This window comes from Amblyomma americanum, chromosome 6, assembly GCF_052857255.1.
Source record: "Amblyomma americanum isolate KBUSLIRL-KWMA chromosome 6, ASM5285725v1, whole genome shotgun sequence".
In the NCBI taxonomy this organism is placed as follows: domain Eukaryota; kingdom Metazoa; phylum Arthropoda; class Arachnida; order Ixodida; family Ixodidae; genus Amblyomma; species Amblyomma americanum.
The window spans coordinates 29,250,616-29,381,261 of NC_135502.1; the positions used below are offsets into that span (position 1 = coordinate 29,250,616).

The 130,646-nt window shown below is 47.3% G+C and overlaps 10 protein-coding genes and 1 pseudogene across 14 annotated transcripts; 3 read left to right on the plus strand and 8 right to left on the minus strand.

The window, feature by feature from the left end:
• Window positions 1-3,694: 3,694 nt before the first annotated feature.
• Window positions 3,695-6,705, plus strand: LOC144136539 (carboxypeptidase inhibitor-like). Its single transcript, XM_077668926.1, has 2 exons — window positions 3,695-3,881; window positions 6,316-6,705. Exons 1-2 carry the CDS (start codon window positions 3,818-3,820, stop codon window positions 6,423-6,425), a joined length of 174 nt encoding a protein of 57 aa, XP_077525052.1. The 5' UTR covers window positions 3,695-3,817; the 3' UTR covers window positions 6,426-6,705.
• Window positions 4,736-5,798, minus strand: LOC144136530 (uncharacterized). The gene is made up of 2 exons (XM_077668912.1): window positions 5,534-5,798; window positions 4,736-5,319 (listed from the first exon to the last, which is right to left on the minus strand). The coding sequence occupies exons 1-2, from the start codon at window positions 5,788-5,790 to the stop codon at window positions 4,881-4,883; spliced, it is 696 nt and encodes a 231-aa protein (XP_077525038.1). The 5' UTR covers window positions 5,791-5,798; the 3' UTR covers window positions 4,736-4,880.
• Window positions 6,706-8,395: 1,690 nt separating the features above from the next.
• On the minus strand, window positions 8,396-11,807 carry LOC144136527 (uncharacterized). Its single transcript, XM_077668908.1, has 2 exons — window positions 11,350-11,807; window positions 8,396-9,103 (listed from the first exon to the last, which is right to left on the minus strand). Exons 1-2 carry the CDS (start codon window positions 11,577-11,579, stop codon window positions 8,581-8,583), a joined length of 753 nt encoding a protein of 250 aa, XP_077525034.1. The 5' UTR covers window positions 11,580-11,807; the 3' UTR covers window positions 8,396-8,580.
• Window positions 11,808-15,970: 4,163 nt separating this feature from the next.
• Window positions 15,971-20,015, minus strand: LOC144095176 (uncharacterized). Its single transcript, XM_077628963.1, has 4 exons — window positions 19,692-20,015; window positions 19,289-19,579; window positions 17,815-18,149; window positions 15,971-16,881 (listed from the first exon to the last, which is right to left on the minus strand). The coding sequence occupies exons 1-4, from the start codon at window positions 20,013-20,015 to the stop codon at window positions 16,308-16,310; spliced, it is 1,524 nt and encodes a 507-aa protein (XP_077485089.1). The 3' UTR covers window positions 15,971-16,307.
• A 5,798-nt stretch (window positions 20,016-25,813) lies between these two features.
• On the minus strand, window positions 25,814-26,954 carry LOC144095177 (isatin hydrolase-like; annotated as a pseudogene). Its single transcript, XR_013306710.1, has 2 exons — window positions 26,706-26,954; window positions 25,814-26,240 (listed from the first exon to the last, which is right to left on the minus strand). The product of XR_013306710.1 is annotated as an isatin hydrolase-like (transcript).
• A 9,813-nt stretch (window positions 26,955-36,767) lies between these two features.
• LOC144136526 (isatin hydrolase-like) lies at window positions 36,768-49,372 on the minus strand. 3 transcript variants are annotated; one of them, XM_077668907.1, is made up of 4 exons: window positions 49,329-49,372; window positions 46,645-46,848; window positions 43,874-44,138; window positions 36,768-42,598 (listed from the first exon to the last, which is right to left on the minus strand). In XM_077668907.1, the coding sequence occupies exons 2-4, from the start codon at window positions 46,845-46,847 to the stop codon at window positions 42,257-42,259; spliced, it is 810 nt and encodes a 269-aa protein (XP_077525033.1). In that variant the 5' UTR covers window position 46,848; window positions 49,329-49,372; the 3' UTR covers window positions 36,768-42,256. The 3 variants fall into 3 exon arrangements, with proteins under 3 accessions (XP_077525033.1, XP_077525030.1, XP_077525032.1); XM_077668904.1 differs by lacking the exon at window positions 49,329-49,372 and adding an exon at window positions 48,219-48,338; XM_077668906.1 differs by lacking the exon at window positions 49,329-49,372 and adding an exon at window positions 48,163-48,210.
• A 5,046-nt stretch (window positions 49,373-54,418) lies between these two features.
• On the plus strand, window positions 54,419-60,461 carry LOC144095178 (uncharacterized). Its single transcript, XM_077628965.1, has 3 exons — window positions 54,419-54,653; window positions 55,685-55,775; window positions 60,283-60,461. Exons 1-3 carry the CDS (start codon window positions 54,480-54,482, stop codon window positions 60,459-60,461), a joined length of 444 nt encoding a protein of 147 aa, XP_077485091.1. The 5' UTR covers window positions 54,419-54,479.
• Window positions 60,462-61,107: 646 nt separating this feature from the next.
• On the plus strand, window positions 61,108-63,639 carry LOC144095179 (uncharacterized). Its single transcript, XM_077628966.1, has 2 exons — window positions 61,108-62,472; window positions 63,062-63,639. The coding sequence occupies exons 1-2, from the start codon at window positions 61,260-61,262 to the stop codon at window positions 63,637-63,639; spliced, it is 1,791 nt and encodes a 596-aa protein (XP_077485092.1). The 5' UTR covers window positions 61,108-61,259.
• Window positions 63,640-70,134: 6,495 nt separating this feature from the next.
• On the minus strand, window positions 70,135-95,902 carry LOC144136520 (UBX domain-containing protein 4-like). The gene is made up of 12 exons (XM_077668898.1): window positions 95,636-95,902; window positions 92,679-92,784; window positions 88,124-88,152; window positions 86,342-86,460; window positions 86,098-86,249; window positions 83,894-83,948; window positions 82,853-83,022; window positions 81,249-81,371; window positions 79,027-79,129; window positions 78,325-78,462; window positions 73,435-73,682; window positions 70,135-72,652 (listed from the first exon to the last, which is right to left on the minus strand). Exons 1-12 carry the CDS (start codon window positions 95,715-95,717, stop codon window positions 72,502-72,504), a joined length of 1,476 nt encoding a protein of 491 aa, XP_077525024.1. The 5' UTR covers window positions 95,718-95,902; the 3' UTR covers window positions 70,135-72,501.
• A 6,725-nt stretch (window positions 95,903-102,627) lies between these two features.
• Window positions 102,628-115,325, minus strand: LOC144136528 (uncharacterized). Of its 2 annotated transcripts, XM_077668909.1 has the most exons (5): window positions 115,010-115,318; window positions 112,849-112,908; window positions 108,820-108,977; window positions 105,985-106,105; window positions 102,640-105,139 (listed from the first exon to the last, which is right to left on the minus strand). In XM_077668909.1, the coding sequence occupies exons 1-5, from the start codon at window positions 115,046-115,048 to the stop codon at window positions 104,792-104,794; spliced, it is 726 nt and encodes a 241-aa protein (XP_077525035.1). In that variant the 5' UTR covers window positions 115,049-115,318; the 3' UTR covers window positions 102,640-104,791. The 2 variants fall into 2 exon arrangements, with proteins under 2 accessions (XP_077525036.1, XP_077525035.1); XM_077668910.1 differs by lacking the exon at window positions 112,849-112,908 and having other exon boundaries at window positions 102,628-105,139; window positions 115,010-115,325.
• A 2,365-nt stretch (window positions 115,326-117,690) lies between these two features.
• On the minus strand, window positions 117,691-126,251 carry LOC144136531 (polyubiquitin-like). The gene is made up of 4 exons (XM_077668913.1): window positions 126,039-126,251; window positions 121,635-121,694; window positions 119,515-119,784; window positions 117,691-118,108 (listed from the first exon to the last, which is right to left on the minus strand). Exons 1-4 carry the CDS (start codon window positions 126,075-126,077, stop codon window positions 117,797-117,799), a joined length of 681 nt encoding a protein of 226 aa, XP_077525039.1. The 5' UTR covers window positions 126,078-126,251; the 3' UTR covers window positions 117,691-117,796.
• Between the last annotated feature and the right edge of the window lie 4,395 nt (window positions 126,252-130,646).

Genomic DNA, 130,646 nt, shown 5'->3' on the forward strand with positions numbered 1-130,646 from the left:
TGGACACCTGACCCGCGCTGTAAGGGAAGGGATATAGGAGGGAGTGAAAGAGTAAAGGATGAGAGGGGTGCCATAGTGGAGGGCTCCGGAATAATTTCGACCACCTGGGGATCTTTAACGTGCACTGACATTGCACAGCACACGGGCTAAGAGCGCAACGACACACAAGTTATGTCACTGTAGGGAAGCGACACTGCTTCAGTCGTCTTTTTATTGCTACCTCCCTGTGTTCGCTGTGCTACTGATTGTTCTTGCATATGATGACACCTTATAGAAACTTCTGTTGCGTACACAACACAAATACGAACATTTGCCCGTGTCTTGTCGTGTACACACAACTACACACACTGGGTGATGTCTGCTCCCCAGCCCACCAGAATAGCGCCTTGCGTTTTCATGGGCCAGTGGGCAGAGGGAACAGATTTGCAAAGGTAGCTGTGCAAGGGACTTTCTTAGCGTAAAAAGCATTGCCCTCGCAGTACGTCGTAAACGAAAATTTCCGCGTTTGCACGCATGCGCAAAGACAATTCGCCTTTTACTCACGACCGCTCTGCACATGCTAGTATCTTCTTCGCTGCGCTCTCCCTCGCTCCACCAGCCGAAAACAAACCACCGGCTTGTACCGTGCATGCGCAGTTCGTGTTAGAGACAAGTTCAAGCGGAAACTGCGAGCTTCAAGAGGAAGCTGCGAAACTTCCACTACGCAAGCGCAATTTCTGTGCAGCAGACGAACTTTTCCGCACCCCCAAAGGGGCGCCACATCTCGAGAAAAAGGCAATTTGTCGAGAGAGTAAGACAGCCGGACCCGAGGGGAAGAAGAATGTGCAGCCAGGAGTCAGTGCTTACGAGAATGTCCCTTTTGTAGTCACGTGGAGCCTGTGTGCCTTGAGGTGCACGCACACATGTCATGCGGGCGAGGAGTGGGTCTCATTCAGCTATTGCCAACACTTCTTTTCAGGAGGGAAAAGCGAGAGTTTGCATACCAAGAGAGCTTCCACGAAGAATTATCTTATTAAAGGATGAGCAATCAGCTGCGACGATAATGTTCGATTTGAGAGGAAAAACTCCTTCAGGAAGAAAGGAACATCAGTCTCATGGAGTTTTCAAGGCGGTAACTTCAGTAGCCGCTACCTGCGCAATCACAACACAACGCACTCTAAAGCAAAGTAAAAAAGTATGACTTAGTGAAGCATGGATTGCGATAGCTCGTAGCGCTGCCTCTGCGAGCGATTAAATAAATTTCCTCTGCCTGAGAGCACCAGTCTCCTGACTGCCCTAATGACTCTCCTGGCTCTATTTGCAAGTGACGGAAATGTTGCTGCGAGGATCTGATTACAGAACGCGGTGGCTTAGCTCAGCAGACCAACCGCGCGAGCTCCGGCTGGAATCGCACCTTCGTATATCCTCGGTTATCGTTTAACTACTTGCAGACATTTATCCTCAATAGAAAAGTTCCTATCCGGTTCCGTTTCCACTGGTCGGCTACCTTCTGGACCTTGCACTGAGGCAATTCCCCGAGCACGCGTACACACGTATACGGACCTCGCTTTTCGCTCGCCTCCAGTGACGAGGATTGAAGGTCTGCGGGTGCGCCTCGTGGGGACTAGCTCGACGCTGGGGATCGGAACGGGCGGCTGCTGCGGCTGGAGTCCGGGGACTGCATCGGCCGGCAACGGCGGCAGCAGGCCCGCGTAGAAGCTGCGCTTGTACCGGGGGTCGTAGTACACGGCCTGGGGCGAGAGCTCACCGCGCTTCTTCCTCCGGGGGCCCATGGCTCTTCTTGTTCTTCGTTCTCTTCCTCAGCCACACCTCGCGACCTGTGCTTCAGTGCCGCTATTGTTGTCCTCTGTTGGAGTGGCACATACCTACAGAAGGGGATTGGCTGGGTATCCAGTGAAAACGCACTTCTTTTAACATGTGGTGGAATGAAAAATCTTAGGGAACGGCCCTGAGGAGCGTCCCTCGAGTCTTCGAGCGCAGTCAGGACAGAAATGCTGTCAGCAAGTATAATGACCTCTTTTATAAGTATAAGGGACCTTTTGTAAGGCCAACTGAAGCACTATAATTCGGCAACGAATATAGGCGTATAATCAGGGGCCCGAAGTAAATAATTTCAATCCAATCAAGAGCTCTGGAATAAATTCCAATTGTTGCCCTTTCCTTTTGCTGAGAGGCACCTGTAAGAACTGCAGCATGTGTTGGAAATTTGTGGAGATTCTCCTCTATAGGCCCATTTAAAACATTTGCAGGCAAATTCTTTGCATTTCCTGAGAGTGTAGCCAAAGTGAATAGCAGAACCTGTCCGCAGGTAGTGAACCTTTACTACAGAAGTGATTGTGACTGAGATTTTTGATAGCAGAGAATTTGTGAACACAGTCTGAGGGAGCTTATACCTAGGCCAAATAATAGCAGAGAACAGAGCCGAGTTTGTCGATCGTAAATATGGGCCTAGCCAATCCTATGACAGGCCGTTGTTCTACGGCGGTGGCTGTCTATAGTGCTACGCTTTCTCTTTTATCTTCTGTCAACTATTGCGTACGCAAGCGTGACCTATGCTGGAATGGCTTGAAATGCTTTTCCCTCAGGTGAAGCGCACAAGACAAACCACAGTTCAGCGCATGTTACTGGACATTTCGTTTTCCGAGTTCAGAGCACCTACTCGTTCGTGGTAACCATAATACATATTTTGACGGTAGCACCGCCCTCATTCGTTGTAAGAGAACGTTCGTTATAAAACTTCGGCCGTTATAATTGGGCTCGACTTCTCTCGCGGCGCGGAGGATGAACGTGGCATGGTTCCGCAAGCCCAGAAATTACCAACGCGTTGTTCTTATTGGGCAACGTGCAGGAGGAGGAGACAAGGAGCTGCAGTGGTGGATTATGGTGATTTAATTCGGGAAATGGTTCGTTGTCTGCCTCCCTCTCGTCGGGCGGGTCTGCTTGGAGCCGTTGGGTAAGCAGCAGGGTTGGAGGTGAAGCCTTGGCGGGCACCAAGCCCGCTAAGCGCGTTTGACCAGGAAGGGGACTACAGGGCGTCATCAAAGAGGGAGGGAGCCAGGTCCGCAGGGATCGGTCCTCTAGGCCACGGTCAGGCAGTGACTCACAGCCTGGATTCCAGTCCCGCTTCCCACAGGATCTTCGGCAGGTGCTGGAGGGCAGCCAGCAGGTGTCGGGCCGGGAAGAGGAGGCCAGAGGCCGAGCCCAAAAGCGGGCATCTGTGGCTGCGCTCTCGGCGTCGACCCTCTTTCTCTCTTTAGCTATCCGCTTAGCACACTCACAGGCTTTTATTTTTTCATTTCAGATTTTACGGGCGTTCAGCGGGTCGCCGGGGCTCCCTGCCAGGGCTCACCGCTTTCTCCCGCTTTTAAGTTCGTGTGAGCACAAGCGAATACAATGCGCGCGCTCATCGCGACGCTGCGATTGGCTGCATCGAGGCTGTCCTGGCCGTGCGTCAAAATTCTAACGACTTCATGGTCTAACGACTTCATGGCTGCATTGCAAAATAATTTTTGTGCAAGTTAGCGATGTTGACGTTATCATTTGTGCTTCTTTTAGTGCATTATGTTCATTTCATGTTGCATTGTATACGCTTTTCTGTGTTTTCTTGTTTGTGATATGCCCCTCCTGCTTGGGCCAAAGTATTGGCCTGCAGTATTACTAAATAAATAAATAAATAAAATTTGTCAAGCACGCAAACATCATTGCGCCGTTTCATGGCTAGGGCTGCTTCCTCGCTGTGTTCCTCTCTTGACATCAGAAGGACTGTGCGGCACTTGGGATTTCTAGGAAATGTGAGGTCTGGCGGCGCAGTTGGACCATGGTCGTGGGGACAGAAAAAGGTGCTGGTGTTGTGAGAAACCCTCTGCAGCACAGTCACGCTGGTGAGTTTTTTTTTGTGCGTTCGATTTTACTCTCAAGCACGTGGTTGTGCTTGCCGGAGCCGAAGCGCGTACGTAGAAAACTGCCTCTGAGTGTAGCAGACGCCAGCGAAATTTGAATGCTATATAGCTCTTATATTTCACAAAGTGTCGAACTGGTTTTGATAATCTGCCGGGATGGCCAGCTGCCCGTGTGCCAGTGGGAGAATGCGCTGAATTTAGGCAAGAAGCACACAGGGAAACTGTGCTATTGCGTTTCAATTGTCGCGCTAAGGAAGACACTCGTTATTAATGCGAAATCATTATATGGCTCATGCGAACGAAAAGCCGTCACTGGATATTGCCCGCAGACCGTGTCCGCAAAATGTGTCCACATGAAGTGGTACTTCTCACGTGAGGCGAATGAATAAAGGAATAAATAATAAGAAATAAATGAAAGAAAGTGCAAGGGCTTGCCCACTGTTCGAGCTGATCAGCCACAATAACTGCCACGTGCAGATCAGTAGAGAGTTAATATAAATAAGAAGCTACGGTGCACCGCCATTAACTTCGAAACGGTGGCTGCCAGTCCTTCACAGGAAGGACGTCACTAGTTTGAATCGACTAGGGACAAGATTTCAAGACCGAATTTTCTTCGCGATAAATGCGACGTTTGCGACCGTACAAACGTCAGCGTACCCAGAAAGAGCCAAATCATCAATTTTTGCTGAGTATAATAATTGCATGGAGTTGCGCTCAGGGTGAATTTAATGGCATGACACAGCAGGACATTTGGGAACCAGCGCTAGTTTAAATTTTCGCTCAGACGAAGTTTGTGGTTACGTTACAAAGATGAAAGCGGAAGTTACTGTAACGTATAGCGTTGCGACTTCCGAGATTTATTGCTAAGAAGCCACCGACAGAAATTGCCCGGTAAATAAGTCAACCTTTTCGAGTTCTGAGAATAAACAGCGAAAACTTCGCCGCGTACGAAGGTATAAGTTCGCGGCGCTCGTTATCTGCTCATGGTGGCCTAGGTCCTGGCGTACTCCTCCGCATCGTCCGTCGAGTCGCCGTCGTCGTGCGCGACATTTTCCTTGGCCTTCGGGCGAGTTTCCCGCCGTCCACAGGCACCGGGGCCAGCGACACGTCGTGGTCGAGCTGCGCTTGGGCCGAGCCTGCATCTTCCCTCGCGGTCACGGTCTCTGCGAGGGCAGCAGTCGTGCTGGACGCGTCGTCCACGGTAGGGGTGGTGCTCTCGCGGAACGCGCCCTCGATGGAGCCCGCGACCAACACCGTAGCGACAAAGGCCAGAAGCGAGACCAGCAGCGCCACCACGGACGCGGCGCATACGACGAAACTGCACCGGAAGCGGTCCGAGCCCCCGCGTTGCTGGTCTTCCTCGGGGGCGTCCCCATCTTCATCCTCCCACGAGATGCGCCGCTCTTCTCTGTCCTCGCGCCTGCGCAGTGTTTAGCAGGAAAGACGATTGTCACGAAGGCGGTGTATTGGGTGTTAGCTGCTCAGAGCGATTCTCTGGTGAGCAACGCCGATAGTTTGTACAGATCCGTCGTGCGAATAATTGTTTTGAACCAGTTTTCTCTGAAGCCACGGCCGGACTCGAGAGGAGCGCGAGAGGAGAGCAACTCTTCAAGCATGCGCATGCGAATACGGACCTCGCGTTTCGGTCGCCTCCGATGACGAGGATTGAAGGCCTGCGGGTGCGCCTCGTGGGGACTAGCTCGACGATGGGGATCGGAAATGGTGGCTGCTGAGGCTGGAGTCCAGGGACTGCACCATACGGCAGCGGCGGCAGCAGGCCCGCGTAGAAGTGGCGCTTGTACCGGGGGTCGTAGTACACGGCCTGCGGCGAGAGCTCACCCTCAGTCGTTGTTGTTGTACGTGCACCCTCAGACTTCTTCCGGGGGCCCATGGCTCTTCTTCTTCGTCCTCTTCCTCGGCCACACCTCGTGACCTGTGCTTCAGCGCCGCTATTCAACGGCAGTGGCTTGCTGTAGTGTTTCCGATGTAGTGTAGTGTACTGTAGTGTAGTGCGGTGTAGTTTAGTGTAGTGCAGTGATGTTTCCCGATCACTGAGTGTGAAAGCGTGGCCTGTGCAGGAGGCGTTTGAAGTACTTTTCCCACAGGCGAAGCCCAAAGCACAAACCGCAGTTCAGCGCGTGTTGCCGGACATCTCGAGATCAGGCGAACATTTTGGATAGCTTAACTCTCACTTGCTGTGAACTGTGCGCGATAGATGTGGTTTTTGTTTTTCAACCATCATCATAGGTGTTCATTTTTATCGTGTTCCGCTGTTCTTAACTTTTTTTCCGACGCAAAAAATTCGCTGCCGCTCGGAGCCGTTTAGAGCCGTTTCAGTTACCTTGCTCTGAGACTGAGCAAAATACTCCGGCGCTCATCCATGCTAAATCACCATCCGTCCTTCCTTTCTTTCCAGGCGCAGCGAAGCTTCCTGGATGCAAAGGCCAGAGAGGCGAATGCCTTCCAAAGGATCGGACGTGCAGCGAGCTGCAAAATGAGGGTGATTCCTGCCCCCAGAAGCCATAGGTACTGCGTGTGGACCTAGCACTGGATCCCTTCTTGCGGTGCTTGTCTTGCCGGGATCTTTGCCAGCTCCGGATGCAAACAATGGAATCATATATGCAATGCCATCACTTCACCATTACGCTTTATGAATGAAGATGCATAATTTCCCGCACAGCAACTGAATACGAATATCAGAAACTGATGTGTACGCTGTTTTCCAAACAGTTACGGGACGAGAAGATTTTAGAAACTGAGCAATGGCGTTGATCAGTAAATGTGCGTCCATATGACGGACGAGACTTTTGTCTGTAGTACGCGTATCGCTCATTGCATCATTGGGATTGTAGCATAGCGCAATGATCGGTGTGTTTCCGTTATACTACATCACACACACCATTACGTATTTGTTTCAATAATGGAACATCTTCTTTGACGCATAATTATTTTTTCCGTGAAGTCCTCGCCTCACACTACGTGGATGTCAGGAACTTGAAGCTGCGGGCCACCGTTCGCAAGTTAGAGCGCTGAACGCGCCCGGGCCGCCCAGAAAGCCCTGGCCGGAAAATGCGTTGTTCCGCCGGGCCTCGGCCAAGTCCGGGCAGGGCTAGGGCCTTTCATGAAGGGCCTGTGTCGGGCTTTAGATTCGCAATTGTTGGGTGAAGCATATTTTTGGTGTTCTGGCAGCGACACGGAAAAGATAGGGCCATGGTGTGGGCTTAGAAAAGAAAAATTTCTCAGCGCTTATTTTTTTTTATCGTCTTCTATAGTTGCATTTTTCGCATGCTACAGAAATTACAAACAATAACGTTTTCTTTCTGGCCTGCTGCCGGGAACGTTCCTGCACTGAAAGAAGTTTTTCGTTGAAGCAGAATGAGAGAACGTTTAACGACCCCAAACAAAACTCTGTCCTGGGTGACCGCAGACCCTGAGCGTAGCGGCAACGACTAGCAGCGGCACTAGCACGAGCAGACACACGGTGCTGGTGGAGGAACTGGACCTGCGTAGTCTTCCGCAAAGCTGTAACTGTCTCCGCCGGCTTTGCAATCTTCGTCTTCGAGGGAGCTACACGAGATGTGGCGCTCTTGTAGCTCCTCGCGTGCGCAAAAAGATGTCACGCCCAATGATTGGCAAGGTGGTGCATAATGCATGCTGAATGACTGTTTAGATGTCATCTTGCACCGTGCCACTATTCACCCGCCCTTTCCCTCATGATTAATCGTTTTAATTGTGTAAAAATGTCTTCTCTTCCATTGCTTAAAATCAAATGCCGCTATTCAATAATTTTTTTGAACGAGAGCCCAGGAGAGTGCTTTTACGTGTCAGCCATTGAACGATATAAGCTATTAAATGATCGAGAATGGTTAAGAAACACTGCACTGGAAGCCCGGAGAGTCTTCCTGACCTTCTTACACGTCACAAATGGTGAAGGCAGAGGGAAAGCTTCGGCGACAAAGGAACGCCAGCTTCAACGCCCCATTAAGAGACGGCACTTGAGTGGCCGCCGGCAGACTTGACGAAGTTGAAAACGACATGACCAAAGGTAGGTTGTGTAAGCTGGAGGCTATTCGCTGCAACCACATCCCAAAACTTCCCCCCCGTAGTTTCCCTTTTCCGTCGCGTATTTTCCACAAGGCACTAAAGTTTCCACGAATATGAACAGTGACCCATAATCATAGATTCTCCATCTGCGTGTAGCTGGCGAAAACCCTCCATACAGGTGACGCAGGAAGCGGTTGCTTCCTTTGAGACAGATTTTCGGGTGTGGATCCCATGGAGGCTACGCTACATCGGCATTCATTCCAAAACGGAAGCAACCCGTCCTCTATGGCGAGGGTGCCGTCACCTTGAATCAGCTGGCGGGATGATTTTTAAATTAGTTTTCTCGGTGATAAACACGTCTATTTGCTCGCGGACAAACGCCAACTAATTTACGCACAAAGAGCCAAAGAACCAACTGTTACCGAGAACAATAATTGCATGGAGCCGTCAGTGTATATTTAATGATGTTGAACCGTAGGATACGAGTGGGCCATCGCAGCTTTAAATTTTCGCTCGGACACGCCCCTCATTACGTTACAAAGAGAAAGCGGAATTTATTGTACTTTATGTAGTTGCGACATTTCTGGATTTATTCGTTAGAAGCCACCGAGAAGGACCACTCGGTAAATAAGTCAACCTATTCGAGTTGTCCTGTTACATACGTACGGCGAACAACTCGCCGCGTACGGAGTGAAGTTCGCGGCGCATGTTTTCGCGTCGTGATGGTCTTCGTCCTGACGTGCTCCTTCGTGTCGCCGGTCGAGTTGTCGTCCTTCGTGGTCGTGCGCGAAGTGTTCCTTGGCGTTCGAACAAGTTCCGCGTCGTGCGCAAGCGCCGGAGGCGGCTGCGCTCCGTTGTCTAGTTGAGCATGGGCCCGGCGTGCATAGTCCGTCGCGGTCATCGCCTCTGTGAGAGCAGTCGTGCTGGACGCGTCGTCCACGGTAGTGGTAGCGCTCTCGCGGAACGCGCCCTCGATGGAGCCCGAGACCCAGAGCGTAGCGACAAAGGCCAGAAGCGACACCAGCAGCGCCACCACGGACGCGGCGCAAGCGACGAAACTGCACCCGAAGCGGTTCGAGCTGCCGCGCGGCTGGTCTTCGTCGCTGACGTCACCGTCATCGTCCTCCCACGAGATGCTGCGCTCTTCTCCGTCCTCGCGCCTGCGCAGTGTTTAACAGGAAAGACGACTGTCACGAAGGCGGTGCATTGGGGCTTGGAGCTCGACTCAGACGCTCTAATGAGCAACGCCGACAATTCCGACAAATCCATCATGCGAATAACAGCGCAACGAAACGCAAGGTCACTGGAAGAAGGTGACACACGGTTTCAGTGATCTCTTTCTTGCTACTTTCTTTTGGTTTTGCTTTCAGGGTCTCTGCGTCTAATGGTACCCTATAAAAACTTTTGTCGCGTACATAAATACTCCGGGGCTTCTTGCCTGCCTTGGAGCTCCCACGAGAGCGCCCCGTAGACGGTCTACTAGACTAGATCTAGCTGGATCACATGACCACACAAACATACAGAATGGATAGCGCCTTGTGCCCAGCCCACCAGAAAAAAAGTCTTCATGGGCCACCAGGCCGATAAAATAGCTTCCAATGCGAATGCTCTACCGGAGCGTAATAGTGTCGGCAACTTATTATGTCGTAACCGAGTATTTATGCGTTCGCCTGTACGCCAAAAGAAGATTTTGCACTTTTTCACACGACCGCTCTGCGCGTGCATGCCTCGCCTACTCCGACTTCTCCAGCGCTCCGCTAAGGTCAAAAGCAGCTTTACCGCGCACACCTGCCATTACGCAACCCCGTTTGGCGCCTCGTCGAACCGGATCGCTCCATCGGCGTTCACGCGCGCGTGTTTTCAATTAGTTTTCTGCTAAGCCATGGCCGGGCTCGGGGGGAGTGGGCGCTGCCGCTGCCTAGGACCGGCTGCGGTGTAGCAGACGAATATTCACGCACGCTGAAGGGGGCGCGACATCTCATGAAAATATTATGAGGTGCACTTAGTCCACTTAGGTGCGGAAATGCGAAAGCTATGCGCAGCCCACCACCTGAGCCATCTGCTGTGCCAGCGCCGTATATTGCGAGGAGGGCTTTCAGTGGGTGCCGCATGATGGCGCTACGACTGCATGCCGCCAAGCACGGAAGAAATTTAGTGTAAACGGATGAAATTCGGTACTCGCTTGATTGCGACATCTGTAATTAACATGCTCATAATTACTGATGTAGGCCCCAGTACATATTTTGAAAATACCTTTTTTAGAACCGTGCATGTACTAGACGCGCCTTTATTCAGCTTTAATCCGTCGCGGCGGAGTGGCAGTGTCCCGTCTAGCTCGCCAGCGGCTCGGGTTCTATTCCTACCAAAACCCAAATTTTCTTTTCTAATTATTTTCATTACCAAACAGCTTATGATCGGCAATTCGTGCGGAAACTTTTGCGGACGGCCTCTGTCTACAACTTCCGTCCAAGCCACTCATGAGCCAAGAAATGATCTCGCCCTGAAAGGAGATTTGTTGCGCCGCATGGACGGAGTCATGAGAAATACTGGCAACCAGGAGCGGGCACTGTTGTATTGTACAGGATACAAGAGCAAACGCAGTAAACGTCCTTACGGCTTACACTAAGGACGTTTCCTGCGTTTACTCTTTCCTTCTACCCTCTACGATACAACAGGCAATTTCGAGTATGAATGTCCCTCCCGTAGTCACGTGGCGCGTGGGTCCCGGGGATACATGCACGTAGAGGGACAAGGGCTGGGGTGTCGCTCAGGTACAGCCCAGTGGAGAAGTGAAAAGCCAGAGAGGCTGCATACAAAGAGATCTTATACGAAAAACTATCATACAAAAGGGCGAGCACTGAGCTGCGAAGATAAAGTTCGATTCAACAACAAAAACACTCTTCAGAACAAAAGAATAAAAAAGAAGATCGGTATCATGAGAGGTTCAACGAGGTAACTTCAGTAGCCGCTACCGTCGCGACCACAGCGCAACACACTCTAAAGCAATGTAAAAAAAAATGACCTGGTCAAGCCCAAATTGCGTTAGCTCGCAGTTCAAGCACTGTGAAACACTAGACTACTTTCCTCCGCCTGAGAACACCAGTAAAGATGTAACTCTCCTTGGGCGGCAAGCGACGACCGAACAATATAACGGCTGTATCTGCGTGTGGCGGAGACAACTCTGCGCGGATCTGAAAGCAGGACGCGGTTGCTTTTCTGAGCAGCCGTTTAACCGCACGAGCCCTGGCTGGAATCGCACCTTCATGTAGCCTCGGTTATCGTTTAACTACCTACAGACCTTTGTCCTCGATAGAACGGTTCCTATCCCCATGAGTTTCCACTGGCCTGCTACTTTCCGGACCTCGTATTAGAGCAACTCTTCAAGCATGCGCATGCGAATACGGACCTCGCTTTTCGGTCGCTTCCAGTGACGAGGATTGAAGGCCTGCGGGTGCGCCTCGTGGGGACTAGCTCGACGCTGGGGATCGGAACGGGCGGCTGCTGCGGCTGGAGTCCGGGGACTGCACCGGCCGGCAGCGGCGGCAGCAGGCCCGCGTAGAAGTGGCGCTTGTAGCGGGGGTCGTAGTACACGGCCTGGGGCGAGAGCTCGCCGCGCCTCTTCCTCCGGGGACCCATGGCTCTTCTTGTTCTTCGTCCTCTTCCTCGGCCACACCTCGCGACCTGTGCTTCAGTGCCGCTATTGGCTGTTGTTATTGTTGTTGCCTCTGAAGGACGGTGCTGTTGTTGCTGCTATTGTTGTTACCCTCACACAATGGCACATGCTCACACGGGGGATTGGCAAGGACGGTGGCTTGCTGTATATAGTGCTTCACGTTTTCTTTCGTGTTTTCCGATGACTGAGTCCGAAAGCGTGGCCTGTGCAGGAGAGGTTTGAAATGCGTTTTCCGCAAGCGAAGCCACACAAGACAAACTGCAGTTCAGTGCATGTGGCTCGACACGTAATGCTTTCAGTCATTATCACACTTGAGTGTAATAGGAAGTGTCTAAATTTCATTATTGAAGTCAAAGCAACTGGTCCAGATGGAATCTCTCCTAAGATATTGCTATTGGGAATGCATGTAGCGCGGCATAAAAGACGATGAAAGCAGATGAAAAGGACAAGCGCAACTCTCATCTGATTTTATTGAAGGATGCACACACTTTTATACTGTTCTTCCATGAAAGAACACCGCAGGCACTTGTGCAAATGACCAAGCAAACCCCAAAGACGCGCCTTAGGAAAATCTACATAAAAAATTGTACTCATTAGAGTAAAGCTGCACCGGAGGAGTGCTGACGCAATCAGGCCCTTTCTTTCGCATCCCATTCCCATTAGTATTTTGTAGAAATAGTGAGCATTTTCGAGGCCATTTGGAATACTTGCAGTTTGTTCCTGTCCCTTTTCTAAGCATATTTCATGCTGGCGAAGGCGCTGGTTCAGGCACCGTCCGGACTGACCAATGTACACTTTTCCACATGAAAGTGGTATTTGATAAACAATCCCTTTCCCTAGTGTTTTAGCGCCTACTCTATAGCAATATAATTAGGCTCCAAGAAAGAAGCAGTTTTTTTATTCCAAACTATCATAGCTTCCAAAAAAGCGTGACTTGCACCACTCATATGGTTGAACTTATTCATGAGCTTGCGGACACTTTTGAAACAAGGATGCGTGCCTGAAGTTTTTCCGAACCATCGCAAAACCTTTGATTCCGTCTCACAAGAACAATTAAAACAATATATGAGAACTCTCAACTTGAATAACAAGTCATGATAGTAACTGAAAACTACCTGAGCGACAAATACAATGCTTAGTAATTTGCGGTAAAATTCTAGTTTTGTTCAAGTTCATTCGGGAGTGCCGCAAGACTCGGTGTTGGGACCGCTAGTCTTTTTATTCTGTATAAATTTTATCGCTTCAATCATTTCATCACAAAATTTACTATTCGCAGAAGACTGCGCTATTTACCGATCAGTCCGTTATCAACATGGTGTAGATGCCCTCCGGGATGAACTAGGGTTACTGTTTAAGTGCAGCTACTTTAGGAAGAACTGAACAGCACAGCACCCTGATGCCGAACGTGGCAATGTGGCTGAATACCAATAAATTTTATCAGCCAACGAACCGTAAATGTAATATAACTAATGAATCTACCTACAAACTGGGCAATACCACTATCGGTAGTGGAAATTAAGTTAAATATTTAGGTATTGTACTAACTTCTGTTCGACTAAAATTTGAGTTTGGGTTAGTGCAGTGGTAGCGCCGGTCCTGTGTTTCTATGTTTCTGCTGTGCTCTGTGTCGTTCTTTTGCGCTGCTCTTTAATGCTTCAAGTACTAACCGCTGATCTGTCCATTTGAAACCATGCCTATATGACTGACAAAAAAGCTGGGAAAATGCTTAACCTACTCATACGAATTATTCGAGCTGCCACACAGATTTTTAAAAATACAGAATGCTGGTAAGGCCACAAATGTAATACACAGAATTAGATTCCACAAGGTGTGGAATCCGCACCAGCGGTACCTGATTGAGAAATTATAAGCAATACAAATCCTCGCAGCCAAATTTCTATCACGAAAATACTCCGGAAATGTCAGCGTGACCCAGATAAAGAAACACATCAAACTAGAACCGCTACAGATAAGACGCCAGAAAAGAAAGGCTTTAACTGCTGTACTCAATATAGACCCACTCAACAGGCTTTGATAAGCAAAACTATCTGAAAGCACCCCACTTCTAAAAGAGGAGAGACCAGAGTTTTCAAATAATGAAATTGCCTGCAAAACTAAGTAAACATGAAGTGCTAATTTTTTTTTCTTAGTATTTCTGAGCGAAATAAGTTGCCGGTGGAAGTTGTGAGCGTTCTTCGAGATGTAATTTGAAGGCTAATCAATGTTTTGTGATAGTACAGTTCTTTTAAACCAATAATTGTAGACTGCATTTCCTGCTGTTGTTCTTAATCTTGTTCACTTTCCTGCTTCATTGGTATCGATATATTGCTCCTTTGTCATCCTCCTTTTTTTCACATGATTTTATTTAAGTGCTCGTCACTTTCATGTTGCACCCGCTACCCTGCCAAAATGTTTCGGCGCTGCACGGTGTACTGAAAACGACATCTCGAGATCAGTCGGAAACTTCGGATGGCGTTAATTATTACCTGCTGTGAGCTTTAAGCGATAGAGGAGGCGTTTTTTAACCACTATTCTAGCTGTTCGTTTCTGTCATTACCCGCTACGCAGAAAATTTGTTACTGCTCTGAGCTGTTTAGCACCGTTTCAGTGACTTTGCTAAGAAGCTGAAAAAAAAAAATACTTCGTCGCTCACCTGCGTTAAATCCCCGCCTCTTCCCTTGCCTCTCTTCGTGGCGAAGCGAGGCTTCTGGCTGCAAGGCCCAAAGGATCAGACCTGCAGTGAGCTGCATAGTGAGGATGTTTCCTGCCCTAACAGCCGAAAGTGTAGCGTGTGGACCCAGAACTGCATCCCTTCCTGTGGCGCTTACATTGCCGGGCTCTTTGCCAGCTTCGGACGCAGACTGAAACGCCGAGCCACGTCATCACTTACGTCATCACGCTACACAGCTTCACGCGCAGCAAGCAGCGTCGGCTCTTTTACCGGCAGTTACGGAACCGGAAAGGTATAGAAACTTGTTCTTGTTGTTCAGTAAAAAGCGCCCATACTACGCGTCAAGCTTTCGTCTCTTGTATGCCGATTGCTCATTGTCATTTGGGTTTTAGCACAGCGCTTCGTAGGATGCATCCGCTATGCGACATCACACACTATACTCCCAATTTCTTTGGACACAGTAAAGCCTATTTTTACGCATTTTTTTAATAGCGAAACCTGTAATGGCATTGGTTTCGCCATACAGCCTTGCATCCCACCGTCCAATCTACAGAGCCAGCCGTAAGCCCTTAATTACACAGTTATTTAATTTAATTTAACTATTAGAATTAGAAGAAACTGCCACCTGCCATCCGAAACTGGACAGGAAAATCTCCCTCTTCACATATAGGGTAGAGGAGGGAGAGGGCGAGTGCGAGGGAGAAGAGAAAGACAGGCGACGGATGGCAGACCACGGGTGGCCAGATCAGATTTCGCTGATTCCCATGAGCACGTCTAGGGTTTCTCTTACGGCAGACGATGTAAACTAAGCCGGTGAAATTAGTTCATTTTTTCTTTTTTAATTTCGTAAAGCCTTCGCCTCACGCCGAGGGCCCCCACTGGGCCCCAACTGCGAAGAGCGGGCGCGGAAGCCACATTTTATACCATCGGACAAAATTAACGAGACCAAGCCGAGGCACAATAACATTGAAGTCCGGTCGGCTAATCGCGCGTTTGACGAAACGAAGAACTGGTTTTTTTTTTCAAGAAAGGAAATGGCGCAGTAACTGTCTCGCATATCTCGGTGAACACTCGAACCGCGCCGTAAGGGAATGGATGTAGCAGGCAGAGAAATAATAAAGGAAGAAAGAGGTGCCGTAGTGGAGGGCTGCGGAGTAATTTACTGCAGCGGCGGCCAAGTGGTTGAGCATCCGCCACGCATGCGGGAGGTGCGGGGTTCGATACCCAGTGCCGCCGGGTACCCATCGGTGATACAATGTGTACAAGCTTCCCCTGGCCTGGTGCTCGGCTTAATCAGGGTGAAATGCTTGGGAAATGAGTCTTTGACCTCACCTTAAACAAACTAAAAAAACCTTGTGCCATGGAGCTCTTTGGTCATAGATGCCCTTGCGCCATAAAAATTCACCATCGTCATCATAATCAATTTAGACCATCCGGGGACCTTTAACGGCATTAATCGAGACGATGCAGACGACGAATGTGCTGCCACACGGCGTTGTACGCGACGAAGCGGAACAACCTTAATCTTGCAAAACTGCAAATTTGCAAAGCTCGTTGTATCTGAGCTGGTTGGTACATAGCTCGAGTGACGTCAGCACGGGAATAGACACACACGTGAAGAACGAAGCACAACGCTTCCGATTATAATCGAGTTCACTGCCTGATATCCGTTCTTACGTCGGGAGTGATTACGAAAGTCCCATATACTGCTACGTTACTATATATAGGCTCCTTTTGCCCCGCCATGAAGTCCTGTGTAGTTTTGCACTCGTGGAGTAATACGACGAATGCTTCTCGCAGGTGTCTCTTAGTAAAAAGCGCCTCATATAGGTGTTTGCTTAATAATCTTTGTGAAGCTTACGGCAGGCGACAAGGGAACTACTGAAGGTTCGAGCTTTCGCTTGGGCACACCCTGTGATAACTTTGCAGAGGGAAGGGCGGCCTTGCTACACCATGAACGATCGTGGCTTACTTCGCTTTATGAAGTGCGAGCCATCGGCAACAATGACACGGTCAAAACTTAAGCTATTCGAGTTGTCCTGGTGGAGGCGCGGCGGGAAACTCGCCGCGTACGGGAAGCTCGACTCGTGCGCAGAACTCGCCGCGTGCGGCGGAAATTTTGCGGCGCGCGCCGTAGTGTCGTGGTCTTAGTCGTGACGTCCTCGTCCTCTGTGTCGTCGGTCGTGTCGTCGGTCGTGTCGTCGTTCTCTATCGTCGTGCGCGAACTGGTCCTCAGCGTTCGAGCGGGATTCTTGTCCGCTGAAGCCGAAGGCGCGTTGGTGTCGAGCCCGGCGGGGCGTTGGTCAGCGTCGGCCAGCGCGTTCGTTGCCTCCATGAGCGCAGTTGCGCTGGACGTGGCGACCATACCAGCAGTTTGCGCAGCCCGCCACACTCTCTTGAGTGACCCCGAGACTCCGAGCGTGGTGGCAACGACCAGCAGCGACACTAGCACCAGCAGACACGCGGTGATGGTGGAAGAACGCCAGGAGGGGGCTACGGAGTCGGCGCCGGCTGCCTGGTCTTCCGCGGGGTTGTCGCCGTCTTCGTCGCCCAAGGAGCTCCACGAGATGTGGCGCTCTTCTCGCTCGTCGCGCCTGCGGAATGTTACCGCGCACGTTTGTTGGCCAGAAGGTGCATGATTTATGCTGGCTGACTTTATGTACTTGACTGCTTGATGCTGACTGACTTTGTTATGTGTATGCCTACTACTGTTCACATTGCTTAGATATGTACCTTGCCGCTGTATACTTTGTTTCCTATTGACATTTTTGTGATAGCATGTACCGCATCACTACTTCCCACCCTTCTTCATTAGTGCCTTTGTGTAGGAATAGCTTCTATTCCACCAAGAAAATAAAATGCCGCCATTGGATTATTCCACCAACCAAAGCCGAAGAGAGACCTGTAACATGTCAACCACCGAAGGAATAGCTATAAAATGGCTGAGAACAGTTACACTGCACTCGACGATGAAGGAGCATTGGACAGACAGCACCGAGGCTTTCCATGCACTTTCTATACGAGCACGAATGCTGAGAGCAGAGGGAAAGCTTCGGCTTCAATGAAATGCCAGCTTCAGGACACTTTAGAGACGGCACTCGACCGATTACTGCCGAGGAAATAGCAGCGCTCCGCAGACGGATTATTGCAACAAAGGAGAAATGATTTCTTTCTTCCTTTCTTTTTCTTTTTTTATTTTTTCTTTCTTTCTTTTTTCCGTCGCGTATGTTCCACAGGACACAAAACTCCCCTGAGCTTATGGACGGTGACCCAGATTCATAATCTGTAGATGGCGAAAACTATGCATACAGCTGACAGGAAAAAGCGGCTGCTTTCTAGAACTATGTCGTTTAACCGCGCGAACGCCGGTTTTGATATCGCCGTCTCGCGCCTTGGTTTCTGCTCTCACCACCATGGCCTGGAGGCATATCCACGAAAATATTTCCGGTCTTCACTGCAGTCGCTTATCACCTGTCATCTATAGAATTCAATAAAGGTACTTCGCCGAGTAACGCATACGTACGGACCGCGAGCCTTGCTCGCCGCCGGAGACGAGGATCGAAGGTCTGCGGGTGCGCTTCGTAGGGACTAGCTCGACGCTGGGGACCGGAACTGCCGGCTGCTGCTGAAGGCCAGGGGCCGTCTCTGGCGGAAGGGGAGGCAGCAGACCCGCGAAGAAGTAGCGCTGGTACCGGGGGTCCCAGTACATGGGCTGGGGTGAGAGGTCGGCCGGTCTCCTCCTAAAGCGACCCATGGCTCTCCTCGGTCTTCTTCCTCTTCCTCGGACCCGGCTCATGACTTGCTTCACTGCCGCTCTTTTTCTTTCGGCACTCACGACTGTCGTCTCCATATTCTGCGTCTTCTACGGTGACAAGATGCAACTTTGTTATGACGCGTTGCTGCTTTCACGAACTGCTGCACATTAAGGACAGTTGCCGGGCCAGTTGGTACATGATCTCACCGAAAAACAGCGCGCTTACAGGGGACACGAGAAAGGAGACACGCACACACAGCGCTGACTTACAACTGCAGGTTTTATTGCATTGCTCACAATAAATACTAGAAAGGAAAAAACAAAAACAGTGGAAGGCGAGGAAGAATTTCTTCTGTCGCATCATGTCGTCATAGTTATTCAAGATATTTAATCTCTTTTCTTGTCAATGCCATCGATGGTGTGCTAACGCATGATGCGGCTTTCCTATCTATGATGAAAGCTTCATACAGCTCACGCTTGGGCGGGTGATTATATCGCCTCAAAATCTGGCTTCGTCCAAAGTTAGGTGTGCAATGACAGCCAGAAACGTGTTTTGCCAGCGTGCTGCCGTATCCCGTGCGGATGTTAGCGGCGTGCTCTCGTAAACGGTCGTTTATGCAACGTCCACTTTGACCCACATACGATGCACCGCATGACAGCGGGATCTTGTAAATTACCTCCGTGTCACAGGTGGTGAACATTTGTTCATGCTTCTTACTGCACCGCGCTGGTTTTGGGGCATCTTCGTTCACCAATCTGCAAAGCAAATTGAGCTTTCTGGGTGCAGTTAGAATCAAATCAACTCCAGCACGCCCTACTATCTTCTTCAACGAGTGGCTGATCCCGTGTAGATACGGCATAACTGCCCTCTTCTCTCTTACTTTCCGTGGCTTCTTCGGGTGGCCAGATTGGCGTAGATCTTTCAGGAGCTTGAATCCGATCCCTGAAATGAGGGCATCCGGGAAGCCCGCTTCGCGTAGACGTTTCAGCTGGGACTCTGTGCTAGCTTGCTGACGGTGATGGCACGATCTTTTGAGGGCATTCTTCAAGGCGCCCAAGGCTATTGCTCGTTTGACAAGCTTAGTATGCGAGGAAGAGTATGGCAAAAGGCTTTTATTTGACCTCGGAGCATAGCACCAGCACAGATAATCCTCACTTGGAAAAAACCGCAGGTCAAGGTACTGAAGTTGGCCTTCATCAGGTAATTCTTTTGTCAATTCAAGTTCTCCTAAGTTTTCAGAGAATACCTTGAAAAGTGCCTCCACGTCCTTGCCTGGGTCCTGATCAGACGTTTTGTAGACGACGAGGAAGTCGTCAACAAAACGAAAAACCCTTACTACGTTGGTGCTGAGCAACGCTTCTTTTAGCCGACGATCCGCCTTTGCAAGCAGAAGATCGCTGAGTAGAGGTGCGACACAGGAGCCGATGCACACGCCCTGCCTCTGTACGAACAGTTCATTATTGAAGCTGATAAACGTCGACCTTAGGTAAAAGGCCATAGCTTCGAGGTACTTCTCTGTGCTGATTCCGCAGGCGTTCTGAAACCGTACGGTACCCATTGCTTCAATGCCTTCTCTAACCGCAACAAACAGAGAGGGGTGCGGTAGTGAGCAGTAAAGATCCTTTACATCGATGGAGAAAAACACTCACACCTTTGGGGCATGAGCCATGAAAGAAGGCAGAGACTTCTTCAGTCTTCATAACCTGGAACGGATCTTCCACGGCTAACAAAGACAGTGAGTCTTGTAGAAACTTGCCCATGGAGTGCTGCCAGGTGCCTTTTTCCGACACGATCACCCTGAAAGGCCAGTTGTCCTTATGTGTCTTCACCGTGAAGAACGCACTTAGGCACAGTCCTTTGCTTTTTCTCACTGCTGTACCCAGCTTTGTCAGGTTGAAGGTATCACAAAGACGCTGGGCTTCTTTCTTCACAGTTTGCGGCTTGACCTTATTGAGCTTGCGGAAGTTCTTCATAACGGCTTCACTTGCCTTCTCGCCAGAGGTCGACGAAGGCAAAACTGAAAATCCTCCTTCTTTGTCCGCTGTCAGAAGTCGAAGGTTCGCCTCTCGCAAGGACAATGCCACCTCATCAAACCGTACCGATGTTCTCTTCTTTGGTGCCTTTTTTAACACATCGACGCCCTCACTGATGCATCTGCCCGCCTCTTCCTGCAGTTGTAAGTCAGCGCTGTGTGTGTGCGTGTCTCCTTTCTCGTGTCCCGTGTAAGCGCGCTGTTTTTCGGTGCTGCACATTCTTTATTGGTACGGGCATACAGCCGCGGGGACAGCTGCTTTTGTGACGTGGAGATAACATATTTCATTTGTGAATGCCCGGTGTTCAGAGGTGAAAGACGAATGTTGTGCTGTGCATTAGACCACCGCGATCCTCGATCGCTGTCGAAGAGTAGTATCCTCGGACTGTGGTCACATCGATCATGAGTTCTGAAGGCCTACCAGGCACCGTTCCTCTTCCTGAGGGCGTCGCGCTTGAGGGGTATGCTGTCACTTAGCTGCACAGACATTCTTCATTGCTGTCAATGATGATTACTTTATCTTGTCCATTCCTCGTACTAATCCCACCTCCTCTCACCAATTTGCAGGGAGGTGGGATAGGCAGTACTATCTTCTGGTTCATCTTCCGTGGATTCCTTTCGCCCCCCCCCCCCTCTTCCTGTGCGATTAACACGTATCTCATACAGTCGAAGGCTGACAATAAAATAAAATCTAAAACCTTTCCAGCCGTTGAGCTGAACTGTTTTATGAAAATTCCAAGATATTCGAGTATTCTAATCTATACACGCTGTAGGAAGCGCGCCAACTTTTTTGTTTTGTTGTAATTCTAACATTTAGAACGGGGACGTCCTCGACGGTAAAAAATTGTTTCTCCTCACACATCGAAGAAGTACGAAGAAGCTCGATGATGACGTTACGCGCGGTGAGATTTAAAATTTAGGCTGCCTTCGTCCTCACTCTTAGGTGCGTCGTCGGATGCCGCCAAATAACGCTCTGCAGGCTTTGCTCGCGGTGGCGTTGGTTTTCTTTCCTCAAAACAAGCGTTTCTGCGTTGAAAATGTATCGGTACCGTAGATGACGCCATCGTACGCCCCTACAGCAAGCGCTGCGCGCTGCCTGAAAGCCGTCGAGGTTTTAATCTCGATCCCGCGCTTCAAACCCGCGGAATTCTAAAACCTCTTCAGTTATTCTTTAACTACAACTGCATCAAATGCCACGAGATCCGCTTTTCTACTTGCTATCACATGAATACCACTGGCACAATATCCGGGACGTCCACGCCCTGGCTCACATGGTCCCAATGTTCGTCTACAGGTAAACGTCAGATTTTTCGTTTCCGACATACTACTACGGCGGCGCCGCCTGGGACAGAGAATACCTAAATAATCTGCGATTCGCTGATGACATTGCCTTGCTGAGTCACTCAGGATATGAATTGGAAAGCATGATCAATGATTTAGACAGGCAGAGCAGAACGGTGGGACTAAAAATTAACATGCAGAAAACCAAAGTAATGTTCAACAGTCTAGCAAGGAAATAGCAGTTCACAGCTGGCAGCGAGGTGCTGGAAGCGGTAAAGGAATACGCCTACTTAGGGCAGGTAGTGACAGCTGATCCGGATCATGAGAGGGAGATAATTCAATACAGTTCATATTTACACCGACTCCCGCGCCGCCCTTAAACAGCTTAAGAATGTTCGACGAACGTTCCAGATTTCACAATCTATTCATGTGCTCTGCGCAAAATATCCATGTCCTGTGCGCATACACTGGATTCGCGGCCATGCCCAGGATCCACATAACATTCAAGCGGATGCTATGACTCATCTTCATACATTAGACGATCCGCCACCTTCCCCTCTTCCCCCAGATCCGTTCCTGTCCCATGTTTCCGATTCCGAAATTCTGCGCCAGCGAACACGCGCTCTCATTCCTCCGTGTTCGCACCCTCTCTCCCGTAGTCTTACTCGGCAGGAGGAGGTATCCGTGCGCCGGATTCGGGCAGGGGCGGCTCTGACACCATCTGTCCGTCATCGGTGGCGTGCCAAAGATCTGCCAGTACCTGACAGGTGCCCTCACTGTGGCGCTGCACCGGACATTTGTGATGTGCGGCACTTGTTGTGGACGTGCCCAGCGACGGCTGCTATCAGAAAACGGCTCCCCAGGGAGGTGGGCCTGCGGTGGAACCATGAAAGTGACTACGTGAAGTGGACTATGGACAACCGTTTCATTAACAACCTCTGCGACTACCTCAGCGCAACGGTTCTTCACTCCTTTTAACTTTCAATCCAGTGCATTCCTTCCCCCCCTTTCCTTTTCCAATTTATGCCTTATGGCACACTTCTCGAATAAAAAAAAAAAACTAGAAGTATAAGAATGGGGTGGAGCACATATGGCAGGTTCTCTCAGATGATGAATGGCAGTTTACCAATATCGCTCAAGAGAAAAGTGTACAACAGCTGTATTTTACCGGTACTCACCTACAGGGAAGAAACGTGGAGGCTAACGAAAAGGGTTCCGCTCAAGTTAAGGACAATGCAGCGAGCCATGGAAAGAAAAATGATTGGTGTAACGTTAAGAGACCGGAAGCGGGCAGAGTGGGCGAGGGAACAAACGCGGGTTAATGAATTCCTAGTCGAGACCAAGAGGAAGATGTGGGCTTTGGCAGGGCATGTACTGCGAAGGCAAGATAACCGCTGGTCCTTGAGGGTAACGGAGTGGATTCCAAGATAAGGCAAGCGTAGCAGAGGGCGGCAGAAGGTTTGTTGGGCGGATGAGATTAAGAAGTTTGCAGGCATAGGGTAGGCGTAGCTGTCAAAGGACAGGGTGAATTGGAGAGACATGGAAGAGGCCTTTGCCCTGCAGTGGGTGTAGTCAGGCTGATAATGACGATGATGATACATTTAAGGCGAAAGCCTTTAATGGCTCATACTCGCGGTGACCGTCCGTCCGTTACATCCAAAGCCTTGAACAGTGCCAGCTGTGACCCTCCCCCGCACCGGCGCACACCCTCCTCGACCCTCGGCGACAGGTGGCGGCGCCGAAGCGCATGCGCAGCTGCGCATAGCAACAGTTACGTCACCTGCACCGGCAGGCGGAGCGAGTAGGCCATGCGACGGCGCTCCTTCGCCAGACGTGTCGTTGCAGGAGAGTGAGTGAGTAGGATGGCTCCCAAGTGATTCCGCACCAAGCGGTTCCGCATCAAGGCTTTCGCCGAACACACTTTAGAATTTACAGTGTCCTCCTATTTTTTTATATGGCCGTTCGTATTCTAGGGCCCATCGCATCGTCAATCCCATAAATGTGATAGTAGAGTTTTATACTCTATTTGAACGCATGTCGAAGCACCCTCATGGTTGCTCTGATGAACTCTGCTATGGTGCCTAAAGGGGTAAAAACAAGCAAGTTAAATACATAGAAACTAGTGTACAAAGAAAACTGCTCACCTAGTCTTGCTTTCTTTAGCTTGTTATTATGTGGCCAGCGTGCGCTGCACTTTTCACTTTCACTTTATTATCTGTAATTACAAAGCAAAAATGTCAGAGCACTAGGCACACTAAGGTCTGAGAATAACAGTGAGAAGGAACCCTCGATTATTAGTTACAAAGCGAAAACAGCATATGCACTTGCGTTCATTAGCACTGCGTAACCGTCTCTTGTCCTGTCGTCTCTGCCTCCTGACGCAGCGGTACACCGAACTGGACGCCACTGACCCTAGCAACGCCTCTGATTATGAGCCACTATAACGTTGGTTAGAGTGCCGTTAGTGGTAGGATTTGCAGCCCTACCAGGACTACGAACATGGTGCGCGGAAAGGCCGCGGATGAGATACACAATGACAGAGTGACGCAGTGGCAGGGCCAAAATCCATAAGTATTGTCGAAGTAGGCAATAGCGGCACTCGCACGTTATGAAGATTCCGCACCACTCCGTCCGTCTGGCACTTTTATTGGTCGATAAGTCAATGCCGAAGTTCTCTCTCTTTTTAAAATTTTGTTGAGGAACTGAAGTTCGCTAGTTATACGAATCAACCGCGAGGTTTCACTCGGAGCCTATTATATCGACTGCGCCAACAACCGACGCCGCGGGCAAAGTAGAAAATCGCTTACAGCGCCATCGGTGCAAAATGCGAGCTTTTGTCACATCTCCAGAAAGCAAAAGCAACATTAAAAAATTGACTGCGGTTTAGCTCTGGTTAAACGTGGAGCGACGCGATAGCTACAGCTGGCCGAGTGGAACTCGCTCAGTCGAATTGCAAAGTCGGCATTTCGCCGTTCCGTTTGGCTGGGCGCTCCTTCTTCATCTTCGTCCCTGGACGTGGATTCACTCTCTCCTCTCCCACTCTCCACTCCCGCCACCCCACTCGGTTTCGCCGGCAAGCCGAGCCGCCGGCAGCTGCTCCGCACCACGTGGCCAACCACGTGACCACGCGGCGCCGCCACGCTTAAGGCTTGAAATGCTCGCGTAATGTAGCTATCGCTACAAAAAAAAAAAAACAGCTCACGAAAGATTCACGAAGGAAGCAGATCAAATGACGAGGATACAAGAAGAACGACACGACACGAGCGCTTTGACGAAACTAAACAAGCGCTCATTCACTGATCCATTCATTCATTGAGGGACACAGACTGCAGAAAGCCACCTCTTTAAAAAACGTGCGAGAAAAAAGGAAAACCGCACGAAAAAACACCAGGCGGCAAACGGTATACAACCAGTAAGGAATGCAGAGTAACGGGGGATGATATACGATATCAAGACATCACGCACAATATCAAGAAAGAGAAGCCCAGAGAAAAAATTATTCCACATGCGGCCTAGATATGTAAGTGACTTCGCAGTCAGCGCAATAAATGGTTGCCTAAATTAAGGTCTTCCCTTCCATGTTATGTGAAAGGCCTCGATTGTTTATCTCTGTGTTGCTAAAATGACAGTTTATTCCATAGCAGTTTGCTCAGAAAGCGGCCTACAATCCTTACGATCGCGCAAATGGTCTACAAGATTGATGACTTTGGCCGTCAGAGCGCTGTGACTTTCACACAGAAAGGACAAAAAGAAAAATATGACGTTGCCGTAAAAACAGCGGCTTTCGCATAACCTGCGAAACGTGGCTAAGGACTATGATCCACAGGTCATATTTTCTTCATCAAATAAGCTCTCCAAAGTTTGTAGTCCACTGAGCAGACAGGTGACCAACTGACAAATAAGAAGGGAAAAAAAATCAAAGCTTCTATACGTGCCACACATGCAGGGTCATTTTATGCACAAGGGGTGTCTTGTACGAACTTCCAGTTTCATGTGGGGATGCCTACGTAGGTTAAATCGGCCGCTGCATGAACGTGCGACTCACGGAATACGAAAAATCAGTCAGAATCCAAGTCACCGCATCCGAATGACCGTTCACGCGACTGAAAAACTGCTGGCCTCTTTTTGAACAAATAGCTACTTCAGCTACGCACAGGGATCAACTTCTACCTGAAATTATTGAGGTCTTTGACGTAACAAGCACGCGAAAATCTTTTGTAAACCGTCAGTTGTGCTCTCTGGGAAGGCACTGACGTATCTAGACAGCACGTGGAATGACTTTCCTTCTGGGTTTCCCTTCTTTGAGCATGCGCACTATGCTTCATTTATATCGTATGTTATGTCCCGTTACTCTGAATTCCATACCGGCTGTTTCTTCTGCCTGGTGTGTTCTTTTTTGTTTGCCTTTTTTGCGAGGTGGGATTACACTTTCAGGATTCTTCTAATAAAGGTCTTGCCCATATCCTTTGCGCTACTTCCATCATGAATACTATCCGACTAGCCCAGCTTTCTTCCTTACCTAGGAAGGCCAGGGAGGATAGCGTTAGTGTCCTCTGCCGTAAAAGTGGTCTTCCGGCAGGTACACAAATACACGCACAGGTGCCCCACTGGCCCCGATAATCTTCATTGGGGCTACTGTACCGTACGCTTCGCTGGCCGCCACTCTGCCCAGTGTGCGCAGGTTTTCCAAGTTGTAGACCCCGTGGCGGGCGTTGATGCGGGGTACCGGGAAAGGGTCGGCCACGTCCAAGGAAGCGGTGTCGATGCCCATGCCGCTCAGGCGTCGGCCACGTGCCAGAAACTGAGCGGCCTCCACGCTTACGGACGGGAAGTGACGAGCTCCTTCGGCGTCCAGGCCGAAGTAGGCGGTGACGTTGTCGATGAACTGCGCGTGAAAAAGGTTTGGTTTTCGAGCACGAAGTGGCGAGTAAAAGGGTTAACTCGAGTGACCGATGGCCAGAGCGACGGAAAAAGAGGACAGAAGAGAATTCTTTGCAAGCGATGACTTTTTGCTGAACCGTCTGCAATGCGGAGGGTAGGGAAAGGCCTGCCACTTTCATTGTGCGCGTTCTCGTCAACCGCAGCGCCGCAAGTTGCTGCTACTTCAGTCCGGTGATCGGTCACAGCGGCTAATTCTTTTTGCTCCTAACAGCACATGCATAAATTTCAAAGGCTGGTACATCCAAAAGCACGAAGCTCATTTGGGCAGAACACCCCATGAGGCGGCATACGCCCTTAGTAATGTGTGTGCTCACCCCTTTCACCCCTTTTCATTTTATATGGGCGTTTCCTAAATTATTTTCTACTGTAGCACTCAATTACAATGGCTGCTCATACACACGGGTATTACCTTATCCCATCCGGTGTGCGCCATCAGAACGCTCCGATCCGGCAGAACGCCGTGCTTGGCCTCCCACAGGAGGACGTCACGGACGGTCAGCTGACAGCTTGAGTTAAGGGCGCACTGCTGCGTGATGTCCACCCGGGCTACGGGCACCAAGGCCAGCCACTAGACGGGTATCTCGGCCACGTCCCAGCCGTCTTTGTAAAAGTGCAGTGGAGCGTCCAGATGTGTCCCTCCGTGGGTGAGAGTCGCCATCGTGTCCACCTGATACCTGCACGAACGTTGCGCCAGAAACTAGTTCAACAGCATGGACGGCTGGTCGAGTGCTTGAATTTTCCTTTCTAAAGACTGCAGAGCAAACGTGGACGCAGGCGCAAATGACAGCACAACACATTTCGTCTAATGGACTCTGTCCTGCTCGTTCCTTATTCCTTATTCCCGTGTCGAGGCTTGAGCTTAAATTTCAAGAATTAAAAGCCATCGGGACTGTTACTGTACAGCCACGCCATTTTCAGCACCAGACGATCTTCGTCAGAGGCACACAGAAGACTGCGCTTGCGGCTAGAGAATTCGTCGCGGTGTGCGCTGGGGCCAGCGTAATACTTCCGGTAGCGTAAAAAGCAGCACAAAGCGATAACAGCCGTCAGCACTTTTCGGAATTCTGGAGCAGCGAAAGCACCGCTGCAGCTGCACCCTGTGACGCAGCAACACTACCTGCTTTTCGCAGGGCGCGATCTGCGTGCTCCGGGAAAGAAATGTTAGCGTGAGTAGCGCACCAGAAGTTATAGCTCTGTTTCTAGATAGTCGGAAGCATATTAAAGTAAAAACAACAAATATCCGGCCTCGACGCACTCGCTCTCCTTGCCAAATCTGAGTGAGTATACATGGCAACGCTAAGACAGTGAACACGTGTTTACGCAAGGCATGTCTACTGGACAGCTTTCTAGAAAGTAAGATTTTGATCGTAGCGCTGATGCATATTTTATCAGTCTTTTTGGCTAGCTGCCTCCACAAGATAAAAGAAGGCTGTTCTTCACAAGAGTCATGAAAAATACAGCATGCAGTTAGGCTAGTTGGTTTCGAGCAATTGAAGACATTTCGTATCACTGCGTTAGATCCGAGGAGAAAAGGAGAAGCTGCAGTAGTAATACGGCTAGAGTAGATCGTTGGTTTCGTCTTGCGTTTGTCCTGCGTTATAAAATAACAGCAGAGACCCTTGATATAGGAATGCGTGTGTGCACCCTTTCCGCGTGCAAGGGCAAAGCGGCGCCGAGGTCGAGCACTACCGAGGCAAGGCAAGTTCGGCGCCACCCACTGTGCGCAGCAACGAGGGTGCACCAGCACGCGGGTGAGAAGCACGGCGTAGGCCAGAGGGGGAGGGAAAGTGCCCTGCCACATGCTTTGCGCAGCACTCCTAACCCAATACCAGCTAGACTTTCAAGGCCGCAGTGCTCACCGCGACGACTCGAGGTGACTGCAGGTGCGCGCAAGGCCCTTGAAGGTCGAAGCGCTCCCGCTGATATCGTGATGCCCGTTATTGCCTGGAGGAGGCCACGGCAGGCGGAGGCACGGTTGACAGGTTTTACAGTGGGAAGCGAGTTAATAAAAAAAGCGGGCTACCGCGAACGCAGCGTTCCGCAAATTCATCCGCGCCCGAGCCATACGGTGACCTTGAATTCGAAAATTTGTGTCCTCTTTCCCTTCTGGCGCACTTGCCGGCGAAACACACACGTCAACAAGGTAACGTCACGGAGCGAGCACTACGTCCTTGAAAGGCTAGTCGGTGATCATGTGAATGAAGCGCCTGGCACTGCCATAAGGGATGCGCATAGGGGCCGCCGACACTGGTGTTCCCTTCGAGAAGATGCACAGTGTCTACAGCGCCCAGCTGGTGAACGACGGTCCGGTCGTGTGGGACATCTACTTCGATAAACCAGTGCTCGTGATCACGATACATCCGACGGCACAGAGTGATTTCGCTTCTCTAGCCACAGCCCGTCCTCGGCGATTTCGAACGGAACGAATTCCAACACAACAGCAATGCGCATGCGCGCATTAATTTGTATTTATTCGCAGCAGCGATGAAAGCTATCGCGGAGTTTCACGCATTTACGCTGGATGCAAAATTTGTCAGTTCTCTCTAAGCTCGCCCTAAGCTAGCGCTGAAAAATGCCTTCAAATGCAAGTTACGTAAGCTACAATCGCGTGATTCGTGTTTGAATGTAGTTTTTAGCGCGCTAGTTATGTTACGCAAAACAACGGCGGGACTGACCAGGTTTCTGGGTCACCTGACACGGCAGTTGTGTTGCGGAAAAAAGTGCTCGCCGTGATCCCAATAGACCGTCTTGTTGTCGTACGGGTAGCTGATGTCCACAATTCCGTTGACGCGTGGCTCGCAATCAGCGTGGTGACTCGGAGTGGTTAACGCGGTGGCGTCGAGGACAACCGCGAAGAGTAGATATGATACCGACATGCAATAAGCAAAAACTGAAAAATTTTTAGTTCCAAAAGCTTCGCTATGCAAAAACAGATTGAGCGACATCGTAGCGAAAGGCTCCCAACTTTTAACATTCCAGGTTCAAAGTCTCGCGCCAAACGGGTGAGCCAGTGATTTCGCGCGCAGCTGCAGTACGTCGTGAGCAAAGCTTACTGCTTACGTGGTCCTGTGCGCATCGGACATTTGAAAACACGAACCGTGTCAGTTTTCAGGTGCAATAAGGCCAATTAAGCGGTAATAACAGCATGTTTTTTCTTGATAAACTTGTAATTGAGACGCGAGCCTTCCAAGCGTCATTTTTCTGTAATCATTACTAGCCTTAGATCTCTGTCGGCTCACAAAGTAAAAATTTTTATGCCGAGCCTAGACCCATGAAAACTTTTGTCACTAAGTATGCCTATGCTGCTCAATGTCGATGCACGAGTTTTTGTTATTGTTATTGTTGCTGTAATTGTAGTAGTAGTAGTAGTGGTAGTAGTAGTAGCAGCAGCAGCAGCAGCAGCAGCAACAGTAGTAGTAGTAGTAGTAGTAGTAGTAGTAGTAGTAGTAGTAGTAGTAGTAGTAGTAGTAGTAGTAGTATCAGTAGCAGTAGCAGCAGTAGCAGCAGTAGCAGCAGTAGCAGCAGTAGCAGCAGTAGTAGTAGTAGCAGTAGTAGTAGTAGTAGCAGTAGTAGTAGTAGTAGTAGTAGTATGCCGGGTCTAACGTTGCAAAGCTCGCAAAACAGAGACACCGCAGTAGACGGTTCCGTATTAATTCTAACGAAGGGTTCTTTATTGTGCACTGACATCGCACAGAAGAATGGCGCATTCTACATTTCTCCTCCATCGAAATGCGGCCGCCGCGGACCGGACGATACCGCACGCAGCGGCGCCATTTTTCAATGTGCGATGCGAGCAACCCAACTGAACGAGCTTTCAATAGCCTATTTTTGACAATCGATATTACAAGCCACATTGCCTATTAAGGAAATTTTAAAACTTGGCTTACCTTCGACGTTGACGGTTTTCAATTTCTCAATATAATCTTGCCCTTTAACATCAGAAATAACAAGTCGATTAGCTAGTTTTAGTTAATCAATAGTTTACTATTGAGATCTGTTACGGACATAATGTCCGCCTTGCTGTACAATCTAGCCGCCCAGACCAAACCTACGTATCTGTCACAGCTTTTAAAATAAAAATCTGTAAACGCTAAAAAAATCACCCGGAATACATCTCATCTGTGTCGAATAAACAGCTGGTAGTGTGCGCATGTGCTGTTCTCTTTCTTGCGCTGTCGTCGTTAAACCGACCTTATCCACTTCCTAATCCTTTTGCGCCATTGTTAGTAAACGCTCTTTCAACACCAGTATTTAATTACCTAAGGTGCCCACCTGTTACCGACCAATTTCTTCAGGCGTTCTTCATATAATATTCTAATTTGTCCTTCCTGGGCTTCAAACGATGCCCAGCATATGTCCCCCTGACCTGCATCATTTGTTACTTTGCCATGTAAGCAGTGCTAAGCTGCTAACAGCTATCTGATTTATTTCTAGGCCCGACTGAACATCTGCCCATAGGCATATAAGTGAATGCCCAAAAGTAAGCACTGCCACCATAATTCTTTTCCAAATGTCTGCCGGTACTTCATACCTGTTGCGCCCCTATAATCCTCTATGCTTCGTTATCGCGGCATCTCTTCGCCCTTCACTCGTGTAGTCTTTTCGTGATTTTCTCTGTACATCTGATCTTCGTTAATCCATGCTTCACGTTACTTGAATTTTGCCATCCTGGATATATCATGCCCTTGTAAACACCTGACCAGTAGAATCGTTGAATAACGTCATGCCTCACTTAAATGAGCTGAAAGTTAAGCCTAGACCGCCTTCTTCACCTCCACGAGTCTCAAATTTTCCTGGCTATTGGCTAACAGTACAACACCGTGAACCGCTGCTCTAAGACCGATCAGCCTGCTTTGTACGAGACACTATAACCTAGATTCCTTTATTGTAACCTCCTTTCTATATTACATATTTCTATACCGTAATTTTTATGATAAACAGCGGCGATAACGTATAGCCCTGCCTTAACCCTTTGTGTACCTCAACTGTTGTCGCACTGCTTATCCCTTCCCATGCAATTTCAACTTCATTATCTCGGTATATTTTATTCATCAATTCTGTTATCTCATGACCGATACTTTCACCTCTGAGTGTGCTCCACAGGAACTCCCTGCTTACGTCGTCGTACGCACCGCTTATGTCCTGGAAGGCTGAATACGGATGCCTGTCTACGGCCCTAGCTATTTCTTATATTAGGTAAGCACAAACATGCCATCATCTAAGAAAATCTACTGCTTCTGAACCCGTTCTGAAGTCTTTCAAGTACCCTATTACTTTCTATCTGTGTCTGAATTTTTAATTTAACTGCTTGCATTGCCTACCTTTATGTAATTGAAGTTATCCCAATCGGTCTGAAGGATTTCATTTTGGCACTATCTACGCGTTCCCTTTGCAGATCGAATTCATTCCGTGCAAATTGGCCTCTCGCGGATTCCATAAGACAAGCATGCAGCAGGCGGGATCAACAGCGTACAAGGTTTTCACAAGTGCAGGTACCACGGGGGACCGAAAACTAAGGGCACGTTTACATTGCTCTCTTTACACACAGTGCCATTGAGCGGCGGGGCACGAAGGCGGTGGTATAGCGCAGCCATAGCGGAGGACAGCCTCCCCGGATGCATTCATGGCGGCCTGAACACTTTCGAACAGAGCTGTACTTGTACACGTCTCCGACAATATGCGAGCATCAATTACTGGCTTTGCACTAGCTGCACTACGGTGAACTAGAAGCGGGGGTAGTGGAAAAGGTGGGAGGTGCGGCATGAAGCAACAAGTGCCTACGGCCGGCAGGGGCACTGGCTTAGAGTTAATGGCGCTGGTGTGCTATTTTTGAGAGCGCAATATATAATTCTCAACTTACTGCACATTCTTCAGTAGCGTCTTCCTGAGAAATCAAACGCTGATCGACCTTCGTGCACTGAGGAGATGTCCCAGATCATGACTTACATTGCCGTTTCTAAGCCGCAAATGAGAGAACGGGCTCGAAGATTAGCGATATCCGAAGCAGACGTAGCGATGGTGGCGGTATAGCGGAGCAACTGTATTGCGCAGCGTTGGCTGTTCGTCTGCTCGGGAGTATCCCACCAGCTCCTTAACTCTGGTGGTGAATTCCAACCGCAGGCCCTGAGCAGTCTGCACGCTCTGTGACAGAGAGCCTGAATCCGGCGGAGAGCGCGTGACCTGAAATTGCGATTGGAGTACACTATCTCTGGCCAGAGAATGTAGATGGCGCTCGCGAACTGGTGGAGGAAGTACCCGTCATTCCTTGCGCTTGCCCGCGCTTTTCGCGCGATTCACTTTTGAGTCCATAGCGGCGGGCGAAGCTGATCGTCTGCTACGGAGCGCGGAGAGGAGCCGGCGTGGCAGACGCGACAACCCGCCGGAAATGGAGGGCGCCGCTAGCGCCGCTGAAAAAGAGCGTCACGCAAACTTCCGATCGACTCCGCCGATTTCGGCGGAGCAGTCCCGACTGCTCCACGGAGCAATCTCGGCTCGGCAACCGCTCCCTGTCTACGATTGGAAGACGCGATCCGTGGCTTAGATCTGCGTTTGTAATACAGTTGCTCCGAAAAGAGCAGAAAACGTTGCTCCCGAAGTGCTTTAACTCTGCGTTGGGAAGTCACCATAGGTCAACGCCATTATCGGCAGTTGACATTTCCGGCTGCACGCCGCCTATATAGCTCCCGCTTTTTCTAGCACCCCTACTTCTACTTCACCGTAATTTCCCCAAGGAGAGGCCTTGCCCGAACAACATTCTGGGAAAAAAGTGCAGAAGTCGCGTGTTTTTTTTTTTCCTCATTGGAGAGGCCATCTTCTTCGGGCAGCTTATAAACGGCGTCGTAGCTGCTATTTATAGACCGGGCGGCAGCAGCGCGTAGCGGCGTAGAATAACAGGCGCCGCCCAGTCGTGTGTTCACTAACTTTTTCGTTTTCTGTTTATGGTCTGCTGAAAAGGCATTGTTCATACTTATATAGCAGGGTAAAACTTAAAAAAAAAAAGAATTGGTAACAATGTGCCATGACCCAGCGGGTCCTGTATTATTCCGCTGACCAACCGCAACAGTAAATGAAATCAGAAATCGGCTTTTAATGTTCGTGCAGACTTTTGTTGTATCCGACTATAGCTGCCGCTTTTATGCATGGTGTACATTTGCAGCGTGTTGGAAAATCGAGGAGCGCGAGTGCAACGTGCTTATTAAGTCACGGATGTAGAAAAATAATTTCTCCGAATGGTTGCACGCTATCGTGGCATCACGGACCAAGTCATTGGGGTTTGTGCATCAATTTGCTGAAGACAGCTCAGGTACACTGTAAGGATACTACCGAGTGTTGCCGTGTTTTGGTACGGTATGTCAGATTTAGCTCCCCGATGTGACACAGCCTATGAGGGACTCCATAGTGGAGGCCTGATACCGTGCGCTGATACCGCACAGAACATACGCGCTTTCGCATTTCACCTACATCGCAATGTGACCACCGCAGTCGGAGTTCAATCCCACACGAATGAGATCAGCAGTCGAACGCCACAGCCATGGACTGAGCCATCGTGATTGGTGCTGTCAAGTTTTCTGGCGGTCGGTACTTTTAAATTTTTGCTTTTAGTACATCGCAGAAAACTATTCACCAATCTTGATAAAAGGTGTTTGTAGAGATAACTTGCAAAACCTGAGACGCGCAAGCCCGCGACTATCGCACGAACTATGCAGTAAAGGACACAGGCGAACAGGAGCACGCTCAATCGAGTATAATAGTACGTAACTGATGTCTACCTTTATGCACTCGCTGTAGTTTTTGCTTGCTTCCTGTTTACCTGTGATACGTTTTCGGTTTGGTTTATAGTTTATGGGGGCTTAACGTCCCAAAGCGAATCAGGCTATGAGAGACGCCGTAGTGAAGGGCTCCGGAAATTTCGACCGCCTGGGGTTCTTTAACGTGCACTGACATCGCACAGTACACGGGCCTCTAGAATTTAACCTCCACCGAAATTCGACCGCCGCGGCCGGGATCGAACCCGCGTCTTTCGGGTCAGCAGCCGAGGGCCAAAACGTTTCACTGAGCCACCGCGGCGGCTTGATACGTTCTCGACTCAAGACGTGTTGTCTATCGGACGCGTGCTACGATCAATTTAAACCCAAGGTATATACAGTCGTACTGCAATGCAGGTGAATGAATTTTTATACCATGCTTTTACAATTCTACCACACAGCAAAGTTGTGGCTTGTCGGTAATGCTAATGCTACATTAGAAACTGGAGCATGCTAAAAATAATTGAGCGCTCATGGCAAAACCCATTTGCCTTTGGTAGAGGCTAATCAGCTCGTGCGTCAATATCTAGAAAGCCCTCAAAAGGACACTTGCCGCACTGCACTTGTCTCGCACAGAGATTTCATTCGCAACAAGGTTCCACACAGGCTGAGCCCCAGCTCCAGGTCTCAGAGCCCTTCAATCTGACTGCTCTGAATTCCTCTTTTCCGCCTATGATCTCATAGAATTGCCTAAACATCATTGGATGTGGCAAGCATGCGTCAAATACTTTTATGGCGAAAGTTTAAACACGTAGGCAATGAAAACTGGGTGTGGAGGAAAAGCTTTCAGCACAGGCGTATTATGTTAGGTGCCCGCTGTACTGTGTGTTTGGTGCAGTCGCTGGAGGCGCTGCTCATCTGCAGCACTAAGGCTGTCTAACAATGCTGCCTGTTTTTTTAGCAAAATATTGCGTGTTCTTAGTGTTCTGGTAAGCATTTTTTTTAATTCAAGATCTTAGTTTTTAGGTTGTCTATCTGACTTTTGTTACCAAACTGTCTTGCCACACGACCTCATAAAAATGCTCTCTTATGGGTGCCAGCCTCATGGGTAGAACCAATAATGCAATAGCCTTTGTTCTCATTCAAAGCAGTTCGCAGAAATTACTTTGAACCTGCCAATTTCTATATTAAGTAATTTCAAACCCCAAATTGTGGACACATTCCTAGCTCAGGTTGCCAGTTCATTTCTTAGAAAAAAGAAAACGAACTGGTTTGCGTGACACGAAAATGCATCCAATGCGCAGATATTAAAATGTATTATTAACATTAATTTCTGCGAAATTAAATAATCAAATCATCATTGACTATTTAGTATTTTGCCAGCATGCTGAGCCCACACTCACACCCACATGCAGTGCATCTGTAGTATCTGCTGACCGTTGCTTTAGCGAGGTTTTAGAAGCTTTTACTGAAGTTGAAGGTCGCAGCTTCTGTGGAAACAGTTCAGAATTCTGTCACTGGTTAAGCAAGGTTCAATCAATCTTGTTCGTCATAGAATTTGGTTTCAGTTTTAGGGCTACGTTCCTTCATTTGCTATACTGGCATCTAGCACCATTTAATGTCAGCATGGTTGGGACGAATGTTTCTCCAAAATAACGCAGACCTGCAAGGATTCTAGCAGTACGTAAACAGATGAGATGTTTATTATGCATGCCAGTCTATTAAAAATGATCTGTACGACGAAATAGAGCACATTCTTTTTAACGCCAGGCTGCAAAGATCATGTCAAAAATATGGCAAACAATGTGGTAAATTACTCTGCAGAAAGCCACATCTAAATTTTGGTATAAAAGTGGAAACATCAAAACAAGCGCATAAGATGATCAATATGTAGGGGTAAATTCAACATAGCTCGCTGCACATGCATGTAGGCTTGCACATGCCTGTGCCAGGAGCAACAGCTAAGAAATACACGTTGAATGTGACCCTCAATCAAGTTAGTTTGAATCTCAACTTTATTGGATTGCAACTTATGTGGCCAAGGTAGTAAGGATGTATTGAGAACCCCCTTTGCAAAATCTAACAAACATGGGTAATTCTAGAAGCTTACATGCAATGCCATCTGTTTAGTTCCAGAGCAATTGCGGTTGCGCTTTCAAAGCTTGGCTGGTTGCTACTTCCATTTAAAATATTGCACTTTTACTTTGATTCTACAACTCTGCCTAATACAACAAACAATAGTTATAATGCGTAGGCAATAAATGCTAGTTTATAAATTCTAAACACATCGACGGAATGAGTAATTTTATTCACAAATGAAAGGACACGCTAGCCTCATACGATGGTTCGCGAGACTTGCACCCTAACACACGACAGCTCCGCAGTGCAACAGTCGCAAGCTCCCGCGCTTGCATTGCGTGCATTCACCTCATTTGCTTCCAACAAGAAGTGTCAAGACACGACCGGCTCATCTCCCCCGAACGGGTTTCGCACGGCGAGGGGTCAGTGCTGGCATTTCTCGCGTGTGCTTAATTGCCCGTTCCCTCATCTGGCGAAAGTAATCTTCTAGCCCTGCGATAAACGCGAGGCTGCGATATACAGGATATATATATATATATATATATATATATATATATATATATATATATATATATATATATATATATATATATATATATATATATATATATATATATATATATATATATATATATATATATATATATATATATATATACACCGACATGTTCAGCCAAATACGGCCTCAAAGGAGCCCCAAAGTGGCAATGGGGTCAGCATTCCCTGATGAGCCGCAGCATGAAATGAAGGCGAAGGTTCATCTCCGCACTTATCACAGCTGCAATAAGCGCCTTTGCCGGATGTTACTGAATTGCCACCAAGGCCGGCCTTATTTCGTTCGAAAGGGGACGACGCGGAGCGGCACAATAGGGAAAAGCTTTCCCCTGGCCTGGTGCCCGGCTTAACTGGGGTGAAATGCTCGGGAAAAGGGTCTTTGACACCACCTTGTGTAGAAGAAAAACCCCTTCCGTCATCGCGCTCTTTGGCCGCAGATTCCCTTGCGGCATAAAAACGCATCATCATAATCAGAAACCTAGCGTTAGGCCCGTTTCACACGCTGCGACTGGACCGAAAATATCCGGTGTAGTCGGTTAGGCCGCAATGCGATTTTCGGTCAGTGCTTTCATATGCAACACCGAGACAACGAATTCGGTCTGAGGGACAGGCAAGGTTTCTTGATATTTGCATAGGCAACCCATTACTAAACGCGACAGAAATGTCACACGGAATGAGTTGATTTTATGACCAGCGTATTTTTAGATGCAAGGCAATATTTCGCATGTTTTGATAAGAATAAACAGTTTTGCTTCCACCGCGGCAACAGCTCCCACGTGACCCCACGTCGCACGCCGTCTCGGCGCTCCCCAATGGTCAGTCGCAGAGCGAACACACCGACGCTGCGACTGAATTCCAAACGGACGGAACTCGATCGCAAGCCGTCTGCGACTAGACCGACGGCCCTCCCCAGTCGCAGACCGACAGAATTCGCAGTGTCGCAGGCGAAAATCGCATGCATGTGAAACGGGCCTCAGTCGTCCTGGCGCCTCTTAGGCCGGCTTCTTCGTTCGCTTTGAAATGCGCGCGCAATAGTGCAGGCCAGTGGTACGAGCCAAGCTAGAAAGAAAAGTAAACAATAAACGGTGTGTAAAATTTTGAGGAGCAAGCCCAGACGAGAGGGCGCCGACCTCTTTTTTGGCTTCACAATATGTGAACATTCATAGCGCAACAAACACGCGGGGACGGAGAAGTGAAACAACAGTACACGAGCTCTAACTTAATAAAACTCGATTTGGCGTGGACAGGGTGTTTTTCAGCGAAAACATCTTGAAAAAAAGGAAACCGTCAGATGCGTTAACGCCACAATCGAAAAGCTGAATGTAAGAAACTGAAAAAAAAAAACAGAAGGAAAAACACAAAAGAGAACAATAATAATGTTTCAAGTGTTCGCAATCCTCTCCACATCGAAGTATGTCATTTTTTTTTCAGCTATATGAAAAGAACGCTGGCGAATTTTTCCATTCCAGCCTTTGTTATTCAAGAAGCCTCTATAACATCTCTTGTCTTTTGATCCGTGCTGTTGTTTGGCACAATGCACAGTCTGGGAAACACGGTTTGCAATGGTGGAGCGACAATGATGCCATAAATTACTGGAAACCCTGTCTCCAAATCTGTCGTGCTCGCTTAGGCGCTCGTTTCATCTATATATGAACTGTTTGCCCCATTTTCTCACTGCCACAAGAAAATAGCATCTGATGCTATATATCACTATGGCACAGGACATGAACGGGACACGATGCTGTGTCGATCAAAGCTTCTGCTCATGGACATCAGGGTACGAGGCTTTGCATTTGAGGGGCAATTTCTTTAGCACAGACAGGACCAATTTTACCTCCACCTCATGGTCGACCTTCTTGAGTGAATGAGAGAGTTTGTGGAAATACGCCGCAACACTACTTTTATGAACCCCCCCCCCCCCCCCTTATATAGTTCATATATCCTTGTCTTTCTGATTTTTTTGGTCACTGCTGTGCACGACTTTCATGAAAGCCAATACAATGTCGGTAAGCTGCTGACCAGGAGGCTGTTAACCTGCTTCTCAATTGACAAGCCGGTCAGCCGCAAATAAAGTCCTTTGTAGAAGTTAGCGGTCATGTACTGTTGTTTTCAGTGCGCTAACACTATAGGGCTTCCACTCCACCGATAAGCCTCTGTCAGCCTGCCTTGTCCCTTCGCGACCTGTAAGAGCTGGGTGCCAACCGCCTGGGCGGCAGGTGGGCCACCTGGGTCACGTGACATTGTAGCGTCATCACAACCTGCCCACCAGATTGTGGGCAAACTGCCCACCGTGGGAGTTAAATGACAGCTGGCAGCTAAAATAACAAATGGACGGATTGTATGGCGAATGAGCATGTGTAGAGGCAATGATCTAGGTTTGCGTAAGGTTAAAGGCAGTTAGCACAGGGAAGTGAAACAACCGACTGTACTGGGCCGTAGTGACACGAATCGGCGAGGAGAAGCCGTCTAAGCACTTTTGGAAACAAATGCCGAGGCAGAAAACCAAACTACAAGAGGTTGCCGCTCAGGAGGCGTAAAACCAAAGGGCGTGATTGGCGCTAGTTTCATATCGAGCGCAATAGGAAATGGGTGCACAACGTGGAAGCCCTCACTTGCCACCAGTAACAAGGAAGAAGAAACGGCAAACGCACCAAATACGGTATTGGCGTGCCCACGCACCGAAAAAGCGCGAAAGGCTCGTGAAGTGCAAAGAAAGGGACAAATCGTCAATCACTGAGAGAAAAATCAATCCCGTCTTGACCTTCCCGCAAAACGGTACCGTTTAATACTCTTTGAACGCATGTGAAAATATTATCAGTCTTTCCCGTAAACTGTGATATCGTGTCTAAATAAGGGATATCAGACAAAGTAAAGAAAAAAACGCACAAAGAAAAGTGCTCGCCTATCTTGCTCCATTTAGCCTATTGTTATGTTCCAGGCGTGCATTGCGCTGTTTAATTTCACTTTATCATAATCAGTATCCGTGCAACACAAACGTGCAAAAACTATACGTACTAAGGTCTGATAATAAAGTGACATGGAACACTAGATTAATTGTTACAAAGCGAAAATAGCATACACAGTTGCGTTCATTAGCATTGCGCAACCGTCTCTAGGGCTGTTCCTGCCTCCCGACGCGCCCGACACAGCACCGGATGCCACTTACCCTAACTAGAGTCACTAAACAAAACTTTTATTTATTTATTTTATTTAGTGACTCTAACTCTAACGACGCATCTGATAACGAGCCACCATAACGTTGGTGCAAGTGCAGTCAGTGGAAGTGCTCTGCAGGTGCCCCAGGACCAGGGAACACGGCGCGAGAAGAGGCTGTGGTTGAGGTACTACGATGGCTGAGCGGCGCGGTGGCGAGACAAAGATCCATATGTATTTGTATTATCAGGGCATGCACCTCATACCCAAATGCTGCACTCTCAACAAAAAGCAGTGAAAAAGAGTAAGCTGTCCCTCTTATGAAAGAGAGTATGCTAGAGAACAGCTTACTCCCTTCTTACTCCCATATAAGCGTATTCATGTTTAGAGTTTGGGGCGGAACATTCTGAAGAGTGCGCATCTTTGGCACTAGCGCTTTCATTGGTCAGCGAGTCAATGAGGGAGCTCATTTTTCTTTTTTTCCATTTTGTTGAGGAATGGAAGTTCGCAAGCCATATAAGTCAACCGGGAGGTTTCACTCACAGCATATTACACTGACGACGCCGAAAATCTACGCCTGCAAATTGAGAACTTTGTAATGTCTCCCAAAAGCAAGTGCAACGCAGAAAAAAAAAAAACTTAACGACAGAACTACGAGGACAGAAAGGGAGGATTTATGATGGAAGTAGCTCAAAGGACGTGGACACAAGAAGGATGGCACAACAGGAGCACATTCTCACAACTAAATCCTTATTAGAAGTGCACGCAGTATTTAAGCCCATCTCGTAATAAAAAAATCCACAGGAAGAAAAGCAAACAACAGGAAAAACACCGGGAAAAAGATACAAACAATAAGGAACACACAGGAACGGGACACAGGATACGATATCAAGGAACCATGGTACACACTGTCGAAGACGGGAGACCCTGAAAGGAGAGAACTAATTCCGCGTGCTGCCTAGATATGACAAAATGTATGGTGGGGCAGCCAGAAAAAGAATGTAAACCAAAATGCCCCTGCCTGTGCCACTAAGTATAACAGGCTGCCTAGATATGACAGTTCCTTCGCAGTCAGCGCAATTGGTGGTTCAGTAAAACAAGATTTTCTCTTCTTTGTTATGTCAAAGCACTCAATAATTTTCAATGCGAGTTGACCCGTGGGTAGCTAAATGGCTGTTTGTTCAAAAAGAGGCCTGCCAACGTTAAAGGCACGGCAAAAGCCAGCCAGGCGTGATGACTTCGACCTTTACAGGACAAAAAAGAAAAAAAAAGATGGTATTGTTGCCATACGAACACCGGCGTTCGTATAACGAGGGACACGGCTAAGCGCTAGTATGTACAAATCATATTTGCTGCACCGAAAAAGCTCCCCAAAGTTTGTCTAGTGAGCAGAAGGGTAACAATTCGGGAGCGAAAAACTGAAAACGATCTGATAGCTGTCACACATCCCGGCACGTTTCATGCAAAAACGACGTCTTGTGCGAAGTGCCGGTTCTGCGTGCGGAGAACTACGTAGGTCAGACAGGGCGTTGCGTGAGCGTGCGCTGCTCAAGAAACACGAAAAATCGCTGTTAGGATCAAAGTCTTCGCACAAATGGTTGAACAACTGTCGCAACTGTCTAGATTGTAAGCCCCCTTCAGAACAAACAGCCATTTTAGCAACACACAGAAATCAACACCCACTCAAAAATGTCGAGGCCATTGACATAAGAATTAAAAAACCTTGTTTTAGTAATCTGTCGATTGCGCTCGGCGGCTGCGTTTTTATGGAGGAAAAACGCTAAGGCGCCCGTGTGCTGTGCGATATCAGTGCACGTTAAAGATCCCCAGGTGGTTGAAATTATTCCGGAGCCCTCCACTACGGCACCTCTTCTTCCTTTCTTCTTTCCCTCCCTCCTTTACCCCTTCCTTGACGGCGCGGTTCAGGTGCCCAACGATATATGAGACAGATACTGCGCCATTTTCTTTCCCCAAAAACCAATTATTATTATTATTATTATTATTATTATTATTATTATTATTATTATTATTATTATTATTATTATTATTATTATTATTATTATTATTATTATTATTATTATTATTGCGCTCTCTGCGAAGGGACTGACATATCTAGGCAGCACGTGGAATTATTTTCCTTCTGGGTTTACCTCATTTGATAGTGTGCAGGATGCTTCCTTGATATCTCATGTCCAGTAACTGTATTCCTTACTCGGGTTTTTTCCGGTGTTTTTTCGTGTTGTTTTGTTTTGTTTTATTTTTGCGAGGTGTGTTTGTGCGGTGTTGTTTTAATAAAGATCTACTTGCCAGAAAGCGCTCGTGTTGCGTCATCCTTCTTGTGTCATCGTCTTTTGAGCTACTTACATCCTGTATCCAATCCAACAAGCCCAGCTTTCCAGCTTACGAAGGAAGGGCTGGGAGGATATTATTAGCGTGCTCTGCCGTTACAGTGGTCTTCCGGCAGGTACACAAATACACGCACAGGTGCCCCACTGGCACCGGCGATCTTCATTGGGGCCACTGTAGCGTACGCTCCGCTGGCCGGCACTCTGCCCAGTGTGCGCAGGTTTTCCAAGTTGTAGACATTGTGCAGGGCGTTGATGCGGTGTACCGGGAACGGGTCGACCACGTCCAAGGACGCGGTGTCGATGCCCATGCCGCTCAGGCGTCGGTCACGTGCTAGAAACTGAGCGGCCTCCACGCTTACGGACGGGAAGTGACGAGCTCCTTGGGCGTCCAGGCCGAAGTAGGCAGTTATGTTGTCGATGAACTGCGCGTGAGAAAGGTTTGGTTGTCACGCGCGTAACAATCTTCGGGTACAGCGCATCTTAAGAATGAGCGAACACACATTTCATTCACCACTTCGTCAATTTTCTGCGAAGAGGTGACACAACAATAAAATGCAGCATGACTCTAGTATGAATAAATCGATAAGAACTTACTCCGTAATCTCAACTCGTCACCTCGCAAATATATGTGGTAAACTACACAACACGCTGGAGGTATGTTGTCACACAAACTTGAGTCACAGTTCTCTTTGGGACAGTTGTTTAGGCACACTTGTAAACTGAAGCGCTGAAGCGCTGCTTTTCAAGCATTAGAATCCTTGATGGTGTGAATAAGAAACGGAGACATGTGCTATTCTGCATTGACCCGGAGAAGCAGATTTGGCTGGTCTTTAGAGCCAGATGGGCGGCTGAAGGCAGTGGGGTCCTGGGCTAGGGGCCACCCCGGTTGACCTCTTTGATTTTTGTCATAATGTTTGCAATAAATCATGGCACATGAAGGTCCTAAGATTGTGATTATGAAGCATGATAAATATTCAGTGACGTCGAGGCAGTACACCTGAGATTCTTGCCCGGAACTAAAGCCCCGTAAGTTGCTTCTGTGGCGGTAACAGTGTTGACGAAAGCAAAGGAAAAACACTTCAATCATCTAGACTAATGCAGATAAAAAAAACGCAATAAAAGAACCGCCTGTCGTGCCGTACATGCGTCAAATCTAACACAGCTTGAAGAAAACACGTATCAAAAAGGAGTCCCTGAAATGGTGTTCTCAGTCGCAGTTAGAACTACTGAGAATACCATTCTGCCAACTCAGCTGAGCCATGGAGCAGAGAGAAGTACACAGTGAAGTGAAGAGAGTGTAATCCGTATAGACAAGTTTACAGAGCACAGAAGACATCCAAGTTCTCCTGTGTTCAGTGCGTGCAGTAAGAAATTTAGAAATTCTTTGAGCTATTAATTACGCGTACAGCTTGCAGCTAAACGTATGCTCTACCTTTTCACGCCATACAGACGGGTTGCATCGCTGTGAGAAAACGCTTATACATCATTTATTTTGTACAGCTGTTGTGTCTCGTAATACATTTGCTGCTATTTGTGCGAAGCTCAGTCGGGAGGATCCCATACGTGGCAGAGGCCACGACCGCAACATTGGTAGTGATTCGCCCTCCCCTCCCCTCTTCTTTATTTACACCGGCGTTTGCGAATATTTTCTACTGTAGCACTCAATGATAATGGCTGCTAATACAAGCGGATCCTACCTTGTCCCATCCGGTGTGCACCATCAGAACGCACCGATCCGGCAGAACGCCGTGCTTGGCCTCCCATTGGAGGAGGTCACGGACGGTCAGCTGACAGCTTGCGTTCAGGGCGCACCGCTGCGTGATGTCCACCCGGGCTACGGGCACCAAAGCCAGCCTCTCGGCGGGGATCTCGGCCACGTCCCAGCCGTTCTCGTCAAAGTGCAGCGGGGCGTCCAGGTGCGTCCCTCCGTGGGTGGCAGTCTCGATCGTGTCTACCTGGTACCTGCGCGAGCGGTGCGCGAGAAGCTGCTGTTAAACAGCACGGACAACTGGTCGAGTGCGCGGATTTTCTTTCCTAAATGCTAGCGCAGGCGTGGACGCAGGCCCAAAATGAAAGCGTAGCACTTTTCTTCTGTGGACACTGTCCTGCACGTTTCTTCGTTTTTCTTATTCCCGTGCCGAGGCTTGCGCAGCATTCTTCAAGAATGGCGGAGCATCAGGTCTGTTACAGTGCAGCAGCGCCATCCTCAGCGCCAGAAAACTTCCAAGTGCGGTCCTTGTCAGAGGCACTCATAAGACAGCGCCTGCGACTGAAACAATCGTCGCGGCATGCGCTGGGACTGTGAAACTTCCGGCAGTGGAAAGCGGCAGAAAGTGCGATGACAGCCGTGAGCACTTTCCAGACCTTCCGAGGAGCGAAACTTCCGCAGCAGCTGCACCCGTGACACAGCGACGCCGCCTGTTCTACACAGTAACGTATACAGCTCGTTCGGTTGAAAAGCCGTTGCCGTGACCTAGGATTGACGCCTTCGAAACATGGCCGAAATATTCCGAGAAGTTTGAAGAAAAAAATTCGTTGGCATTGAGCATTAAACCCGCGCCCTCTGCGTGCCAGGCGGGCACGCAACGCATGTGCCACAAAGGGTTTTTTTTTTTATTGCATGGAAGTACAGACACCCTGACAGGTTTCAAGCCCGACTTAGCCAGGTCGCATCCCGCAACCCGTCGTAAACAAACTCATAAGCATCCTGGTCTCAAAGTTTTCCGCAGATCAAAATGCCGGGAGTCTCACACATGTGTCGAGTAAAGGCACACAGACAGGAGGTCGATCCTGCGCAGCATATACACTCCGCACCATAGCACTCTGCTCTCTGAACAGACTTCGATGAACGTGGTGGCTCTGCATGGCGATCTGTCATGCGGCTCTTCCACAGGCTATACAGTTCCATGAGCACTAAAAAATCACACGGAACCAGAGCCTTTCATTGTAGGCAAAAATCTTATACTACAGGGCGTAATCTCAATGTCCTTTTTGACAGACCGTTGAAGAATGTCCCAAAGAAACACGGCATCACGACAAAACAAAAAGCAATGATCAATAGGGTCCGGCTGCGGACACAGGCGACAGTTCACTGACCATGGCACAAAAGCCACTTCTGCACGAAGGCACGTTCTGGCAGGTAAGGTTGACGTGTGAAGTTTAAAAAAGAAAGCCTTTGCGGCGAATTGAACACACGTCCGTTGCACCCGCTTTAATAGACTGTTGCCTAGAAAGGAGAGGTAAGGCTACCAATACATCGGTACAGGAAACGACGTCTCAACCAGAACTTTTGTCATCTGTCCCCTGGAGAGTCTGTATAATTATTCTAAGAAAAACCGTACAGTGAGAAAATGGAATGTGTCGGCTACTTCTTCAAGAAAACCCCATAAAAGGCCCCGCACTCCTATGACCAGTTGGGGCAAATCAAAGAGGAAAATGAGCACTAAATAATCCGTTAAACACAGATAGGAGGAAGGGATGGCTTACTGTTTTAAAAAAGAAAACTCTTGAAACCAGCTGATCTCCAGTGCGCCTTCCTCGCTTATTCATTCTTACACAGAACGCTGCACAGAGAAGAAGGAGGGCTTAAATTTTTTTTAAAGCTATTTGTTCATTTTGAGAGCTGCTTTGTCTATGGATTCTATTAATAGCATGACAGGCCTCGTGATATATGCAAGCCAAGACGAGAACTGCGGTTGATGTTAGAAAAGATTTTGTAAAATAACAGCTTCACAATTTCAGCTCCAAATTCCGTTACCCAGTAGTACTTTGAGGGCTTGTCTTAAACTCAGCAGTGTCGGCAGATATCAGCTGTATAGAGAAATAACTATAATGTTAAAACTGCTGAAAGTGAGAGTGGCCGTGAAGGGTGGTCCATGGGGTGAGGAAGAGAAGGGAGGGCCAGCAGATTTTACAAATTGAGTATGAGGGTTATGAAGAGCCAAAAGGATTTAATGGCGCGGGTGAGGGAGGAGAAGCAAAATTGAGGAAATTAGCCCACCCCTGCCTAAAATTGCACCGGCGGTTGTAAACAGGACTTGCCGACAGTGGCGTTTCCTTCAAGGAGACGCACTGCTTCTATCTCGCGCAGCTGGTGAACGTCGATTCGGTCCTGTGCGCCATATACTTCGACACACTGGTGCGAGGAATAACGAACACTTTGCGACAGAAAGTGATCCCGCTGTTTCACGTCATCGATCATTTCAAAAGGGTTGAACTCTAACGCCAAGGCAGTGCGCATGCGCACATTATTTGGCTGCACCAGCATGGACAGCTGTCACTAAGTTTCGCACATTACGCAGCACGACGCAAACATTGCCTGTTCTCCCTAGTGCGGTCCTACTTTGCGTATAGTACTAAAAAATGTCTTTAAATGCGAGTTACGGAAGTAAAGATAGCGCGGCTTGTACTTGAATGCAGTTTTTAAATGCACTCTAGTTGTGATACACGAAATAACGGTGGGACTGACCGGGTTTCTGGGTCACTTGACACGATAGTGACGTTGAGAACGAAGTGGTCGCTTTGGTCCCAGTACACAGTCTTGTTGTCGTACGGGTAGCTCAGGTCCACAATTCCGTTGGCGCGTGGCTCGCATTTACCGGGGCGATTCGGAGTGTCACACGCAGTAGCGTCGAGGACAGCCGCGAAGAGCACCCAGCGAAAAGCAGACATGCTGTCGGCGTGCAGTAAACAAAATAAAAAATCTGTTCCTCCCAAAACAGTTATATGCAAACGCAGTATGAGAGAGATCACGGTGGAAGACTCCCAATTCCTTTGGGATTCATCGTTGGGCATTGAGGCAAACTGGCCAGTCAGCAATTTCGAAAGTAAGAGCAGTACACCTCGAGAGTTTTTGCGCACAGGTGAAAAAAAAATCTAACTCCTTTAAATATCCATCTCGTTCCAATGCACATCAAACATTTGAAAACACGAAAAGTGTCAGTTGTACTGAAGCAGTGTGGTCCATAAGTCATATATTTATGTTTTACCTTCATAAAATTGGTAACTGAAACGCAAAGCTTCCAAGCGCGTCATTTCCATAACAAAAGCATTTCTGAACGGGAAAGAGTTTATGAACGCAATTTTTTTCATGTATTGTAAGGCTTCACTATAACAATCGATAGATCCGCAGATCTCCCGTGGGCAGGCTTGCATTTTTTTTCTATTAACGTTTATTGCTATCCTAAAAAGCGTTCGCCACTGGTTTTCTGTGACAGACTTAAAGAAAGCAACTTTAAAAGAAAGATTTTGCTGCACATCGGAAGAATGAAGCATTACCTTCAATACTTCTGCAACAGTACCTTACAAAATTCCAATATCCAAAATTTTTGTCCTAGAATGTTGGGCAAGAATCGTTATTATACCTTCACATCTCTGTCGGTTCACAAGGACAAATTTTTATGACGAGTCTACAACCATGGGAACTGGCGCCACCGTTAACTCATCTGCCCACCCCAGCACAGAAACGTTACGGTAATGTTACATTTTTGTTATGGTCAAATGTTATTTCAATGTGCTTAATGTCCTTTTTTTTTTTGCTTATATACCCATTACTAAAGGATATGTATGAGTGATAGTGGCGAACGGGTAATAACCAAAGTTTTCTGATAAAATAGTTGGGCTGTGCACGCAATCTATGATGAGTACTATCTAAGAGATGTGGTTGCAAAGTACTGCTAGTTTAAAAACATCTTTACTGTAAAAACAGTGGAAGAGGTTCTGGAAATCAGTGTTCGAAATATATTTGTATTGTTTTTTATAGTTATGACTCTAACATTAAAATAACTTTTCGAAGACTATATTAATACAATGTTTGTTTAGAGCGTAAAAATAGCGTTTTCTATATAACACATAATTCATTTGTTAATTTTTATCGTTATGTAACATTACAATGGAACATGTAACATTACTGCAACTTACACAACATTTTTATAACACTATCCTAATGTTCGGTGCTACCTGGGCACCCTATAAAACCGCCACTCACCACCCAACTTTACAACTTCACAGTCTGGAAGCGCCGAACAACAACAAGCCACCTACCTGAGCCCTGCACCCGCTAAAAGCCCAAGCAGCAGCGGAACGAAAACAAGGTAGCGGAATCGAATTCAAAGCTGCAGTGGGAAAGCAAGCTTGTGTCTGCACGCGTAGCTATGCTTGTCGCCTCGCAGTCAACAAAAAAAAATATTCCGAGATAGCAATAAAATAGCAACGCACTGAACACGAACATCGCGTTCAACGACGAGCGCATATACACACGTGCGTCATCGCAATAAAAATATATATATACAACCCGCTGCTCGTGTTGGAGGACATCAAACGAGAAGGCTCCATAGAAACATGTTCGTTTCAATTTAAGTTAGCCTCAGCGGCTTTGGTGTTATGCTGCACGAGGCTTAGGTCGAGAGACCGCTACCTCATTTCGATGGAAAGGAAATGTGACAAACGCGCCCATGTGCTGTGCGATGACTGCAGGTTAAATAATCCCGGTTGGTTGAAATTATTCCGGAACTTTCCGCGACGACATCTCTCATAACACCAATGTGCAGTTTAGGCACGTTAAGTCAAACACACCACCGAAAAAAAAAAAACCATTAGCCTGCCTGTCACCACACATTTATTTGCAGGTATAAGGCGAGGAGACTTTTTTGTCACTTTGTGGAGCGTAATTTAACTTTCTGCTGGTCTAGACGGCTCTGAGGGCAGACAATGATTAAGAACAACGGCCGTGATTTACTTTCTGATAAATATACACGTTTTCCCTGATGCAGAAATGTTGAGGGCGTCCTCAAACGTGCGAGTAATACAAAAAGTAAATAAAAGGGGGTTATCGATTACCTCTACAGGTATTTAACTATGCTTGCATTGAGACTTAAATCTAAAAGGGAAGAATTTGATCGTGTGTCTAGATTTGTATTACAAGAAGACAGCAGTTGCATTGAGAGTCTTCAATGGCACAGGTATACAGGTATATACATGTTTATGTCGCCACTGCTTCGCCCCTGGGGAAGATAAAAACTGCAAGAGTATTTTTATACCCTTTGCCACTCTTCGCTCCCAACTAAACATGCGTGAATGATTGAAAGCGCCTTATTTGTGTTGTCAGTGCACCGCTGACATTATGAATAAAAAATAACATAAAGCGGCGCTTACCTTCGTCGATGGACGCCGATTTTAAAAGAGCAGCTCACCTTCAATCCGCGCCAGCTGTGCCCGTCTGCCACGCACGTTAAAAACATCTGCCGCATGGCATCTTCCGGGAGTATATTCGGCACGTGTTCAACCGAGCGGAAGGCAATGGGCTAACAGGAAAATGCTGCATATACGACTCATTTTGCGAGCAACTCTGTTCCGTTTGTGCGGATACCGGAGAGAGAAAACAGTCGCAGTATTGGTTTGGTTTTTGTCGGGTTTAACGTACCAAAGCGGCTCAGGCTATGAGGGACGCCGTAGTCAAGGTCTCCGGCAATTTCGACCACCTGGGGTTCTTTAACGTGCAGTGACATTGCACAGCACACGGGCCTCTAAATTTCGCCTGCATCAAAATGTGAGCACCGCGGTCGGGATCGAACCCGCGTCTTTGGGCTCAACAGTTGAGCACCGTAACCACCGAGCCACCGCGGCGGTTCACAGCAGCAGTATTAAGGCGAAGGCCTTTAATGGCTCATCGTTGTCCCTCCGTCCGCGAAATCTGTCACACTTTGACGTCATCAATGACATAGTGGCTATAACCCGTACACTCTTAGCAATTACTAAGTAATGGGTGATTAGTTATTAGTCATTAATTAGTGATTGCCTGAAAATGAAAATAAATGAAAAAGCTGGACAATTAAATAAACTAGATAAAAACAAAAACAAAAAGAAACTGAATTAAAAAACTAAAAATATATATAAGAACAAGATTAAAAATAACGAAGAACAAAAGTCAAAGGAAAATAATAAAAGAAACTAAACAAAAAACGCAATGGCTGCAAGCGCCGCGGAAAAATAACCCGTGTTATAGAAACTTCCATGCTTTCGCATTCCTGCACGTAAGCAGACTTTAGTGTCCTCAGCAGTTATGAACTTCAGCCTTTGACGCAATCAGGCAAGCGTCTTACTGCCGTGAAAACACATTGTGCAGCAGGCCTGGGCACGCTACTTGAGAAAAGTATTTCCGATACAATATACTGAGCCAAAGCTGATCTCATATACAGATACTCGATACTGCATCGTAGATACTTCGATACTCCGCTGAAATCGCCAATATTAATAAAGCTGGTATTATGGTTTGATGAGTTAAGAAATTTTTCCTTGGTTTCTGGAACCGGTTTATGAGGCTTTCTGGAGCCTTCAATGTATTTGATATATAGGACAGTGTAGTTGAAAGGGTTTAAACGAATCGGGGCGCACAGATTTTTTTCAATTTTTTAAATCCCCACTTTCGGCGCAGATGGATTTGCTAAAACCTTAGCATTGGAATAAAGCCGTGGTGACGTTGTAACGATCACATCCATAAGCAGCATAGCAAAAAAAAAAAATTTAAAGCTACAGCTCTTCATGCGTACCAGTCTCCGAGCACGTGACCACATACAAATAAGACGTTTCTGGTGCTCGTCGTTAGTTACTGAAATATTTACCGGCTGCCTCTGTCTTTGCACTGTGCTAAAGGTGCAGGCTCCATGGGCATGGGAAAGCCGAACAGTTTTTTCCCCAGCACTACGTTTAATATACGTTTGAAACTGATAATTCTTTGTTAAAGGCAAGATGGAGAACAACAAAGAATAAAATGGCTTTGAGTTTTTATTAGGCAAAACATATCATACTGATTTCTGTCGTTTAAGCGGCTTTTATGGTGCCCGGTTGCTGACCCGAAAGACGCGGGTTCGATCCCGGCCGCGGCGGTTGCATTTCGATGGAGGAGAATTCTAGAGCCTCGTGTACTGTGTGATGTCAATGCACGTGTGGTCTAAATTATCCGGAGCCTTAAACTACGGCGTTCTTATAGACCGAGTCGGTTTGGGATGTTAAAACCCACAAAAGAAAAATCATGTATATCGCGAAACTCTTACGGGAACTTACGTGCGATTAATTCGAAAGCATTGCAATTCTATTCTATTTGTAGCCTAATTCTATTCTATTCGTTTGTAGATGGTGCAGTTGTACTACTACTCGTTAACGTTTCGCATTTTCCCGCTTTTCATGACATCGCACAGTTTCGACCAATCGCAAGTTTTATAACATCGCCACTTTTTAAACGGCGTCGTGTGTTCGTGGCGATGCTCTATCGAAACCTTTCGCGTTAATAAAGATCTTTTAGCAAGAAGTATTGCCTGTTTCCGCATCAGTTATTAAAGTGGCGAATAGCATATGGAATGGCATTACCTCGGTCTCGGCCTATTTCGGAAAAGCATTCACTACTACAAGAAAACCGACTCCTTCTCAGCGCGACCTCCTCAAGGCGAGTTAGACAGCCGGGAAGGTTACGTCCACGCGGTTAAAAAACTGGCGGTGGTTTAGCTCCGGTTAAACCTGGAGTGACGCGATAGCTACAGCTGGCCGAGTGCAACTTGGTCACGTGACCAACCACGTGACGAACCACGTGATCAGCCACGGCGCTGCGCCGCCGGTAGCTGCTCCGCACCACGTGGCCAACCACGTGACAGCGTGACGGTGCAGCCACGGGGTGGCACGCCGCCACGCTGAAAGCTCGAAATGCTACCGTAATGTAGCTATCGCCACAATAATGCATGCGTGGAGCACCCTAGGGGTTCTTTTTGTAGGAGAGCTGTGTCTCCATCTGAAAGGTTGCTCGCTTACATGAAAATAAGGCTTCTGCTTAACAAACAGCGCCACCGCGGGCGTGCCGAATAAGATTGAGCGCGGCCTATATCCAAGCAACTGCGCAAAAGAATGCAGTCCAGACTCAACGCCATGTGCTGCTCTGACAGCCTGCAAGTTCAGGAGCAAACTTGAGTGTTGTATAGCACGACAAATATACTAGCGGTCGCCGAGCTAATGCGAGCTTCTATCAAAGTCCTCATCGGGCAGCTTTCTCTAATCCTTCCCGCCTCCTCCAGGAACCAGACACGAAATATACCACCTTATTGCCCTCTGACCAAGGGATTTTTTTCTATCCTGCCCGCATTTCAAAATCGGTCCAAAGAAGGACGCCCCTCTTAAGCCCACCGGACAAACCGATTCGGATGTCCGTTTCCGGATTTGCTTCGTTCTTCCTTCGATGTCCGGATTGGGCTTCAGATGTGCGGACCTTAATCTGACGTCCGTCGGATAATGTTGGCCGTCTGCCAATTCAACACCTTCGCTAATCATTATTTATGCAATGTTATTCACAACATACAGCTGGCCTCACGCAGGAGGCCTGTTACAGGAAACGGGCAGGATATGCATAAATATATACTGCTGTATCTTAATACAAAACGAAACAAAATATTCCTTGGTTGCAAAATACCTAAAGCCAGACAAAAAGCAACGTCGCGAGATCATAATACAGCCAGTGAAAATAGCAAAAATCAAACTGTTCCGAATCACGCGCTTATTCTTACTCTAGTCTCGTCAGACCATCTAAAAGAGCCCCTGAGGATGTGCAGGCGACATTATCATTCGGTAGCAGATTCCAGTCTCGGGTAGCGTACGGAAAGAATGAAAATTTAAACGTGTAACTGTGAAATATGTATTCGCATAAGTGTTTCGTATGCTTTGTCCCTGACTATACAGTGTTTGCAGAGGTTAGGTACTTTGTTTATCTCGCTAAGGGAGGACGAATAAAAGTTGGCCTCCAACGATAGAGTACCGCGTTCCAATCACAAATAGACCACTATTATCGAAAAGGGAGCGGACATAAGCTAGAAAGGGTCAAACGAAACAGAGGTGTCGCCGTCGCTTTCCGTTTTCGCGAGCAATTAATTGAAAACGCCAACACGAATTAGCCGCAGATTCCAGAGGCTACGCTACATCACCATTCATATCAAAACGGTAGCAACCCGCCCTTTTCAGTAAGGACTCCACGAGTTTGCACTGACTGGAGGGAACATTTTTAAATCATTTTTTTAACGAGATAGCGTTAAATGCCCCGTTACGCAGAAAATCCGGCGTCGGCGTTGTGACCGAAAAACCATGGGTATGGCTCTGGCAGGTGTTCCCCAGAGAGTAACCTAGCCGGCAGGTGGGCCACCTATAGCTCAGATGAGCTTGGGGCGTCATCAGAACCTGCCCACCAGACAGTGAGCAAACTTCCTACTGTGGCACGGTTTAGCTTAAGGACAACGCAGCGAGCTATGGAAAGAAAAATGATAGGTGTAACGTCAAGAGACCGGAAGCGGGCAGAGTGGGTGAGGGAACAAACGCGGGTTAATGACATCCTAGTCCTCGAAGTCAACAGAAAGAAATGGGCTTGGGCGCCTAGTCCTCGAAGTCAACAGAAAGAAATGGGCTTGGGCAGGACATGCAATGCGAAGGAAAGATAACCGCTGGTCCTTAAGGGGACCGTTTTGAATCCCAAGAGAAGGCAAGCGTAGCAGGAGCGGCCGAAAGTTAGGTGGGCAGTTTAGCTGGTAAAAAAATAGGGTTAATAGGAGAGGCATGGCAGGGGCCTTTGCCCTGCAGTTGGCGTAGTAAGGCTGATAATGATGATGATGACGTGAGTGAAAGGCAGACAGTGCGTTCCAATATCTGCAGAAAGCTTTTCGATTTACTGAGCAAGACAAATAGTTCACTAAGTTTGCAATGTGTTCTTCTTTGGCTTTAGGTATAATTATTTTAAACGAAGCTGTAAAGATTTTTTAATTTATTCAATTGTTTGGGAGCTTGTTATGCGCTAGGCTCTTCCGATAAGCCGTTTCGCAGGCTTCATTCCAACAACACGAAATGAATCTTGTTTTTCCCATCTGAATGAACCGCAAACACAGAACGCTGGGTGGCTTGTAAGAAAAAAAGTTAAAACTCGTGGGGCCCCGTCCGAGCTAACCGAGGGGACAGTAGATAATGCCTGGCCTAGCAACGTCTTCCAAGTTAACGAATTTTGTTTCGTACCAGTCGCCAGTTTCACGCTACAGTGAAAACTATCGGGTAGTGATCCCTCAATGTGCCGCAGTACGTTGGCGGGTGAATATTAACTGTCGTCGTGGTAGTCCTCCTCCTCCCGATTGTGCAATTTTTTCTTCACGTTTGCTCGTATTTCACCAGAAGAAGTAGAAGTAGAAGAAGGTGATCCACAGCTCGACCTGCGCTGATAATAACAAAATGTGCCATTAAGCCTGAGCACATCACCGTCATCGATCAGAATCAGCCGATCGAGAACAAAGGATGCCCGTGGACAGCAAAGCGGCGCCCACCCAGGAGGGTGGAGCCTCGCCGACCAGCCACACGAAGAGCGGCAGATTCCATTCATTGAAGAGAAGACACCCCAGCAAGCACGCCATAAAGCACAAGGCCAGACAGTCTTCCAAGACAGGCGTCAAGCAGGAGAACCACGACAAGGTGGGGCTACGAAAATCGGGACCATTAGCCCTCTTCAACAACGACGCGAGGCTCGAATATCAGCGCAATGTAATTTGTGATTCCATTCTGTAATTTGAAAGTATGCACATAAGGACGTCCCGGAACAGAGGTAGAAGCTGAGGCCTCTTTTTTGCAAGATTTCCTTTGGTCTGGTACACCAAGAATGTGAAAACAACAATTGAGGCATTAGCTAAATGCTATTACTATCCTAATACTACCTGCTAAAATTCGTCCATGTTCATCATTGAGTCGAGGGCGAAACAAGTTAGGAGTTTTGGTCGCCTTTTTTTCGCCTTACCAGACGCACGACGACATTCTAAATACTCACCCGCCGCTTTGGCGCAGTTGCTTTGGCGTTCGGCAGCTGATCTCAAAGTCGTCGGTTCCATCACGGCCGCGGAGGCATTTTGATGGAGGCGAAATACAAAAAAAAAAGCGTGTGCTGTGCTGTGCGAGGTCAGGAGAACCCCAGGTGGTCCAAATTAAGCCGGAGTCCTCCACTATGGCGTCCCTCAAAGCCGATGCATCGGTTCAGGATGTTAAACCCCACAGTATATACTTTGGAGTTAATATTCGCTCGCGCTGATATTTTCACAACTCATTTTTCCCACTCACCTTCGCCCAGTGGAAAGCGCTTCCAATAGATGTCTTTTCCCGAGGTGGCTTGGCTGGTTTTGAAAAACGAGTACTGAATGCAATATTTTGAACTTCTTCCTTGCTCTTTTTTCTGCTTCACTGTTTTTAGCTTTTTTTATTTATTTCAGTGAGTTTCTTGTTGTTTTAAAATGACGTAGCTTGCTCGTGCTTGTGCTGTGTTGTATTTATTTTGTCTTGTATTAACCTTTTGCTCGGTCTTTAATGAGTGCAGTATATTTAAAAAATAAATAAGTGAATTACGTGACTGATCGACATAAATGAGGAATGAGGACGGAAGAGAGTGCAGAAGTGTGTCTCACATTGTTGAAGTAGCAGTTCAACAGATACTCGTTTTGGCAATGCAGATCCCGCAGCCCAGCAGCGGTGGACGGCTGTCTGGTACGACAGTGACCCTACAGACACCCGAGCGAGGCCTTGCCGATCCTCAACCAGTTGGATTCAAAGGTACACGGTGTCCCGACAATAAGCTTTTACCGTTGCGAACATGAGGACCCAGGGTCTGAATTTTCCCTTTTTAATTTTGAACATTCGGCGCACTTTTTTCAATGTTGATTTCAGGGCGCCTGTTTTTTTTTTTGTTTTTTACGGCGAATATTATTTCCTACGGATGAATTACCGGCTTTTTTTTTTTGCGGTGATATATGTGTCACCTCTGTCCGCTCCAAATTCACATATAATTTATCTTTATTTATTTATTAGCAAAATCAGTTCATGTACAAATAACGCACAAATCGCCGTATTTAGTGTAGTGGTCAATATATTAAATACCATCACCTTAAGAAAGAAATAATAGCGTGCAATTTAATAATCCCGTCGGAAAACAAAAATGCAAACAGATGGTTATCTCTAAAGCCCCCCTGGGATGCGCGAAAACCTCCATAAATAAGAAAACATACATACGAAGACACCGGGAGAGCAACACCCATATGAAGAACCAGGCCTTCCTGTCTAGTCGGCTTCACGTCGGAAATCGGAACAGCTTTTATCTGGTTGTGATCGATTCACGTCTACTTGTTTTTCGCGACACATTGCGCACTCCTTCAATCATGGAACGAACTGTGAATGCATTAAGAGCAGCATAAGAACGAAGTTTCAATTTGTAAATAAAGAAAAAAGTGACCATGGCAGAAATCCAGAACGAGACAGAAGGCCTCCTATCACGCAGTCTGATGATGACCGCATCGATGGAACAGCCACTTAATCGCGAGAAAGCCAGAGCGTGACACTTTTTCGTCACGCTTGTGCATGGTTTCGTATTTACGGTGGCTCGTTACGGTTACAAAAATTGTCGGTGTCCTTACGTGGCGTGCGAAAAGACTGTGAGCAGAATGCGCTACGGTATAGACGAAGACTGTCGAGGTAGCAGAGCTTCTCTGACTGCGCCCGGTGTTTGCTATGGCAGCGGAGGAATTCCTCAAAACGCAGTACTACGCTAATTTTCAGCGATCCCGTTGCCTCACCATTTTGGATTCCGCATTTCGTTGATTCTATCCCGTGATCGATTGTAATTCATATTCCATAGCCAGCAAGCTGGGGCGTTCATTTCAGGGATACTGACCTTTTTTGTGGTTAAAACCGAATTTCAAAAAAATAAATAAATTTAGAGTGCGTTTATCGTTTTTTTTTGCTTTTAAGTCAAAAACTTCAGCCCCTAGTTATAACCACTATTTCGTTGCACAAATTGCCGTTCTTGAACCCCAAGGGCTCGAAGAGAGAGGCACTGGTTTGACATGGCCTTTCGCATGCTCTCGTGGTGCCAGCTACACGTGAGACCGACGTTTAGCTGCTTATTTTTTGCATACCAGATGTGCCGTTTTTGAATTATGAGAAAGCACACGTGGCTCCCGCTTTGTGACCATAATAGGGCGAAATTAAACAGAAGGCTTGCTGTAGGCATTGTGTAAAAACGGCATCCAGGCAGGCGACCGATTCTGATAGCTGTGCGAACGTGTACGAAACTCGGCGACAGGCAGGCAGCTTTACAGGGACCCGGAACAGAACTGCTGTCTTGGCTGATAATACTAAGATGAATATTTTGTCGCTATTTACTTTCCACCAGCAAGCGCGAACAGTGACGGACACTGCGGAAGGACCACCTCCATCTTTAACATGTGCAGCTGCATCAAAATTAACGAGACTTCCAAACCCAGTATGATCTTGGCAGTTGAATTACCTCAGCAAAGGGCTGTTTACAAAAAGCACGAGTAAACATACCTTCTGCTCCTATACTCGAACAACTGAAATGCCCATTGGGGTTTCCAAGGCCAGCACCAGGTACTGGTCATTCAGAACTTCAGACCCGCCGGTGGTTCAGTGGGTTTGGAGTATGACAGCTGATCTTGGTCGCGCATTTCATGATGATTATTTGGTTTTGTAGCGGTAGCTACGTTACGGTAGCATTTCGAGCCTTCAGCTAGGCGATGGCACGTGACCAGCCACTCGGCCAGATGTAGCTATCGCGTCCCTCCAGGTTCAAAAAGAGCTAATCCACCTCCAATTTTTAATGGCGCATTTGAAGCTTTGCCCAAACAGCCCCATAGCACAAGGTATTTTAGTCCACTCAAGGTGGTGTCAGAGACCTATTTTCCAAGCATTTCACCCAAGAGAAGCCTAGCACCAGGCCAGGAGAAAGCTTGTACCTATTGTAGACCGTTGGGTACACGGCGGCACTGGGGAACGAACCCCACACCTCCCGCATACAAGGCGAGCAGCCGCATCTAGATGGAGGCGAAACGCAAAAGCGCCCGCATGCGTGCAGAATCAGTACATTTTAAAGAAGCCCAGGTCGTCGAAATCAATCCTGAGCCCTCCCCTAAGGCGCCCCTCACAGTCCGCGTGCAGCTTCGGGACGTTGACCTCGAAGCACCAATCCAATGGTCGTTCAATATTTCGTGCAAATTTTTCGCCGGTGCTTAATTCGAGCGTACTGTGACACTGCCACTGGTGCCCCGCCATGGCTGCTCGCCATGACCCGAAAGTCAATCCTTTGTGCGAGCCTGTCAACACATTCTCCGCTTCCCTCCCACCCCAACCCACTAAAGAGGCTTAATTGGTGCGACGGCACAAGCTGCCCTCGCACGCCGGGCTCGCGGGGCGGCGGGATCTCGCGGCATCCCGGACTAGGGACGCGGACCAAGAAGATGACAGCATTCACCAACTGCGCCAGCTCGTCATTTTTATTTGCGTAATAAAGGTTGGTCTCTCTCTTTGACAGCAGATCAATATGTCAACGGCATCCTCAAAAGGCCGGTTGGCGCAATTTTTTCGGATCCGTACACAACAGCGACAAGGTTCGGACCTGGCTGGACGCCACGTCACCACAGAAGTGGAGAGGACGGCTAAGGCCCGCGAACGGCCAGCTATAGATCGTCCGGCATAGCTCCTCTGAGCTACTTTTCGTGGGATTGCGTAAGGGACAGAATACGCTGCACGCCAAACTTACACGCCGCAAGAACTGAAAGCTAAGATGCGAGCAAACTGTATAACCCTATACCTGAGGTGGCAGTCACAAATGTAAAACATATGCAAACGAGATACCACGGCTGAATCGCTGCTGAAGGTGACCTCTTGGAGCACGCGTTACAGTCGGTAGCCACCCGGAATTCGAAGCAGTTAGCACAGCTGCAGCTTCTCTCGCTGCGTACCCAGGAAACAACATGGGGCCTTTTCTTGTCGTGATTCTGCGTGACGAATACAACTCGTCTCATTTTGTTGCATCTTTCAGGCTTCGCTCTCTTTACCTCGCAATGAAAGCGAGGCATACTGGCTAGCTGCTTCTTGCACAGTCACGGGCGTAGACTGGCTGGCGCCGCAACCACTGTCTACACATTGGCCTACCGCAGCCACGGGGCCGTCGAGCCATTTTGTTCGCTCAGACCACGGTTGAGAGCAGCACGATCGCGGGGCGCGAATGCGTGGGTTTATGTGTATTTCGTGGGCTTTCCCTGCAGCTGGAAAAAAGATACACGTGAAGCTTACGTGGTCGCATAAATATAGAATCAGTCATTTCAAAGCGTCTTCTATGACTTTAAGAATCACGTTTACTGACTAAGGTCGGTTTTTAAATTTAGATAGTGTTTCAATTAGTCTGGAAACTGAAAAGTGCCTGAGGTGCGCAAGGCGACTGCCAACAGTATGCGACTGGTTAAGCTCGCCTACCCTTTATATTTAATTTTTTAGATCCTGGCTCAGATTAGCAGGGACGTCCGTTAGTATAATATACAAGCTGCTTCAGAGAAGGTAAACCAGAATCCTTTAATATAACCTTTTTTAGGCATATAGATGGTTTCTAGGGCATTGTAACAGCAGTGCTACGGTCGCCAAAGAACAGTGGAGTCGTTATAATTATTAAGCTGGTTAACTAATTTGTAATAGATAACTTTTTAACTATTACAGTTAGGCTCACGCCCACCACCCATCAGTTTCCGTCACTCAGTGGCACACGTGCCCATGTGCTCGCCGCTGCTCACTGCTTCAAAGCAGGCAAAAGCGTAAATATCACATGATGCGTGCGCCATGGAGTGACATGAACCGGTGGGCATTGCAACGAGCGCGTAAAAGGCGTGCGATTTTCAAAAAGTGCCCGTGACTGCCAAAATTTGATGAGCCGCAGCGTGGAGGGTAATCCCGTTTTGAAAATTCCAGAAAGTTACATGGCTATTCCTAACGGCAAGTTACAAATCTAGTATTGCAACCAGGCGCCTAACTGTGATAGTTAAAAAGTTGACTATTGGAATTTAGGTAGCGTTTACTAGTAAACATGGTTCACCTTTTTCCTGATGTGTGCCATCAGTTATTATAAAGCAATCAACACACCTCAAGAAGACTTTCTAATTCAGGTTCGGCTTTGCTGAAACAGCCTGTAGATACCACTTTCGATGGGTGCATAATTGTAGCTGTTAACCAATTGTTTCAATTTCTCGCGCTTTGCGCCCTGCGTCCGCCCGTGCAGATGCAGTCGCACACCCCAGCGAAGGGCCGGCTTCTCCAGTGAGCGGCCGAGTGATTACCGCCAGGCACACTATCAAGACCACAGGAGGAAATTTGGAAGAGGTCGTCCCCGACTCCAAGAATGCCAGCAAAGGTGCACCACTTTGTGGTATATGTTCACGTGCCACGTTTTTCACATAAAGCGTTATTTCAAGATTCTGAACTGCACAAAGGGGGCTAATACAGTGGTTTCATTCATGTGGACGGAAAAGAATAACAACGCTATAAAATGGAGCATGATTGAACGAGACAGACCTCCCGCTGTCTAGCAACCAAATGATTTATTGCGACAGGTGAGGCAGCAATGCAAACGAAACATGGTGAGCAAAAATAACAAGGAAAACCAAACAACACCGCATAATAAATACCTCACTTGTCGCGATAAATCATTTGGTTGCTAATCAGGATAAGCGTCTGTCTCATCCCTCATGCTCCGCCTTCATAGCACAGTTACACACATTTCCTTCTGAACTTCAAGCCATATGTTACACCTCTTGAGCTTCTGACCAGTTTAGCATGCTGTTAACATTGGTTTAAGGCAATAGTAAGAGGTTGGTAGTGCAGGGAGACAATGTAGCACTGACATATTATATCCAGATTGCACATAACGTCTAGCCTGATTTAAAGTTAGACTGAACGTAGATGTAGAGCTTTATCTCGTCATAATCGTTCGCTGTTCAAAGGAAAGGCTACACAGTTTTTGCTGCCGTTAAGACGAAATCCATGAAATCGTAGCACAGTTGAAGGGGTCTTAACGTCCCATGTCACGCTCTTTTTACAGATGAGCTGGCTGTCCATTCACAGTACCCCTGGCTGGAGACAATCCTGGGAAAAGTGACAAAAGCTTCACCGACTACCGTCAACCAACCAGCGGGCAGACTCACTCGGTCCTCTTACGTTGCCAGTATAGCCATATGCGGTACCGTCGTATTCACCGTCATGTCCGTCATCGTGGCCGGTTTCTTCGCCGTAAAGGCAGTCGCGGAATCGTATACTGCATTAGCGATGAAGCTGAACCTTGTTCACGACCTGGCCGAGGCATGCCAATCTCGAAGTTGCCGAGAAGCCCTCTGGCTAATTAACGCGTCTTGCCTCCCCTCCGCGGACATCTGTCACGACTTCTACGGTTTTGTGTGTGGCAGCTGGAGCGTTAAGGGAGCTCTCGGCGACGGGCTGTCCTACGCACTGGCGCTTGGCTTCAACTACACCTCCAAAGTAGACGGCGCCCTTCCGCGCATTTTAGCTTGGTCGCAGTCCAAGGACACAGATTCGTACAAAGTGGCACTCGTCTACAGGTCATGCGTAAACTTCTTTGCCAACGCAACCACTAACCTCGACAATATGTTCAGGGCAGCCAGAGTCGATCCTCGAGCTTTCCTCAAGGCAGAAAACTTTTCCGAGCTTTTCTCCCTGTCGATTCGGACTGTCATTGAGAACAAGCTGACGTCGGTTTGGAAAGTGGTCTACCCTCATGACGGAGGAGTAGGTATCTTGACTGGAACCTCCATGCTAGCCAGATCGTTCATACCAGAAATTCGCCAAGCCCTGCTTGAACAACTCGCTTCGTCCACGGGCGATAAAGGCTTCTTCAAGATGGCTGAACCAATCACGACGCTAGACGGATTTATTCAGAATGTCACAGAGCTGCACTCCGAGGAAACCGCGCTCGATGAGGCCTTGACAAGCAGCGACGACTTTCCTATCTATGGAGTGTACTGGGAAAAGGCTCTGCACGAGTTCTCTCCGCCACGGTCCATCGAGAACGAGCGTGCTAATACTGTACGCACCAACAATGCAGGCGCGATCCGAAGCATCGTCCAAAAGCTGGCCTCAGTTCCGTTAGATATTGCCAAGGCCTACATGCTCCTTGTCCCTTTTGCCACGTATTTAGGCTTTGAGCTCAAGACAGCGTCTCGGCGAGGCTTCCTGCCCCATTCCATCAGGACTAAACAGTGTGTTGGCTACCTGACCTCCATGTTTGGAGATAGGGCACAAGCCGTCCTAATGGAAGTAATGAAGACAGAGAAGGCTGTGGCCTTGGCGAATCAGATGTGGCAGAACATAAAACATAAAGCTGGAGTTATGACCAAGCTGGGCACCGGCCTTACATTGGAAATAGACAGCCTGCTGAATGCCACGCTCAAAGTCCATGGTACGTAAGAACATGTACCCAATCATGCTCTTTTTTTACAGGCGTCATGTGTGGCCACAGACATGCTGCTTTTGTGTCATATGTTAGACTACTTTCATTTCAGCACATAACAGTGCCGCGAAGTTCGGGCTCCTTGTTCTTACCAAAAGTACTGCAGAAAGGGAACAACTCCTTGTCATGGCTAAGGATGATAAATCGGGGCGAGAGCTGTTCGCTCATCAAACAACAGCAAAAATTTGTTGCAATTGAGGAGTGGGGGGGGGGGGGAATGAAAATGCAATAAAGTGCCTCGGCGGTAGGAAAGGGATAGCGACAGGTAAATGGAATTTGAAGGCATAACAAAGCTCAGCCAGCAGTGTATCTGTACATTAGCGTACATTGCATTTCGTGAACCAGCATCTAGTTGCGCACAGGAGCATGGAAAGGCGGTGCAAACGTGCAGATATTCTCGCACGAAACTACAAAAATCAGTGCCAGGTCAATCTTTCTTGCGTTCCCATGCTTTGAATATTAATCAACAGTAACCTCTTTAGCGATACTTCCGACAACCGAGTCCAGTGCTTTTCAATTGCTTCTACTCACTCTGCAGGGGTCGGCGCTGAAGCGGGGGATGGCAGCGTGCCGCCAGCATCTTTCAATGGTGATTTCATGGCCAACGTCATCATGCTTGCCAGATACACGGGAAAGCAGACAGAGCTTAATCCCCGACTCCTTGGCACTCACAGTGAAGCCGAAGTGGGGATGGAATTCCTTACGCCCGATTTTTTCTACCCAGACGCCACAGAAGCCAGCGTCAATTATGGCACCCTGGGCGCCTACATGGCCCGAATGCTTTTCACGACTAGCCTGCCCAAAAGTTCCCCTCACAAATACGTTGACTGTCTGGACAATTACGCAAAACATAACAGCATACCTTTTGACAAGACCGCCTGGCAACGCTACGTCAAGATGAACTGGTCCATGAACGTGGCCTTCAAGTCCCTGCCGATGGGTACCAACGTCCGAAGACGCATCTTGCAGGGCCGTTACTTTTTCCTACGCTACGCTATATTCTTCTGCGGCGAAGACGTTAAGATGAAAAGGGGGCTCCAGTTTGCACTGAAAAGTTCTGGCAGTTTTGCCACCGCTTTTAACTGCTATCAGCCACAGAAAAACCCGTGTGAATAGAATCCGGCACCGAGTGTGACGCTAGTGTTGCTGTATTAAATTTAGTGTGATGTCCTTGTTTCCGTAGGTAAGCAGCAAGGTAAGCAGAGGCCATGGTAGCCACAGTTTCTTCGTGCTCTTGAAATAAATAGTTCGAAAATGAGACACTCTCTGAACGACACAATCAAATATCGTTGGAAAGTAGGCATTAACACACAGGCAGGGGTGGGGACTGTTGTTGCCCTCTTTAATAAGGCGCATACCCACAAGGTGCATTGGCCATGACCAGGCGGTGAGTACACAAATTTTGTGGATTGGACGCGGCAGAAATGAGATCAGAAAAATGGGCAACTGTGAGAGATAACGTACATAAGAAAAATAGAAAGAGGAATAATAAAAAGGGAGACCAAGCTGCTCTGACATATCCTTCGCACTCCAGTTGTATAATATGTTTATGAAACCATGTCAGCAATTTCTGGACGAGACTCTCAGAAATACAGGAATGCGTGTAGTGCACTTTCCCTCTCAACACATTTTCGCAACACTAAGTGCCTCCGATCTCGAGTGCCTGACCCGAGGCAAAATATCCCCTCAATGGAAACATGAAAAAGTGAAACTCATCCCCAAACCCAACAAGCCACCCTCCCTTCCTGCTCACAGGTCCATATTGATAACCTCCTGCTTAGGCAAGCTATACTAGCGAATCATGCAAACACGCCTGCAAAAATACGTTGAAGATCATGATATCTTACCCTTTTTTATGCTCGGTTTTCATGCAGGCCTTTATACGTAAGCTCTTTTTCTCAAACAGGACGTCCGTACGGGGATGCCTCCCGGCAGAGAGCACCTTCTTCTAACACTTGACATTATGGGCGCCTTTGACATTTCCCACTCTGCAATCCTAGATCTAAATCAGACACAATGTGGATCACGTATGTTCCAATATATATCTCCATCTTCCGCACTGGCCGCACAGCCACGATAAACATCGCATCTAGTAGATCGTCTCTCTTCCAAACACTTGACAAGGGCACTCCACAAGGTGCTGTCTTATCACCACTGCTATTCAATACAGCCATGGCCCTACCTGCCCAGAAGTTCTCTACACTCTCCGACATCGAATATACCATCTATGCGGACGACATCCGGTCAACTCGAGGATCCCTCGCTGCCAAAGAGCAAGCCCTACAAATAGCCATCATTGTGGTCGAGCATTTTGTTCAGACAAGCGGTATGCAATGTACATGCACTAGACAAATCGGAAATCATCCGTGTTAATGGTCCCCGCTATCATTCCCCCGGCCCAATCATGCTCGAAATTCATAACTACCCTATAGAAGAAAAATCACTCATCTGAGTGCTTGACCTCAGGTTCAGCAAGACGGTAAGCCTACCCACACCACTGCCACTCTAGCACGTTCGTGCTCAATATCACCCGTATGGTACGACGTATCGCTGGACATCGCAAGGGCATGCGCGAGGACGACACTATCCGCCTTGTCACGGCCATGATGAAAAGTGGCAGCACGAAGCAACAAGGACGAAAGAGAGACACGAGAACACAGGTCCAATGTTGAACAAGCAACTGAATTTAATTCTTTTTATTATTTATTTTTCATTTTAGTCTCTCTTTCATCCCTGTTGCTTCGCGCTGCCGCTTTCCATGATGATTCACCAACCAGCCCACACCAAGATATCAATCCTGGCCATGAGTCGAATCCAATATGGCCGCCCATACCACAATATTAATCGCACTGCTGAAAGTAGGATCAATATTCTTATCCTCTTTAACACAGCGCTGGGCCTCCCCATGTCTACATCCGCCTCTAGACAGCTTGCACTCGGGGTTCACAACACTTTTGCAGAAATCCAGGAGGCTGTTCTGAACTCGCAACAGACTCGTCTCCTCACCACCTCAGTGGGTAGGGCCATCCTTCCAAGAATAGGCGACCCACAAGCCACCAGGATCATGGCCCTGACCGGAATTCTTACCTACGCTATCCCCTCCCGCCTTTATTTATTTATTTATTATTGATACCCTCAGGGCCAAAGGCATTTCAGAGGGGAGTGGTTACAAATCACAGGAAATGGACAAAAACAAAAATTCAACATACAAGCGTCATGTTCCTGGTTATACAATTCAGAAGTAAGCATAATATGTAAGTGCAAGGTAAGAGAACAAAACAAGGGAAACTAAAGTAAACAAAGGAAATGGAGAATGATAAGTACATTTGTTGTGAACCTTAGTATACAATGTTAGCTAAATTGCTACGGAAGCGCAGGATGTCTTGAATGCAGGCTGTCGATCCGGGAAGGTGGTTCCAATCTGCTGATGTACGGGGAATGAACGACTGAGAACAAGCTTTTGTTTCGTGCGACGTTATACCGACCTTGTGAACGTGGTCTAGCCGTGGAGAGATGAAAGACGGAGGAGATATCAATTCATCGCGTAGATTGGGACAGTTGTCCCAATCTACGCGATCTTTACATGAACCCTATCCCTCGCCACATGAACCACGAGTCACGGGCCCCCTGCCATCAGGCCTGTCTTTGTAGCCTCTGTAGGCAATACAGCCAAGACACCTAGGCTATGCATGTGGATGTGGTTTCCAATGCACAGCCCCACAGATATGACCGCGCTACTGTCAATCACGCCAATGACACATGTTGGAGCATTCTTCACGGCACCAGATCCGGCGGCCGCAGAAGCCATTGCAATAGCCATCACCATCAAAATGAGCAACACCCAACACCACGGCATCCACATTTTTTCAGACTCCCAAGCCGCCTGCAGAGCCTATACGAGTAGACGTGTCCCGCGCACGGCTCTCTGCATTCTGGGCGGCCATCTCCAAAACGATCATGCCATCACCTGGGTCCCAGGACATGCAGGTCTCCATGGCAATATTAGGGCAGATGCCCTAGCTCGAGATTATACCAACCGAGCGGGGCTCACTGACTCTACTCTTTAACCCCTCTCAACCCGCATAGAGACCCTCCGCCTAAATAGGTGTCTCTGCTCCCTGCCACATAAGAAACTTCCGGCGGACTCTTACCACCTAAGACTCATTCAAACACACCTTCCCCAATCTCCACCACCTACACCGCATTCACCCATCATTATATGCAGATACATGTCCTTGGTGTGGTGACATTCCCACATTCACGCACATTACATGGACATGCTCAGCTAAACCGAACCACTTAAAGCCGCACAATGCGGTGCTGAAGCAGTGGTAGGTGAAACTGGCCAGTGGCACCCTGCAAGACCAGGAGGCGCTACTCGGCATCGCAAAAGTGCTGGCGGGAGCCAATGGAGACTTGACCGAGGATCCCACCCACGATCCGCTCCGGTTTCCTTTTTACAAATAAATGTTTATTCTCTTTCTCTCCCGAGTGTCCGACTACGCAGTATGCAAATTTTGATCTTTTTCGACCGGACAAACTCCACTACGCCGCCGAACGGCAGGTCAAAATTTATCCGGAGTCCCCCACCATGGTCTCTCTCCCCTTTTATTGCCTCCTTTCGTGCTTCCCTGATGGCGCGGTTGACGATGTTGGCAAACAACAACATCCACCAAATGCTCGATGTTGACAGCTGCAATTACGGCGCTGTGGCCGAACAATTTTTGCCTACATCGCGATAGAATACATGCACTTTCGAGAAGTTTGCGGGCAGAGCAACTTCTATCATGCACGTAACACATCGAAATAGGCAAAATTTGTTGGGCCACAGCGCCAAGGGTAACCACGTTTTCGATATTGCAAGAACTGATACAGTGGGCTACACGCCTCTCAATAATTAAGGAGCCTGACCGTAAAGTTAAAAATTAACTATTCAATATTGGTTAACTAGCCTGCTAGTAAGCATGTCTTATCTGTATTCAGATGTACTACACCGTTGACAATGCTATGCCAGAAAATGCACTTTTCAAACTCAAGAAGCCAATATTTAAAAATTGCAGAAAGTCTTAAAAATTAGTTCTTGAGGAAAGGGAATGGCACAACATCTGTCTCACATTTCGGTAGACACCTGAACTGTGCTCTAAGGGAAGGGATGGAGGAGGGAGTGAGAAAAGAAAGGTAGGAAGAGGTGCTGTAGTGGAAGTCTTGAGAATAATTTAGACCACCTGGGGATCTTTAACATGCACTGACTGACGCCGCACAGCACATGGCCGCAAAAGCGCCGCCGCAGCCGGTCTCACACCCGAGAGCTCCGCCAAAGTTGCAGAGTGCCCTAACCACTGAGCCATTGCGACGGGTGAAATACCCTGTATATGGGGTTTAACGTCCCAAGGCGACATAGGCTGTGATGGCCGTCATAGTGGAGGGTTCTGAATTTCGACGACCTGAGGTTCTTAACGTGCACTGACATCACAAAGTACATGAGCACCTTACCCTAGTCTTCGGAATCAGCAGCCAAGCGCCCTAATCATTGAGCCACTGCGGCAGGGCCCAAGGGTACTGTTACGATATAGTTGGTTTGACATGACACAAAGGTACAGTACGGCCATTGGAAGATTTCAGAGCCCGCGTCATTCACGTCTATCATCCCGTGACCGCGCTGTTCCTTTCTGACCTATGAGAAAAGCTGCCATTCCTTGTCAGTATCAATAAAACGTCTTGCATTCAGTGACAAATAAGTCGCTAATATGTTATATGCATATACAATAAATCCTATGCATTGTTTACATAAAATCCATGTTTATCATAACCATTTTCAATATTGGGCCGCCGTGGAGGCTCAGTGGTTTTCTCATGCGGCTGATTATCCCAAGGCCGTGGTTTCAATCTCGGCATGGGTGCTGCGTTTTAATGAAGGTTAAATATAGAAAGAACTCTGTGTTGTTCCTTGTCAGCACAGGTTAAAGAAACCAAGATGGCCTAAATTAATCTGGCGCCCTCCCTTACGGTGTCCCTCATAAGCCAAAATTGATTACTTAGGCTTTCAAGTCAACCATATTGCTGTAAGAATCTTGCCACATGTTTTAGAGATGAGGAATATTTCCCACTGCACCAAAGCACACCCGCTGAGAAACGGTTTTCCAGAGCCTGCATTTTCTGCCAGTGAGTGCATGAAGGTGTAAGCTGGAAAGAAACTCTTTTGCAACGAGTCTTCACAAAATCCTGAAAGGTGTAAAAGGCAGAATGTATGGTGCTGCTGTAATGACTGAATAAAAGTCTTCAACTTGCAAGGTGAGGAAGAGCAGCACAAGATTTAGCCCGCTGAGTGCAAGGGATTTTTAATATGTAATGCACACATTACCTCAGCACTTAATATAAAAACATAAGAAGCAAGCAAGAACTAGAGAAAATGTTGAATCAGTGGATATATTAAACTCTAAGAATAATTAATACGTGTTACCTTGCAAACAATGGTGTTGTTTGTTGGAACATTATATCTTCCCGCTGCTTCTTGCGCCAGCTGACACCCTTTGTGGTGTCATAAAAAAAAAAAGACTCAATGGCACTTGCTTGGGCGATGCGACGGAAATGCGTGAGCAGTCGGAGTTACGAACTACGCTCACTGACCACATGCCGATTTTTCAGTATTTCATGTTTCGTTCCTGGCGTATTCATACTCTTCTGTTAACGCCACGACATTGGTCATTCTATACTTCACATTCATGGATCCCTGGGAGTCCTCATCTCTCTTCTGGCGCAGTGGTGCAGCGGTTAAGTGATGCACCACTGCTGTGCGATGGCAGGTGCTGCCATCGGTGGAGCTTGCGAGACCCAGCCTGCTCTTGCGAGGCTCTTGCAACCAATCATTAACTGCCACCTGCCACGGTGAGCAGGACTTCACCTTCTCCGTGAGATGTCCCCTCTTATGCTCACGTGTAGCCACATAGCCGTGTAGCCATTTTCAGGCCATTTGCTGCAGTTAAAAAGAGCAAAAGCACTGCTCAGCGGTAGCGCACAGCACAGAGCGCATGGAACGTCTGCTATGCTGAGCTTAGGAGGAAAATGACGCAATTGAAAAAGAAATAAACGAGGAAAACGCAAGCTCCGCACATTTCCCAGGGCAACGGATGAGGAGAACGAGAGAGAACCAATCGTCGTCCAGAACAGCATGTGAGAAAACTGTCCGTGCCAAAATGGCGTGCAAGGGGAGAGGTGGAGGCCACAAGGCAGCGTGGCGGCGGAAGAGTTCAAAGCGTGGCAGAACTTTGTCAGGAGGTTTAGGTAAGGCGCTGCTAGGCCTAGCCTGCCTCGCATCAAAGCCGCTGTAGATGCTCCTTTGAATCTATCCACTGCCCATCATAAGATGCCTAATCCTGTTACCAGTACATCATAAACAGAATATTCACAACCCCTCTCGCAGCAGCAGTGTAACACGGCATTAATTCACACTGTCTGTTCCTACGACTACTACTTGACCGAACTTTATGTTATGCTATTCTTGGTTCAATGTATAATAAGCAAGGGGGCTAGGACCCTCGTCAGGCACTTTGCTGCCTTTAGCCTCAGCCCCCTCTTAGAGTGTGTCTAAGGAAACAATAAAGACAAAGTTGCTGTGTAAAGCATTCACACAAAGTGAACATTCCAAATGTATTTATTGTCCTCCCAACACAGCAAAGGCTGAGGAAAAATGCCGCAAGTAGCGAACAATTCGCCTGTTACTTCTACAAGGCAGCGATACATGTACAGTACAGGAATGTGCTCATTTATCTTGTTTTGGAAAAAAAAAAAAAACTACACAATCACCATGACAAGCTACTCACATCTCAGCAAGCTACTATTGCAAGAATTGAGAAGATGGCTCATGGAAGAAGCCCCATTTAGTGTGAATTTAATCTGAGACAAGCCCCATTTAGTGTGAATTTAATCCGAGACATGATCGCATCAACATTTCACGAATACATGGCACCAGATATGTGGTACAACAACTTTCATCCTCTATGCTGCTTAGTATGTGCACGTTTGTACCACTAAAAAAAAGACAAAATTATAAAGATCCCAGAATGAAGGCATAAGACTTGAGCATACTAGCAAATGTTTACTCCAGCCTCGCTGCTATTTCTTTGCTGCAGAATGCTCCTTTCTCGACATATTCAGTGACATCTCTTACAAGATAAGCTGGAATTGTGAACAATACCACGGCAATATGAGCTGAGGGTCATGATTAAAATAATGGCCTCATGATCCCACATCAAATACTTTTCGTCAAGAGTGCGGTCTTTAGAAAGAAAAAGTGAGGAGAATGCTTTGTTCTGAGCCAATACACATAAAAATACCGTCCGAAGTTAACTTGCTTGTCCATAACGTGGTTCAATGTCCTTAGGTCGTCTCATGTATGCATCATTAAGTTTGTTAAGGAAGTGTGAAACTTTCTTGGAATCAGGAAGATCGGCTGACCATTGTTGAGAGTCCAAGAATGATGACACGGCTATTTTCATCTCATAACATGAAGCCTCAGTTTTGGGAAATACTAACATGCGTGCCCGAAGGCGTGCCTCTACCTTTGTAATTATAGTATAAGCCTAGTGCCTCTTGCTTATTTGTCAAGAAGAGTAGAAGAACCGCGAGAAATGATTGCAGCGTCCAGTGAAGCCGAATTTCAGCACGTGTGATACAAGATTTCCCACTGTGCGGAAACAAGCAGCGTTACTATTAAAAATAAAAATATTTTTCTGTTGGACAGTTACAAACAAATCTGCCCAGAAATATATGTTTGATAATGGGGCCCTGCAGTAGTGACCGAGTTTCAATATTAGCTAAAGAAAATTTAATATTCCTATCACAGAACCAAAATTCCCAGCAGGTACAATTGCAACTTCTCAGCGATGTCAACAGTGCATACAAATCATGCATTACAAATAACGCCTTCTTTCTCCCGCAGCACAAGGCTGAGAATATGACTGGAAAAGTAAACTTCACAAACCAAGCAAAAATTTTCAGTGTGGTGCGTAGTATACGGGTGCAGCCACGAACCACATGTAAACTTAGTGGCTAGTCATTATGTAAGTGATGCTCTAACAACAAACATAAAAGGCTCCACATTCTGCTTATACATTTCCCTACCCAAGTCTTACCCATTAGTGAAGCCAATGGGTAATGTGCCTCAGGTCCAAGAAAGAAAAAGTTGGTAAGGCAAAAAACAAACAAGGAACTGATTTGTTATGCACATCCTGTGGTTCCTGTGGTCCAACTAAGCCCCTAAAACTGAAAGGAAAACTCCAACACTATACAAGTCATACTCCGAATGGCTCTCTGCATACAACAGCGCATTTCTGTTTCTTCCTTGTCCATAAGACGCAGATGGCAGAGCAAATGATAGCCATTTTCCGGATGCCACAATTTTTTTGTTGCACCGTGTCTCACTGCACTGTGCCCGCAGCGCAACTGAGAATGCTCCAAGTGGATGAGTTGAAAGTGAATGAGATGCAAATCGTTAAGAGCAGCATATCTCAGTTTACTTTCTTTGGCCTATTAGGAGCATACTATATACACCTGTGAGCAAAGTAAGGGACCATCTCACTGCTTTTACATTTTGAATATCAACACTGTTGTTGACGCTATTAGGTAATGTTCGCAGTATACAAGACTTTCACAAAGAACAGGCTTTTAAAATGGTGAACACAGAGTTTAATATGGGGAGGTGGGGACAGGGAGTTTCTTCAATTGCGCTAACAGGTGTACTCATGTTGCCTTGTGTTGCCGTGAAGGCACAGGTGCACAGGACTACGAGTCATGCCTCGAAAGCTTGTAATGACTCAGTTCATCACAAGTACCAACTAATATTGCAGCGTCCCCTCCACTACTGCTTTTACCTTCGGCATGACACCAAGGAAAATGGATCATTCCTTGCCTCAAACTCCACACTTCCTCCCTTTTTACAGTCCCCAGCTGTGCCAGCGGACAAAAGCTGGAGGGAGGAGGCTACATTTGCTGTGTGGAGTTCCCATTCCAAGTATTGGTGTCATCGTCCTCGTCACTGAAGCGCTGATTCGAGAAACGGTACACATTCCCGTCGCGCTGGTACATGCCCTCACCAGCTGGCTGTTGTGCTGAGCGCCGTCGCCGTGCTCCCCTGCAGACACAGAAAATGCGCAACAAAGAGGCCGAAGAATCAGCCAATGCCACTGAAAATAACTTGTCACACAAACAATAATCAAGCTTTTAAGGACAACAGACTACCTATGAGATGTACAGCAGCAGTCAAAATTTTATCGAATGCAATATTAGTGCAAAAAAAAGCTAATTCTATCATCTGTTTTCACAAAGCCTTGAACCCATATGCACAGCCTAATTGTGAGCGTGTGATTTCACAGTGCATCATTAAAATTTCAAGCAATGCGTTCCTAGATTTTTGTTCTCCTGTTTTCTATGTTTAATATTTTTGAGAATTTTTGTACAGGCCTATCAAATTATGACAAAGATTTTTTCTTTTGTAAGCAGCATATATTGTGCTTTTATTAATAGCTTTGAAAAGAGAATTTGATTAGCTACACTATGCTGTGCTGTAATGAAGAAAATTTTCGAAATTAATGGTTGACAAAATTTTTATGCGCACCACACTAATACAGTAGAAACCCGCTGTTACACTTTTGGGGGGTTTCTATGAGAGCTTAGGCGGGATTGGCTCACGAGAATGTAGCAACCGGGAAAACACAGCATCTTGGCATGTAGCAGTGGGGTTCTACTCATTGCCCGTCTTTCCGATGGTAAGCAAAGAGCTAATGAAATGAAATCAACAATGTAGAGGCAGTTCCAGCTGAACACACAATGTTATACCGGGGCTCAATTGTACTTGGGCTTGAACAGCCTCAGGCGAGCTCGAAAACACACCAGCCTAGACAAGTGCATACTCACCCTTGGGCTGCTTGTGACTCTTGTGGTCCAAATGAAGCCGAAGCTTCACTACGCTGGCCGGCACCACTAGCGGCACCACTCACACTATCTGAAACTGAAGCCGAAGCTGGTGGGTCAGGTGAGCCAAAGATAAGCCCCACAAAGAGACTCCAGATAACACCAAATGGTGCCAGCAGAGACCACAGGAGCTTCAGAAGGGATGCTCCCGAGTTGTTCAGGGCTGCTGGGACGGCTATACTGCATGGTGTCTGCGCAGATGTGGGCGAAAATAAAATGTTGCAGCAATGCAACAAACGTGGTGCACATTTTGAGGCATGTGACAGCATGTGGCTCTGCCATAGTTTTCTTTATGGAAGCAGGAAATCAGTCGGCAAATGTAGTAATTCTGGAGACAAAGAATTTTGTCACCGTATCTGGACTGCCCGTGCTGCAGAAATGCAGCCCCTTTCTTTACAAATAGAAATCACACACACAAAAAAAAATGGTAGGCAGGATGGGGGCACAATATATGGGTATGCATGTGTTGCTTTGTACTTGTCCTGCTCTCAGGCTGTCACTGCATTTTGCCTCACATGTGGCACAGCTAGGGAAGGAGCGAAGGGCAAGAGCGGGGCTGATTCTACTTTCACAGTGCATTCCTTGAACTTCTTCTGTAGACTTACCTGGCGTTCCAATGATGACGGTACCTTCAGACATGTAAATGCATAATCACAAGGCCAACAGATATTCAAGATTATAAAATAGTGCTCTTTGAGATCGCTCAACCGCCAGGATTGTGAGTTGTGATAAGCCAACTTTTGCAGATCTTGGCACCATGGAGGCAAGGTGAACGAGGTGCAGGGAAAAAAGGCTAGCCATGAATGCAGTAAGAAAGTGGCACAGACCACTGAGAAAAGGAAGGTAATAAAAAGAGCAATGGGGAGCAGGGAATAGAAAAAAAAAAAGAAAACTAACCGTTACATCACTGAGCAGTGCAAAGCACAAAGCAGGGAAGGGAAGAAAAAAGGAACAGTTACATCACTGAGCAGTGCAAAGCACGAAGCAGCGGCGGAAAGCAGAGGCATGGGCGCCACTGCGTGGGAGGTTTTACACCACTCGACTGTGTCATATGTGTTTCTGAACTACAGTTAAACCTGGGTATATAATGACATTGACAAAAGTCCGCAATTTTTTGTTAAATGCAGGCCTTCATTACATGCAGTTTTCAGGCTTAGACTCGAAGGAGCAGTGCAGAAAGGCAACCAAAATAAAAAATAAATGTAGCTGAAATCACTAGCAAATGTGCCCAGTAAACCAGTTCCCCGCCCTTCTCTCCCCCATTACAATAAGTCATAAACACAAAGGAACACTTCACAATCGCATTCATAATGGGACACAACAGTCGTAACGGTCGTCCGCTTCTTCACCGAGGACCGCAGGACACCAGCGCCCATGGAGCGGGGGGACTAGGGGAGTTGGAAGCACCTGCCTCTTCCCACGTGTCCCCGATCTCAGTCAGCTCGGCCACCCCTGCCCTAGAAAATACTCGTTTTTGCCTTGCATTGCCAGTATTCTCCGCCGTACACACTCTCGCCGCACGCCTGCAGTCAGGTCCAGAATCACGCAAGCAACCGAGCGGCAGTGATGGGCATGCAGTGCTCGTTCCGTGCCTTCTTTGCTATGTCCAGTTGTTTTGTGCTGCTTCTGAACATGAACTGCTCTAGTGACAATTGGCGAGGAACTACAAAAAAAGGAAAGCTGAGGAGATTGTTCGGTTTGCCACAGAGAGGCGTCGACTGCGGAAAGCAAGAACTGCGAGCCAACCGCGTTCACTCGTTGCAATCGCAGACATTCTTCTCATGATGATTTGTGCTTTATAGCTATGAAACTTGGGCTAAATTTCAAGTAACGCAGAGTGAGCTAATAGACGGTAGGCGTACAGAGTTCATTATAGGTCAACTACCGCAACGCTTTGAATACATGGAGTTCACAAATGCAGACACTCTTCAATAGGGGAAGCACTGGGGAATTCACAAACTTGTAAATTGAGGAATACACTACATGGAAGTTCATTACACTAAGGTTTAAATATATTGCCTCTTAAATGAAACTAAGACTGTGGAAGATGACGCAGTGTACATGCAATGCTTTCGTTTTCATGTGGGCTCTAACTCCCCCCTAGCGTTGTACCCATGGCTGTGTTATATTCGAGCAAATATGGTACTTCTACAAGACTCAGATGAAATCAAAAAAGTGATATCGTGAAATCAGACAACTGAAAATAAGTCTTTAGCACATTATGGGATGGTTAGAAAAGATGGAACATACTTCTATATCTTTCTTTCCTAAACAAACACTGCATGTTTAGTAAGTAGACAAATTATCGGACAGCATTTTTAGGACATGCGATCACCAACAACTGGTATATACAGTAGACTCGCGATAATTCAAACTCTGATAATTCGTACTTTCAGTTAATTCAAACAAAAATCAAATTTTTGGTTGGTTCGCCATGTTTTCAATGTATTTTAAGGCCGCTTAATTCAAACACCGCAATTCGGTTAATTCGTACTTTTTGCTTGTCCATACCGGAAAATTATCGGCTATCGTTGCCACCACTGGCGAAAAATCTGACTTCTTATATCACCACAACAGCGGAAAATGTTAAAATAAGCGCACTATGGCCTAAAAAAATAAAAGAAAGCGAACAAGAGCCTAACAAACAAACGTTCGAAACAAAAGCCTCCCGAAGGGCACATTGTTGCTCAACTTTCCGTGGCTTGCTGGCATGCTTGCTAGCCAGTTCAAAGCAGGAAGTTCGAAATTAAAGCACATAACCCTCAAAACTTGTGGAAATGATGACTGTCCACCTGCGTTTGTCAAAACGCTCAAAACTGACGTAAAACCTGACATAAAAACAAAGAGCACGAGAAAAGGGGAAAAAAAAAGGTGCGAAAGTGACGCGAGTAGCGTCGGCCAATTCCGAATCACGTGACCGCTTGCGCTTTTCTTTCCCTGGTCGGTCGCCCGCGTTGGTAGCATCATGTCTCCGCGGGGGAAGTACCGAACCCTTTCTGTGAAAGAAAAATTGGCAGTCATAGAAGAAGTTGAGGCTGGAGCGAAGAAGACTTCTGTGGCATTGAAGTATGGAATCACAAAAAGTACGCTGACAACGATTGTGAAAGCGAAAGACAAGCTGCGAAACAACGCAGGCCATTTCGCTCCCGACAGAAAAAGGCTTAGGGAGGCGGCGCATCCGGAGCTTGAGAAGGCAGTTTTTCTTTGGCTGAAGCGCGCTCGGAGCTGCAGTCTACCAGTAAGTGGACCAATCCTGCGAGAGAAGGCCGAACAACTGTCTTTGCGCTTTGGAATTGAAGACTTCAAGTGCAGTGATGGATGGGTGTCGCGATTCAAGGAGCGACATGGCCTCACTTTCAAAACTGTAAGTGGAGAAGCGGCAGCGGTCGATGAGGCGGTTACTACCGACTGGCAGCAGACGCGTCATCAGAGCCTACTGCTTGAATACTCCCCAGCTGACATTTATAATGCTGACGAAATGGGACTGTTCTTCAAGTGCCTTCCTCAGCAAACATTGTGTCGCAAGGGGGAACGTTGCACCGGCGGAAAGCTGAGCAAAGAGCGGCTCACAGTCATGGTTTGTGCCAATATGGATGGTAGTCACAAGCCCGAACTTTTCGTTGTTGGCAAATCGAAGCGTCCGAGATGCTTTAAAGGCGTCCGAACTCTTCCCGTTTCTTATGCAGCAAATACACGTGCATGGATGACGCAATCTTTGTTTGAGGATTGGCTGCGGAAGCTTGACGTGCGGTTTAAGCGCGATTAAAGAAAAGTGCTGATGATAGTGGATAATTGTCCCGCTCACGGTGACGTGGAGGGGCTGGAGGCAATTCGTCTTGAATTCCTCCCTCCAAACACAACAGCTGTCCTCCAGCCTCTGGATCAGGGGGTAATCAAATGTCTGAAGATAAACTACAGAAAGCTACTCCTTAAGAGGATGCTAATATGCATGGATAATTCCATGTCGTACAGCGTAACACTGCTGTCGTCTGTGGGAATGCTAGCTGACGCATGGAGTGCAGTAACATCAGCAACGATACGGAACTGCTTCCAGCATGCCTTCCGCATACCAGGCCACACCAGTGATACCTTGCCTGACTGCGCTCGAAATGAAGGTGAAGACTGCCCCCAAATGGAGAGCGATGAAGCAAGGCTAGTGCTTTTTGCACTCCAAGCACACAACATAGCTGCTGACCTCAGTGAATTTGCGGCTGCCGATGATAACCTCTGCGTGTGCAGGGAAGACACCCTGGACGACTTGGTGGCTGAGGTGCTGCCAGCACAGTACAGCAGCGAAAGTGAAGAGGAATCAGAAGAGCAATCCTCTGTGACAGCAGCACAGGCCTTCCACTACCTTGCCGAGGTCCGCAAATTTCTGACTGTAGAAGAAAATTCCCAAGAACAGCTGGCTGCTCTTAATGGAATAGAGAACTTTGTTCTTAATGCACATGTAAAGAAAAAACAATCAACAATTCATGATTTCTTCAAACGGTCTAGTCAGCCATAAATTTCCATTAAACTTGTTCTGGATCCTTCACCTCTGCTGTTTTTACTGTGTAATTAAAGAGTGAAATGTTTAAAATATGATTTAAGTGGATAATTAATTGTAATGTGCACTGTAATCTTGCTCAGAGTCATATATGCGAGAACTCCCGATAATTCAAACTTCCTGATAATTCAATCAAAATCCTGGGGTCCCTTCGAGTTTGAATTAACGAGAGTCTACTGTAGTAAAGACGCTGATACAGTGTAGGTTATTGCTGGTCAGATCAATTTTAGTATAGAGGGCTTCTTATTTCCTCAGTGCAAAGCGTCAAGGGGAAAGTGACTCACGCTGACAGGCACAACAAGGATGACAGCTGACGGGGCCAGCTCAAGTTCGCGCAGAGTGCTGCGGTACTGTTCCTGAGTGAACTCCCGGCGCGGAAAGGTCGTCGACAGAGTGAAACTTGAGAAGCTCGGCTGCACGGTCTGGAAGGCAAAAGGGGGACACAAACCATACTGGGCTCACCAAAACCAAAACATCATGAATGCCAAATGAAATGAAGAATGCCAAAGTTAGAATCATGGTGCTTATTTTTATCTTATTAACAAAGAAATATGTCAGCAGCTGACTGAATTGACACTTCCTCCTAACTGGCTCCTAACTGGTGGGATGATGTGGTGCATAAGACCTGCAATTATGCTGACTGAAAGTAATATTCACTTATTGAGTGACTGCAAAGGTGAGGAAGTTATCCGAATCAGACAGCAGAAAGAGCGTTTAATGAACTGGGAAACTGTTAAACAATCAAAAAGTGACCAAAAGATCAATCAGTCAGAAATGATTACAACAGGGCCTAACTTTTTGACTTGATTCAAGTGCTGCCAATCACCACATCTATGTAGAATCTAAACGTCCCCCCAATTTCTTGAACAATTTTTGGTGCTTTCATGGGCACTTCAAGGGCTAACAAGGAAAAAAGCACCTCCCTCCAATTTCATTACCAGTAAGGTTCACTGCATATTCATAAGAGAAGACAGCTTTCTCTGTACCTCAACGACGTAGTTGTGAAGGTCCTGAAGGGTGGCATCAGCATCGAATGTGTGAGCAGTGGACGATCCGTCTGGCAGACGAAACTGTATCCTTGCCACCTGGCTGCAAGTGGAGACAGAAAAAAAATGAACGAGCACCATGGCTTCTGGGAACAGAAAGGAGAACTCCGTGTTGACTTTGCATTACGCACGGCACCACGGTGGCTGTGAAATTTCGAATATGAATCGAATACGTTTGATATATTTGGTTCATATCCATATTAAAGAAATTGATATTCAACAATTTCCGAATATTTGAACATTCCCAAGTATTTGCCGGCGATCGTATACCATGCTGACCTTCATAAGTTTGACCAAGGCAAAGCCTCAATGTCTGGGCAAATTATCCGATAATCTGAGTTTACAGTGCCAGGAAAAAAGCACAAATGTCCTGTTCGCTTTCTTCTATGTCATTTATCACGTGGACTGATCACGTTCAGATGCTGCTAGGCTTGACCTCATGCGAAATTCCGCAAGCAGGCTTTCCCACATATGACACACGACGAGAACAAGACGGACAACCACCCAATTCGAACAATCACGAGAAATCACAACCCTCTTAGCCTGAGCTCCACCATCTCACATTGGTCAATTATGATATGCAGGGAAGCCCACTTGTGGAATTTTGCACGAGGCTCCCGAAGGGCGAGTCAACGTGTCCAACAGGGCAGGTGATCATGTAAAAATCCCTCCTATTGCATGGCACATTGTAACCCATGCATCTCTGAAGTGGGAATAACAGCAGGTGTGACAGCAATTGGAGGGTCCCTGTAGCTAGGCCCAAAAACAGCCTAGCTGCATACTGTCGGCCCACACATTCACCTGACATCCGAATCCAGTTCCACACAGCTTTCGGACGGTGACGAGCATGTTGCTGATAATTAAATTTTTTTTCTTTTGTGAAATGTGCATTACCCTCGCTTACATAAAGTAAAACCTCATTATTTCGAAGTCATTGGTACCACGAAAAATATTCGAATTAACTAACCATAGGAAAAAAAATGCACCCGGAACCAATTTTCGCAGGAATTGACTTTTTCTGACACACAGAGAGCCCCATGCATCCTACCGGGAACGGGCACTGGCACAGGGCATATACTACCAGGCGTGCGTTCAAAACTACCTGTGATACAAGGTGTGATATAAGGAAATGGCCTTGTGTCTTGTCTAATGGAAGTTTGGTGTGCCCTGTCAAACTATAAATTTCACGCCCTGCCATTTTAAGTTATTATAACGCTTCGCAGCTAGTTCCAAGGCAAACATCTGTTCAAATGAGGCATTCGTGGGTCATTAACATTGTCATCGTCAAAGCGCATATTTCCTTGGAAGCTGAATGCTAGAACACACTCTAACCTAAGCTAATAAGACAGTAGTAAAAAAATCCAGAATGCTCAGATGTACAAATGCTGTCTGAAATATAACGGCGGTCAGACTCCAGCAGCGGCTCGATGCACTTCTGCAAACTGTAGCACTGATAGCGGCTGGCACTGATCCTATATGAAACTCTGGCGGGAGTTTCGTGACCAGAAAAGCATTGAAAGACTTTGGTCAAGGGCTCCGATAGCTTCTGCTATCCTGCACGCCTGTGTGATCAGCTGCTGCTGATTGACCAGGCTAGTGCTGGATAGAGCAGGTTCCCATGAAGAGGTAATTGGGGCAGGGTGGGGTATGGCACTTCCACAAGGAGCGGTATAGAGTGCGTTGGACGCAGTTGCATGACGGGCAGTGGGAGGGGCAATGCGATGGATAGAAGGAAGCCTTATACCTATTGTATGACCGGTGAGTACCCCACGGCACTAGGGATTGAACCCTGCACCTCCCTGCACCACATGCGAACCCTGCACTGCATGCGAGGCGGATGCTCAAACCACTGCCACTGCTGCGTTGGTCTAAGCATTCATGACAAAATTTTGCCAGCGCGTTGTTTCCCTTCATGCCACCCACAGTTGCCGCCAGTCAGGGTGTTTCGCTGATGTGTGTTTGAATGGACTGTCTGGCTTCACCCACAAAACCTCATGAATATTCCTCAAACCATCATCTGCAGCCTCAGGGTGTACTGAACAAATACACTCGTCTTCTCGAGTTCTTTTTGTCTGCAAGCACCTCCCCCAATCAAAAGCCTAATGAAACAGTGAGGACAAAAGCAAACAAAAAAGGAGACTTGGTGCCGCATTCATCATTACCTCCGTGCTGCTGCCTCTTGTGCAGCCCTCTGTTGCTGTTCGAGAAGCCGCTGGGCCTCGCGCTCCCGCTTGCGCTGCTCCTCTTGAGTCTTTTCTTGCTGGTACCGCTCAGCCCGATCTGCCCTGTGTGGAACAAAGCAAGTCATCGCAGCCACTGTCTCTTCTCAGCCATGCCTATTCAGATCCTCACTGAAAACCAACAACAGTGAAGAACTAACGCTCGAAAAGATCCATACAGGAAGGAGGCTCTTGAGCACACTCATACACATAACAGCGAACGCCTCAAAGCAGGACAGCATCGCTCTGAATGCTCAACAGGGAGACGACTGCTTCCTGTTGGCATCTCCAGTGCAGCGAACATGGTAATGGTCATGCACATTGCTTGAGGGCGCATTTGCAATGGCGAGTCGCAGACATTGTGCGGCTGATTTTGGTCAATTAGTTATGGTTCCGTACAACTAGGAAAGCGGGGAGGGAGCACAATGAGTTGGCTCAAACCTGTAGCACGACCTCCACGACTCGCCAGTGTGAATCCGCTTCAGCAGCGTGCTGTAAATTGGTGAAAAATGCTGACCCCTTCTGTCACATATTATCCCATGCAGAAAAAATTTTCAAATTCTCAGATGTTTGCAAAGAATAAGCCATGATTGCAGAGGAAGATTTTTTTTTTTTTTTAAGTGCACGGATTTTTCGCACTGTTCAATTATTCGGACCATTTTCCGATCGCCGCCAAGTCGGTCGGCGACTGTATTGTGTCATACACTGAAAGAGGAGCGAAAGCCAATACCCTTTTAGAGCAGTTCTGTTTAGACATTCTCAACTTTGTCCACACAACAGACCATCTAGCAGAACTGTGAAAAACTGTCATTGCTGCACAGTTCTTGCCTTAAAAAAAAAAGAACATTCCCAAGTTTTCCCCCACATAAATTCATAATGATGCGAAAAGTTTTTAACAGCTTTTGTGGGGCCATTCGATGATCCGATCTTTGGATAATTAAAACATTTTTTTCCGGTCCCTGGATTTGAAAATGACGCGGCTTTGAACACCAAGAAAATGGACAAAAAAAATGATTTTTTGAAAACTGTTGTATCCTCTTTACCTCATTTTTAATGCTGTCCCGAAGTTTCACTGCTGAAATCTACCAGAAAATACTAATCTAAAAAAATTGTTTCGTGAACCGTGGAAGCCATTCTTTGCAGGGAAAAGCTTGAAGAATGGGCATTTTTCTTTGCTATCATTTACTGCCAAGATAGTCACCTTGCGGAGCAGATTTCTTCGTGACACTATTACCTGTTTTGACCCAGTTTGTTATGTGGCACTCCTTGAACGATAGTGCAAGTCAAGATATTCTTTGTTTCTCAAGTCTGCAAATTTTAAATTTCTTTTATGAAATTTTCTTCTCACTCTAGACATGTCAATGGACACTGCATCACAAAAAAATTCGAAGCCACGTTTGTGCGTTGTGAAAAAAAATTCTAAGAATGTCTTGCCTTGTAGCCTACCAGTAAGATGCTCAAACCACTAAGCCACCACTGCAAATTACTGCCCAGGCTAAAATCCCATGATTCTGTTCCCAAGCAAGGCCACACATAAGTTTTCTCACCTGTCTTGAGCAATCTGTGCCTGGATGCGCTCTCTATGCCTGCGCTCTTCTTCCTTTTCTTGGGCCCGCTTGCGCGCCCATTCCCGACGTTCCTGGTCCTCACGAGCTTGCTGCGCCAGCTGCATTTCACGAGCTACCCGTCTTCGCTCCAGTTCGCTCTGTTTCACGGCCTGCATGCACAGCAAGGCAGTTAGAAAAAGCACATATTAAAGTAACCTCCAATAACAGTAGCAATCATCTCTGTCCACATTACCTTTATGGTCCTTCTCTTTCCATTCCCAAACATCTTACACAGGCTAAAGCAAGTAGCCTCAGGTCCCCCTCTCCACCTTTCAATAAAATTCTCCACTCTCTTGACAATCTGGACAAGTTAGACTCAAATCCAAGTAGATATGTGTGGACCTGAGTCTGTTTAGCCAAAATAGTTCTGAGTGACTGAAAATCTCAGTTAACGCAATACCAAGTAAAAACTGGAGGGGACACATAAGCTCTGCCTGGAGGGTATGCCGCGACAGAGTTAATGGGGTTAATGCCCATATAGGTATGCGAAATTGGTCATTTTCGACTTTCCTAGGTGTGTGTCCTTTGACTTGTTCTTGCTTTTGTGTGTTTTATGTTTTGCGCACCTACGCCATTAGCTTTGGAGGCTTTGTAACCATGAGTCTTTCCTAAAAAATTCAGTCGATAGTCAGCGCATCACATATGTGCGTGTTTCCTGCTTAGTCCTTGTTTCCTCGCGCTGTTCAAACATGCTAAATTTTGTATTTTGTAAATTTTCTGACTCCATGCAGGAGCTTATTTTTGCTTTGCTTGTATTTTTTGGTGTTACCAGCATATTTAACGAATATTTTTTTGAACAGTTTTGCATCCATAACTCGAGATTTTTCCTTCGTAAGTATAACCAATAAGGTAAAGTTTTGATGTCTTAGAATGCACAGAGCATTCGGCACTTCTTGAAGAAATGATTTTTAATTTAAAACACTCAAAATCGGTTATTCTTTCATAATATGTAAAGAGTTAAACATTTAGAGATGTCTTTACCTCTTCCTCTTCTTTCATCTTCTGCAGCCGCCGCTCCTCAACGAGTCGTTTTGCTCTGCATTTGGAAAAAATGGCAAAAAGAAGTCTCCCAAATTTCATGTACCCATTTGCAATCAAAAAAAGTCTATGTGCCTCTGATTTATCCGTATGAATTGCAAATGGCATGCAAAATTAGTAAGCATCACTCATCATCAGCCCACCTAAGCCCACTACAGGACAAAGGCCTCTCCCAATAATCTCCAAATAATCCTGTCATGCACCAGATACAGCAAGCAATTTCTGCAACTTCCTAAATTTCATCTGCTGACCGGAATTTGTCACTCCCAGCCGCATTTGCCTTCCCTCGGAATCCACTGTGTAGCCCTAATGAACCATCGGTCGTCGCTCCTTCGCATTATATTTCCTGCCCATGTTCTCTTCATTTCAGCTATGATATCACCGACTCACACTTGCCGCCTAACCCACTCTGCTCTCTGCATTTTGTAATGGTACCCTTATCTTCCTTTCCACCACTCACTACATTTCCTGCAATTTGCAATTTAACTTCAAGCTTCTTCCTTATCCCTAAGCTTCTGCCCCATACAGTACTGAAGCAATACAACTATTACGTACTTATACTACTATTATAGGCTCCATCAAATTGATCTTGTAATAAACTACGTGCTTGGTCAGCTTTTCCAAGGCACATTCAGGTTATAAAAGTTAATTTCACTACTATTGTTCAGCAGGTAATCGTTCACTCGCTTTTGAATTAACTGCATCACGCATTGTGTAGTGTTGCCTGTGATCATATATTCTGTGCCACTGCGTACCTGTTAACTGATACCTCAGATCTGTAATCCCCCATGCAATGTTCTAACCAAAAAATATGTGACATACAAATGAATAATCAAACAACAAACACACAAATGAATATTTATAAGATATCAAGCATTAATGCATAAAATTAGCTGCACCGCCCACCCAAAAAACATGAATGGAAACTTGCACAAAGGGGAATTATGAGCAGAGTGTTGCAATACAATTTTGAAGCCCGGTCATAAAAGGTTGCAAAAGCTACATGCTGCATTCTAGAAATGAGGCACACAATAAGTATGATGCTAATATGTGTTGTTTCTTGGAAACTGCCAAGAAAAGTTGCATGCCCGGGGTATAATAATAAGCGTTAAAAAAAAATTGTTTTCCATTACCCCACATTACACTACCCACTTCCCCTAACCAGTCCTTGAAGATAAGTCATTATTATAAAACAAAAATTTGGAGGATGCTTAAGCTTCCCCTTTCAGAGCTGGACTGGACAGCCTGTTGCAGCATTGCCAAGGAATCCACCCAAGGCCATTCTCATGTGCCACCCCTTGCAAGGACAATTTAAGGAAAGGAACCATATCTTGGTGGACACCAGAACTGCATTGTAAGGCAAGGAAAATGAAAATAAATTTTTTAAAGGAAAGGACACCTGTCCAAGGAAATTGAAAAGGAAATTGGTTTTAGGGAAAGGAATTGAAGTGAAAATTGGTTTTAAGGAAAGGAATAATGCTGGTCTGGCAATTCTCCTGGACACCTGTACTATGCCTAAGGGAAGGAAAATTATTTCCCTTCCCTTAAGGGAAGGAAAATCATTTCCCTTCCCTTACAGCATAGTTCAGGCGTCCACCAAGATGTGCCATTTTTCCCTCACAGCCAGACACCAAGGACACGGCTTTTCCTCCACAAGACACCAGTTAACACCAGCTCCTTAACGCTGTTGTGTTAATAAAACAAGACCACGGCTTTTCCTCCACAAGACACCAGTTAACACCAGCTCCTTAACGCTGTTGTGTTAATAAAACAAGACCACGTGAGGCAGCCCCCCACATGCACGTCTTAAGTGAACACTTGAGTTGGGTTTCTATTCTGTCCGAAGGATCAATATTTGGCATCTAGAACCTCACCTGCAGATAACACTACTATGAATCTTTCTTTCATGCTTGAGTTAGTTCTGTTAGCAAATGTACAGCTTCTAGAGTACTTGACTGGTTTGAATGGATGCTCAGCAACCAAGGCCACATGCACACCTAAGCAACCCTACAAATACCGATCTTTTCAAATATTGGTTGCAACTCACTGAAATGCCTCTCTTCACAGACCACAATCAAGACTTCTACATCCACAATCACAGACCGCAATCATGACTTCCAGGCATAGCAGTCACCTTTCGACCTCACCTTTCAACCCTGTCCTCCAGGGAAGCTGCTGACATGGCCTCTGTGGATGATGCGTCTGCTGCTGCCGCTGCTGCAGTGATTGGTGTGCTAGGCGCTGGCTCAAGGTGCACTTCAGCTGGCAAGTTGCCATTGTCATTGACAGGAGCAGGCTCCTGGATGCAAACATGGAGGACTGTTACTTCAAATTCTGTGCTCAGTCACTTCTCACTTTGACTTGGCAAATTCCTTTGCTCAGCAAACCCACCTGAAAGAGCTTCTCAATGCGGTTCAGGAGCTCAGGTGGCTCCACACTGCCAGCAATCACCTCGAGTGGGATGCCATTGCAGCCAATGAAGAAGCTTGAAGGCACAACCACAACAGGGTCTGAATTCTTTTCAGTTAGGGATGAAATGCCGGGACAGCACACATAAATGAACTGGCAGCAACAACACAGGAACTTCAAGGAAGCCTTGAAGGAAACACATTGAGCAGAGAGTTCCAAAAAAAATTTTAAAAAATTGCTGGTGGTATAGCTCTGGTTAACCTTGGTCCAAAGCGAAAAGCTGCATCTCCCTGGCGACGTTATTGGTTGCGCGACTGGCGATTTCCATAGATAGCCATACTGATACACACACAGTAGTAGGCATTTTTTTTTATTTGTTAACTATCTTGTTTTCTTGGAAACGACATTAAAGGCGCTCACACAAGGCAGTGTATATTTAACATAGCTTCAGTGATATTTACAACTGCAGCTCAATGTATGCCGGATACAGAACCAAATCTAGTTCTAAACGACACACAAGCACTGCAGATAATTTCAGAAAGCAAAATTGAAAACAAAAAATTGGTTTTTTGGGGAAAGAAAATGGTGCAATGTGAGACAGGCATCCATCCTTTCCTTCCCCCCCCCCCCCCCCCCCCTCCCGATATGTGAAGCAGGCATAATTTCCTTGCCTTAAAACTAATTTATTTCATTTTCCTTGTGTAGGTGTGCAGTAGATATGCCAGACAGGCATAATTTCCTTTCCTAAAACAACAATTTTCATTTCATTTTCCTTCCCTTGGGCCGATTCCGTGAGACAGGTGTCATTTCCTTGTTTGACCTCTAGCTACATTCAAGGTCAAACTTAAGCTGGCGAAGTGAAGCTTGTCCCTTAAAAAAAACGAATTTTACAAGTGCCAAATACAGGCCAGATGTTGAGTCACAAATAAAAGAGCTTGAAGAAACAGCACTCAACTGCACTGCTACACCACCCAGCCTTCATGCCTGCTGGCATACCTCCCATAAAGTGTAGTTAAAGAGAGATTTGGCTTAACAGGTTTCAAATATAAAATGGTGCAAAAGTAAGGTTGATGAAAGTATGCTGTCCAAATTAGCTTCGATATGACACCACTATTCTTAGCACCAGGTGCGGAATTGTGCAGTTGCACACATACCTGAGCTGATGATAAAGATCTCCCTCCCTCTACCCTTATTAAAAATTTGTTGCCTAAGTGAAATGTTCCACTTCACAAGCCTATAAATAATGGTACATGAAGATCCTTGCTCCTGAAACTGGAGCCAGAACCCTCAACCCGAAATCCTGTTAGCGTTAACTATTTAACGGCACACACACACGACATCCACACTCTCGGCTACCAGCTATCAGCACCTTTAGTACACACAGGTGAAAATAGAAATTACCTCCACTTTCACACTGTCGCGGCTTTCACGTTTTTACATAAAAAAACAAAATGGTAGCCAAAAGACGTGTGCTTATTTATGTCCCGCCTTTCTTGTGCCTATTATGGATACATTCTGCGTGCAACTTTTTAATGCAAAGCAAAAGCATCTTCGTCTTCGCATTGACTGTGAAGAAATCTGCCCTGCTCTTGATATCAACAGAACTGTTGCTTCTCTGCAAAAACCTGTAGTCTCATATGTCAAACTACTTTTGCAATTCTGTACCTTGTCACTGTTCAGCACTTCTCATTCTTGTTTTGTCTACGCTCATGCGTCGTGTCACCAACAAAAACACCTGCCCTCACAGCTTTAAACAAAGGATACAGATCTGTGAAAACTGCTGGCATGGCTCACTGGAATTGAAAAAGCAGGTAAATGGCAGGTTAGACAGGAAACAATTTTTAAAATTCTGAGAACGAACAAGGCCCCTGATTCCAACTTTAATCACAATCAAACTTCATACTGTTCAATGAACATTATTTGGTTTGGGTAAAGGATGTAGAAAGGCACTGCTATCTCAAAAGAAAGTGGCACAGAATGAATTCAACACTCCCAGACACAATAATACTATGACGTGTTCAATTAAGTTTAATGGAATACCTATATTAATTGCTGCAGTAATCGAGAACTAAACTATTAAGAAAAACAATTTCACTGGCAAACTTTATAAATGTAGTTGCTGCGGAAACACTAAGAGGTGCACGAGCTAGAGTGCGTACTGCAAGAAATATAGAGAGAGACCGTCACTCTCCCCACTAAACAAAAGACCGCCTTTCTGGGCAGAACATGTTTGGTGGTATAGCCTCAAAACAGGATAGCATGGCCAGCGGAGATGCAGAGGGAGCTACGATATTCAGTCCCAGTCTAGGCAGCTCTCGTGGCTCTGCTTGGTGCACTGCATAGTTTTTTGTGCAGCTGGTTGTATGCAAAGTTTTGCATACATCCATTATACTCGCATGTGCTTCATGGTTCTTGTGCTACAGCATCATACTGCAGGTGAGCACTATGGTGAAGAATGGGCCTGTTCCATTTTATTATATGTTGAGGGTATGGCATCTTATGTACGGCAATCATTACACAAAACTGTACTGCAAGTGAGCTCGTTATGTTGGGAAAGGTGCAACTGTTTCACTCTACTATTTGTCGAGGGTATGGAAGACTCTTAAGCACCCTCTCCATGGTTCTTGTGTTTGACATTCCTTCCTAAAGTGCCGTACTGTAAGTGAGCCCATTACACTCAAGAAGGTGCTTGTTTCACTCATTCGTATGTTCAGGACATATTTTCATGCGTGCTCCGTGGTTCTTGTGTTTAGCATTCCTGCAATGGTGCCTCATACTGCAGGCAAGCATTATGCTGGGTAAAGCACCTGCTTCTTTCTGTTATATGTTGGGGGTGTAGTAGACATTTGCGTGCGCGCTTCATGGTTCATGTGTCAGGCAGTCATTGCAACAGCGCTGCGGTGACTGCAAGTGAGCGTTACTCTGAGGAAGGTGCCTATGTCATCTTGTGTCTTGAGGGCATAGCAGATGCTGGCCCTGGCACTTCGTGCAAACATCCATGCTGCTCAGACAGCAGTTCATGCATTAATGCATTAGATCATTGTGCTGTCTTTTTCTTGCAACTTCACAAAATCAAGGTTCCATAGACACTTTTTTTTCTGCTCTGGAATAACAATTTTATTGCACAGTGCACCTTGCACATTGGTAATCCTCATTCTTTTGCACTTAAAAGTAATTTGGAGCGCAGTGGACCAAACAACCTCTGAAGGCCATAAACAAATACGCTCTATCAAAATGACGCTGAAAGAGAGAAGCCATTTGGCCACGCTATCACCCTGACGTGCCCAGTGAATTCTGTGAGTAACGTTATGATCCAAGGTTGGATGCTCCACTTCATCCTATCCATTAGATTTACATGTGTGAGAAACAGCATTGTGATCAAAATACCTGCATTCTGCACCAGAGCTCCAGCCACAAACATTCCAGCTCTTCTAGCACAGCAAGCCTCGAAAGCTCATGCTGTTCCCAGTCCTTGCTTTTATCATGGCTGCTCTGGACTGCAGTAATGATGCTTGAATAGTTTACAAGACGCAGCGATAAGCATAAAATGCAACATTTTTAAGGGTGAAGCCGCTGCAGTTAGCCTAGCTGTTATAGTGTTCAGATGCTAACCTGAAATATGCGGGTACGATCACAGCTTCGGTGGTCGCATTTCGATGGAGGCGAAATGCTACAGGCCCATGTACTGTGCGTCGTCAGAGCTTGTTAAAGAACCCCAGGTGTCGAAATCATCCGGAGCCCTCCACTATGGTGTCCCTCATAAGCTGAGTCACTTTGGGACATTAAAGCCCATAAAACTAAATTTTCAATGGCAATTACAGTTTTCCTCTGAGGAGGGCGCAGGTAATTGGGTACATCCCGTTCAGCCCGCCAATCGAATCTCCGTATAAGAGTGAACGGAGTACAAAAATATGGTGGTCGGGCGTTTTTTGGCGCTCCTTCATTGCTATTTATCACGACTATATTCGGGTCACTGACCTGATCAAATAAACAGTCTTAACCGTGTGCTAGCGAATAGGACCTCTGTGTATGGGCTTTGAGGGCTGCTTGATCCCCACAGCTTTCATGATACAAAAGCATGATTTCTAGCATGCTTACGATTTTATTCACAGAGCAAACAACTTTATTTGCACTTTTTGACATGGCAGGCCAGTAAAAATGACGATCGAGTTGACGCAGCGGCATCTTGAGCAACCAGCACCATCAAGTTGGGACATAAGTATCAGCATTATCTATCAGCTTGCAACAGAAGTCCCAGGGATGCTGAACATATTCTGGGCTCTCCGGCGAATGTAGTGATAGTCCCTCAGTACATTCTTATGCCATGCTAGAGACCAATCTGACATGTTATGGCGACAATATGCCCATTTACATACATCAGCACATGCACGCCCACACAATGAGAAAGAAACCTAAGCCAATAAAACCTTGAAAGCCTCTTGGCAACCAAAAAAAATTTGTTAATCACAAAGCTGAAGAAGCCATGAGCAGGCCAGTTTTCAAGGCATAACAAGAGAATTCCATACTGAACTCAAATTGAAGATTACACAGTGGTCCAAAAGAAACAAATCTGAAAAACAAGGGATGATTTGTGGGAATGCTTGAGCGCATCCTTATGTCCCCATGCAGCCATCCTTGCATGCGGTAACGTGGTGGGAGACCCTGCCTATATATTTGGCTGCAACGGACGCCGCGGACAAAGTGTATGTATGCCACCCAGACAGCTATACACATTTTTGTGGAAGCAGAACAACAGTCCTTAGTCTCACATAGCAGTGTGCGTCGGTGAGGGGGCCTGCTGCATCCTCCCTTGAAGCCATCCTTTGGCTTCGCTGCAGTTAGAGATTATTTCTTATGTAAAGTTTTTCCTTTAAGGTGTCCCTCGTACACATTTTGTTTCTATTCAGTTCACTATGTGTATCGACTGCAAATTATTAACGATCAATTCAGCACAAACATCCGCTCAAGTGATGTGCTAGACTTAGTTTCTTTTGTTTCCATAAAGTAATAGAGGACAAAAAAATTGCCGCCGAGATTTCTGGCCAAAATGATAGCTGTGGTATTGAAAGTGACGAAACCAACTCTCTTGAAACAGAAATGAGTGAAAATTAATTATTTTAATGAATTTTTCTCAAACCACCGCGCCTAGTGGCCGCCTGTCAAAGCTCCGACAACATGGGATAGACATCAGCCCTATCCGTCGCAAGCTACCATCAACACAGACTGCAGGTGAGTGTACATATTAGGCGTGCTTTTGCTTCGTTGTAGAGTCCACTACATTTGCCTTCCTTGAGTCAGCGCTTCAAGATTCTCTGCCTGCATCTTGTGATTGTATACTCTGGATGACTACTTGCCTGATTCGGTCAGAAGCAATAAAAAATCTCCACCGTCAGCAGTGACGGCGAACCCAAAGAGCACCATCTCACGCCAACCAGAGGAACGAGCGCCGTCTCGTTCAGGAGCGAGCTTGCAATGCTTTGCCTAACCGGCAGATACCACATTTATATCTGGCTTCCACGTACGATACTGCACCTAGAGCTCTGTTTGATCTTTCGGAGTCACCGCACATTCATGAAAGGTTTAGCACAAACGCTCACAAGCATGGCATGAGATAGGGTATCCCCAACTGCACACTGCCAACTTGCATATGATGCTAATGAGGGTAGGCTTGACGTCATATCTGCCACCTCGTTCCCAGGAGCACGCAGAGTGCAGCCTGGTGGCTGCTGATTAAACACTAGAAAGACAGCCATCCACTCAAAAATAACTGGAATGATGACTGCATGCTAGAGTAATCATTTCTTATGAATGAAAATGTGGTGCTTTTTCAATATTTTTAGACTTTTATTCAGTATTCCTTTAAGAAATATGGTTTATGGTTTATGAGGTTTAACGTCCCAAAGTGACTCGGGCTATGAAGGACGCCGTAGTGCAGGGCTCCGGAAATTTCGACCACCTGGAGTTCTTTAACGTGCACTGACATCACACAGTACACGGGTCTCTAGAATTTCACCTCCATCAAAATTTGACCGCCACGGCCGAGATCGAACCTGCGTCTTTCAGGTCAGCAGCCGAGCGCCATAACCACTGAGCCACAAAGGCGGCCCTTTAAGAAGAGATCCGAAGAAGGTCTGACAGCAAAGGCACTGCAACTGTATAGCGGAGAGAGCATGCAAGCATGCTGCTGCAGGTGCATTGTCTTTATTTATACTGAAGCCCCAACCAGATCCCCAACTATGTGGAAATATGAATACACCGTGCTGCTCAGTAGGCATGTCGCCTCGTTCACAAGAAGGCAATGTAACAGTGGAATACTTGCCTGCCAGCCTGAAGCTTGATAGCGACACACTTGGAACCCTGCAGCTTGGAAGAGACGGTGGCATCTTCATACGTCGTTCCCATGGATTTTGACAGTTCATCGTTTCCTGAAAAAGAAGCGTCACATTTGCTCACAATGCGTGCTTCATAAAAGCTGCTGTTTGACAATGCTATTACTCCTCCTTGCTGCCTTAGCTTTTAAAATTACTACAGTTGCGGCTCAAGAAAGGCAAAACTGACCCCGGCAATATTACTGTAACAGCTTCAATGAAGGCCCATGGCTCTTCCAATGTTTTTCTAGTACACCTCCATTCGTTCATATACTGCTTCTATTAGAATATTGAGCAAGAAATGCTTATAAATGGTGTCAACTAGGTTTCATCTAACCTCCAGCAGTGTCTCCCCCAAACACCACCTCCACTAGTTGTGGAGTGGAGGCAAGTGAGAAAAGCAGGTTCTGTTAATAAAGCCAAGCATCAGATCGCAGACCCTTTTGATTGTAAGAATGGGCTTTTGCTAATTACGCGATGCGCCTATCAGTCCAGAATGTGCTTAGAAGATAAACAATTCACTACACTGCAAAGAATGAGCACTACAACACTTCCAACAGTTTCCACCGGCCTGCATAGCAACAAACGACAACAAGAAAATCAGTCTTTGTAGAACAAGCCAGAACAGATGCATATCTAAAGGATAATGCTGATACACAAAGACAACGAATGCTAAATTCTCGAAGTAATAGTAGAAATTTTATTGGCAAAGCAACAGTCCTGTATCTAGATCACAGAAGGTCTCCTCGATTTGGCTGCACTTTCTGCACCGGTTCAGGAAGTGCGGCACTCTCGCACTCGATTTGACAGTGCAGCTAGTGCCACCTGCACTTCGGCACTCGATTTGGCCTCGTGCTGCACGAGTTCTTCTGCACTGCTGCACTAGCCTCCCGGCGAGTTCTCTTCTCGTGCAAGTAGGGCAAGGTGCTTGGCGCGCTCCGTAGCAGACGGCTCCGCGGCCACTTGTTTTGTGAGCGGCGTTGAGACCATTTTTGAGACGGCCGCGTACCCGTGAAAGACGCGGCATCTGCGCCGGGCCCTCACCAAACAGCTGAAATGACAGTGCGCGTATGCGTGTGTGTATGCGCGCGCGTGTGCGCGTGTCTGTGTACGCGCGTAAGCGACTGGCTGGCATGGAGCATGTACGGAAGTACGTACTGTGTATGGGTTCGCATCTTTCTGTCCAGCCTCGCACGTTGCTTACACCATTTCTCTTTTGTGTGCAATTATTATTATAGACGCAGCATGATGGAGCGCTTCCATAAGAGGCAGATTGTGAGATGTTTTATAATATGTGGGCGATCGCAACATTTGTGGCTTGCTGCGACATCAGTACCTCCGCTTACGACAGCGACTGGGCTTGAGGTCGCCGTCAGCCCACACCTTCGCCTGCCACTTAGCCTCTGACAGTCACGTCGCCATCACCGTCCGCCGAAAGTGAACGCGATTGAGTTCAAATATAGATCAGGCAACTCTTGGCGGACAACCGTAGTCACTTTTCGATAGGACGGAAGCAGCCTGAATCACGCGTATGGACTGTAAAAGATCGTCTCGAGCGGTAGTCTGAATAACCTGTCTAATTGTTGGCTCTTCGAAGTACCCGTTGAATCAGTGACGGTCGACCGGCCTGCGCCCCTTTAAACAACGCAACGGAATGAACGGTGTCAAATTCTTCACCACTTTTGGAATTAACAAAGTTCATAGCCGCTCCACGAGATGTGCCACTTGGAGCAAATACACAGCGTGCAATGCAGCTAACACAATCTCGCGCATATGTGAAAACACGCGACAAACACCAACACGTACATGGCCGCAGCACACGAAAGTTTCTGCACTTTTGCACTCGATTTGGCCGCTGCACCGACAGCACTAGTGTCGGGCTACACTCGCGCCGCAAGAACTGGCACTACACTGACACGGCACTTTTGTGAACTAGTGCGGAAAGTGCAGCCGTATCGAGGAGACCTAGAATCTCCTCAAGTTAACAAACTGCCCTTTTCACAGTCCCAAGACCACACTGTTAAGCGATCAATGGGCACAATTGGAGCCTAAAACTGAATACATTTAAAGATTGCCACAAGCTAACCTACATGCATTTTTCTCATGTGCAAAGCGACGTTTCCTTCAACAGCGACAGCTCATAGAAGTCATGGATTTGAGGGCAAACTGCACGCATTTTTGGCTTTAACGAAATAATGATGCTTTGGGTGTGCCCAGGTGCTTTGGAGCGCCTTTCAAAACCCGGGCTTTGAAGCCATTGTTGCAGCGCTGGTAACGAATTAGCTCAAGCCTACCTCAAGGCGTTCAGGTAGCAGATTAAGAGAAAAAACCCCTGTAACCGAGGCATACTGTGAAACGCCGACCGTATTTTTTTCCTCGAGCGTGAGCAAACTACCACCAAAACACAATAAGCCTGCATATTGTGCAGCAAAAAGTTCAGCGAGGGACGCAATTGACTACAGACTTACATCGCATCGACACTCCCAGGGACATAATTAAACTTCAAAGATGATTTTTTCGTCAACCGCCGGCTGAAAACCATCCATTTTGCGCCGTGTCATGACCAAATCAAATCGGAACGCGTCCCACAATCAGCTGCGGGCGCCGCCATGTTTGACGAGTCCATGGTTAAGAGCGCACAAATACCCAAGGCATGCCTGTCTTCTCACCACAAGCGGTGACCGAATGGACATGCCTGAGTTTGCACCTGAGACGGCAGTGGTAGAGGCGGAAGAACAAAAGAAAATTACGCAAGCGGTTTAATGGGCGCGAGTCCCGATGTGGCAAAGCGCACGTCTATCAGAACTATTGCGGTACGCGTTCGCGATGACACGACCAATGTGAGCGTGTTGCACGTCAGCAGCAAAGAGCTGCAAATACACATAACGAGCGTTGTGACGTTGGTTACCTTCGATGAACACTAGGAAGAGTTGCTGCTTGGATTTGGCCAAAGCGATCGCCTCTGGGATAGAACCTTCGAACCACTTCATGGCCTCTCAGTGGCGACCCGACGAGGCTACGGTATCCTTGGTGAATGTCGCTCTTTGTCACAGCGGCGTGGCAAGTGGCAGACGCGACCCGATGGCACAGAATTTAAGAATGTAAGCCGCGTTGTTTACACCTGAAAACGATGAGGCACGTCATCTGTAATCGACAACTGAAATGCGCCCACAGTTGCCGGAGCAGAGAATCACATTCTGCTAATCACAGTGAAATAAATATCACCTGAGGCCACGGTGCCCGAGGCTGAAAAAGCATGGAAATCGATTCTTTCTTTTAAATCTGGTTGAAAAAAAAAACGCTTTCAAAGTAAAAACAAAAATAAGAAGGACCGCAAATTTTAATTTTTGAGTATTAAAAAAGATTTTGGTTTTGTTTGTAAAACATTTAAAAAAGAACGCTTTCGGCGTTTGTCAATGGTGCGTATCTGAGTAGATATGAAATTCAACTTCTCTCTTGAAAACGAAACAAATTTCTCTTGATCAACTGGCTAAATTTTAACTTTGATCCTTTTAACGATTTTGCTGCTGTTGGCCGAACGTTACTTCTACTTGAAACCCATTTGAGGATTTCACTGCGTAGGATTTGCATAGATTGTTTATAAAGATATCGAACAAAGTAAAACACGCAATTCTTAAGAGGTCCGACAAAGAAACTGGCTGTAGCTGTCTACTGTTTTAATACCTCATACTACATCACTATTGCTTCATGAGCCAATGATTTATACAGAGGAAAGAGATGCTGCAGTGGAGGGCACCGAAATAATTTCGACCTCCTGGGGATCTGCGCTCACATCGCACAGCGCGCAGGCACCTCTTGCGTTTCGCCTCTTTCAAAACGCTACCCGGGCTCGAACCTGACCGTGGCGGCCGCGTTTCGGTAGAGGCGAAGCGCCAAAATGAGAAGTTTTTCGAGGAAAGGGAATGGCGCAGTAACATGTATGTCTAGCTCACATCTTGGTGGTCACCTCAAATGCGCCGCAAGGGAAGGGATAAATGAGGGAGTGGAAGAAGAAAGGGATAAAGAGATGCCGGTGGTGGTGACAACTTTATTTTAGCAAAAGAACAAAGGGACTTCAAGGCTGGGCTTCTACTTGTCCTACTTATCTTTAAATCTTTAAACGTGAAAAAAAAGAAGCATATACTATCCTTTCATCGACGTCATTCCCAACAAACTCCAAACTATTTTACCTCCAACTCCAAAATCATTGCTGTGACAGAACTTAAATACTTCGGTGTTCATTTACCCCAGATCTTCATTGGTCACATCACATAACGCAGATTACTAACGATGCTATTCGCGTTCACGGTTATTTTCGGCGAACCCTTCACCTAGCCTCCCCATCAGTGAAGTTATAGCTCATTTAACATTCATTGGTCCCAGACTGGAATACGCATGCGCTATTTGGGACCCCTATCGAAGTAACCATTCTAACTTACTATAAGCAACCGAAAACCGCGTAGCAAAAGATTAATTCACTCGGCCTATTCCTATCACGCAAGTGTCACAGAACGAAAACGTAATGCTCATCTTACAAACTTAGCAGACTGCCGTACTATTGCAAGACTGTGCCTCTTTCATAAGTTTTACTATCATCTCACGATCAAGTCTGTTGTCAGCCCTGGCTAACGCATCTCCAGGCGCCCGAACCACCAGAAGGCCGTTTACCCTCCCTTTGCCCTGCAAAGGACTGGAATCGCTTGCCCAACGCCGTCGTACTTCATTCAGACCCATCGTCATTCAGATCATCCATCGAATCAAACATATGTGCCTTGAACACCACTCCCTCATGTAATACCCATTCAATGGGGCCTTTGAGGTAGTAATAAATAAAATAAAATAATAAATAATAAAGAGTCCACAGGACCGGGCTTCACGAAGAGCTCTGTAGCCACGATTTGCCAGTTGGCTGAGCAACTTGCAGAGCGGCCTCCCATGAGGAGGGGATCGGTTGGGTAGGGAGGGAACTGCCATTGGTTCGGGGCATTCTCACAGGTATAACGTATGAAGGTGGCCATGGTTGTCCCACATGTTGTGCAGTTTGGGAGGGTCAATGCAGGGTGGTTGCGATGAAGAAGGTAGGGTGCGATGTAGCAGTCTGCATGCAGTTGCCACCAGACCCCTCTATGTTTTGAATGTAGTGTACGGTGAGGTGATGGGAGGGTGGAGCGGCTGTTTTTGTAATGACTTGTGATTTAGCGGTGTGTGAGTAGAACCCACGAGATTTCCTGTGTGGGATAGGGATAGGAGTATGTCTTGTGCCGAGAGAATGGGATGAAAGCCGATTTGGTTGTTGAATGGGAATCTCGAGATTTCTAGAAAGGGTTGCAGTCTGTTAAGGAAATGTACAAACAATTTTCCGAAGCAACTGGTGAGGGAGATAAGGCAAATGTTTAGGAGGAGGAGTGCCTTGTCGGGTTTGGAAATAATAGTGATGCGTGAGTGTTTCCAGGTGGAGGGCAGCCTCCCTTTGCGCCAGTTGATTGAAGAGGTTCGTCAGTTCCTGAAGTGTGAGGTGTCATCAAAGCTGCGGAGGACCTTGTATATGATGTGGTCTGGTCCGCGTGCTGTAGAGCGGTGTATGATGACCAGTGATCGTTTGGCCTCACTATGGGGGAAGTTCTTGTCGAGGTCCGGGTTAGTTGGAGGGGGCAGCTAGGGTAAGTGGTTCTATAACAATCGATGGAATGGTTGTCACGATGAATATGTTTCGTAAAGTTTGAGTGATGTCGGTGTCCTTTTACAGCTCAAGTTGAATGAGACGTTGAGCGGTGTTGTGAGTTTGGGTTTAGCTGGTGGTGGGTTGTAGGAGGCCTCAGTGAATGGCCCAGGTGCGTTTTGCGTCTAAAGTGCCCTTGAGGCTGCTACAGAAGGAGGCCGAGTTGTTTCGAGCGAGGGTGGTTATATATGCTTCCGCACCCTGTATGAGGGCGGAGTTGCGGAGGCGTAGTATGCGGCGTTGGCGTTGGCGAGCTTCCAAGAGATGTAGGAGGTGTGTGTCTACCTGTGGTGCCGTTGGTGTGTTCTTGACTCGTCTGCTGGTGGTGTGCATAGCTTGCTTGATACTGTTGGTCCACTCAGCTATTGTGGGGGCGGGGGGGTGTTGGGGCTGCTTGGTCTTCGCAAGATAAATACGAAGTTTGTCCCAGTCTGTGAGGAGTTTAGTGCGGGGAACCAACAGTTTGGTTTCGTATGTAAGGGTAGCGTTAATGATAAAGTGGTCGCTGCCGACGTTATATGCTTGAACCCCGTGCGGCGGATTAAGAGGTGTGGCCCGGCTGGAGTGGAAGGCTCCAGAATAATTCGGACCAGTAGGGCATCTTTAACGTGCACTGAGATCGCACAGTACACGGGCGCCTTTTGCGTTTGCCTCCATTGAAACGCGGCCGCCGCGGTCGAGTTCGAACCCGGGAACACCGACTCAGTAGCCGAGCGCCCTAATCACTGAGCCGCCGCAACGGGCATGAGAAAGTTTTTGCGTTTCGCTGCTGCTGTAACCGAAAGCCAAAGCCACTAAGTCACCAAGGTAGGTGTGAAGAAGGGGTGTAGTGCAAATGCGGCGCGTGTGATTTGAATCTCAAGCGGTAGTTAATCCGGAGCCCTCCACAATGGCACTTATTTCCCTCTTCCTTCCCACCCTAATTCATTCATTCCCCGATGGCAACGATGAGGTGCGCGCTGGGTGTCAGTGTAACGGCGCCTTGGATGATGGAGGGAGTAAAAGATAGGAGAAAGAGGCGATGAAGCGATTAACGGCTGCTGACGGTCGGGTCGGGATGGCCCAGCCTGATTCAACCGCGTTTATATGAACCCGTTTCTGTCGGACATAGGTTGCCTCGATGCTAGCGCCGCGGTGCAGGGAGGCACATATCGAGGCACCCTAGTCGGGCATAGTGTTCCTACAGTGTTCCTACAGGAACACTAGTCGGGCAGGGATTGCCGCTACTCCTAGCGTCGAGCAAGCAAACCACGCGCGGAGGCTAGAAGAGGAGGAACGCCCAGGTAGCCACCCTAGCCCAGGCATGACCGGAAACAGGTTTTTCCTGTGTAGGTTTTCCAGAGAGGGGGCAGAAGACGCGCTAAGCCGACGCGGAACTCCTTCCAATCGGTTCGGGCCGAGACAACCCACCCCTGCAGTCGGGCTGGCGCAGCTCGACCCCCTAGCGTTTACATGAGCTCGACAACCGGTTTTGAACCCGACAGGCTACTCGACCCGACTTTTGTCGGGATCATGTAAACGCCCAGAATATCCGGGCGTCTTTGGCATTTCGCATCGTTCCAAATGGGGCTGCCGCGGCTGAGATATGATCAGGCGTCACCGGACTCAGCCTCCGAACGGTCTAATCACTGAGCCACCGCGCGGCTTGAGCCCCTGCGAAGCCTGCAAGCTTCACCCAAAGTACGCACTCCTTCTTGGGAAGCATCCAGAAGTCAAGGTTTTTGCTCATACCGACGGGAAGCTCTGCATGACCACAGGGAACCCGGCCGCGTCTCAGACCGCTTTAATTTTCTTTCAGCAAAATAAATTTAACTTTATTACATACGCGTGCATCTATGCCGGGGCGAGACTGTACGGTGACGATGCGTACGACTTGAGCAAAGAATAATTGCATGCATGGAAGGTAACGCGAGCAGCGCAGAGAAACAGCGCTTGACATGAATGAAAACAGTCAGCGCGATCTTGTTCTCAGAAAGCCTTTTTTTTTAAAGAGCCCCTTTTGGTCGCTACATTCTGTCTGTTCTCATCCTAGTGTGGGCCAGGCACTGTATTTTTTATGCCCAATCTAATCTCTGTCCTCATCTTCAGTAACGGCCTCATCCACATCGAAGAGCCGCGTTCCGCTTTTGCCATTGATCGAAGCGGCAGACGTGGTGCCGATGACGAGAGGTGCGGCCGGCTCCTGCACGTCAACGCGTGGCGGTGCGATGGTCATGCGTTCCCCGACCTTTTCCAGTTGAACACCGTGCGTTTTGAACAGGAACTCACTGGCGGAGAAGGCCACCACGAAGGCGACCAATGAAGCGCTCAGCACCCCCAGCACGAACAGCAGGGTGCTCGACGTGTCGCGCCTCCGCGACTCAAACTGCAGCGTAGGTTTCCTCGTGGCTCCTCTGAACAATGAAGAGTGTGTCAGAGTGCCGCTGGTCGAAGTCAGCCCGCAGGGCGCGGTAGAGGGCGACCTACGGGACCTGGCGAGCTTCGTACTTCGGCGGCGCTTAAACAGCGGCTCGCCTTCAGTCGTAGAACCGACCTGTCCCCGCCGTCGTCGGTGATCGAAGGAAGACCTGCCGAGCTCTGTTAGCTCGGAGGTCGATGCGGGCATAGAGTTGCGATACACTGAACTTCGGCACCTCCCCAAAGTGGAATACAGTCGGGAACGTTGCAACGTGGCATCGCCGATCAGCTGGTCGTCGCGTGAAGGGCCGCCTTTTGCCCTGCTGCGACGCGCACCCACAGATGATCTTTGAAACGCTCTGGCAGCCGACAAGCTTCGCCTCTGCACTTTCGAAGTGCTGCGCTTGGAACGAGTTTCTGGCGTTGCACGCTTCGTGGACTTCTCGCGCGAAGGCTGGCTTTCAGACGCTCTCTTCGATACCCTGGAGCGGCTCTCTAGGTGTCTTTTGGAGCCACGCCGCACATCACGTCCTTCGTTGCTTCCGCCCGCATCGTTTCTGTAAGGACGCGAGCGGTCGGCCCGAAGCAGCCTTCCCATTTCGGCCAGACTGATGGAACCGCTCGAATCTCGTACCTCTGCCTTGGTCAGGGTAGATTTGAATTCCTTGATGCCTGCCTTCAGAGCAGACGCGAAGCGGCCACGATTCATGTCGCCGTACGGGTAGGTCAGTTGCGCCCAGCGGCCGTATCTACCCAAACGTAGCTTCTTCGTTTTCTTCGCGAACCTCACTGCAGAGGAAAGCCGGCATAGCGCTGGGGAAGGCACTAAAGAAGAAAAAATAACTATAGCTGGGGGAACGGGATCCGAACCCACGGCGGCGCTAAATAATCAGTTCCGCTGGCCGCTGGTTAAGACCAAAACGCGATCGCCACAGCTTTTTTTTAAAGCGTGGTATATATTGGACTGAAAATGTATTCAATTTACATTAACTAAATTATTTACAAAGTTACATAACCTCAAATTATGACAGATACTACAGCATCACCAGGATTAAATCAACACTCAATCTGCTACCACTTGAGAACCGTCGAAAAATCTCCCGACTTTGCCTTTTTCATAAATTGTATTACAACTTTCCTTACCTCCGTGACTCATTACTCCTACCTCCCATCCGAACATCGCGTCGCCTCTTCAATTCCCTGGGTGTTCAGCGTTTACATGGTTCTACAATAGCCTTCAATAAATCCTTGCTACGTACAGCAATAGAAAATTGGAACCAGTTACCAGATCACATCGTAAACAAGCGTGACGCTAGTAAATTTAGAGACGCACTAATCGAACATTACATCAAATGAAAAAAAAAAACAAAAAACCTGATGCTTTGATTTTTACCATTTATTTTTTCTTGTTATTCCCTATTTAGCCTATCCGCCACCATGTATTGTTTAGAACTGCATTTTAACATTTCACAGTGTATTCCAGATCCTTTTTGCATTGTGTTGTATTTTACTGTATCATTTTAACATTGTTATTCTCTTTACTTTGTATTTCAACTGTTCCCCCCCCCCTTATGTAATGCCCGAAAAGGGCCTTTAAGGGTACAATAAATGAATGAATGAATTTAGGAAACGCCACGAAACACATCGCAAAAAGACAGAGCAACTGCATGAGCACTAGACGCGAAGTGCTCTGCTTTCACTGGTCATGCTTTCACTGTTTCTGTTATGGATTGCGTGCACCTTGCATTTTCGGTGTACGTATATAGTTTATGTAACTTTGCTTACCGTGTGTTGCTTGATTGTTTTGTGGATTCGGAGAGGGGACTGACCCTTAGTCAGGCATTCGTTGCCTTTTTGTCAGCCTCCTCGACAGAGTTTCTTCGTATTTCTGTCAAATAAATTCATTCATTCACTCACTCAAGTAAGAGAGTACATCACGAAGAGAGAGTGCCACTCCGGTTTAAATTCGGTCGGTTAATACACTTCCGTCAGATAAACAATCAGTTGGGAGAAATCTTAACATCCTGCCTGTGTGAACTGCCAAGCTCTCGATCTGTGCTTGCAAAGCCGTCGTCTTCATTACGTAGCTGCGTTCACGCGTGCTAAACTGCCAGTCTCTCACGCTGTAGTTTGAAAGCGTGGTCTTCATCATCTTCTGTCCGTGCGCGTGGAAGCGTCATAAGACGAGTATGCAGCAAACCGCACGAAATGGCGGGAGATGGGAAGCAGTGAAATTCAGAGGACCCGGTGCTATCCCAGTGTCGTTGGGTAATGGTAATTAAGCAGCCTACAAACTTTCCTGGTTCTGAGTCTATCCTACACTTAGCACTTATTGCAACTGTTGTGGTAAACACAACTGAATTGTTTTCTAAATATTCTTGGCTTACATTAGTTTTCGTACACAGACACAACAACGCGCTGACTCATTCTAGCACACGATATAAATAACAATGAAATGTTATGAATGCAGGGCACATGTATACATGCAATGCGTGCCAGAAGTAAAGGCAGATTGATATGTTAGGACTGAACTCGTAACCGTCTTGGGGTTGTCTCACGTGCTAGCTCAAACAACTCGCGCACACATACACCACACACACACAACAGTATAAGCCTCTAGCCTCTCGTCCACTAGTGTCTTGAGGACTTGTCTTGTTTGTTTATTACTAGGTAATATCACAAAAGTTTTCGACTACAAAAAGTAGCCCGAGTTTTAAAACGACTGTTAATCAGGGTGAAGATAACGGAGGGCCGACGATGTGAGGGCGAAAAGGGGGGGGGGGGGGCGCGCAAATTTTTTGAAGTGATGGTGAGAGTGAGAGAGGGCCGGATAACTTTTCAAAATGAGGGCGAGGCCTAGAGAGGGCCATGGTTTCAAAAGTGAAGGTGAGGGAGGAAAATTAAAAATGAGGGCATTTGCCCACCTCTGCTCCTGACACCCACTTCTATTATGAATGCCATCTTTTTTTCTTTTAGTGCTGTCTCTTAACGTACTGCATAAAGTCTTTACGCCAAGAGATGTTTTGTTGCGGTTGGCTTTTAAACGACAGGAATGGGAGTTCTTCAATCCGGGAACATCACTGGCTGCGGGTATCAGCCCGAAAAACTATGACGGTACCCCCCGTTTACAACGCTTCACTAATAACGGAGTAATCTTGCGTATACTCGTATACTGGCTGGAGGGCACATAATGCCAGTCAAGGTCAGTGGACACGGAACCCGACTTTAGAAATCAGACTAATGCCGCATGCGGAGCGTTGATTAAACGATTGCGGCATGTGCCATGAGCACATTTCGGGAGCTGAGCTACCGCACATGTTTTCGTAAGAGACGCCTGCTGATTAGAAAAAGACCCCTGGGGCTGTATATTCTAATGATTCATTTAATTCTCCATTCATTCGGTCCTTTGCCATACGTCGCAGCTCCCAGTGACGCACGCCATCAGAGAAGGCGTCACGCTGTTCGCTCCCAAGGTGCCACTTATTTGCTTGCATAAACACGTCTCGCGCACTCTCGCACTGATGGACTGGTTTTTCATAAAAAAAAATCCGTCGCCTTCATTCGTCGCCACGCTTGACGACCGTTATCGACGCTAATAGCATTTCGGCAGAGGAACTGGGCGGCGGCCGTGCAGCGAATTGACGCAGTGTGGTCCGCGTGGCTCAGGCGGTCTGGGCGTGGCTGCAGGAGGATGGCCAATAGCGGTGTCGCGACCAGACCAACCGTGTCTGTGATTGGCCGTTTGCCTCCCCACCTGCTGTTGTCTTCGTCACGACTGATGTCACTGACAGAGTGCAGTGTAAAGTACTGACGCATTTTTAAAGAACCAGCTGTGTATGCATTTCAAGAAGGTCATGGTACTCGATTGGTACATTTAGCAACTATGGGCTGGTTTCGGCTGTCAAGAACGTGGATTCCTTTACTCGATGCGGTGATGATCGCTTTTACTTATTTATAAAAAATACGCGTTATTAAAAAGAAGACCTGCCGCAGTTGCCTAAGAATACCATTTGGGGCACTCAGCCCTCCGTCTTCCACTGTCGGTTGCAAAGACCCGTCTTCAGAGTTGTTCATGGAAAGTTGCACAACGCATCGATCGCGGATGCCATAGTGTGCCAGCGTCATCTTGTCGCTCATGGCTTTGCCGCAGTACGTGAGTATCTGCTTGGCCGCCGGCAGCTCGGTCTGTTTCTCGATGCTGTGCTTCACGCTTCCCACGGTTGCACTGCGGCGGGTTTTCACGACCACACATTTGCCGCGACGAATCCTGATGGAGAGCTTGACGGGCTCCGGCTCCTGCGTGTAGCGGTAGGAAAAATCGGCTATTTCAGTTGATTTCGGACCTTCCGCGGAAGCACGCGCGCATGCCATCAAAGTATAAAGTGATAATGATGATGATGAATTTTTATGGCCCGAAGGCATCTATGGCCGAAGAGCGCTTGAAACGAGTTTTTTTTTCTTCTGCTCAAGGCGGGGTCAAAGACCCATATCCCAAGCATTTGACCTTAAAGAAGTCGAGCACCAGGCAAGGGAAAACTTCTACCCATTGTATCACCAGTGGGTACTCGGTGCCATTGGGGATCGAACCCTGCACCTCCCGCGTGCGAGGCGGATGCACAAGTGACTGCGCTATCGCTCTGGTAGAAGTAAAAAGTATGAGCTTATTTGGACCTGGAATGCCTTTAGGGGGGCATTAATAGGTTCCAGATTTACATTGGGAGATATACGAATACTCTTCAAGATTTCCGGAGATCTTCGGAAACCTTGATCGACACTTCCGGTAAAGTCATCACCAGCTTTGGACGCTAACGCATTGCCAACATACCGTGTAATTACGTGTCCCTCTGTCTTTAGTCAGCAAACCTCTTCCTATTTCTTCCGCGAAATTTCTCAAAATACGAGAGAAGAGGGCTGGAAATCACGCCCCCCCCCCCCCTCTTTTTTTTTCGCGCACCTTGCTGAAAGCGACGCCAAACATATTTACTGGAAAGCGCTGCTACTGACATGTTGACCTCAAAGGTTATATGCAAGCTCCATTTAGTGACAAGTGCACGGTGTGTAAACATTATGTTGCGAATTCGCGACACTGGGCATTATTGGAATAAGTGAATATGATTGCAACCTTGGCAAAAGGGACTTACCTTTGGCATCAGGTGTGGGTAGTAACCACTGCGAACGCTAATAATGAGGTATAGTTCGGAGCCGTCCGTGATGCCGCACTCCACAAGGGTGTCGCTGTCTTCCAGCACAGGCTCGGAACCCCTGTATAGTTGAAAGTATAGACAGCCTTTGATCTAGCCGCAGAGATCAGCGATAGGCTGGTCTGGGGCACGTGACCTCGATCGGACCCTTGGCGTCATGAAATATACCAGCAGCATATGTGTCTAGAGGTGTCTCGCAGGCCATGCGGACAGTTGCTGTAATTGGGCTGGCATTGGGCCGGACGAGAGAGAGAGAGAGATAAAACATTTATTATTTCATTGAAGTGTTCTACGAGTCAGGTAGGCGGACTCCTCAGTTCAGGACTCCGGTGGCTTGGGCGGATGCCTGGACCAGTCTGATGATGCGACACTGGTCCTCCAGACCATTGCTGGTCAGGGCTGCCTCCCACTGCTCGTATGATGTCTGTAATGTTTTTAGATGAGGTGGTTTTTGGGGACAATTCCAGGAAATGTGAAACAGCGTAGGCTTTTCGCCGCACCATGTACAGAAGGGGCGGTATTTGGAAGGGTGAATGAAGCTGTACAAGTACAGGTTAGGGAAGGTATTCGTTTGTATTCGCCTCCAAAATGTGGCTTCTTCTGAGGTGAGTTTAATATGGGGAGGGGCATATATTCTACGATCTAATCTAAGCATCTCCAGCCGTTCCCCATAGTTTGATGGTAGAGGGGTGAGGTACGGGCAAGGATCCACTCGGTTTGTTAGCTCACGAGCTAGATCGTTTGCCGCCTCGTTGCCTTCAAGACCTGAATGAACTTTGCGTATACCTGTCGGGCTCGCCTGCTCCATGACTCATCAAGTCGAAGCTGACGCCACTACAATCTCACTAATATTTCACTGCCGTTGTAAAAGGGCCGAAGCGCGTATTTCCTGTGTGGTTTCCAGACACAAAAAGACGGAGGATGGAAAAAGGATATTTCGCATTACGCGCGGTATAAACAACCAAAGAAAAGAAAAGTGCAGCTGCACAAAATTTTGTAGAAGTACTTCGGCCCTTCAGAACGTGCACTACTCTGCGCGGTGAGTACCATGTGGTTATATGAAGGTGTACGGAAATATGAAAACACGGGCTCAGGCTCAGTGGCGATGGTATTTCACTCCTATGCAAGGGTGTTTAGGAGCGAATGTGCTTGCGTAACCGGGATGTTGTAACTTCCTGCTGGCGAGCCTCGTCCTGGTCTCGTCCTGCGGGCGTCATTTTTTTAAACGGCCTTAATTGTTTTCCAGAATCGTGTACGAAAATTAATCCACCTGTGATAAATATGTGCATGTAAAAATTATAAACCAGTAGAACGTTCTAAATGGTCTCGATATTCTAGTTATTGCTGTCCGCAACTGCAGTAAATTATCTGCTTCCCAACTGATTCTAAGATATCGTTCAAACTGTCTACAAAGTTGAACTGTGCATGGGCACCGAGAGAACTGCTTTTGTCACTGGCGTCGTAATGAGCATGGCACGCAACAAAAATGCGCAGGACAGGAAAGGCACAACTTACAAGTAGTTTTACTGATCTCCAGTGCAGATCCGCATGTCCCACATGACAATATCCGTAAATTTCAGCTGCAAGCTCCTCTTGTTGCGTGATTTTAGTACGTCCGTATATTTTTTAATGGAATGGTTATGAAAAATCCCAGTTGACGTCACAGTGGTGTCAAAGAAAAATATTTTTTTTTTCGGGAGGCGTGGGGAATTGTACCAAACACTTTCGGATTGTGATGCGAGCACCCAACTCATATGCCAAAAGAAGGTTATTTCTTTATTGCATGGAAATACAACAACGCTGACAGGCTTCTAGCCTTACTAACCAGGCCGCATCCCTCAAAACCGCGTTGCTTCTTGGCGAAACCCAGGTAAACCTAGTATATGCGTTGGCTTAATGAATAGGTGTGCATTAGAAAGGAAGGTCAAAATTCAGAAATAAACTGAAATGAAAATAAAAATAAAAAATCAACTGCTTTCGCATTCAGAGGACGTAGCAGTCGTAAGCGCCCTCTGGAATGTTTTTTTTTCAATGATACATCGTGGACAGGGACCTCATAAGCTTCCTGGCTCAGCTGTAGAACCACTTCGCTGTAGGCAACATGGGAGAACAATATTCCCAAGTATACTGTCAAAAAAAAAATGAGGCCGTATGTGAAGCATTGACATACTGTCTCATGCCAGTAAGCAGACGTTCGTCGCACTCATTAATCGACGCTTGCACTGTGCACAGCACGCAACGACAAGCGCCGTGTCTTGGTCTGCGGCTTCCTGTCGTACAATGACTAGCGGCTGTGTTGTCTCCTCCTATCCTGCCGTCCTTGTTTTTTAGCACTACTACTATGTCCTCTCGTCCGATGACGACAGTCAAAGGTAGTCTACATTACATTGAAGTGCGAGCGATACGCTTTCTGTTGAAATTTGGTAGTTCAAGTTGTGAGAATTAAGTTATTACCTATTGGTGCTAACAAGAAGACTGAAAGCACGAGGACTCGGGAGTGCACTCATCCCGTCTCCCGTGGTCTTGCATTCATTTCAGTGACACCACACAGGGAAGAGTTTCCTCTGAAATATTTCAGAGTGTATTTCTGACTTTTTCTGCCATATTTCAGCACACACGAATACACGTTAGTAACATGTCCTCGCATGAGTTTAAATGCTTACGCTCGCTGCGTGATGGGGTTCAACGTGGGCGTCACCTACTACTGGCTCGCCAGGATATATCTGGGCAGCACACGACAATTATCGATGCCTTAGAATCATAGAGGAACCTTACTGGCGTGTGAAGATGAGCTTCAGCTGGTCCGCAGGATACCCCACTGTGTCCTGGAGTTGCATCTTGAGGTCGAGCACTGTGTCGCTGGAAAAGGTCTCAACGCTGATCACCTGCTTCGTCAGCATCCGTACAGTCAGCCGCAGTGGTATATCCCCGGGCTGCAGGAGTAGGTAGGTGTGCCACTTATGTATACAGCTAAGGAAGCTGTTACCCGCTCCTGCCTATGAGCGTGGCAACACTGGGCCTTTAATATTTTAATTTGCTATGCTTTTCATAATTTTTCACACGACCACTGAAGGCAGCAGCCCTTGCCAAGCACAGGCAACTCAATACATTTGGCGATAACATACCCTTTCACAAAAACTTGACTGTATTTAACAGACAGCTTTTATTGTTGACGAAAACGAGCGCTTGAGAATAAAAGCATACCTCTTTATCGACAAGTGAGGGAAAGTTCTTTGAAAGGCGCAAAAGGAATCAGGATTATAACCTCGAAGACGATCCTGGAAACATCGTGTAAGCAGCCGTATTTCGTTGTGAAGTTTCCTGTATTTATGTAATGTTGCATTAGACCTTATTAAAAATATCAATTGTCAGTAAAGCTTTGTCCCTGCCACTCTCTTGTGTTCGCATTGGCGCTTCTTCTTTCGGTAGCCGAACTGTCCAATGAGTTTTGTTTCTGTCTGTATCTCTCCCTTTCACGCAATGGGCAATAAGATAATCGGTCGATAATTTTTAGTCTTTAACATCTCCCGTGTTACGGAATAATGTATAATGTAAGCATTTTTCGCCGGTTTCAGTACGCTCGAGGTAATGAAGCATTGTTTATTCAGGGCGGTGCCTAGGTTTCTTAGCACAATATACACACCGTCCATCAACAGATCTGCGGCCGCCTGAACTACAGAAATAGCTTTTCCGTTTGTACATTGCTCTAAAGCTTACTTTAGATCCCAATGACGGCGCCAAGAGCGGCGGAGTGGTGGCAGTCGCCACTCACACAATTTGCCGGGCCACTGCAAAATCTGCCGAGGGCTTCTTCTAGACCTCGAGGAGGAGGGCGTTTCACAATACTGCAGCTCGCATTGGGCCCCCTTTTTGATAAGCCCTCAATCGCAGCTGCATTTTGCTCATTTAATTTAGTTTTTGCGAAGACCAATGCCACTCCGCCACGAAAGCCCTGGCGCCGCCCCTGTCTCTTCCGTTAGTGTTAATTAGCAGTGGAGCTTGCATTTCTTAGTACCGCTATTTCTGTCTCAAGGTCCATGAACATTCCTCATTAATTTCAATTGCTAATGACCGTTCCCTCCTTGTCTTTCAGTGCGTGCATCTCATACATTTGCCCACATTCCTTTTGGCTGCTTTAAGTAACCTGCACACTCTAAAACGGGCTAAACAGCCTTCATATCGCTTTGCTTGCGCTTGCGGTTTAGCTTGGACAGTTGTGCTGGTTTAATCTTGGGGTTCGAGTGTTTTTGTTCAGGCGCTTCTTAATGAGATCTTTTGTTTTCTATAGACCTCCTTCACCCCGCGACGTCACGAAGATGCGGTGGTGTGATGTCAGCAGCGACTTTCGCATGGTCGGCAAAACAGGTTCCGCCTGCCGTGCCTACCGCAGCTACCGGCGGCTGCACCATGCCTGCGCACTGCAGAAGCAGCATGTATTGACCAGCTGCGTCACTGTTGGATCCGATTAGTAGCATAAAAGGAAATTTAAATTAGCCTCGATAGGTTTCTCGCAGATAAATACCGCATTACGAAACTGGCTAACTGGGATTGGGCTGCGGTAGTAAAGCGCGAAGTCTGGGAGTCGATCGGCACTGCCACTCAATGTACTCAATAGCATGCAAGTTACTGCGTCCATTCACCTGAAGATCAGCACAGTGCGCTTATAACTGCGCAAGAAAAAAAAAAGCACATATGTAGCTGCACACGTATTTATCACTTTCAGCCGCGGTGTGCACGGGGCGCCAGCAGGTTCACTCGCCACCAACGAGTGCGTTCTTTTGGTAATAGCACAGCATGTTTTAATGGTGCGTTTTATGACATCTATTATTTACTTGAGTTTCTTAATATGACAGACATAATTATTTCATTCGAGTAGAAAGAAGTATCGTAAGTTCTTGCGCGGTCACGTTGGCGTGCTTAGAATTGCGTACCTTCTTAAGTGTACTAAAAGCCACATGCTTTTTCATTGCATCATGCATGTGTCATGCTTCATGATGCAGTCCATGATCGCGAAGCTTGTTTGGAAAGAAGCAGACGCAGGCGTGCTACCAACAGGCACGTGGCGAGATTGAGAGGGGGCGCGGCAATGAAAAGTGTTTTCCTTATTTATGCATGCGATAAGTAACTAAATTTGGTGCAAATATAAAATTGCTACGCTAGTTTCAGCAATGCGTTTCATTTTTGCTATACCTGGTGCAGTTCTTGGGTAATTATAATTAACACCCTCGTCAAGTTACCTCAAGGTCTTAAATAATTGAGTAGAAAGTGAGCAAATTTTTTTATGCCAGCATGTTCACAAAGCCCTGTTCTGTATATGACGCTATTAGCTCTTTTTTAGATGATCAATACTTATGCATGCATAGCTACATGAAAACGTTTCTTACAAAATAACTAACATATAGTACTGCACGTGTAGGAAAAAGAAAATCGAGAGATTTTTTACACTCCTCAATTTCTATTTTCATGCGTTAAGAAATTACGAAGTTGTGAGTGATGCCAATCGCAGAAAATGTGAAAAGCCAGAAAACGAACCTTAACGTTTATTCCCTCGTTTTTAGCCTCTTCGCTTGCGCTTTGGTCAAAGAAATGCGGCACTGAACTCAAAGAAAGCCTCAAAGAAATAAAAGAAATTTCCTCACAATTTTTGACGACCACACATTTAAAAAAAGTAATTTATAAATTTCTACTGAATATTTTGCTATAATTTTTCGTCACGAAGAAACAGAAGACCCCAGGGCTAAGAAAGAAAATAATTCCAGAAACCAAAAATTTTCACCAAATCGACCAGTTTAACAAGCGGTGAGAGAAGTCGGCCTGGCTGATGCTTGATCCCGCGGCTAAAAACAGAGCTTAAGCGAGACAGAGGAGAATGGGGACACGACGCTGCCCCCACTTTTCGCACAGCGCGGCAGGTACGTATGTTAGCAGACGGTGAGCGCACGTCTGCTCCGCCAAAACAACGCCAGCACTTCCTCTCACTACTTTCCCGAAGTAAAATCATTCTGGCTAGAGCAGAGTGCCAAAAACTTCTTATTTTATTCAATGCCTAGCGTGGAAATCAATGCCAGAAACGCTTTCCGTTTACTACAATACAAAGTGGCGAACTATTTCTCTGAATACGCCGCACGTCGCCAACGCGAGCTCGTGTACTTCGATAAGTTACTAAGTTCAAAGCATCAACCACTGCTGTGATTCGCAAAAACTGAAAACGCGCTTACAAGCCTTGAAAACCCGCACTCAACGCAACTCCGCGACGCCACTCCCTGGCCTTTTGCCTACCGCGAGCCCGCTAGCGACTGCAGCGCCGCCGGAAAGCTTGCCATTAGACTGCCAAGCTATCACGTGTGTTTCTGTAAATTCGATCTTTGCACACAGCTGTAGATAGTAATTATCTCCTCTCTCATTTGTCACTATCCCTCGTCTTTATTTCGTGACATGACGATGGCTATCCCTTCGGTTTCCACCGGACGCAGGTCAGGCAGCACACAAGCAATCTCATTGTTATATTCGTACATATCTCCAGGATTGTATGAACACTTTCTTGCTAGTATACACCTGCCTGCATGTTTTTGTGCATGTGCACACATAAAACAGTAATAATGGAGGCTTAGATAGTGTTGTTCTACTCATTGACGCGATGCTTAAAATAGCGATACATCCTTTAAGACATGCATGAAAAGTGGGTTCAGAAAATGGTAAATAATGAATTACAATTTATTGCATTATACTTACTCCATCCCACACTCTGCCACCGAAAAGAGAGAAAATACCGTTTGCTTCTCAACGCCACGCCGTCTAACTTACGGTTTGAGAATCTGATTCCTGGTCACCGTTAAGATCAGGGTCTGTAGGCAAGTCAACCGCCTGCAAAACAAGAATGCATTGGCTTGATATGAATAAGGATTACGAAATAGACGAGGGAAATTTCTGTAGTCTATGATGTAGAGTAGAAGCAGGCACACGCGGAGTTGAGAAATACGAAGAGGGAAAGAGAGAGAGAGAAAGGGAGATAGAGAGGAAGAAAACTGTATTTAGTCATTTCTGAACAAATAAATGGCAGCCGTCCTTCATTTCATCTTTGCTCTACTTTAGGAAATATAAATGTTGGTACGAGAAATGAAAATTTATATATAATTTCGGCGGATCCCTTGCACGGGTTTCTCTCGATGTAGACTGATTGCCTTTTCACTTTTCACTTGGCTATTCAGGCGCTTCAGTGCGTGACCCGGCGAGACACAGCAGCACGGTGGCACAGCATCATCATCAGCAGCATCCTCACTATGAAGAAACATGAAGATACGTATACATCCAAATTATGGCGGCGATAATTTCCGACAGTGCCTGTAGTCACGCAGCGACGGTGCCTCGCGCAAAGGTCTTCACGCGAGCCGACCGGTACAGCGCCTCCGAGTTCGCTGGTGGAGAACGCCTTCACAATCCGCGCACTATGTACGGATGTTAGCAGAGGACAGAGCCGAACGTAGCGGGTATTGTTCTTCTCTTAAGCTAAGAAATGCTTTTAGCTCCCATTATCGGTCAATTAAGGCGAACATCTTTCTAACCTGAAACCGAAAATGAAGTAGATCCAGACGGCGAACAAGAGGGCGAATATGTGGGACAGTATGAGAGCGAACTTATCCGAATATTCTGAGCCGTTCCGACCGAATGTTCTCTAGCAGAATCTTCAGCCCCGAGCTGGATTTGAACTAGAGACGGTGCAAACAGATTCCTCCGCTTGGTGTGCTGCCTTATACCAATCAGCCACCGCCGCCTTTTCTCCAACTGCTTTCATTTAACAAACAAAACACACATTGGTCGAATAGAAGCTATGTGCGGTTTACAGATGATTGGTATCACTATAATAGTTCGTTTGTCACTTTCTCCGGAATACTTACGCAATGAGGCACACATGACTCAGACTTCTATGTTATTCGACGAACAGAATCATTAAAGAACTCGCTAGTATCACTAACCTGAACGTGATATGGAGAACAGCCATTCGGTGTTTCCGCGTGCTACGTAAAACCCATCGGAGCCTTTCTCCCCGCAAGCTGAAGTGGTATATAGGTAGGTAGGTAGGCCTCGCGCGCACGGTATATAGTCTCGCGCGCTTTGATTTGGATATCACCCTTCTTCACCATCTTTCATCCATTTGTTCTGCTCCGAGAATATCTGCAACGGTTGCTGAGGGAAGAAATGGTTTTGAAGAAACGAAAGGCCGAGTTGACCATATCTCGAACGCATGTTGATTCCACCTCTTCGGAGGCCGGCGCTAGACTCAGGCGTCTCCACACACAAAAAACGGCTAAGGTAGCCGAGCGCGCTGCCTCTGGCTATCAACAGCGGTGAAAAGAGAAGTGGCTGATGACGTAGGCTCCAAGACTCGAGTAAGGAAACCGCCATGTATGAACCTTCTTAGAATAATTCTTCGCCTTTTCGGGAACGCATTTCACCTTATACATCTGCTGTAGAAAACGAGGCAGACGAGGGATTTGTTGGGATCACGATGAACCGCGAGCAGGTGACGCACTTTTCTCGCTTCCAATAGTGGCGGGCCTGGCAGCAGGTTTCCAAATGCGGAAACGGCTGCCCGCGGGCGTGTACAGAAAGGAAATCTGACACCTTCTGTCCTTATTTTACTCTCGGAGTATGCGCCAACAGGCCCAGCTTGCGTATGGATTGCTTATTCCAATTTATTTTCCGCACCTCGGAGGTGAATGAGTATTTGACACAGTGATGTGTCATTGAGGCACAAGCGGCTACTGATTTTTTCATACCAGAAGCGTATTTCTCCCTGTTACTGTTTACAGCTGAAACGTGCAGTTCACTTTACAATTTTCAAGCACGTGTAAAGCCGACTTAACGTGTAACGCTCTCAGCAGAGTTGGAGAAGAAAAAAGCCAGCGCGCTATGCTTACTGTAGAGCCAAAACGAGCGAAGTGAGTGTTGGGCGAAGCGTACATACCTTCGTGCCGGTGGAAACCGGTGTCGCAGCAGAATCCATACTTCTCCGCGTCGACAGTGGCTGGAGCGACCTCGCGCTCGCTCACGCGGTCCAAGAGGCGCGAGTTTTTGAATCCGAGTCACTACCCTGCTGAGCAGAATGTATTGAGTGGGTGTTGGGCTGAGCTAGGCGCGCTCAAATGAAGTGATGCTGTGCCGAGCCGCTTGTGGACGGCCACTCGCCGTAGCTCCAAGTGAATGATTGCAACGCGTACAGGAAAGAGGGAAGTCAGCGCGCGGCTCGAGAACAAAGCAGCGTTATCGGCACTATATATGTTTCCACGGCTGGTCGACGGCTACTGACCACAAGGCTGACGCATAGCATATTCTGAGCTGGCAACAAAACACATGGCCGATCGAGTTTCGCTCACGAAGCATACATACCGGGTTTGATACAGGCGTTCGACGTATCTTTTTTAAAGGCTGCGTAAATTTAACGGGTGTGCTATCCGACTTTTCTCTTCCAGCTTTCGAAAAAAAAGTTTTCCAACAGCGGCAACAATTTCAACGCTCATGAGGAATGGTAGAATACGCCTAAGACGTATTTGGTCTTTTCTTTCTTATTACACTCGAATGACTTTGGCCGGCTGAGTCAGATGTGGATGAAAACAGCGGGTACATACGGTGATGTATCAAAAAGTTTCCGAACTGGCTCCGTTCACAAAAATGAAACTAGTTGCTCTCCTCTCCGCCAGGGGCGCCGATCGCATTGACGGCCCATGACCGCTTTGACAATCATATTATTTACTGCTCGCGTAGTTTTACAAAGTGCATACTTCAGTCGGAACAGCATAGCCTTCGAAATAGTCAACTTGCGTACCAATGTACCCACGCCAACGTACCTACCGGTACGTAGTGGACGCGTCTGCCTGGCAGTCTTTATATCTGCAACTTTTTGTTCCTTGATGCTATCGCAAACTGCCACACGCACGTGTTTTGGAAATGGCTTCTAGAAGAACCTCTGATTTTAGCGTAGCGGAGTATTTTGGCACCTTGCCTTGTCAGGTTTTCGCGTCACTAACCCTCCGAGCGCACCCCTGTGCTGACATTTGTGGTCGCGCACGGAGGCAATCCAGAAACTTTTTGTATACCTTGGTTAGTTGAGCTTGCTTTCTCCTCTCTGCCTCTATCGGCAGTTCGCGAAACTACCATATAGGGGCGCTCCGGTTTTGAAGCTTCCAGGAGGTCTTCCGCTTTTACTGGCCCTCAGTCTTTCATTTTTCTAAATGCGCCTCGCTGACCTCCATTCCATTTCCTCGACTGTTGCCTGGGGGGATTGGGGTTGGGGGGGGGGGGTTGTAAAAGGGGTAGCACACGCTTGTTTATGCTCACGTTGCTTATTTTGATTGCGGGATAGAAATCATTGCTGGCATTGGTTGCCTTCCCTGTAGCAGTCGCTGTGGTTGCGTGAATTATTTTGAAACCTTTCGTTGTTGTGATGAGCTATTGTATATTTTCACGCCGTATCGTATTTTGTGCGGGAAGAAGCTTTTTATACCTTCGAACCAATAAAATGAGGATGTACGGAACGTCTGGCAGCAGCATCTATAGGCTGAGAGTAATTCAAGCCAAACTGTCATTTGTGTAGCGTAAATGTACGTTTAAACCATCCTAATGCCCCAGGAGGAACCAATTTATGACTTCAAGTGGACGTGTATGTTCAATACAGCGTCTGTACGGCGCGTTGGACTGTATCGGCGAAGTCTATATTTTGGTGTTCACTCTGTTGTCAGAGTTGGTCAACATGATGTAGACTACAGAGCTTTAACGAATTACAGTAACGGAAATCTCAATGCATGTAGTTTGTGATGACATAGTAGTCATAAACTAGGCTCGTAAATGAATGAATCGCGTATATGTTTACCTAATTGCGAGCAGGTGTCATGCATGAGCTCTCCATTTTGCTGGGGATATGCACTAGAGAAAAGCTATATGTTACTAATTTTTCCCTGTAGTGAGGAATCCTACTGTTCTAGCCCTCCTCGGAATGGCTCAGTAGGCGACGTGTTACTACATAATTTGCGTTCCTTAAGCGTTGATTAACTGCGCACGTTGGGACTTAAGGTGTTACATGACGACAAGCCTTGTTGCTCTTTTCCACACCTTGACTAAGGTTCGCCTAGAAATGGTTCAGTATTTTAATTCACGTTGAGAAAAAAAATGTGCGACATTTTTTTTTTAAATATCATTTTAGAGCAGATGAAATATGACCGTACCACGCGTTTGAATCAGTCGATGCATATTCTGCTGTGGTCGTGGAGGTGGGTGCAATGTCAACACAAATGATTTCACAAAGTCTGCACTACAACATTTACACTAGCGCCGCAGATGAAGCATTGATGAAACGATCCTGATAAGCTCCACTTACACGTTCTGAGAGTGGAGCTTGAGCATTTCGGTTTGATAGAGACACCTGTCAACTAATGACAGTACTGGCGTACTAGTTTCAAGAACTTACAGATCGTTAGAAAAATAAAGCAATATGGGCACGTATTTATCAAAGGTGGTGGTGTTGGGGTGGTATCTCAAGTAACTTTGGGCTCGTTTCAGCTGTCACGAGCGTTGACCACATTATTTTTTTCGCGATTCTCGCTTTTCACGCATTCGCAAAATTCCCGTTCAACGCAGAGCACTCTTCCACAATTGTTTCAAAAACGTTGCATTCATTTAACCGCTACTCTTCTGAAACTCATGAGGGAACAAAAGGTCGCTCAGAAGAAGAGATCATGCAGTCGCGAAAGAAGCCCGCTCAGGAACTCAGCCGGTCCCTCGTCGCAAGGCACTCTGTCTTCCGCTGTGGTGGCGAAGAAGTGTCTTCACGGCGGCTCAATGAGAGATACACACAGCAGCGATTGCTAAGATGATAGTGTCCCAATGTCTTCTCGTCACTCATGTCTTTGCCGCGGAACGTGAGGATCTGCTGAGCCACTGGAATCTCGGTGACCTTCTCGATGCTGCGCTTCACACTGCCCACGGTCGCCCCGTCCGAGGTCTTGACGACCACACATTTGCCACGACGAATTCTGATGGACAGCTCCATGAGCCCCGCCTCCTGAGCGCGCTGGAAGAGAAAATGGGTGAAATTAGTACATCCGACAGTTATTGCGGATGCATGCACACACACAACTATAAGGGACAGCATAATGACGCTGTTTTGAATGTTGTACAGTCGTGCCTCGTTAATATGGACACTTTGATTCCTGAGCAAAAATGTCCATAAAGCGAGTCGTCCATAATAAAGAATGATGAAGAAAACTAAAAATAAATATGAAAAAAGAGCTTTACGACTAAGGACTGCTTCTCAGCGTAGCGGCGAGCAGTGAAGTGGAGATAGAGCAATCTTGGAAGCTCCAGGTACATTATTCGTGTCACCATTATCTATAAAATCGAGCGGTGAAAATTTTAGCACGTTTGGAGTGCCTAGTGGTCCGTGATATTAGTAATGGCGCCTCTTGGAGTGAAGAAGAATCTGCTGCTAAGGCTGTTCACATCCCCATCCCAAGAACTGTGTACTCATTCAGCTGGCAGTTGGGAATGTGGTTTTAAATGTAGCACACGGAAGGAATTTTTTTAGCAGCCGTTCATGCAATTCGGCAAATGGTAAAAGCACGCTGCTACTGTAATTCATGAAACCGTGCACAAGCAAAAAGGCCTTTACTGGGTCATTCGCACTTCCGCACTGCCTTTCGCTGGTGTTCTGCGCTCAAAATATCAAGGGCGGAAAATCTGGCAGAGTCACTCGGAATTTTGTTATCATCGTTGTCCATATTAACGGGACAAAAGTACATGGGCGCCAATGGGCTCCGTGCATTTTCACTCTGTCCATTGTCCGGACAGCGAATTTACATATTAACGAGGCGAGAATACATTGAAAAAGTTTGGTCCCCAGAAAAATTGTTCATAATTCGAGTCGTCCATATTAGCGGGGGTCGTATTAACGGGGCATGACTGTATTCATATCTGCAACATTTCAAACAATGTGGATGGATTTCTAATGATACATGCATTTCATTCAGTGTTACGCGGTAAGGAAAGCTATAAGAAACGACCTTTTTTTGTTCCACGTTATTGCACATCGCTGATCAATGCACTGGACTGGACGAGAAAAAAACTCGGCATGCGGTAAGAGGCGAACCTTTACACAGCGTAGCGCAGCTGCAGATCCCATAACAGTGCTAAGCTTATTAATTTCAGCAGTCCACGTTTCAAAACTTCCCCAGTTTATTGGCCAGCAATTTGGAAAGTTAGCGATTGACGTATGACCAATACTAGGACGGACTAACGCCTCGCGGCTGTTCACAACTTGCAAGGCATGGCCGATAGCTTATGGCTCGTAGACACAGCGCCACCAATGACTGGATTTCAAAAGCAGGCCGACCAAAGACAGCCAGCCGGATAATAAACCAGAGCTTCATGACTAACGTGACTAACAACTCTGGCTGCAGCCCTAGTAAAAGAAAGGCTTACGTCTGGCACGACGGGTGTGGAGTCGCCTCCACGTAACCGTATGATGAGGAAGAGTTCACAGCCGTCTGTTAGACCGCACTCTCCCAGGGTGTCGCCGTCAGCTAGCGCCTGACGCTGGAAGACGAGCTGTTGCACGTTGACAGAAACCAGCAGCATGTCCTGGAGAAGCAGCTTCAGGTCCAGAACTGTGTCGTCCTCAAATGCCTCCACGCGGGTGGTCGCTCCATTTATCAGCGACTTCACTGTCAGCTGGAGTGGCTTTCTTGACGGCTGCGAAAGAATTTTTGGCGCTTACATGAACAGCGGTTCAAACGCTGCTCGTGCTTCCGTATGAGGATTGTAAAGTTTTGCTACTGGTATTTCATTTTTAAGATGTCCTGCACGTTTAAAGATAAGAAAATGCATAGGCGATCATACGGTGTGATGATGCCAAAAAGCTGCATTAGCAGTGCTGGTTATACATTTCGATTTTACACTAACTGCCTTCCCACAGAGTCTCTGAATTAGATTTCGACGTCGCTTTTTTTCCTTCCCCAGTTGTGTGGGCTTCTGATGGGTGGCAGCTTCTCGAAGATGTTGATGGGTGGAGAGGCCGTGAGGAGGACCTAGGATGGAGCTTCTGTAGGAGGGAGGTCGATGGATGTTTGCTGAAGGCTCTTAGGTAAATGTATTTTTAGCAGCCTTCTGGGCACGCGGCGCGCACACACACACACCTCACAGGTTTTTAAATGCTGAGTACTGCAGTTACTGAGCAGGGCCGCTACTGACGGGCAAGGAAAATGAGTGTTTCGACTATCCAGATGTACCGTACCACTCGTAGGAAATAAATCGATCCAATCGATCGTTCACCCACCAACCACTGAGGGGTTACATTGCACGCAAAACGACATGAACATCTTTGTCGTGTGCGCAATTAATGTTCTTAATGTTCGTATCTATTTCCTCTTTACGAGTGTCAAGAGAATGCCATATCTTTTGCAACCACAGGTTGCGCTTCTCCCTCTGGAAAAGGCCACGAAAGTTTTACAAGTAGACTAAAATCTATTCGCGTGGTTTTTCAGATTCTATGCCCAACAGGGCGCGTGCACAGTGCAGAAGTACAGGGAAGGAAGTAGCATTCAGCCAGGGAAGTAGCAGAGAATTGCCTTTATTACACCCATGCAGTTATCGCAGCACAGCAAGCCTGATGGACGCGGCTACTCTTCACTCATTTCAGACCCTAACAGATTTAAGTGTGTGAGACGTATAAATGGGAGCTACATAAGCGGCGAGGTGTTCCACTATGAAAAACACTGGTATTCCGTGATGTTTAAAGAGCACTAAAAGAAGCAGGCGGCATGCCGGGCTTTTCTCAACGGACAGCTGTCGAAAACCCAAAAACTTGTGGGCCTTTTTAAAATGCGATAGCATTTAGGTTGCTTGCTATGGTGTCTACAATGAGTCTCAAATGTTGTTGCGATTTCTCCGCCACAAATCCGGTTGGAACCGGTTTCAGTGCCCTCATATAGTATGCACGAGTCCTGACCTAAAATGTCTGAGTGACTTCAACATCCCTGCCTTCCCCCTCTCTTAACTTTTATCTATCTATCAATTGAATTCCGCTGTGGGCTGACTTCCAAATTTTAGGAGTCCTTCGACTTTCAAATTTGTGGCGCCCTATGATTGGTCCACTGGTGGTCACGTAGTGCTGATGACGTTACGAGCCTCTCATTCGCATTGCTGGATCGCGGGGAGTAATCGTAGCGCTACTGGCGCAGTGGTACTGTGGTTAAGTGAGGTGCCATTGTTCAACACAGGCATCGGTGGGGCTTGTGAGACCGAGGTTGCTCTTCCCGAGCTCCTTTAAAGATCATGCGCAACGCCACGCAAGCAGTTTGTTTACAGTCCAGTGGGCAGATTGCCACCTGCCACGGTGGGCAGGTTGTGATGATGTCGCAAGGTCACCTGTCGATCAAACAATACAGTTCATTGATTCGTGAGAAGTTGCAGGTTTGTTCAAGATTATGGTAAATGAAAAGATTACAACGCATCACTTTCTATTGCAGGATCATCATCTCTGCTACTGAAGGCGCGAGAACACAGCGTCAGGCTTTCTGAAAACTCCGCGCAGCCCTACTTACGGCCTTGGGATCCGATCCCTTGTCATCGTTGCCGTCATGATCTCCGGGAAACTCAGCAATCTGCAAAACCAGCGTGTATAAAGCCAATAACAGTCAGGATCTCGAAAGAAACGAGAAAAGGGTTCACAAATCGTGATGGATCCGACAAGCACACAGATGATAATTGAGGAAGATCGAGATTACTTCTCCGGGCTTGCCCGATGAAATGAAAATGTTAACAAAAGAGATATCAATACATAGTGCCAAGAGTAAAGCGGTCGATGTGACCGTGCACGGGCTCTTTGCGGTACAGAAAGATCACGTCCTCGTCTGCCTATTTCGTTGTTTTCATTGCTAGACATTTAGAAAACAAAATTTACGCGGTCACCGATGGTCGATCCGACGGGAATGCGACAGCATGAATCGTTCCCATGGTCGGCGACACTCCGCTGCTGCTATCCTCTCGTATCTCCTTTTTCTCTGCTCTTCGGTTCTCTCTCTTTCCCTTCCCGTTCGAAACACGCTCCAAGCCGGCGCGCGCCTTCTGCTTCATTTCGTGCTCCTTTTCTTACCTCCTCTTTCTGCGCTCATCAGTCGTCGCATCGGCTGCTTCCAGAGAGCGCACGTGCCCCATGATTGGCCGCTTCCACAGCACGCCACGCCCTCTCTCTGCCTTCCTCTTTCCGCTTTTCGTCTTCGTTCGTGCTGTCGTTCTCGCGCTTTCCGCCTCTCCATGCATTGCGACTATGCATTACGTCCAGTCGTCACGCCCACGCCACGATTTCTTGCCATGGGCCCAAGCTGTACACGAACTTTCCTCACGAAATATTTTAGTGATGCATTCAGCGATGCCAATCCCCGGTGTTTCGCGCCCCACACGACAACGCGTCCGAACTGGTGCTGTGATAACGTCGAAAAATTCCGGAAGTCACACAGTCATGCACAGATAGTTCTTAGCTGAAGAGACTTCTTCACACTAGTCCAATTATGCGCCCACACTACAGGGCTGACGTTAGACCAGATGTGTGCCCATCCCATGAGTGGAATGCAAACATTTGGCTGTTCGCGGATAACAGGCTTCACAGGGCCCATCCTTGAATGTTTAGAGTGAGAATAGGAAGATCTGGGGCTGGTTAGGATATATATTTCAAAGGATATATATTAATTACACTTAACTGCAGATAATACTCAGAAATTCTGATCAAGCGCATTTTTGCAAATAGAAGTTGTTTATGAACGTAATTTTTTCGCAGGATTGCATCATAACAGTAATATATCTGCAGATCCCGCCTTGCGGTTCTTGCAGTTTTGTGTTATTTATTGTCAGAAATGCACCCCATTGGTTTTCCATGGCACACTTTACTACTCAGTGCGAGTGCAGGACAAACTTTAAAAGCAATATTTTTCACCGCATTGGAAGATCAGACAATTCATAACAGTATATGACAATTGCATCACAGTTGTATTACAAGGAAATGTGATGACCAAGAAAGGTGGACATGGCCTTCTATGAAGCCCTTTCCACGGCTGATAGAAGCGATACGGCTATACGCAGTAATGCATAAGGCGCTTACAACTGGTTTCCCGCACCGCATCCTCCCCATGGAAGACCTCCAAGTACTAACCGCTTACATCAACGATGAACTATGAGTTCCAGGCCTCCTCTCAGATCAATGGAAGCACGCTGAGGTCATCCTAATCGCAAAGCCTAATAAACGTACCCCCCTCCATCACGGCTCTCCGACCCATCTCCCTCTCCCCGTGCCTGGGGAAACTGCATGAAAGAATCCTATGTAGACGCCATTAGAACTACATCAAGGAACACCAACTCTTCCCGCCATACACATACGTCCGCTCTGCCCGAGATGCTTTTCTCCCCCTCAAACATGATGTCCTCGAGGGCATCCCCCCGGGCGGAGAACGCCTCCTCCTCACCGTGGACTTTTAAGGCGTTTTCGATATCTTCCATGATGTATTCTGGCTGGACTCAACTCCATAAACTGTGGCTCCCATACGTCACTGCTTTCGTATCTAACCGCACCGTCCACATCGGAATCGGCGCCACACGTTCACCCCTTTTCACCACACCTAACAAAGGCACTTCCCCAAGTGCTATCACCCCCCCCCCCTTTCAACACCGCCATGGCTACGCTGGTCCACAAACTTTCCACACTCCTTGACATTGGTTACACACTTTACGCTGATGACGTTACCATCCAGTCTATCCATGGTTCCTCGGCCAACAAAGAGGCCGCTCTCTAATCCACCGTACATACAGTCGAAGCCTTTCACCTCGAGTGGCATGAAATGTGCCCCTGAGAAATTGGAAGTCATCCGCATCCGTGGCTGCATGCATTACACACCACAGGGACGAATTGGCCTCCAAATCCATGATCGCCTCATCACTGAACACCCACCAATACGCGTCGTTGGCATCTGAATCCTACAAAACAGGCGTCATACCGATACCACTACTGCGCTTTGTATCACCGCCCTCAACGACGCTCGCATGATACGACGGATCGCAGGTCATCAAAAAGGGCATGCGCGGGGAGGAGAGCCTCCGCCTGGTCACAACCCTCACTATAAGCCGCTTCCGATGCGGCCTGCCCTACCACCACCCTGTTGGTGCAGGCTTAAACAAGGTGAACGTTCCCCTACTCCCCCTCTATTGAACTGCCCTGGGCCTCACTATCCGCACCTTACAACACGCCTCCTCGCCCCTGGCATCCAAAAACCCTTTGAAGAGGTTTAGGAAGCTGTCCTCACCTCTCAACGCACTCGCCTCCTCAGTGCTACCGCAGGAAGAGCCATTCTCCACCACAGTGGCGACCCCCAAGCCTCACACACCCTGCCCTCAGGCATACTCCTGTGCAAGTAGGCTCCCATTTCCATTGTTGGAGTTGTTGATAGGTTTCCGCTTTCTTTCGGTGCCGTGTATATTGGTAAGACCGGACGATACATTAATAAAAGGATTCGGGAGCACTCCAATTCCTGTGATAATAACTCGTCAAAGTCATCCATTAACCTTGCCCTGTACCGTAGTTCGTGAGGTTGTACCCCGGTTTTTTCTGCTACAGCGATTCTTTTTAGGCATAAGGACCGATTGTCTAGAGAAATAATGGAAGCGTAACACATGCATGATTCTGGAGACACTTGCGTCAGTCGGCCCTCAGTAGTGGTGCCACAAATTGAACTAGATTTCCTCAAGGGTACCTATCTCGACTGATCGCGTGCATAGGGACGCGTCCAGTGTTATCTTCCTCTGGTCAGTGTCCTTTTGTTGTTGGACACGTGCGCATATAGTTCACGCCTTGTATGCCGGTTCCGTTTTTGTTTGTTTTTTGTAAAATTCGAAGATGTATATATTCTTGCCTCCCCGTAATAAATTCCAGTTTAAGTCAGCGCTTGTTTTGTCTAGTCTCCCTTTTGTCCGTGTTTGCTGCGCTGTTGGGAATTATGATCGAGTATGCTTTAAATGCAACTAATTAATACCGTTCCTCGGAAATACGCCTACGGTCATTGAGAGCGTTTCCAATGTTTAGGCGTAGCTCATACACTCGCTGTGCCCTCGTCGTCCTCATCTTCGTCAGCGCAGTTGAATCAACTGCAGGACAAATACCTTTTCTGTTGACTCCTGACAATTACAGTTTAGTGCCAGCAGCGGCTAACTCGATCTGTACGCCCGTTCAAAAGTAGCGCTACAACAACGATCGGCAAGAAGAGCGGGACCACCGCCAGCTGTGGGCGCCCTCTGCTGAGAAAAAGCGGAGTGGCAAAATCTGTTTTCGAAACGTCGGGCAGGAGAGGGCAGCACAAGCGCAATTGTTTTGTTTTTCGCCGACGGATATGAGTCAACAAGAGCAAGTTTTATGTTTGTAATAGCGGGCAACGTGCAGCGGCTGTTTCCCCGTTGGCTCCGCCAGAAGCATCACCGGCACACGGGTTTGAAATTCCATGTTTGCGAGCTTAGAAGAGCTAACTGTTGGCTCATTCGTTAGTTGCAATGAGACTTCACACCCTGTAAAGTCATCACCATGAGCGTGAACTCTTGTCAGCACTGTCATTACTTTAGGGTGTCACAAGCAGCATTGATATTTGATTCCGTACCTGAAAACTCAACTCCAGTGAGCATACGATTCAAATGATCACCATTTCTTTCAATCGTCAAACGAGGCGAAATATATTTGTGGCAAGTTACAAAGAAGCTCGATCCGATGCAGAATTCTCGAAACGGAGGCATGCATCTCGCCGACATCATTTGCGGATGACATATGCAGTGGACTTTCACAACATGAATTACTTTGCAAAATATACCTAAAGGTGCTACACTATCTTCGAGGGATGCCTGAGCCAATGTTGGTCCCAGCAAGCCATGTTTACGACGGCCACAACAAAGAAAGGGGTGGGGTGAAACATACGCACCGTCCTCCCCGTGGGAAATGGTATAGCCAAGGAATCCATTCTTCTGCGAGTCGGCAGGCGCTGGTGCTGTCTAGCGACCGCCAACCCCTGCGTGGTCCAAAGGACGCCAGCCTTCACGTTCGGGCGACTTTGTTACCAACTTAGCGGCGCGCAAATGCCCCAGCCGGCCAATGGCGCCTGTCACAAGGTAGATGTACTACACTGGTAGCGAAGGCTCCATAGACGCCCATTGGTCCAAAAAATGGCGGCTCCTGGGCACTCCAGCGCCCCCTGAATTTTGGAGGGCAAACTACGCAAACGTGACGTAGAATGACGTCACGCACACGTTGCTTTGGCGCGAATTATAAAGCGGTCTTTCTGTAGAATCCGCGTTTTCGAGCCCGTACCTCTCGAAGGTTGCTGCCTTTCAGCGCGCCCCAACCTTTGCCAGTCAAATGTGCTCGCCTTGTGTGCTCGAGTTCCTGCTAGTTATGGCCTTGTTAATGTGCAATTGGGAACGCAATGAAAGTGACTGGTAAAGGAGGGGCAGCATAGAAAGGCAGCAACACTTCCAGACACTGGAGTGGCCGGGTTAGCCGGGTATCGAAACAAGGCCTGCAAAGACGCGCTGTAATGCACCGCACACTCATGAATAGGGGGCAGGCCAAGAGTGTTGCAAAAATACAAAATTTGCCAGGTTTTAATAAAATGACTTACCTCTTTCATAAAACAAGGTGTTAATATATATTTTTTTTCTATTGGCAGATTACATTCCAATTTTGTAGCTTTATTATTTCTTTATATGAGTGTTTTGCCCCCCATCCTCTGGTTGTGCTGCAGTCGCGCTAAACCACTTTTCGGCCCCGCCTTCGCCACCACTTTAAATCCGCCTTGCCTGTCAAAGCGGCTCTCCTTCGCAGGCGACTCAAATCCGCCTTGGGCGACTCTGGAGACGGCACGATTGCGCCACTAGTAGGCAAGCGCGAAAGCAGCGAAAGCGCGCGGTCATGGCTTCCGAGATCACCTAACACTACATTGTTAATCTTGGAGGCCATGACGCGGTGCGCGCTGTCTGAGAGGGAAATAAGCGCTGCCGCGCCGCGGCCGGCCGCAGCCGATGCACAGGCGGGGTCACCATTTAAGACGAGACTAGCATCAACGTTAGGTGCCACACACAGTTGCTGTTTCTGAAAATCTCTCTGGCGCTTCCGCATTAACTGCATGCGTTCTCTCTCTCTCTCTCTCTCTTTGGCAATTCGCGTGTTTTCTTCACATATCTGCAGAGTATAGGTGTCCTGCAGGTGTTTTCGTAAAGCTGAAATCAGGAAGAAGCTGAATTTTCACTCTGCCTGAAAGCGCCCTTACACCGAGGGTTGCATTGTGCAGGCCACGCAAGTCAGTGCAGAGCGCGGTGGTGCAGTGCACATCCCTTGAGTTCGTGGTTATAGACATAAAATTCCAGGAAATGCCTTTTCTAAGCTTCTGTGCTTTGAAAACTACTGTGGGCACTTGCACGCGCGTTTTTCAAGGTTGTATCCTATGAGTTGCGGGCTCAGATTTTAATATGCACTTTAACACCTCAAAATAAAAAAAATGAAAAAAAGCGGCATTGATATTGAAATACAAGTTGTGACCTCGCTATTCAATCCTCTAACAAGACAAACGCCCCATTCCCAGATCCCCAATAACACGATGTTAGTTTTCCACAGAACTTGAGTTAGCTTTAGGCGTCGCTTGGGCCGCGAAACCATCGTATCGATTAATAGTGTGCATTCGATCCTAAATTTCGTACGATCGGTGGAAAGGGCGACTTACTTTTTCTCTGCATAGCTCCCTCGCCCCACTTCTCTCCCAGAATAAAATAAGGTGAAAACAGAAAAGCCACGGAAACTGAAACTGAAAGAACTGAAAGCTTTTCACTAGTATTGCAGAATCCTCCTACCTAAATAAGAAATTCATAGATAATTTCTATCCTTATCCGCTTACCTGACTAGTTTTAATTTGTAGCATTTTCACAATAAATTTAGTCTTGATACGAGATCAAAAGAAGACTTTGATCAATGCTTTTGATTCAATAAAGGAAGGACTAATAAATGGGACACTTGTCCAAAAATTCTCAGCCTAGTCTTTACAGCGTTCGAGTATCACTCTGCAACATCACATTATCGTAAGCTGTCTGATAAAGCGTCTAAATCGTACAGATTGGACTTTTATGCTTGTTTCGCGTGACACTGTTATTCTGCAAGACTTACAAAACTGTCCTAGATAACGTCGCGTTAGTGCCAACAGTTTGAATAAGTAAATTTTGCCTCTCGTCAAAGTTTGAAAACTTTTCGCAGCTCTTGTCCAGGTTGAAGTGAAGTTTGAAGTTATGAATGAGTTAAATCTGATAGTTTCAGTGAAGCATCCCGTTTCCTTTCTTTTTTTTTTTTTGCAGTGATTAAGTTGGGAGGTAAATATGTTTCTGCGCCTTTCATTTCGTTGCCTTTCACGGAGATATGAACGAGAGAACTGAAAAGAATTGTTAGTTGTACTGAGTGTATTTCTTTTCTTTTTTCCCCATGTCATCGCTTTCGCTGCCCGTCTTCCGTTTCGCTCTAATTCGCGTCCGCATGAGGTCGCAGCTCTTCCTGCATACTTCCGTACGGATATGTGCGGGAAGTATATGGCCCTATAGGCATTGCGCGTGTGTCTGTCGCGGATGCGTATTATTCGCGGCCTACAAATGTTTATTGTTACGTCATAACCCCTGTCTCTTGCCTTTATTTGCTCGTGCATATCGGCGTGGAAGCGGACGGCGAGCCCAGTAGTTCGATACGTGGCAGTTCAGCGTCATGCGCCTGTAGGGAGAATAAGTGGCAATGTTTCGATGTTGATCAAGTTAGAGCTGCTCGGCAGAAAAGGACCGTTCGGATTCCTGAGCTAATCGTACGTAACCACGAATTCCTATTCGCGCTTGGTTTAGCTTTGTTTGCATTGAACAAATTTCGACAAGATTAACATCTCCAGTTTTCTGCGCCGTCAGAGTTAACACAAAACTGTGATGTGAGGTGTCTGACACATTTTCTCGTTGTTACGAATCGCCAGGTGGTGAGCTTCACTTCGTTGGCATTCATGTGAACTGTCCACTTTTTTTTTTTTGTGCTGCGACCATTCTACCGCGCCGCAAGTACCTGTGTCAGTTACCGCCGTTGCACGACCGACAACCGTAAGGCGATATCTGTGGACACCGTAAAGTTTGAAGAAACTTCGTACTGCATGCTATATTTTCTTGAGGTCTTCGAAGCTAACATCCATTGTACATACTCCCTACTTTATGATTCCAGCAGGCTCGAAGCATTACGCATATTGACACTCCGAATATTTAGGCTGTTAATAATATTATAGCATGCACAGAATAGATCATTTATTTCTGAGGCGCGAGATGTTCACTGCATTCGTTGAAAACAGCGCACAGCTTACTACGATCTGGAAAAAGGGACTGGGTAAAAAAGTGAGGTTCTGTATCCAACGGCCCTTTTCTTTCCGTTGAGATGAGCTGGGAATCATTTCAATGCCCTCATAATCTGGAGAAAACTGGTCGCGACGCTCATTAAAGTGCACAAGCTTCTGTCCAAGCTAGCAGTACTGGGCAAGTGAACACACCGATGAACTTGCACCTCTTCGACTTCGTTCTACGGAGCTACGGAGATGAACAGGCACGTTCGCGCCAGCCTGGGTTACGCATTCCTTTTCGGCACCGCGCTGGCTGGTCTGCTCTTGCTGCTTCCAATCAGCGTCAGTCGCAAGTTTCGCGAGGTGTTCCTGGTCCGCGTTTACGCGATAAGTCAAGCTCTCTGGGGGGACAGCCTGGCAGCGGTGAGACGTCGCGTCGTGGCTCGGCTGGACGACCTCGACTCCCACGACCCACGGCTGCGGTCCCGAGACTTGCTGCGAGTCCTCGAAGTAGGGGCCGGTCCTGGAGCCAACTTGCCGTTCGTGCAACGCCGCATCCAGTACTGGAGCTTGGATCCCAACCGGGAGTTTCGCGCTGACTTGTTCGAGGAAATCAAGCGGAACCCAAAGGTATACGAGAAAATTAGCACCATGGTTATCCTTTTTTTTTTTTACGGGAGCTCTCTTTTATTGCCAGAGTTGAATGGCGGTGGTAGTGCTTATGTGGAGATGGGGTTTGCCTTACGGTGCATGGTCTGTCGGCAGTTGTTCCGGCTGAGTCATTTCATGTGTTGAATGTATATTTACCACTCTCCCATAAGGCTGGTGCCCTATAAAAAGTTAAAGTAGTGTTCCTGCCGTTGCTTGCCGCTCAGTTCGCGAATCCTCGGGGTGCACGATGCGAGAGAAGTCGTCCAACGAAACCTTCATTCTTCTCAGGTAGCAGAGGAGTGTCCCGCGCTCGTTAAAAACACGTGGGCAGATCAAAATGAAATGCTACACATCACCCACGACAACGCAACTGACGCACAGCGGTGACTGGCACGGTGAATCTTCTGCGGCCATACCTGCAGGCGGAGCTGTGGTGCAGTATATAAATGAGAGTAGCTGTCTCGTGGACAAGCCTCGGTGGAAACGCTGCAAAGCAGCCGAAATGAAGAAAAATGGTGTACCACTAGCTTCTGTATGAAGCTG

What these genes read in the sequence shown, in the direction of transcription:
- LOC144136539 (XM_077668926.1), top strand. Translation starts at nt 3,818, where the DNA reads ATGGTCGTGGGGACAGAAAAAGGTGCTGGTGTTGTGAGAAACCCTCTG. An exon ending in TCTGCAGCACAGTCACGCTG is followed by an intron (nt 3,882 to 6,315) that starts GTGAGTTTTTTT and finishes CTTTCTTTCCAG; the next exon opens with GCGCAGCGAAGCTTCCTGGA.
- LOC144136530 (XM_077668912.1), bottom strand. Translation starts at nt 5,790, where the DNA reads ATGGGCCCCCGGAAGAAGTCTGAGGGTGCACGTACAACAACAACGACT. An exon ending in GGAGGCGACCGAAACGCGAG is followed by an intron (nt 5,320 to 5,533) that starts GTCCGTATTCGC and finishes AACACTGCGCAG; the next exon opens with GCGCGAGGACAGAGAAGAGC.
- LOC144136527 (XM_077668908.1), bottom strand. Translation starts at nt 11,579, where the DNA reads ATGGGTCCCCGGAGGAAGAGGCGCGGCGAGCTCTCGCCCCAGGCCGTG. An exon ending in GGAAGCGACCGAAAAGCGAG is followed by an intron (nt 9,104 to 11,349) that starts GTCCGTATTCGC and finishes AACACTGCGCAG; the next exon opens with GCGCGAGGACGGAGAAGAGC.
- LOC144095176 (XM_077628963.1), bottom strand. Translation starts at nt 20,015, where the DNA reads ATGAAGAACTTCCGCAAGCTCAATAAGGTCAAGCCGCAAACTGTGAAG. An exon ending in ACGTGGAGGCACTTTTCAAG is followed by an intron (nt 18,150 to 19,288) that starts GTATTCTCTGAA and finishes TTGTCACCGTAG; the next exon opens with AAGACGCAGAATATGGAGAC. An exon ending in GGCGGCGAGCAAGGCTCGCG is followed by an intron (nt 16,882 to 17,814) that starts GTCCGTACGTAT and finishes AACATTCCGCAG; the next exon opens with GCGCGACGAGCGAGAAGAGC.
- LOC144136526 (XM_077668907.1), bottom strand. Translation starts at nt 46,847, where the DNA reads ATGTCTGCTTTTCGCTGGGTGCTCTTCGCGGCTGTCCTCGACGCTACT. An exon ending in TCAAGTGACCCAGAAACCCG is followed by an intron (nt 44,139 to 46,644) that starts GTCAGTCCCACC and finishes CCGCTCGCGCAG; the next exon opens with GTACCAGGTAGACACGATCG. An exon ending in TGCACACCGGATGGGACAAG is followed by an intron (nt 42,599 to 43,873) that starts GTAGGATCCGCT and finishes TCTCACGCGCAG; the next exon opens with TTCATCGACAACATAACTGC.
- LOC144095178 (XM_077628965.1), top strand. Translation starts at nt 54,480, where the DNA reads ATGCCCGTGGACAGCAAAGCGGCGCCCACCCAGGAGGGTGGAGCCTCG. An exon ending in AGCAGGAGAACCACGACAAG is followed by an intron (nt 54,654 to 55,684) that starts GTGGGGCTACGA and finishes CAGATCCCGCAG; the next exon opens with CCCAGCAGCGGTGGACGGCT. An exon ending in TCAACCAGTTGGATTCAAAG is followed by an intron (nt 55,776 to 60,282) that starts GTACACGGTGTC and finishes CCGCCCGTGCAG; the next exon opens with ATGCAGTCGCACACCCCAGC.
- LOC144095179 (XM_077628966.1), top strand. Translation starts at nt 61,260, where the DNA reads ATGTCCGTCATCGTGGCCGGTTTCTTCGCCGTAAAGGCAGTCGCGGAA. An exon ending in TGCCACGCTCAAAGTCCATG is followed by an intron (nt 62,473 to 63,061) that starts GTACGTAAGAAC and finishes CTCACTCTGCAG; the next exon opens with GGGTCGGCGCTGAAGCGGGG.
- LOC144136520 (XM_077668898.1), bottom strand. Translation starts at nt 95,717, where the DNA reads ATGAAGTGGTTCGAAGGTTCTATCCCAGAGGCGATCGCTTTGGCCAAA. An exon ending in CCAGCAGTTTTCACAGATCT is followed by an intron (nt 86,461 to 88,123) that starts GTATCCTTTGTT and finishes AAAAGAATTCAG; the next exon opens with ACCCTGTTGTGGTTGTGCCT. An exon ending in CAAGAGGCAGCAGCACGGAG is followed by an intron (nt 79,130 to 81,248) that starts GTAATGATGAAT and finishes CTCCACTTGCAG; the next exon opens with CCAGGTGGCAAGGATACAGT.
- LOC144136528 (XM_077668909.1), bottom strand. Translation starts at nt 115,048, where the DNA reads ATGGATTCTGCTGCGACACCGGTTTCCACCGGCACGAAG. An exon ending in CGGTTTCCACCGGCACGAAG is followed by an intron (nt 112,909 to 115,009) that starts GTATGTACGCTT and finishes CTTGTTTTGCAG; the next exon opens with GCGGTTGACTTGCCTACAGA. An exon ending in AAGCTCATCTTCACACGCCA is followed by an intron (nt 106,106 to 108,819) that starts GTAAGGTTCCTC and finishes TCAACTATACAG; the next exon opens with GGGTTCCGAGCCTGTGCTGG.
- LOC144136531 (XM_077668913.1), bottom strand. Translation starts at nt 126,077, where the DNA reads ATGGATTCCTTGGCTATACCATTTCCCACGGGGAGGACG. An exon ending in CATTTCCCACGGGGAGGACG is followed by an intron (nt 121,695 to 126,038) that starts GTGCGTATGTTT and finishes CTGGTTTTGCAG; the next exon opens with ATTGCTGAGTTTCCCGGAGA. An exon ending in CCACACCCGTCGTGCCAGAC is followed by an intron (nt 118,109 to 119,514) that starts GTAAGCCTTTCT and finishes TTTCTCTTCCAG; the next exon opens with CGCGCTCAGGAGGCGGGGCT.